The following is a 144,179-nucleotide window of genomic DNA, read 5'->3' as shown; positions in this document are numbered from 1 at the left end:
CACTAACCCACATTGGATAGATCCCTCCAACACTGTTGGAACAAAAAAAATTGATGATCTGGTGTGGTTTATGGGGTGTATCCATAGATACGCTGTATCCATATAAATGGCCCACCCTGTAGTATCCTTTAGTTTTGCAATGTGTAATATTTTATTTCTTCCATTGTATGTGTAGTTGCATGTACGTTGTTTTCTCTTTTTCTGTTTTGTCTCTCTTCTGTTTTCTTACAGATGGCGGCCGACAAGAATTTTTCATGTTGAAGAAGAGTTTGGCATCGGGATTGTTATGACATGTATTTGTTCTTTCTCCTTGCAACTTTATTACTCTTTTTGTCTGACTTTTTTTCTCGTTTCCAGTATAATATGTATGCATGTACGAATAATCTTTTTTTACAGATCACTTTGTGTGCATTTTACGTGTAGTATTTTATATCTGTTATTGTATGTGTTCATGCATGTAAGTTGGTATTTTTTTTGTCTGTCTTCTGTTTTTTTACAGATGGGGTTTACAAGTATTTTTCATGTTGAGGAAGACTTTTGCATGTGAATTGTTATGGCGGTGACAGTTGGGCATATTTGTGTCTTTACATTCACTGTGCAGATTTTGCACACTAACTGTTAAAGAAAATAAATCTGGAGAGGAATAGGGTGGCTATTGGGGAGGAGGAGGCCACAGTACAGGGTGGGCCATATATATGGATACACGTTAATATGGCCATTTATATAGATACACCGATTTATGTAAATGGTGAAGTTAACAAACAACCACCGCTATTGGTCTGTGTGGTTTATGGGGTGTATCCATAGATACGCTGTATCCATATAAATGGCCCACCCTGTAGTATCCTTTAGTTTTGCAATGTGTAATATTTTATTTCTTCCATTGTATGTGTAGCTGCATGTATGTTGTTTTCTCTTTTTCTGTTTTGTCTCTCTTCTGTTTTCTTACAGATGGCGGCCGACGAGAATTTTTCATGTTGAAGAAGAGTTTGGCATCGGGTTTGTTATAACATGTATTTGTTCTTTCTCCTTGCAACTTTATTACTCTTTTTGTCTGACTTTTTTTTCTCTTTTCCAGTATAATATGTATGCATGTATGAACAATCTTTTTTTACAGATCACTTTGTGTGCATTTTACGTGTAGTATTTTATATCTGTTATTGTATGTGTTCATGCATGTAAGTTGGTATTTTTTTTGTCTGTCTTCTGTTTTTTTACAGATGGGGTTTACAAGTATTTTTCATGTTGAGAAAGACTTTTGCATGTGAATTGTTATGGCGGTGACAGTTGGGCATATTTGTGTCTTGACATTCACTGTGCAGATTTTGCACACTAACTGTTAAAGAAAATAAATCTGGAGAGGAATAGGGTGGCTATTGGGGAGGAGGAGGCCACAGTACAGGGTGGGCCATTTATATGGATACACGTTTATATGGCCATTTATATAGATACACCGTTTTATGTAAATGGTGAAGTTAACAAACAACCACTGCTATTGGTCTGTGTGGTTTATGGGGTGTATCCATAGATACGCTGTATCCATATGAATGGCCCACCCTGTAGTATCCTTTAGTTTTGCAATGTGTAATATTTTATTTCTTCCATTGTATGTGTAAATGCATGTACGTTGTTTTCTCTTTTTCTGTTTTGTCTCTCTTCTGTTTTCTTACAGATGGCGGCCGACAAGGATTTTTCATGTTGAAGAAGAGTTTGGCATCGGGTTTGTTATAACATGTATTTGTTCTTTGTCCTTGCAACTTTATTACTCTTTTTGTCTGACTTTTTTTTCTCTTTTCCAGTATAATATGTATGCATGTATGAACAATCTTTTTTTTACAGATCACTTTGTGTGCATTATACGTGTAGTATTTTATATCTGTTATTGTATGTGTTCATGCATGTAAGTTGGTATTTTTTTGTCTGTCTTCTGTTTTTTTACAGATGGGGTTTGCAAGTATTTTTCATGTTGAAGAAGACTTTTGCATGTGAATTGTTATGGCGATGACAGTTGGGCATATTTGTGTCTTCACATTCACTGTGCAGATTTTGCACACTAACTGTTAAAGAAAATAAATCTGGAGAGGAATAGGGTGGCTATTGGGGAGGAGGAGGCCACAGTACAGGGTGGGCCATTTATATGGATACACTTTAATATGGCTATTTATATAGCTACACCGTTTTATGTAAATGGTGAAGTTAACAAACAACCACCGCTATTGGTCTGACACTAACCCACATTGGAAAGATCCCTCCAAGACTGTTGGAACAAAAAAATTGATGGTATGGTGTGGTTTATGGGGTGTATCCATAGATACAGTGTATCCATATAAATGGCCCAACCTGTAGTATCCTTTAGTTTTGCAATGTGTAATATTTTATTTCTTCCATTGTATGTGTAGTTGCATGTATGTTGTTTTCTCTTTTTCTGTTTTGTCTCTCTTCTGTTTTCTTACAGATGGCGGCCGACAAGGATTTTTCATGTTGAAGATGAGTTTGGCATTGGGTTTGTTATAACATGTATTTGTTCTTTCTCCTTGCAACTTTATTACTCTTTTTGTCTGACTTTTTTTTCCTCTTTTCCAGTATAATATGTATGCATGTATGAACAATCTTTTTTTACAGATCACTTTGTGTGCATTTTACGTGTAGTATTTTATATCTGTTATTGTATGTGTTCATGCATGTAAGTTGGTATTTTTTTTTGTCTGTCTTCTGTTTTTTTACAGATGGGGTTTACAAGTATTTTTCATGTTGAGGAAGACTTTTGCATGTGAATTGTTATGGCGGTGACAGTTGGGCATATTTGTGTCTTTACATTCACTGTTCAGACTTTGCACACTAACTGTTAAAGAAAATAAATCTGGAGAGGAATAGGGTGGCTATTGGGGAGGAGGAGGCCACAGTACAGGGTGGGCCATTTATATGGATACACGTTTATATGGCCATTTATATAGATACACCGTTTTATGTAAATGGTGAAGTTAACAAACAACCACCGCTATTGGTCTGTGTGGTTTATGGGGTGTATCCATAGATACGCTGTATCCATATAAATGGCCCACCCTGTAGTATCCTTTAGTTTTGCAATGTGTAATATTTTATTTCTTCCATTGTATGTGTAAATGCATGTACGTTGTTTTCTCTTTTTCTGTTTTGTCTCTCTTCTGTTTTCTTACAGATGGCGGCCGACAAGAATTTTTCATGTTGAAGAAGAGTTTGGCATCGGGTTTGTTATGACATGTATTTGTTCTTTGTCCTTGCAACTTTATTATTCTTTTTGTCTGACTTTTTTTCTCTTTTCGAGTATAATATGTATGCATGTACGAACAATCTTTTTTTACAGATCACTTTGTGTGCATTTTACGTGTAGTATTTTATATCTGTTATTGTATGTGTTCATGCATGTAAGTTGGTATTTTTTTTGTCTGTCTTCTGTTTTTTTACAGATGGGGTTTACAAGTATTTTTCATGTTGAGGAAGACTTTTGCATGTGAATTGTTATGGCGGTGACAGTTGGGCATATTTGTGTCTTCACATTCACTGTGCAGATTTTGCACACTAACTGTTAAAGAAAATAAATCTGGAGAGGAATAGGGTGGCTATTGGGGAGGAGGAGGCCACAGTACAGGGTGGGCCATATATATAGATACACGTTAATATGGCCATTTATATAGATACACCGATTTATGTAAATGGTGAAGTTAACAAACAACCACCGCTATTGGTCTGTGTGGTTTATGGGGTGTATCTATAGATACGCTGTATCCATATAAATGGCCCACCCTGTAGTATCCTTTAGTTTTGCAATGTGTAATATTTTATTTCTTCCATTGTATGTGTAAATGCATGTACGTTGTTTTCTCTTTTTCTGTTATGTCTCTTTTCTGTTTTCTTACAGATGGCGGCCGACAAGAATTTTTCATGTTGAAGAAGAGTTTGGCATCGGGTTTGTTATAACATGTATTTGTTCTTTGTCCTTGCAACTTTATTACTCTTTTTGTCTGACTTTTTTTTCTCTTTTCCAGTAAATATGTATGCATGTATAAACAATCTTTTTTTACAGATCACTTTGTGTGCATTATACGTGTAGTATGTTATATCTGTTATTGTATGTGTTCATGCTTGTAAGTTGGTATTTTTTTTTGTCTGTCTTCTGTTTTTTTACAGATGGGGTTTGCAAGTATTTTTCATGTTGAAGAAGAATTTTGCATGTGAATTGTTATGGCGGTGACAGTTGGGCATATTTGTGTCTTCACATTCACTGTGCAGATTTTGCACACTAACTGTTAAAGAAAATAAATCTGGAGAGGAATAGGGTGGCTATTGGGGAGGAGGAGGCCACAGTACAGGGTGGGCCATTTATATGGATACACTTTAATATGGCTATTTATATAGATACACCGTTTTATGTAAATGGTGAAGTTAACAAACAACCACCGCTATTGGTCTGACACTAACCCACATTGGAAAGATCCCTCCAAGACTGTTGGAACAAAAAAATTGATGGTATGGTGTGGTTTATGGGGTGTATCCATAGATACAGTGTATCCATATAAATGGCCCAACCTGTAGTATCCTTTAGTTTTGCAATGTGTAATATTTTATTTCTTCCATTGTATGTGTAGTTGCATGTATGTTGTTTTCTCTTTTTCTGTTTTGTCTCTCTTCTGTTTTCTTACAGATGGCGGCCGACAAGGATTTTTCATGTTGAAGATGAGTTTGGCATCGGGTTTGTTATAACATGTATTTGTTCTTTCTCCTTGCAACTTTATTACTCTTTTTGTCTGACTTTTTTTTCCTCTTTTCCAGTATAATATGTATGCATGTATGAACAATCTTTTTTTACAGATCACTTTGTGTGCATTTTACGTGTAGTATTTTATATCTGTTATTGTATGTGTTCATGCATGTAAGTTGGTATTTTTTTTGTCTGTCTTCTGTTTTTTTACAGATGGGGTTTACAAGTATTTTTCATGTTGAGGAAGACTTTTGCATGTGAATTGTTATGGCGGTGACAGTTGGGCATATTTGTGTCTTCACATTCACTGTGCAGATTTTGCACACTAACTGTTAAAGAAAATAAATCTGGAGAGGAATAGGGTGGCTATTGGGGAGGAGGAGGCCACAGTACAGGGTGGGCCATTTATATGGATACACGTTTATATGGCCATTTATATAGATACACCGTTTTATGTAAATGGTGAAGTTAACAAACAACCACCGCTATTGGTCTGTGTGGTTTATGGGGTGTATCCATAGATACGCTGTATCCATATAAATGGCCCACCCTGTAGTATCCTTTAGTTTTGCAATGTGTAATATTTTATTTCTTCCATTGTATGTGTAAATGCATGTACGTTGTTTTCTCTTTTTCTGTTTTGTCTCTCTTCTGTTTTCTTACAGATGGCGGCCGACAAGAATTTTTCATGTTGAAGAAGAGTTTGGCATCGGGTTTGTTATGACATGTATTTGTTCTTTCTCCTTGCAACTTTATTATTCTTTTTGTCTGACTTTTTTTCTCTTTTCGAGTATAATATGTATGCATGTACGAACAATCTTTTTTTACAGATCACTTTGTGTGCATTTTACGTGTAGTATTTTATATCTGTTATTGTATGTGTTCATGCATGTAAGTTGGTATTTTTTTTGTCTGTCTTCTGTTTTTTTACAGATGGGGTTTACAAGTATTTTTCATGTTGAGGAAGACTTTTGCATGTGAATTGTTATGGCGGTGACAGTTGGGCATATTTGTGTCTTCACATTCACTGTGCAGATTTTGCACACTAACTGTTAAAGAAAATAAATCTGGAGAGGAATAGGGTGGCTATTGGGGAGGAGGAGGCCACAGTACAGGGTGGGCCATATATATGGATACACGTTAATATGGCCATTTATATAGATACACCGATTTATGTAAATGGTGAAGTTAACAAACAACCACCGCTATTGGTCTGACACTAACCCACATTGGATTGATCCCTCCAAGACTGTTGGAACAAAAAAAATTGATGATATGGTGTGGTTTATGGTGTGTTCATAGATATGCTCTATCCATATAAATGGCCCACCCTGTAGTATCCTTTAGTTTTGCAATGTGTAATATTTTATTTCTTCCATTGTATGTGTAAATGCATGTACGTTGTTTTCTCATTTTCTGTTTTGTCTCTCTTCTGTTTTCTTACAGATGGCGGTCGACAAGAATTTTTCATGTTGAAGAAGACTTTGGCATCGGGTTTGTTATAACATGTATTTGTTCTTTGTCCTTGCAACTTTATTACTCTTTTTGTCTGACTTTTTTTCTCTTTTCCAGTATAATATGTATGCATGTATAAACAATCTTTTTTTTACAGATCACTTTGTGTGCATTTTACGTGTAGTATTTTATATCTGTTATTGTATGTGTTCATGCATGTAGGTTGGTATTTTTTTTTGTCTGTCTTCTGTTTTTTTTACAGATGGGGTTTACAAGTATTTTTCATGTTGAGGAAGAATTTTGCATGTGAATTGTTATGGCAGTGACAGTTGGGCATATTTGTGTCTTCACATTTACTGTGCAGATTTTGCACACTAACTGTTAAAGAAAATAAATCTGGAGAGGAATAGGGTGGTTATTGGGGAGGAGGAGGCCACAGTACTGGGTGGGCCATTTATATGGATACACGTTAATATGTCCATTTATATAGATACACCGATTTATGTAAATGGTGAAGTTAACAAACAACCACCGCTATTGGTCTGTGTGGTTTTTGGGGTGTATCCATAGATACGCTGTATCCATATAAATGGCCCACCCTGTAGTATCCTTTAATTTTGCAATGTGTAATATTTTATTTCTTCCATTGTATGTGTAAATGCATGTACGTTGTTTTCTCTTTTTCTGTTTTGTCTCTCTTCTGTTTTCTTTCAGATGGCGGCCGACAAGAATTTTTCATGTTGAAGAAGAGTTTGGCATCGGGTTTGTTATAACATGTATTTGTTCTTTCTCCTTGCAACTTTATTACTCTTTTTGTCTGACTTTTTTTTCTCTTTTCCAGTATAATATGTATGCATGTATAAACAATCTTTTTTTACAGATCACTTTGTGTGCATTATACGTGTAGTATTTTATATCTGTTATTGTATGTGTTCATGCATGTAAGTTGGTATTTTTTTTGTCTGTCTTCTGTTTTTTTACAGATGGGGTTTACAAGTATTTTTCATGTTGAAGAAGAATTTTGCATGTGAATTGTTATGGCGGTGACATTTGAGCATATCTGTGTCTTCACATTCACTGTGCAGATTTTGCACACTAACTGTTAAAGAAAATAAATCTGGAGAGGAATAGGGTGGCTATTGGGGAGGAGGAGGCCACAGTACAGGGTGGGCCATTTATATGGATACTCTTTAATATGGCCATTTATATAGATACACCGTTTTATGTAAATGGTGAAGTTAACAAACAACCACCGCTATTGGTCTGACACTAACCCACATTGGATAGATCCCTCCAAGACTGTTGGAACAAAAAAAATTGATGGTATGGTGTGGTTTATGGGGTGTATCCATAGATAGGCTGTATCCATATAAATGGCCCACCCTGTAGTATCCTTTAGTTTTGCAATGTGTAATATTTTATTTCTTCCATTGTATGTGTAAATGCATGTACGTTGTTTTCTCTTTTTCTGTTTTGTCTCTCTTCTGTTTTCTTACAGATGGCGGTCGACAAGAATTTTTCATGTTGAAGAAGAGTTTGGCATCAGGTTTGTTATAACATGTATTTGTTCTCTGTCCTTGCAACTTTATTACTCTTTTTATCTGACTTTTTTTCTCTTTACCAGTATAATATGTATGCATGTATAAACAATCTTTTTTTTACAGATCACTTTGTGTGCATTTTACGTGTAGTATTTTATATCTGTTATTGTATGTGTTAATGCATGTAAGTAAGTATTTTTTTGTCTGTCTTCTTTTTTTTTACAGATGGGTTTTACAAGTATTTTTCATGTTGAAGAAGAATTTTGCATGTGAATTGTTATGGCGGTGACAGTTGGGCATATTTGTGTCTTCACATTCACTGTGCAGATTTTGCACACTAACTGTTAAAGAAAAGAAATCTGGAGAGGAATAGGGTGGCTATTGGGGAGGAGGAGGCCACAGTACAAGGTGGGCCATTTATATGGATACACTTTAATATGGCCATTTATATAGATACACCGTTTTTATGTGATTGGTGAAGTTAACAAACAACCACCGCTATTGGTCTGACACTAACCCACATTGGAAAGATCCCTCCAAGACTGTTGGAACAAAAAAATTGATGGTATGGTGTGGTTTATGGGGTGTATCCATAGATACGGTGTATCCATATAAATGGCTTACCCTGTAGTATCCTTTAGTTTTGCAATGTGTAATATCTTATTTCTTCCATTGTATGTGTAGTTGCATGTATGTTGTTTTCTCTTTTTCTGTTTTGTCTCTCTTCTGTTTTCTTACAGATGGCGGTCGACAAGAATTTTTCATGTTGAAGAAGAGTTTGGCATCAGGTTTGTTATAACATGTATTTGTTCTCTGTCCTTGCAACTTTATTACTCTTTGTATCTGACTTTTTTTCTCTTTACCAGTATAATATGTATGCATGTATAAACAATCTTTTTTTTACAGATCACTTTGTGTGCATTTTACGTGTAGTATTTTAAATCTGTTATTGTATGTGTTAATGCATGTATGATGGTATTTTTTTTTGTCTGTCTTCTGTTTTTTTTACAGATGGGGTTTACAAGTATTTTTCATGTTGAGGAAGAATTTTGCATGTGAATTGTTATGGCGGTGACAGTTGGGCGTATTTGTGTCTTCACATTCACTGTGAAGATTTTGCACACTAACTGTTAAAGAAAATAAATCTGGAAAGGAATAGGGTGGCTATTGGGGAGGAGGAGGCCACAGTACAGGGTGGGCCATTTATATGGATACACTTTAACCACTTGCCGACCGCACGCTTATACCGTGCGTCGGCAAAGTGGCAGCTGCAGGACCAGCGACGCAGTACTGCGTCGCCAGCTGCAGGCTGATTAATCAGGAAGCAGCCGCTCGCGCGAGCGGCTGCTTCCTGTCAATTCACGGTGGGGGGCTCCGTGAATAGCCTGCGGGCCGCCGATGGCGGCTCGCAGGCTAAATGTAAACACAAGCGGAAATAATCCGCTTTGTTTACATTGTACGGCGCTGCTGCGCAGCAGCGCCGTAAGGCAGATCGGCGATCCCCGGCCAATCAGCGGCCGGGGATCGCCGCCATGTGACAGGGGACGTCCTGTCACTGGCTGCACAGGACGGATAGCGTCCTGTGCAGCCTGGATCACTGGGCATGACAGGTAGGAGAGGGAGGGGGAGAATTTCGCCGCGGAGGGGGGCTTTGAGGTGCCCCCCTCGCAACATGCCTGCAGGCAGGAGCGATCGGACCCTCCCTGCACATCATCCCCATAGGGGGGAGAAAAGGGGGGCCATCTGATCGCTCTGCGTGCCCGCTGATCTGTGCTGGGGGCTGCAGAGCCCACCCTGCACAGATCCCAACAAACAGCGCTGGTCCTTAAGGGAGGGTAAAGGGTGGGTCCTCAAGTGGTTAATATGGCCATTTATATAGATACACCGTTTTATGTGAATGGTAAAGTTAACAAACAACCACCGCTATTGGTCTGACACTAACCCGCATTGGAAAGATCCCTTCAAGACTGTTGGAACGAAAAAAATCATGGTATGGTGTGGTTTATGGGGTGTATACATAGATACGGTGTATCCATATAAATGGCCCACCCTGTAGTATCCTTATTTTTGCAATGTGTAATATTTTATTTCTTCCATTGTATGTGTAAATGCATGTACGTTGTTTTCTCTTTTTCTGTTTTGTCTCTTTTCTGTTGTCTTACAGATGGCGGCCGACAAGAATTTTTCATGTTGAAGAAGAGTTTGGCATCGGGTTTGTTATAACATGTATTTGTTCTTTGTCCTTGCAACTTTATTACTCTTTTTGTCTGACTTTTTTTTCTCTTTTCCAGTATAATATGTATGCATTTACAAACAATCTTTTTTTACAGATCACTTTGTGTGCATTTTACGTGTAGTATTTTATATCTGTTATTGTATGTGTTAATGCATGTAAGTTGGTATTTTTTTGTCTGTCTTCTGTTTTTTTACAGATGGGGTTTACAAGTATTTTTCATGTTGAAGAAGAATTTTGCATGTGAATTGTTATGGCGGTGACAGTTGGGCATATTTGTGTCTTCACATTCACTGTGCAGATTTTGCACACTAACTGTTAAAGAAAAGAAATCTGGAGAGGAATAGGGTGGCTATTGGGGAGGAGGAGGCCACAGTCCAGGTTGGGCCATTTATATGGAATGGATACACTTTAATATGGCCATTTATATAGATACACCGTTTTATGTGAATGGTGAAGTTAACAAACAACTTCAATTGGTCTGACACTAACCCACATTTGAAAGATCCCTCCAAGACTGTTGGAACAAAAAAATTGATGGTATGGTGTGGTTTATAGGGTGTATCCATAGATACTGTGTATCCATATAAATGGCCCACCCTGTAGTATCCTTTAGTTTTGCAATGTGTAATATTTTATTTCTTCCATTGTATGTGTAGTTGCATGTATGTTGTTTTCTCTTTTTCTGTTTTGTCTCTCTTCTGTTTTCTTACAGATGGCGGTCGACAAGAATTTTTCATGTTGAAGAAAAGTTTGGCATCGGGTTTGTTATAACATGTATTGTATTGTTTAACTCTCTAGTAAGGCCACATCTGGAATATGGAATTCAGTTCTGGGCACCACATTACAAAAAAGATATTGCAGTTTTAGAGCAGGTGCAGAGACGAGCTACAAAATTGATACGTGTAATGGAAGGTCTCGCTTACCAAGAAAGGTTAGATAAACTGGGTTTATTTAGTCTAGAGAAAAGACGCCTTAGAGGAAATCTAATTAACATGTATAAATACATCAGAGGGAAATATAATAGCTTGGCGGATGAGCTTTTTGTCCCTAGGCCTTCTCAAAGGACTAGAGGACATGATCTGCGCATGGAGGAAAAACGTTTTAGCCATTTTTTTAGGAAAGGGTTCTTTACAGATAGAGTGATTAAGATGTGGAATGCATTGCCACAGGAAGTCGTTATGGCAAACTCTATACCTGCATTTAAAGGGGGCTTAGATGCTTTCCTTGCGTTGAAAGACATCCATTGCTACACTTACTAGGTTATGCCTAATGATGTTGATCCAGGGATTTTATCTGATTGCCATCTGGAGTCAGGAAGGAATTATTCCCTTTTGGGGCTAATTGGACCATGCCTGGTGGGGTTTTTTTCGCCTTCCTCTGGATCAACAGGGGTATGTGGGGGATGGGCTGGAGTTGTACTTTGTACTGGTTGAACTCGATGGACGTATGTCTTTTTTCAACCAAAATAACTATGTAACTATGTATTTGTTCTTTCTCCTTGCAACTTTATTACTCTTTTTGTCTGACTTTTTTTTCTCTTTACCAGTATAATATGTATGCATGTATGAACAATCTTTTTTTACAGATCACTTTGTGTGCATTTTACGTGTAGTATTTTATATCTGTTATTGTATTTGCTAATGCATGTAAGTTGGTATTTTTTTTGTCTGTCTTCTGTTTTTTTACAGATACTTTACTATGGCCATTTATATAGATACACCGTTTTATGTAACTGGTGAAGTTAACAAACAACCACCGCTATTGGTCTGACACTAACCCACATTGGATAGGTCCCTCCAAGACTGTTGGAAGAAAAAAAATTGATGGTATGGTGTGGTTTATGGGGTGTATCCATAGATACTCTGTATACATATAAATGGCCCACCCTGTAGTATCCTTTAGTTTTGCAATGTGTAATATTTTATTTCATCCATTGTATGTGTAAATGCATGTACGTTGTTTTCTCTTTTTCTGTTTTGTCTCTCTTCTGTTTTTTTTTACAGATGGCGGTCGACAAGAATTTTTCATGTTGAAGAAGAGTTTGGCATCGGGTTTGTAATAACATGTATTTGTTCTTTGTCCTTGCAACTTTTTTACTCTTTTTGTCTGACTTTTTTTCTCTTTTCCAATATAATATGTATGCATGTAAAAACAATCTTTTTTTACAGATCACTTTGTGTGCATTTTATGTGTCGTATTTTATATCTGTTATTGTATGTGTTAATGCATGTAAGTTGGTATTTTTTTTGTCTGTCTTCTGTTTTTTTACAGATGGGGTTTACAAGTATTTTTCATGTTGACAAAGGATTTTGAGGGAACAAAAATGGAGGATCCGCCAACCAGACCAGGTAGAAGTATAAAAGGTTTTAATTTATTAGAAAAATCCACAGACATGGCAATAAAATCACAGGATCAACTCACGCATATCGGGCCTACCATCTGCCCTTAATCGTAGTAGCAGATTTTGCCATATAACTGTTAAAGAAAAGAAATCTGGAGAGGAATAGGGTGGCTATTTGGGAGGAGGAGGCCACAGTACAGGGTGGGCCATTTATATGAATACACTTTAATATGGCCATTTATATAGATACACCGTTTTATGTGAATGGTGAAGTAAACAAACAACCACCGCTATTGGTCTGACACTAACCCACATCGGATAGATCCCTCCAAGACTGTTGGAACAAAAAAAATAATGGTATGATGTGGTATATGGGGTGTATCCATAGATACAGTGTATCCATATAAATGGCCCAACCTGTAGTATCCTTTAGTTTTGCAATGTGTAATATTTTATTTCTTCCATTGTATGTGTAAATGCATGTACGTTGTTTTCTCTTTTTCTGTTTTGTCTCTCTTCTGTTTTCTTACAGATGGCGGTCGACAAGAATTTTTCATGTTGAAGAAGAGTTTGGCATCGGGTTTGTTATAACATGTATTTGTTCTTTCTCCTTGCAACTTTATTACTCTTTTTGTCTGACTTTTTTTTCTCTTTTCCAGTATAATAAGTATGCACGTATAAACATTTTTTTTTACAGATCCCGTTGTGTGCATTTTACGTGTAGTATTTTATATCTGATATTGTATGTGTTAATACATGTAAGTTGGTATTTTTTTTTGTCTGTCTTCTGTTTTTTTACAGATGGTGTTTACAAGTATTTTTCATGTTGACAAAGAATTTTGAGTGAACAAAAAAGGAGGATACGCAAACCAGATCAGGTAGAAGTATAAAAGGTTTTAATTTATTAGAAAAATCCAGTAGTAAAATGTAGTATTTTTTTATCTGTCATTGTATGTGTTAATCAAGAAAAAACAAAAAGCGTTCCTATGGTGCATTAACCTTATTTACTTATCCTTGCAAACACAATATATTGCACTTACATTTAAAAAGTAGTTACAGCGCGTGTTAGAGGCAGCCCACGATCTGTTCTCCTTTCCTCGGTCTGGCCAGGACCTGGGATAGCTGCAGCTGATTCCGCGTTGTTGTGTGGTGGAACTGGTCACCAACTCGTCACGCTGGTTGCCTTTCTGTGTGTCACTACCGGTTTCAACCGGTTTCAATAATTAATATTTAAGTTGGAGATACAACCAAAGAAAGTAAAAGCTGAGATAAAATTAGGTGTATGGGTAGCGTAAAAATTGTGTATCGCACTTTATGAGCACTTCATGAGCAATGCACAAGACCTTCAACCAAATGGAAATGTCACTGTTCAAGAAATAACTGAAATACCAAGGCCAGGAATAAATGAATAATGGGAGTTTATTTACAAAGGCAATGAATATAAGTGAAGAAACAAAGCCAGCAATGTACATTAACCTCTTGCACAGCAATATAATTAAATGCAACAATATCCAGGAATGAATACAAAATAATAATCCTGCAGGCAAGTGTATTCAGAAGGCAAGGCATACACTTGCATCTGAAGTATATATAATTAGATCTGCCTGCATAAGGAGTAATGCATAGCAACCCAGTGTATATGTTATGGACAGAAGTTTAATCAAACACTTAAAAAAATTGCCAAGCAATGAACCATAGTTAGCATATGGAGAGGGTACAGCATGCAGGAGGTCGACAGCTGTTTCTCACTCACTCAATGGAGTGCTTCATCAGGACACTGAGCCCCCCAATAGCTACCCCTTAAATAGTGTACTCACTGATAGTGATTGTAAATACTTGGGCATGCGGGACGCCAGAAGCACACAGCCATCCCATCTGTTCTCACAATCTGCGCTCCAACAGCAGGAAACAGGAAATAGTCGCTAGTCACGGTGACTAATCAGGTTGCCAGTGGAGTCATCCAAATAGGATGACATGAAGTACATTGCACAACACTCTAGGGCTCCCCCGATCACTCTAGCCATGACAGTTTTAGATCCTTCCACTGCACTCAGTCTATCACAGCCCGAGAGGACCAAAAATAATCAGTCCAATCAGGGCTGAGACGGCCATTGCTGCGGCAACAGGACGCCAGCCAGAAATCAATAAAACACTGGTCAAAAACCCAAGAAAAAAAGGGGCTTATCAAATAAAATTATAGAGAATATCCCTACCATGAAACCAACTCATTCACAGATAGAACTGACATCAGGGAGTGCGCGCACTCTGGATTCCACCCGCCCCTGAATGAAGCAAGTGAATATCAACTACAGGAGATAGCAAGAGAGAATATAATTAGAAAAGCCTATATATAAAAACACATACAGAATAGCTATAAACAACGTCATGCACTATAAAAATACAGATAGATCATTTCTTTCATTTAGGCCCAAAGGACCCACTGCATCAAAAAAAACAGATCCAGAAGCTTTCTCTGTGCTGTAATTTTCTAAACCAATCACCACCCCTCCTGTCCCCAGTCACCTGTTCTGGGCCAAAACAAAATCTAAGTTTAGTGGAGTCACCCATAAGGACCCGATTCATATGTTCCATCACCCTGGGACACCCCTTGGCTTTAGGATTTCCCAAGGATCTACAATGGTCCTGATAAGGTTCCTGCATCATTCTAGTAATCATCCCAATATACAGTATATCATCTGGCAGGGACACACAAGGGCATATATTATGCCCTTGGTCTTACAGCTCATAAATTGTTTGAACCTCACTACCTTGTCAAACCAAATATATTGTCTGCCCATAATCAAAAATTTACAAGTGCAACCATGTTATTTGTAGTTACCTACTGGTCTCTGCCTCTCTAACCAGTTCTGTGTCCGATGGCTTACAAATTCACTATGTGAAAGATGATCTTTTAAATTGGGTACCTTTTTATAAGAAATAATGATAAAAAAAAGGTTGCTGTCTTAATGCAGCCAATGTCTGAAATGAGTGGATTGCTGGTGGCTTAGTTCTTCTCCTATGGCACTGGCTACTCCCCCTACCCCCCTCCTATTGACTTCTGGCAGCCGGGGACACACACAATGCACCCAGTGTCGTTCATCATGGAAGGAAAGCAGGGATTTGTGCTGTTCATTCCTGCAGAGCGGTTGCTGGTAGAAACAATGTCTGCAGCATTCCCGCTCTGCTTTCCTACCACAATGAAGGACTCTGGGTGCATTGCATGTGTCTCTGGCTGCCAGAAGGCAATAGGAGGGGCAGGGGAAGGAGCCAGAACCAGGGAGAGGAAGGGAGCCACCAGGAATCAATTCATTTTAGACATTGGGCGCAGTGAGATGGCCACTTCTAGTTTTGACTGGCCAAAACCCGAAGTGGCCAGATATATATATATATATATATATATATATATATATATATGTATATATGTATATATATATATATATATAAATATATATATATATATATATATATATATATAAATACATATATATATATATATATATATATATATAAATACAGAGGGTGCTGCAGCACACAACAGGAAAACAGTGACAGGGGCTCTTAGTTACGCTTCAACACGTTTAAGCTCACCAACTGCGCCAAAGTGTCCCCGATCCGGTGAGTCCCACCCCAACCAGCCAAAAATGCCAGTCTTTATCAGTGTTCTAGTGGGAACCATGCCAAAAGCCCAGGGGTCAGCCAAATGGGAGAAATGAAATTAAATGTTTAAATTAAATGTTTTTAATTTCATTTCTCCCATTTGGCTGACCCCTGGGCTTTTGGCATGGTTCCCAGTATAACGCTGATAAAGACTGGCATTTTTGCCTGGTTGGGGTGGGACTCACCGGATCGGGGACACTTTGGCGCAGTTGGTGAGCTTAAACGCATTGAAGCGTAACCAAGAGCCCCTGTCACTGTTTTCCTGTTGTGTGCTGCAGCACCCTCTGTATTTATATATTTCTTATGGAGATTGGGGTTCTCCAGTGCTGCGTGCATGCTTTGCATAGTATTGCATAAAATTTGGTTTGTGCTGCTCATCCCTTGGCTTATATATATATATATATATATATATATATATATATATATATATATACACACAATTGTGTGCACACAGACTATGGAACCTGGTTAGTATATTCAAGAGATATTTACATATATATACACAAAGTAATTTGCAGGACACAAGGAACAGGCAAATGGTTAGTCATACAGGCAAGTTATAAACCAGGATATCAACCATACAATGTAGTCACTCTGGCAAAGACTCATGTAGGAGTAAGCAGTTGGTCATACACAGGAAGGCAACAAAAATACAAGGCAGCAAGGAACAGAGTACAAGGGCCGATAACTCAGATTGGGAAGGCCAGAACACTCGTATGATGAACTAGCACTGGATTAGTGCTCAGGCTTGGTTTATATCCTTGTGCTGAGAGACCAGGTGACCATTCAGATCTCCTCCCAACAGTCTGTAGCGTAATACAAGTTCTGGAGGAGTGAGCCCTCTGCTGGCAGGCAGAGAAAAGACAAGATTCAAAGCAAAGTTCATTAGGACATCTTTTGATGAAGAGAGGAAGTCCAAGCACATTAGTACATTCACAGGAACGTCACCAGCAGAAACAGAACATTACATTAGGTAAGGATAGGAGGGGCTGAATGATAAAAAAACCAGGAGATTGTTGGCAAATTATTTCCCTCCTAGTGTTACCCCCTGTACATTCACATCTGACCTTACCAAATGAAGGAAGGGCTCCAGCGTCAGGATGTAGATGAGTGGAGACAGGGGACAAGATGTGTTCCATTTTTCAGTAAGATGGGCTCTGACAAGGTGTTGTTGACTTGCGCTCTCGCAGATGGATTTGCCTATACCAGCTCTATCTAAGACCTCATTGTCATGCCCAGTCCCAGATTGGATATATCTGCAGACATGTAAGCCCAGGTGACCCTGTCAAGGGCCTTCTTGGTGTCTGTAGACAGAAACATACCCTCAATGGAACTATAATTACCTTGGTGGTGTTATCCCATGCCTCACGCCCCATCACAAATCCCACTTGGTCTTTATTCGCTTTGTCAGCAACCATCTTCTGCAGGTGCATGACCAATATTCTTGCTAATATTTTCACATCTAAGGTCAGCAAGGATATTGGCCAGTAGCTCTGACCAAGACTTGGGTCCTTGCCACTTTTAGATAGCACTGTGATGTGATCCTTAAGCAACTGTTGAGAGGGAGCAATGCCAGAAGGCATCGCATTAAATGCCTCAAGGAAGGCTGGAGCCAGAGCAGCAGCATAGAGTACTGAGAGGTTAGGTCATCTGGGCCTCAACATTTATCCAGTTTTTGGCCTTTAACAGCAGCAAGGAGCTCTGGAATAGAAATGTCTTCATCCAATTCCTCAGCAAGGTCTGGGGTGATTGTGGAGAAGCCAAAGTCCGACAAGAAATTGGATATGTCAGCCCTCCTACTCTCAGGGTTGGGAGATATAGCTGAGCTAGAGTTCAAATTATAGAGCTGAGAGTAATATTGTTGGTAGGCGCTGGCTATATCTTTGAAAGTGTGACGCAGTTTCCCTTCAGAATTTTTAACCTACAGAACTAGTCTGTCTTTTCCTAAGCAATATAGCCAAAAGTGTGCCAGACTTGTTCCCAAATTCATAAAATAACTTGGTTTGTATCATAAATTTTCATTTGCATTCACTTTGTAGGTGGTATAAGAGCTTCTTCTCCCAGAGAGTGCAGTTTCTGTAACATGGCCTGTACTAGAGAGTAGAGACATCTTATGCTGCTGCTCCAATTTTTGAATCTTAGATATAAGAAACTCATACCTAGTCAGTCTTTTTTGGGGGACCTCGCAAGTTGAGAAGTACACCCCTAATGACCACCTTGTGGGCTTCCCACACGGTTAGAACATTGCAGAAGAGCATAGAAACCCCAGGAGCACAATAAATAAAACTCCATCTTTTTAATTAATTTTCTTAAAAATAGATGCACAGTTAGACCAGAAACCTCATCAATAGTGTTTTCTCTAAAATAATTGTGCAAAGCCTCAGAGATCTCCCTCCAAGCTGAGTCATCTGTGAGCAACTGAGGGTTCAATCTCCAATGGTTCTGTTTGCTCCGAGTAGCTGGGAAAGCCAATTGGAGAAAAACAGAAGCATGATCTGAGATATCCCACATTCTGAACATGACAGGAGCCTTTTACCTGTGTGTCTTATCATGGGCTTTACAAAAGTCTGAACATGGATACATGTGTTCATGAAGGTTTCCATTCGGAGTATAACATTTCCCAACCTCTGAACATTAATACAGTCTGTCACCTATGTGAGTCTTTTGGTGTCTATGAAAGTTTCCTCTGTCATAGAAATCTCTCCCGCACTCTGAATATGAAAAAAGATGCTCCCTTCGCTGTCTATAAGGGTTTCCATTCTGATTAAAAACATTTCCCACACTCTGAACATGAACAAGGCTTCTTACATGTAAGTTTTACGTGTCTCTGAAGGCTCTTTCTATCATGAAAAGTTTTCCAACATTCTGAACATGACAGAGGCATCTTATCCATGTGTCTTATCATGTGCTTTACAAAAGTTTGAACATGAATAGGGTCTGTCACCTGTGTAAGCTTTTTGGTGTCTATGAAACTTTCCTCTATCATAGAAATCATTTCCGAGCTCTGAACTTGAAAAAGGACACTCCCCAGTGTGTATTCTCCCATGTCCATGAAGGTTTCCATTCTGAGTAAAACATTTCCCACACTCTGAACATGAATACAGTCTGTGACCTGTGTGAGTTTTTTGGTGTCTATGAAAGTTTCCTCTATCATAGAAATCTTTCCCCGCACTTTGAACTTCAAAAGGCCGCTCCCCAGAGTGCATTCTCATGTGCCCATGAAGGATTCCATTCTGAGTAAATAATTTCCCACACACTGAACATGAACAAGGCTTCTCACCTGTGTGAGTTTTTAGATGTGTCTGAAGGCTATATCATGTAAAGTTTTCCCACATTCTGAACATGACAGAGTCCTCTTACCTGTGTGTCTTATCAGGTGGATGCAGATGAGCTTCTTGTCTCTAGGCCTTCTCAAAGGACTAGAGGACATGATCTGCACATGGAGAAAAAACACTTTAGCCATTTACTTAGGAAAGGGTTCTTTACAGTAAGAGTGATTAAGATGTGGAACGCATTGCCACAGGAAGTAGTTATGCCAAATTCTAAATCTGCATTTAAAGGGGACTTAGATGCTTTTCTTCCATTGAAAGACATCCATGGCTACAATTACTAGGTAATGCACAGTGGTGTTGATCCTAGGATTTTATCTGATTGTCATCTGGAGTCGGGAAGGAAATTTTTTTTTTCATTTTTGGGCTAATTGGACCATGCCTTGTAAGGGTTTTTCACCTTCCTCTGGATCAACAGGGATATGTGAGGGAGCAGGCTGGTGTTGTACTTTGTTTTCTGGTTGAACTCAATAGACGTATGTTTTTTTCAACCCAAATAACTATTTATGTGCTTTACAAAACTTTGAACATGAATATGATCTGTTACCTGTTTGAGTCTTTTGGTGTTGATGAAAGTTGCCTTTGTCATAGAATACTTTCCCAAACTCTGTGTCTATGAAAGTTTCATTGATTGTAGAAATCTTTCCCACATTCTGAACATAAAAAATGCTGCTCTCCAGTGTGTATTCTCATGTCTCTATCAAGGTTTCCTTTCTAAGTAAAACATTTCCAACCCTCTGAACATAAATATAGCTTCTCACCTATGTGAGGTTTTTTAGGTGTCTCTGAAGGCTCTTTCTATCATGAAAAGTTTTCCCACATTCCGAACATGACAGAGGCCTCTTACCTGTTTGTCTTATCATGTACCTTACAAAAGTTTGAACATGAATATGGTCTATCACCTGTGTGAGTTTTTTCGTGTCTATGAAAGTTTCCTCTGTCATAGAAAACTTTCCAGCACTCTGAACATTAAAAATGCCGCTCCCCAGTGTGTATTCTCATGTGTCTACTAAGATTTCCATTCTGGTTAAACATTTCCCACCCTCTGAACATGAATAAGGTTTCTCATGTGTGCGCGTTTTTTTAGGTGTCTCTAAAGGCTCTTTCTATCATGATCAGTTTTCCCACATTCTAAATGACAGAGGCCTCTTTCCTCTGTGTCTTATCATGTCCTTTACAAAAGTTTGAACATGAATATGATCTGACACCTGTGTGAGTCTCTTGGTGTTTATGAATGTTTCCTCTGTCATTAAAATCGTTCCCGCCCTCTGAACATAAAAAAGGCTGCTCCCCAGTGTATTCTCATGTATCTAGTAAGGTTTCCATTATAAGTAAAACATTTCCCACACTCAGAATATTATTAAGGTTTCTCGCCTGTATGAGTTTTTTTAGGTGTCTCTAAAGGCTCTATCATGATCAGTTTTCCCACATTCTAAATGACAGAGGCCTCTTTCCTCTGTGTCTTATCATGTGCTTTACAAAAGTTTGAAGATGAATATGATCTGTCACCTGTGTGAGTCTCTTGCTGTTTATGAATGTTTCCTCTGTCATAAAAAACTTTCCAGCACTCTGAATATGAAAACAATGCCTTTCCCAGTGTGTATTCTCAAGTGTCTATTAAGGTTTCCATTCTCAGTAAAACATTCCCCACCCTCTGAACAATAATAAGGCTTCTTACCTGTGTGAGTTTTTTTAGGTGTCTCTGAAGGCTCATTCTATTATGAAATGTTTTCCCACATTCTGAATGACAGAGGCCTCTTACCTCTATGTCTCATCATGTGCTTTACAAAAGTCTGACCATGAATACGGTCTGTAAACTGTGTACGTTTCTTGGTTTTTCCAAATTGTCATCGGTTGTAGAAATCTTTCCTCTCTGAACATGAATAAGGCCGCTCCCCAGTGTGTATTATCGTGTCTAGTAAGGTTTCCATTCTAAATAAAACATTTCCCACACTCTGAACATGAATACGGTTTCTCACCTATGTGAGATTTTAGGTGTCTCTGAGGGCTCTTTCTATCATGAAAAGTTTTCCCACATTCTGAACATGACAGAAGCCTCTTACCTGTGTGTCTTATCATGTCCTTTACAAAAGTCTGAACATGAATACGGTCTGTCACCTGTGTGAGTCTTTTGGTTTCTATGAAAGTTTTCTCTGTCATCGAAATCTTTCCCGCACTCTGAACCTTAAAAAGGCCACTCCCCAGTGTGTATTCTCACATGTCCATGAAGGTTTCCATTGTGAGTAAATCATTTCTCACCCTCTGAACATGAATAAGGCTTCTCACCTGTGTGAGTTTTTTTAGGTGTCTCAGAGGGCTCTTTCTATCATGAAATGTTTTCCCACATTCTGAACGACAGAGGCCTCTTACCTCTATGTCTCATCATGTGCTTTACAAAAGTCTGACCATGAATACAGTCTGTAAACTTTGTGAATTTCTTGGTGTCTACGAAATATTCATCTGTTGTAGAAATCTTTCCCTAGTCTAGTCTGGACATGAATATGATCTGAGACCTGTGTGAGTCTCTTCCTCTTTCACACTCATGCCCCAGTGTGTATTCTCACGTGTCTTTTAAGGTTTCCATTCTGAGTAAAACATTTCCCACCCTCAGAAAGAGCCTTCAGAGACAACTAAAAAAAAACTCACACAGGTGAGAAATCTTATTCATGTTCTATCATGAAATGTTTTCCCACATTCTGAACGACAGAGGCCTCTTACCTCTATGTCTCATCATGTGCTTTACAAAAGTCTGACCATGAATACAGTCTGTAAACTTTGTGAATTTCTTGGTGTCTACGAAATATTCATCTGTTGTAGAAATCTTTCCCGCACTATGAACATGAAAAAGGCTGCTTTTCAGGGTGTATTCTCATGTGTCTAGTAAGGTTTCCATTCTAAATAAAACATTTCCCACTCTGAACATGAATACAGTTTCTCAACTGTGTGAGTGTTTTAGATGTTTCTGAAGGCTCTTTCTATCATGAAACGTTTTTCCACATTCTGAACATGACAGAAGCCTCTTACCTGTGTGTCTTAACATGTGCGTTACTAAAGTCTGAACATTAATACAATCTATCACCTGTGTGAGTCTTTTGGTTTCTATGAAAGTTTCCTCTGTCATAGAAATCATTCCCCCACTCCGAACTTTAACCACTTCGCATCCAGACCTTGTTTTCAACTTATTGACCAGAGCAGTTTTGACAGTTTAGCTATGTCCCTATTTAATCAGAAATAACTTTATCCCTACTTATGACACAGAAATGAAATATATATTGTTTTTTTCAAGACAAACTAGGCTTTCATTGTATGCCATTTTTTCCCTCAAACAATTTTGTTTTCTATGAATTTTAATGGGAAAACAAAGAAAAAATAGAAAAAACATGTATTTCTCAGTTTTACCAATTCCAGTTTAAAAATAAAAAGTGCTACTGTAGATAAAAAAGCACAAATTTTGTTTGGCTATTCTTACCGCTTATCACAAAACTTAGATTATGTTCCGGTCACAATTTATGGTGAAGATATTTGATTCTGAAATAATGCTACAGAGTGTGTTTTTCACTATGAAATGAGAAAATACAAGTATTTTTAATAGTTAAAATCAATTTCATTAGCTCAGGAAACTTATATTCCCATTCACCAATTAGTCCTGCATCAGATAGTGCCAGAAATGTGCACAGGAGCAAGCCCAATCCTGCACAGCACTGCTTCAATACAGGTCAGTAGATTCTACTGACCTGTGGCTTAGATGAAGTCCCAGAGGACATATATCTACTGACCTGTGGACGAAGTGGTTAAAAAGGCCGCTCCCCAGTGTGTATTCTCACATGTCTATTAAGGTTTCCATTCTGAGTAAATCATTTCCCACCCTCTGAACATGAATAAGGCTTCTCACCTGTGTGAGATTTTAGGTGTTTCTGAAGGCTCTTTCTATCAAGAAAATTTTCTCACCTTCTGAACATGACAGAAGCCTCTTACCTGTGTGTCTTATTATGTGCTTTACAAAAGTCTGAACATGAATACGGTCTGCCACCTGTGTCCATTTTTTGGTGTCTATAAAGTTTCCTCTGTCATAGAAAACTTTCCCACCCTCTGAACATGAATAAAGTTTCTCACCTGTGAGTTTTTTAGGTGTCTCTGAAGGCTCTTTCTATCATGAAAGGTTTTCCCACATTCTGAACATGACAAAAGCCTCTTACCTGTTACCTGTGTAAAGTCTGGACATGAATACGGTCTGTCACCTTTGTGAGTTTCTTGGTGTCTACGAAAGTTTCATCTGTTGTAGAAATCTTTCCCGCACTCTGAACATGAAAAAAGCTGCTTCCCAGTGTGTATTCTCACGTGTCCATGAAGGTTTCCGTTCCGAGTAAATAATTTCCCATACTCTGAACTTGAATAAGGCTTCTCACCTGTGTGAGTTTCTAGGTGTCTCTGAAGGCTCTTTCTATCATGTTAAGTTTTCCTACATTCTGAACATGACAGAAGCCTCTTACCCGTGTGTCTTATCATGTGCTTTACAAAAGTCTGAACATTAATACGATCTATCACCTGTGTGAGTCTGTTGTTGTCTATGAAAGTTTCCTCTGTCATAGAAAACTCACTTGCACTCTGAACATGAAAAAGACCATGCCCCAGTGTATATTCTCACGTGTAAATTAAGGTTTCCATTCTGAGTAAAACATTTCCCACCCTCTGAACATAAATAAGGTTTCTTACCTGTATGAGTTTTTTAGGTGTCTCTGAAGGCTCCTTCTATCATGAAACGTTCTCCCACATTCTGAATGACAGAGGCCTCTTACCTCTATGTCTCATCATGTGCTTTACAAAAGTCTGACCATGAATACAGTCTGTAAACTTTGTGAATTTCTTGGTGTCTACAAAATATTCATCTGTTGTAGAAATCTTTCCCGCACTCTGAACATGGAAAAGGCCGCTCCTCAGGGTGTATTCTCTTGTGTCTAGTAAGGTTTCTATTCTAAATAAAAAAAATTCCCACACTCTGAACATGAATACAGTTTCTCAACTGTGTGAGTGTTTTAGGTGTTTCTGAAGGCTCTTTCTATCAGGAAACGTTTTTCCACATTCTGAACATGACAGAAGCCTCTTACCTGTGTGTCTTATCATGTGCGTTACTAAAGTCTGAACATTAATACAATCTATCACCTGTGTAAGTCTTTTGGTGTCTACGAAAGTTTCCTCTGCATAGAAAACTTTCCCACACTCTGAACATGAAAAAGGCCGCACAGCAGTGTATATTGTGACGTGTAAATTAAGGTTTCCGTTCTGCGTAAAACATTTCTCACCATCTGAACATGAATAAGGTTTCTTACCTGTATGAGGTTTTTTTAGGTGTCTCTGAAGGCTCTTTGTATCATGAAACGTTCTCCCACATTCTGAATGACAGAGGCCTCTTACCTCTGTGTCTTATCATGTGCTTTACAAATGTCTGACCATGAATACAATCTGTAAACTGTGTGATGAAATATTCATCTGTTGTAGAAATCTTTCCTGCACTCTGAACATGAAAAAGGCTGCTCCTCAGGGTGTATTCTCATGTGTCTAGTAAGGTTTCATTTCTAAATAAAACATTTCCCACACTCTGAACATGAATACTGTTTCTCAACTGTGTGAGTTTTTTAGGTGTCTCTGAAGGCTCTATCATGAAAAGTTTTCCCACATTCTGAACAAGACAAAAGCCTTTTACCTGTGTGTCTTATCATGTGCGTTACTAAAGTCTGGACATGAATATGGTCTGTCACCTGTGTGAGTTTTTTGGTATCTATGAAAGTTTTCTCTGTCATAGAAATCTTTCCCGCACTCTGAACATGAAAAAGTCTCCTCCCCAGAGTGTATATTTTCATTTGTCTGATGAGGATTCCATGCTGAGTAAAACATTTCCCACACTCTGAAAATGAATACAGCTTCTCACCTGTGTGAGTTTTCTTAGTTGTATCTGAAGGCTCTTTCTATCATGAAAAGTTTTTCCCCATTCTGAATGACAAAGGCCTCTTACCTCTGTGTCTTATCATGTGCTTTACAAAAGTTTGAACTTGAATATGATCTGTCACCTGTGTGAGTCTCTTTGTGTTTATGAATGTTTCCTTTGTCAAAAAAATCTTTCCCGCACTCTGAACATGAAAAAGGCTGCTCCCCAGTGTATATTCTCACAAATCTTTTAAGGTTTTCCATTCTCAGTAAAACATTTCCCACCTTCTGAATATGAATAAGGCGTCTTGCCTGTGTGGGTTTTTAGGTGTCTCTGAAGGTTCTTTATATCATGTAAAGTTTTCCCACATTCTGAACATGACAGAAGCCTCTTACCTGTGTGTCTTATCATGTGCATTACTAAAGTCTGAACATTAATACGATATGTCACCTGTGTGAGTTTTTTGGTGTCTATGAAAGTTTCCTCTGTCATAGAAATCTTTCCCGCACTCTGAACATGAAAACGTCTCCTCCCCAGAGTGTATTTTCATGTGTCTGATAAGGTTTCCTTTTTGAGTAAAATGTTTCCCGTACTCTGAACATGAGTACAGCTTCTCACCTGTGTGAGTTGGTTTAGGTGTCTCTGAGTGATCATTCTATCATGAAATGCTTCCCCACATTCTGAACATGACAGAGGCCTCTTACCTCTGTGTCTTATTATGTGCTTTACAAAAGTGTGAACATGAATATAATCTGACACCTGTGTGAATCTCTTGGTGTTTATGAATGTTTCCTCTGTCAAAAAAATCTTTCCCGCACTCTGAACATGAAAAAATGCCTTTACCCAGTGTGTATTCTCATGTGTCTACTAAGGTTTCCATTCTGAGTAAATCATTTCCCACCCTCTGAACATGAATCAGGTTTCTCACCTGTGTGAGATTTTAGGTGTCTCTGAAGGCTCTTTCTATCAAGAAAAGTTTTCTCCAGTGGTGCTCATCTGAGCTAGGATATCCGAGGTACTCGAATATCTTAGCTCTTTTTTCACTATTCGAGCTCGAATACCAAACTCGAATAGTATTAGCTATCCGGGCTATGCTATCCGAGCGCACTCGGATAGCAAGCAGATATCCGGAGATATCCTAGCTATCCGAGCTCGGATAGCGTCACGAGCTCGGATAGCGTTACGTCTGACGTCACCTCGAGTCCTCACAAGCGAATCAGAGGGCTCCCAGCCCTCTGACTGCAGCCAATCAAAGAGGGGGAGCCTGGCCAAGCCCCCCTCTATAAATAGCGGATGCCATCTTGCCTCACTCGTCCTGCTTGCGACTTACTGACTAACTGTACTGAGAGACTGCTCCAGTGCGTTTTGTCTGTGTGCAAGTGCATTTATATTGTTCTAAACCAAGCGTTTTTACACTCCAACACTTGATATTCAACTGTATTGCTTTGTATTGTAGATTTATGTATTTTAGGCAGTTTAGTTTGTGTGATTAGGGACTAGGGAGGGAGACTGTCACTGCTGCAGCTGCAGCCAGCAGCTAGGCCCTGTGCCTAGGCAAGGCAGCCTGCCCTGCTCTATGTTCTAGTCTCTAGTTACCTGTGCTCTCACCTGTCCTACTCTACTGTACTACTACTTCTGTGTTAGATAGATTTGTACTATTTTGTAATTAGCAAGGCCCAGCTTTACTGCTATACCTGTCCTGTATCTGCTCTCTGTAATCTAGTCACACCTGTTCTATTATTTAGCTAGATTTTTCTATTGTTTAGTTAGTAGTACTGTAGTGTACTCTAGTATGTGTATAGGGACCGTCCGTCACCGCGTTACCTAGGGTCTTTGTGTGCGCAGTGCACGTCTGCGCTGTCCGCACCCTCTCATTAGTGCTACACCCGTCCTATTTTCTTCTATTACTTCTATTGTGTATTTGCTGACTTGTACTGTAGTCTGTGTATAGGGACACCGTCAGTCAGCGTCAGCTAGGGTCTATGTGTGCGCACTCTCTCGTTAGTGCTACACCGATCTCTGCTGTAGAGTCAACTCACACACTCACCACCACCACCAGTCCCACCCCATTAAAGTACCCCACTTGTCCCACCCACCTTTACATACATAAGTTTTTTTTTCATTTGTATAATATTAAAAATATACAATGTCTGGCACTGGCAGCCGCGGTTTGGGCAGGGGCAGCAAGGGCAGCGTGGGCATCGCCAAGAGAGAAGGTCGTGGGCATGGCAGCCGCGCCACCACCACCACCATGCGCAGTTCTGCATCTGCACCAGTGGCTATTCCGCCATTAGCCACTGGCAGTGGACGCCTTGGCCGCCCAACAGCTGGGAGTCTTGCTGTAGAGACACAGCAGCAGCGTGTGGTGCAGATGTTCCTCCCACCGCCAGGTCGTAGCCGTCCTATTGAGGAGAAGGACGCTGATACTGTGGTGGAACTGATGGTGGATGAGCAGGCCACCATTAGCTCTAGAACCGAGTCCTCCACCCCCGCCACCACTCCTGTTCGCAAGAGCAGCAGCAGCTGACCAGCACTGCCTGGGGAGGAGGAGTGCAGTTCTCCAGCCCCAGCGGGCGACACCAGCACCCTGTCACTCAGCACCTTCTTATCCCCAAACACAGCGGGGTTATGGAGTGCTGTTGCGGCAGAATTGGAGGAGGAAGGAATGCTCATGGGCACTTTGGGGGATGATGCTTTGGACAGTCAGACAGTGGTGACTGTCCATCCGCCCATGCATGCAGAAGGGGAGTTTGTGGGATCCCAGCAGGACATGTTTGCGGAGGGGGAGGATGATGATGACAGGGTGAAGGACAAAGACTGGGTGCCAGGTCCTGGGAGTGGGGATGTCATCAGCTCTGAGGAGGAGGAGGATGATGCATCTGTGGGCCTTGCTAGAAGGATCAGCATCGCAGGCATGGGCAGGATCACAAGTGGGCGTGGTATGCAGGCCACACAGCGTGCTGATCCGGAGACGAGTTCTGCCAGTGCCACCACCAGCCGCACCAAGAACCCCCCCCCCCTCCAACCACCACAGGGAGACCAGCGGCAGCAGCACCTTCCAGCAGAGGGGGAAACTTTACCTCCCCAATATGGAATTTTTTTCACCCTGCCATATGTGGTGTGCAAGTATGCCACCTGCAACCAGTACCGCAAGCAGCTCAGCAGAGGGAAGGAGCAATCTGCGTTTGGCACCACCTCTCTGGTCAACCATCTTGCAGGGAAACACTTTCATGAGCATGAGGAGTTCGTGAAGTTGAAGGAAGCTGGCAGTGGCAGACCCGCCACCACTGCGAAGCCGTCGGCAGCAGCCACCCGCCCTCCTCCACCTCCTCCAGCAGCACCAGCAGGAGTACGTCAGCAACGCACTGCTCCTCCTCCCTCTGCAACTCCTGCCACCGACACTGAGGCCTGTTCTGGCAGCCAGTCCTCAGTGGCCTCTTCTGCTCCCTCCAGTGATTCCCGTGCCAGCAAAAGGCGTCGCCAGACCCTGCTCAGCGACACCTTCCAGGGGGTGGTCAGGGTTCTGCCTCCCAGCAGCCGTCGCGTGCATCAGCTGAACGGCTTGCTGGCATGGGCCATGTGCTCCCAACTCCTGCCTTATTCCCTTGTGCAGGAGGGGAGCGACATGCATGCCAATCCCCAGCCGACATTTTTTCGCATGCATGGCCATCCCTGCACTTCACCGCTCTGTGATGGCCAATGTCGGGAGAGGGCTGGAGCATGCGGTGGGTCAACGGGTCCACGTCACCATGGACTCGTGGAGCAGCCGGTTTGGGACAGGCCGCTATCTGTCCTTCACCGCGCATTGGGTCAGCTTGGTGGAAGGGGGTGAGGATGGGGGAGCAGCATCGGGCACTGTCAGAGCAGCAGCAACGCAGTGGGTGGTGCCACCATGCAGGGTCAGCAGAATTGCAGCAGGTTCCTCTGATCCGCTGTCATCCTCCGGCACACCAGCCCAAACCCCCCGCCTCAGCAGCAGCGTGAAGCCCCGCCACTGCCAAGCGCTGCTGGAATTGGTCAGCCTGGGGAAGACCAAACTGACGGCGAACCATGTCCTGGCCAAACTCCGAGAGCAGGAGAGGAACTGGCTGACCCCCAGAGGCCTCAGTCGGAGAGGTGGTGTCCGACAATGGGGCAAACCTGGTTGCTGCAATCAGCAGGGGAGACCTGACCCACATCCCCTGCCTGACACACGTCCTGAACCTGGTAGTCCAAAAGTTCGTGCGGACCTACCAGGGGATGGACCGACTCCTTGAGGCGGCAAGGAAGGTTGTGCGTCATTTCCGGCTCTCGCCTGCAGCCATAGCGAGCCTGGAAGAGGTGCAGAAGGAGCTGCACCTGCCACAGCACCGGCTCATGATCGATGTTCCAACTTGCTGGAACTCCACCCTGGCGGTGTTGGACCGTCTGGTTGAACAGAGGCAGGCTGTCAACCAGTACCTTGCACGAGCAACAGTTGCCTCCATCATTGCAACTGGGCGTGCCGCCACCAACCTCCCGTCCATCATCTCCACGGAGGACTGGGGGCACATGCAGCAGGTGTGCTCAGTCCTGGCACCCTTCCTGCAGGCCACCAACATGGTAAGCAGGGACCATGCAATGGTGTGCGAGTGTGTGCTGGACAGGGCCCTGTATGCACTGCTGGAAGAGGGAGCGGCAGCCTTGGACCAGCAGGAGCTGCAGGAAGCTTCACAGGCCACCTCTGAGGAGGAGGGCTTGGAGTTGGTGGAGGTCCCTGACCTTGCTGCTGATGAGGGGGAGCAGCAGAGCACAGCTGGAGTGGTGCGGGGGTGGAGAGAGGATGAGGTGGAGGAGGCAGAGGAAGAGGACAGCACTGTCGGCTCTGGGGCTGCCGATGATGTGCCAGCAGACATGGCCAGACTCTTCCCAATGGAAGCGCACATGCTGAGGTGCCTGCGCAAGGACCCAAGGGTGATCCAGATGAAGCAGAGGGAGGACATCTGGATCTGCATGATGCTGGACCCACGTCTGAAGGGGAAGCTCAGCCAGTTCCTGCCTGCAGGAAGAGACTGTGCGCAACAAATGAGGGATTTGCAGCTGTCCCTTGTTGAGCGCTTGGAGGAAGCCTTCCCTCAGACATCCACCCCCACAGTCCAGCCAGCACAGAGGCAGCAGCAGGTGCCTGCATCCACCAGCAGCAAGCGCATGCGCACCACAGACCTGCTGTCTCTGACCCAAGAGCTCTACATGAGTGTAGAGCTGCCAAGGACTAGAGAGGAGGTGCCTGCAGCAGCATCCTTCTCCAGTCACAGGCAGCGCTTGACCCGCATGGTGGCTGACTACATGGGGTCCTTCAGCGGGCTTGACAGCGTGGCCCCTGTTGATCCCATGGAGTATTGGGTCAAGCACCTGCCGATCTGGAGTGAGCTTGCGCAGTACGCCCTGGAAGTGCTCTCCTGCCCCCCTTCCAGCATAATGTCAGAGCGTTGCTTCAGTGCAGCCGGTGGAGTCGTCACTGAGAAGCGATCTCGTCTGTCTCACAAGTCTGTGGATAGACTGATGTTTCTCAAAATGAACCAGGCTTGGGTGGAAGGCAAATTCCTGGCCCGTGTTGTGGGCGAGAGGGTGACATGGCACACACACATTACACCTGCTGCTGCTGTATTTCTTCCTGCTGTCTGTGTCTCCACTGCCAGGGAACACATTACAAGGTACTGCTGCCCATGCGCCACCAGCTATTATGCTCAAAAATAGCTGCCTGCCCTGCATTATTTATTTTGAAAAAAAAAAATTGTAATTAATTTAGAGGTGTCCGGGTTGAAAACTGTGCTGTCCCAATTGTGTATTGGACACAATGTGGGCTTCACGACCGCTGTCTGGAACCTCATGCTGTGTATTTACGGCCCTGGAACCACCGCTAGGAACCAGGGCCTATTATGTCTCACTGCCTGCCCTCCTGCCTGCTGCCAGTCTGCCACACACTCTACCTCCTCACGCTGCCTGCTGCTGTATTTCCTCCTGCTGTCTGTGTCTCCACTGCCAGGGAACACATTACAAGGTGCTGCTGCCCATGCGCCACCAGCTATTATGCTCAAAAATAGCTGCCTGCCCTGCATTATTTATTTTGAAAAACAAAATAAAAAAATTTGTAATTAATTTAGAGGTGTCCGGGTTGAAAACTGTGCTGTCCCAATTGTGTATTGGACACAATGTGGGCTTCACGACCGCTGTCTGGAACCTCATGCTGTGTATTTACGGCCCTGGAACCACCGCTAGGAACCAGGGCCTATTATGTCAGTCACATCACAGATCACACTGCCTGACACACACTACTCCTCCTCCTGTAGCTGCATTGAGCTTCTGCTGTCTGTGTGCTGCTACCACTGCCAGGGAGAACAGAAGAAGAACTATTTTCTGCTGCCACCTGCCCACCCACTCTCCTACCGGCAGCTATTACCACACTACAATAGCTGCAAGCCTACAACTACTTCCTCCTCCTGCTGATGTCTGTGTTTTACCACCACCAGGGTACACAGAAAAAGGCGCTGTGGCTTGCAATGTGCCACTACCTACCTATTATGCCATCAACACAAATATATAACTATGGTGTTATTAAAATAACATATTTCCACAAATGAAGTAAAAAAAATATTACAAAAGAAAGGAAAACTAAGACACATAATATAATGATAGAGAAGAAGAAGAACTAGAAAAAGAACTAGAAGAAGAATAAGAAGAACAACAAGAAGAACAAGAACAAGAAGAAGAACAAGAACAACAACAACAAGAAGAACAAGAAGAAGAACAAGAAGAACAAGAAGAACAAGAAGAAGAACAAGAAGAAGAACAAGAAGAACAAGAAGAACAAGAAGAAGAACAAGAACAATAACAAGAACAAGAAGATATAGAAGAAGAAGACGAACAGGATATGGAAGAAGATATGGAAGAAGAAGACGAACAGGATATGGAAGAAGATATGGAAGAAGAAGAAGAAGAAGATATGGAAGAAGAAGAAGAAGATATAGAAGAAGAAGCTATAGAAGAAGAAGAAGAAGAAGATATGGAAGAAGAAGATATGGAAGAAGAAGACATGGAAGAAGAAGAAGAAGACATGGAAGAACAAGAAGAAGACATGGAAGAAGAAGAAGACATGGAAGAAGAAGACATGGAAGAAGAAGAAGAAGACATGGAAGAAGAAGAAGAAGACATGGAAGAAGAAGAATAAGACATGGAAGAAGAAGAAGAAGAAGATATGGAAGAAGAAGAAGAAGATATGGAAGAAGAAGAAGAAGATGATGATATGGAAGAAGAAGAAGAAGATGATATGGAAGAAGAAGAAGAAGATATAGAAGAAGAAGAAGAAGATGATGATATGGAAGAAGAAGAAGAAGATGATATGGAAGAAGAAGAAGAAGATATAGAAGAAGAAGAAGAAGATATAGAAGAAGAAGAAGAAGATATAGAAGAAGAAGAAGAAGATGAAGATGAAGAAGAAGATGAAGAAGAAGAAGAAGAAGAAGATGATATGGAAGAAGAAGAAGATGATATGGAAGAAGAAGATGAAGATGAAGAAGAAGAAGAAATAGAAGAAGATGATATGGAAGAAGAAGATGAAGATGAAGAAGAAGAAGAAATAGAAGAAGAAGATATAGAAGAAGAAGAAGATATAGAAGAAGAAGAAGATATAGAAGAAGAAGAAGATATAGAAGAAGATATAGAAGAAGAAGAAGATATAGAAGAAGATATAGAAGAAGAAGAAGATATAGAAGAAGAAGAAGATATAGAAGAAGAAGAAGATATAGAAGAAGAAGAAGAAGAAGAAGAAGAAGAAGAAGAAGAAGAAGAAGAAGAAGAAGAAGAAGATATAGAAGAAGAAGATGAAGATGAAGAAGAAGAAGAAGAAGAAGATGATATGGAAGAAGAAAAAGAAGATGATATGGAAGAAGAAGATATGGAATAAGAAGATATGGAAGAAGAAGATAAGACATTTTTTTTTTGCGCTAAGCTATCCTTTTAACAGGCCATACACTCGGTATCCTTTAAGCAGGCCATACACTCATTGATTCCTCTCATTGATATACGGCCCGATCAACCAACCCATTAAGCGAATTTCGACCAAAATCGCTCAATTGGGTCAATCAATCTAGGTGAAAAATGTAGGTTAGCAGACAGGGAGCGCGTTGCTAGCGGCGTTTTAGTTGGCGACTGACGAGCGTACTTTTACCTGTCCACCGCACAGCCCAGTCTATGCTTCTCCCCAGCGTCATCTTCACTTCAGTATCCCCAGGTGCCTGTGTGGCATAATGCAGTGGATAGACACCAGGGGCCTGTAGTGGTCATAGTGCCCCTAATGCAGCCATAGGCAAACTACGGCCTGCGGGCCGGATACAGCTTGCAGGCGCTATGGAGCCATCCTGTTAAAAGAGGGCCAGATTCTGTTCCTCTCCCTTTCTCCCTCCAACCGTGCAGAGCACGTACAAGAAATCCAACTCACGCTATCACACTCCCAAGGGGAGATCTCCATGGTAACGGTGGTATCATGCGAACTGTCATTACATAGTGTGTCACATGACGCCGCTGTTGCCATGGAGATCACCACTGGAGAGTGTGATACTGCGAGTTATACCCAATCCTTTCCTGCCATTCTTCAGTTTGAAGGAGGAGAGAGCGAGCAAGCTACAGTCGAGAGGAATGTGGCCCGATCCTTAAAAAGTTTGCCCACCCCTGCTCTAGCGTCTGTCCTCTGCATTATATCCCACATGCGCCCAGGGAAACATAAGTGAAGAAGACTGAGCAGCCACCGGGAAGAAGCAAAGACTGAGACCACACGGCGGAGAGGTGAGAACTGCAGGGTGGACACTGGGACCCAGCAAGCACAGATATTCAAAGATTTCATGCTGAAATAGATAAAAAAATCTGTGTGCAAGCAATCGAACAGATAGAGCCTATCTCTGATCAGAGAAGGTTTTATCTGCTGGCCATATCGACCAATGTATGGCCACCTTTACTATAAAATCTCACTAGCAGAATGCCAATATCATTCTTCACAGAATGAAGGTCACTGGAACAGCAATATTTATATACACTGCTGTGCTAGATAATATGTGCCTCACTGACTATATCGGAAATTTGAAAGACACAATCCCTTAATCCTTTAGACTATAAGGGCTTATTTCCACTATCGATGTGGATGCAAAGCGATCGCCTTGCATCCCCCGCAGGTACTTCCGGTTGTCGTCCGTACAACTGGATGCAGTGTCATGCGGCTTCCTGGCAGCGGCTATGGGGAATTGGATGCGTGCTGCGTAAAACTGCAGCACACTATCCATAAATTCCCCAGCATTTCATCGCGCTGGATCACGTAGGTCAATTCGCGTTAATGGAAACTACTCCATTGACGTGAATTGGTTTCTTTACGTTGCAGTGCGGTTTCCACATAGCAACATGTGAAGTGGAAAGGGCCCCAAGCCCTTTTGGCCAGGGCTATCTCTCTCTCTTGCCTCACAATGCTGTGTAATGTGTGTGCATACCTCCCACCCCTGTGTAAGAATCTGTACTTCATTTGTTCATTGTATCACATCACAGGTAATCAATCCACCATTATCTGGTATTGTTAACTGTATTGTTTATACCTTGTACAGTGCCATGAAATATGCTGGTGCAATAGTTATCGATAATAATAACAATACATCTTGTTTAGAATTCATAAGTCTGTGGCACATGTAAAGTGAGTTTATGAAGGGAGCCCACACATCTCATGGGGCTGGAGGAAGCCTGAGGCAGCTGTTTAGTGATGAAGCACAGCAGGCTATTAAATAGCATGGGACACCTGTACTGATGCTAGATTTTCACTTAAATCTTTACAAACAATTGCCTTAAATGATTACCATTTACTATTTATATAGCACCAGACATCTTCTGCAGCACTGTACAGAGTATATTGTCACTTAACTGTCCCTCACAGGGGCTCACAATCTAATCCCTACCATAGTCATAGTCATATGTCCATGTATGTATTGTGTAGTGTATGTATTGTAGTTTAGGGCCAATTCAGGGGGAAGCTAATTAACTTATCTGTATGTTTTTGGATGTGAGAGGAAACTGGAGTGCCCGGAGGAAACCTACTCAGATGCAGGGAGAACATACAAACTCTGTGCAGATAATGCCCTGGCTGGGATTAGAACCGGGGACCCAGCAATGCAAGGCGAGATTGCCAACCAGTACGCTACTGTGCTGATTAACATCTACCACCTGCATGTAGATTTTAACTGCTTGCCGACCGTGTCACGCCGACAGGCTTGGCCGCAGCCCGAGAACCGCCTAACGCCGATCGGCGTAAAGTCCTGGGGCTTCATTTTGCAGGAGATCGCGTGCGCATCTCCGCTTGGTAGGCGGAGCCTATGACAGCCGATTACAGTGATTGGCTGGAGGAGGGAGGGAGGGCTTACAAAAAAATATATAAATAAAAGGGAAATATTTATTTAAAAAATAATCACAAAAATATTTATTACAAAAAAAAACCATTGGGGGAGCGCTCAGACTCCACCAACAGAGAGCTCTGTTGGTGGGGAGAAAAGGGGGGGGGGGGGGGTTAATCACTTGTGTGCTGTGATGTGCGGCCCTGCAGCTTGGCCTTAAAGCTGCAGTGGCCTATTTTACAAAAAATGGCCTGGTCTTTAAAGGGAACCTTAACTGAGAGGGATATGAGTGTTTCCTTTCAAACAATACCAGTTTCTTGGCAGTCTGCTGATCTCTTTAGCCGTATTAGTGGCTGAATCACACACCTAAAACAAGCATGCAGCTAATCCAGTCTGACTTCAGTCAGAGCACTTGATCTGCATGCTTGTTGAGGGACTGTGGCTAAATGTATTAGAAACACAGGATCAGCAGGAGAGTCAGGCAACTGGTATACTTTTAAAAGGGAAAATCCACATCCTTTTAGTTTAGATTCCCTTTAAAGGGGGTAAAGCCTGTGGTCCTGAAGTGGTTTAAGTGAACCAGATGGGAAACCTGAAGGGAATAAAAGTGCCCCTGGGAGGTACTTACCCCTTGTGGGGGAAGCCTCTGGATCCAAAAGAGGCATACATTGTCCTCCTCAGCAGAGGCAACCCAGAGCTGGGACCCATGAAAGCCCACTTGTTGCTGCTGCGTACAGGCACACTAGCAGTTTACTGCTCGGCCTCTCTGAAAGCTGCCTGAGCGGAAAGCCACTAAAGGCAATCGTCATTGTTTTGGTTAGTTCAGGGGTGCCAGTGCTGGATCGCCTCTGTTATGCTGGGTACACATGATGCGATTTCCCGCTCGATCCGCAGGATCGATTATTTCTGACATGTTCGATTGGGTTTCGATCGATACAGCCACCGATTTTGCATGTTAAGTGTGCAAAAACAACGGCTGTATCAATCAAAACCCGATTAAACATGTCAGAAATAATCGATCCCGTGGATAGAGCGAGAAATTGCATCGTGTGTACCCAGCATAAAGTAGGATGGGGAAGCCTCATTAGGATCCAGTGACTTCCTGTTTCCAATGTAAGTATCTGTTTTTTAAATGACAGATTCTCTTTTATGTAAACTGTCTCTAGTAGACAGATGTTTATAAAACAAAACACTCAGATTATGAAGTCGCTCTCTGTAGATCAGAATATAGGGGCGACACACCTCCATCAAGGGTGGACAGCTTGCAGTAGTGGACAGATGGGGAGTTCACTGGTTACCTTTGAGTTCCGGATCCATGCTATCTTCTCATCCTCATCCAGAATGATTCTTGCTCAGTCTGCATTCTACCTAAAAGAAAATGAAAAGATTTGAAAGTGAATTTCCAGTTTAATATAACAATACATAACGTCTTCTAACAGTAAATGTGACTGTCACTGCAAACTTGAATATATTATGCCTGGAAAGCAAATCTATAGACAGGTTCTCATTAGAGCACATGAAAAAGCATACATTTGATGCAGTAAGTGCAGGGTATTGGTCCAAATGTTTCCCAATACCTGAATGGTCGAATACATGTACATGAGCCCTTTGTAGCCTTCGGAAGCACTTCATGTTACCTGAAAAAGGGCGGCTCCACACTGCGCATGCGCCAGCGCGCACACTTGCATATGCACTGTACAAAGCCACCCGCCTTCAGAAAGCAGTCGGGACACAAGTACTTTCAAAGCCTTCCGAGGCAGCAATATAAGCGGGGGTGACAGGGTTGGAACGAGGTGTCCCATATGAACCCCCCCCCCCCCCCCCCCGAATACACAAAGCTAAAAGAAAAAAAACTTTTAATTACCTGTGGCTGCTTCCAGCCCTTTGCAGCTCTGTGCCCTTGCTTTTATTACGTGAACCTCCAAGTCAGCCGCAGAGCTCCTCTGGAAGCTGGGCAGTCGCGAGGCTACTGCACATGCACAGCCCCGGGCCCGCACGCCTCCTGATCGCCTGCGCAGTAGTAATGTTTACGTGCATGAGAGCACATCAGGTACATACAGCTGACAGAAGGGCACTGTAGCTGACCAAAGGTCACAGAATGAGGCAAGGGCACAGAAAGACTACAGGGAAAAGTTAAATTGCTGTTTTATTTTTGTGTTTAGGTTTTCTTTAAGCAAAGTTGAACTGATTAGGAAACCAATCTACCGGTAAGTGCCTAATCACTCAAATCAGAACATCCAAGTAATATATTATTCAATTAACGCAAATCAGTTACAAGGTTAAAACGACAACCAATACAACTAAAGAACACCAATTATGCACTGGTCAAAGGGTAGGATATACTGGCACCAAGTGAATAGTCAACTACAGATCCAAAGTATAAAGAAGTGGGTTGAATTGTGATGACAAGATGCCTGGGTGACCAAAATGGCAGGTCTGGTGGACAGTTACAGGTACATAGTAGACAGTACCTACCAAAAGTGATCCAAAAAAAGAAGAGGAAGTGCCAGTAAAGTGGCTGCAGGGTAAGGCCCTGTTCACATCATTAAATGCGGATGGCCGTGCGTTCGGAACGCAATGCATACGGATGCACGCCATTTGCATGTATTGTGTGGCTTATGTCAGCCGCACGTTTTGGGAAAAAATGCTTGCAGCATGCGTTTGCGGACCGCACTGGTCTGGAACGCATGCAGTGTGAACATCACACAGTGCAGTCTATGCACTTTCTGATGTAGTGCATGTCTGCCTCCTGCACGCGTTGCCGAAATCCGGACGTCAACGTGTGCAGTGTGAACAGGGCCTAATGGGTGCCCAAGACTCACTGGCAGGCATAGGGAGCAAAGGATGGCAATTCTGACCCAACCATAGAAGAGTACTGTGGTATTAAATTGCTGTAGAACTTAAAGAGAACCCGAGGTGAGAGGGATATGGAGGCTGACATATTTCCTTTTAAATAATGCACATTGCCTGACTGCTCTGCTGACCCTCTGCCTCTAGTACTTTAAGCCATAGACCCCGAAGAAGCATGCAGATCAGGTGTCTGACAAATCTGACAATATTAGCTGCATGCTTGTTTCAGGGGTGTGATTTAGACCATAGTGACCAGGAAAATCAGCAGGACTGTGAGGCTAGGTTCACAATGGGACGTTGTGTTGTGATAAGGGGTTAAAGTTTTAACATCACACCTTAACGCTGCGTTGCCGTCTCATACAATACAGCATACATGCTAAGAAAAGTACCGTATTATTTGGACTAGAAGACGCATTTAGTTTCAGAAGTCAAAAATCAAGGGGGAAAAAAATTAAACCTGGTGCCTTTCCCCCCAAAGCTGTCCAGCACTGCCCAGCTAAACTAACCCCAGCTGCCCACTAGCTACACTACACAACCTACACTAAGCTGCTCTGTCCCCACAACCTACAGTAACCTACACTGTCACCACAACAAAGCTGCACTGTCCCCACAACCTACACTAAGCTGCACTGTCCCCACAACCTACACTAAGCTGCAGTCCCCACAACCTACACTAAGCTGCACTGTCCCTACAACCTACACTAAGCTGCACTGTCCCTACAACCTACACTAAGCTGCACTGTCCCCACAACCTACACTAAGCTGCACTGTCCCCACAACCTAAACTAAGCTGCACTGCCCCCACAACCTACACTAAGCTGCACTGTCCCCACAACCTACACTAAGCTGCACTGTCCCCACAACCTACACTAAGCTGCACTGTCCCCACAACCTACCGTAACCTACACTAACCCCACAACCTACACTAAGCTGCACTGTCCCTACAACCTACACTAAGCTGCACTGTCCCTACACTAAGCTGCACTGTCCCCACAACCTACACTAAGCAGCACTGTCCCCACAACCTACACTAAACTGCAATGTTCCCACAACCTACAATAAGCTGCACTGTCCCCACAACCTACACTAAGCTGCACTGTCCCTACATCCTACACTAAGCTGCACTGTCCCTACAGCCTACACTAAGCTGCACTGTCCCTACAGCCTACACTAAGCTGCACTGTCCCTATAACATACACTAAGCTGCTCTGTCCCCACAACCTACAGTAACCTACACTGTCACCACAACAAAGCTGCACTGTCCCCACAACCTACACTAAGCTGCACTGTCCCCACAACCTACACTAAGCTGCACTGTCCCCACAACCTACACTAAGCTGCACTGTCCCCACAACCTACACTAAGCTGCACTGTCCCCACAACCTACAGTAACCTACACTGACCCCACAACCTACACTAAGCTGCACTGTCCCCACAACCTACAGTAACCTACACTGACCCCACAACCTACACTAAGCTGCACTGTCCCCATAACCTACACTAAGCTACACTGTCCCCACAACCTACACTAAAGCTGCACTGTCCCCACAACCTACACTAAGCTGAACTGTCCCCACAACCTACACCAAGCTGCACTGTCCACATAACCTACACTAAGCTACACTGTCCCCACAACCTACACTAAAGCTGCACTGTCCCCACAACCTACACTAAGCTGAACTGTCCCCACAACCTACACTAAGCTGCACTGTCCACATAACCTACACTAAGCTACACAGTCCCCACAACCTACTTTTTTCTAACAACATGAACTGTCTTCCAACATGTAATACAGAATACTTGCCGGGGACATCGGTCCAGGTGTCTCACCTACGGTGGTGAACTGCGGTAGAGCCGAGACTGCAGGAGCCACATGGACAGAGTGAGCGGTTGAGAAGCAGCTAAGCAAGATGATCGGCGCGCGGTTCAGGAGTAATAATGGTGGAGCCGCTGTTGGAGTTTCTGCAGGAACCGCCCATTAGGACGATTGGTGCGCGGATGCAGAGGAGTGACAGCGGTGGAGCAGAGCCGCTCCACGTGGGCGTCCCGAATAGAGCAAGCGGGTGAGAGGCAGCCCAACAGGTAGAGTTGGTGAGTTGAGCCACTACAGGAGCCACATGGTGAGAGCGTGAGCCATCCATGTCATGCTGGATGCACAGAAGCAGGATGCAGGACTTTGAGCCCGCAGCTGGAATAGGTGAGGGCTTCCGCACTGTCCTGCACCTGCCTGTGGGGGACACCTGCCTGACTACATACAGACTATAAGACGCAGGGGCTCCCCCCCCACACACACTTTTAGGGGAGAAAAAGTGGATCTTATAGTCTGAAAAATACTGTATGCTTCCCTGTATCTGTTAAAGTCAGTGTTAAGAAGTCCCGTACTGCAGCAGCACATTACCATAATGCAACAACTTTAACGGCGCACTGTGAAAATGCAGTGCGGTATCTTGCATTATATGACTATATAAACGCAGAAAAACAACGTTCCTCTGTGAAACTAGCCTCAGGCAACTGGCACTGTTTAAAAGGAAATAAATATGGCTGCTTCTATATCCCTCACATCTCGGGTTCCCTTTAAAGTATTGAAGTAAACCTGAGGGGTAAAATAAGATTTCTAATTACCTGGGGCTACCTCCAGCTCCTGTTTGTCAGCTCTCAATGTCCTTCTGGTCTGATCCGCTGTACTTCTGTGAAGTTTGTGATCCACCTGGGTTGCAGGTCACTGGGCATGTGCTGTTCCAGGCCATGCACTTCCTCCATCAGGAGCATTCTGCATATCAGAACAAACAAACATTGGCTGGCCTTTAGCACTCCGTGACAATGATGGTCCATCAGGACCAAGACATAGTTATGTCTGCTGCAATCCATTCAGAGAAGCATCTGGCTACACTACAAATCACTGGTATTCCAAGTAACAGTCACAAAGATTTCAAAATGGTCCGGTACATCAGCACACCAGATAGTCTAGTTAGGATGCAACGCACATTTATTTTGCACTATTCCACATAATAATCCGACAATTGTTTCTGGGGCCACGCAGGGTCACCCTTTCTCAAAGAATGTGGCATAATCATAAGATTAACACAATTAACACAACACAAATAAGATCCTTTTAACACACAAACATGGAAATTGAACCTTCAGGGCTCATTCACACCTAAAGCGTTTTTGCTCATTTTTCAAGCGCCGGCGAATTTGAAAATCACCCTAAAAACGCTTGTGCAATGAATTCTTATGGGATAGTTCATATCAGAGTGTTTTGTCTGCTTTCCGCTCAGCAAAGCGCTGCATGTACCATTTTTTGAGCGATTTTGCTACAATGGAAGATATAGGGAAAAAACGCATAATGCTCACAAATCGATTTGACCACCGATTGTGTTCGTGCTTTTAAGAATAAATACATTGTATTTATTCTTTTCTGGGTCAAAGAGTTCACTTCCTGACTTGTGCGATAAAGTGAAAAAGCAGAATCGCTCAGCAAAAGCGCTTTAAAAAAAAAGCGCTTTATAAAAACCACAGCGCCCACCCGAGCGCCAGGAGGCGGAAAAGGAAAAGCGCGCACCAAAAAAAAAAAAAAATAGCAAAATGCTGGCGTTTGTTCACATCTAAAATAGAAACTGCAAAGCCTCACAGTCACAACATGCGGTGTGAAGTTGAGTTCCATTTTCGGACCAAACAGTCTCTGGTCCTAAACGGGCAAGAGATTGCCGGTCCGGAAGCAGATAAAATGTTGAAACTCAAGAAAAGGAGAGACTGCTACACACACGTGTATACTTAACTGGGAGCATGGGAGTCAGAGTGCCAGAAGTCCATATATATAAAAAAATCCCGCTACACCAGAAGTAGGGTGTAAAAATGGAAAATCTTTTATTATTGATCCAACATCAGTGTTGTAATAAAAAGCTTACGTGTATCGGAGCATAGAATGGCTCCTTAATCATAGGTTGCAAGAGCATGTGTTACACAGATTAAATAGTGTAAGGCCACACCCGAGGGGGTGTACACATTGGCCTTAAAGATGCATACATAGGGCTTTAGACGTGCTAACCAGGGTGCTAAGTAGGTTAGCACCGGATTTCTCAATCAGATCGCGCGCAAAGTTTTACGCGCGCTAAGTCCCATAGGCTTTAATGGGCACTTCGCGCGGAGCGCCCTGCGCTCTGTGCAGTACGCGCATAAAGTTTTACGCGCATAAAATTTTATGCGCGAAAAGCTTGTTTAGACGTGCTAAGGGGGTTTTCACAGGCGTGCTAACAGTTAGCACCGCTTTGTGAATCAAGCCCATAGTGTTTTAAAAATGGTATAGACCAATACAAATACATAGAATCACTAAATAATTAATTAGTTAAAAACACAGAAAAAACATAGCATCAGTTTGCAGACTACCCATACATCATTATTAATGCGGAAACAGACAGCATACGTTTTAAAGAAGCCCTTTAGGTCAGATGACCAGCACATACCTGTGGAGCTAGAAATGGAGAGGAGGAGGAGAGGGGAAAGGAACATGGGGAGAAAGAAACACGCTGGGATACAGACTACTTATCATAAAAGGTATTGAGGTCCAGTCTCGAATTGAGCCCCAAGGGGGCACGAGTCCCTAATTTCCATATCCAATAAGCTTCTCGTTTTAGTAGTCTATTGTATGAGGTCATCAATTTATCTGGTGTCGATCTCTCTAGGGCCCAAATTTCCCTACTTTCTAGGGGTCCATTCTATGCACCGTCATATCACTTTGATGTTTTTAGCACTATGCTAGATGTAAATAAATTTGTGAGGAATTTGATGGTTAGGAAACATTTTCTGGAAACGGAGGAGTTGGAGGCTGGGGGTGGGGTGGCCCCGGGGCCCCGTGTCTTCTGCCTCGGGGGCTGGGCGGATCCCTCCATTCCAGGAGGCCTCCTCCATCCTCATGTTGGAACGGTTGTCCAGCCTGAGTGATGGCCCAGCCCCCGGGGCAGCTCCGGGCCCTGTGGCCACCTCCAATCCCCACTTCTATCCCTTCCAGGCTCGTACCCCAGCGGTAGATACTTTCCAAGATTTGGTGGAAAAAGATCTCATGCGGATAAAAAAGGTTGGTAGAGCAGCCTCAGATTTGACACGGCAGGAACGGGAAGCACTACAGTCCCTCCAAAATAACAAAGCGATAGTAATTCGCAATGCAGATAAAGGCGGGGCTGTGGTGGTCCTAGATGGTCTATACCATTTTTAAAACACTATGCATGTATCTTTAAGGCCAATGTGTACACCCCCTCGGGTGTGGCCTTACACTATTTAATCTGTGTAACACATGCTCTTGCAAGCTATGATTAAGGAGCCATTCTATGCTCCGATACGCATGAGCTTTTTATTACAACACTGATGTTGGATCAAGAATAAAAGATTTTCCATTTTTTCACCCTACTTCTGGTGTAGCGGGATTTTTTTGATATATACAGTTAAAATGTTATCTGCCTTTGGGAACAAAACAAAGGACTTGGCCAGGAAGCCAACACTCTACCCTGTTGGCCAAGCCTGTCATTGCCAGCATGAATGCGCTGGAAAGTAGTCTCTATAATAGGATTCAGCAGAGCCCCATACTACCTGGGTTCTGGCACATAGCCCTGCCCGTGTGTGTGTGTGTGTGTGTGTGCGTGTGTGTGGTTACTGTGAGATGGAATGCAGGAACGGGAAGAAATAATTAGATGCAGTGGGTGTTTCCCGGCAAAGGTAGTATTTGATGACTCCTCAGCCACTGCTTGTGTGCGTGCTGCTGCATCCCCCCTCCGTCTGGCTACCTATACTGAGGCACCTATCACTGGCAGTCTATACTGAGGCCAGGCCCGTTTCTAGGGCCGTGCGGCCTCCCTGAGCACTATTGGGAGGGGGGCACTGTAATGGAGGGGGGAGCCGCAGCCGCTGGTAGGGCAGCCCGACCTCTCCCTCCCTTCCTCTCCCTGCCCTCCATGCTCCCCCCTCACACTGCAGAGTAAGAGCGCAGGGAAGTGCAGTATACAGCTACTCACCTCCGTCCCAGGTTCCAATCGCCGCTCACCAGCCGCTGGTCTCCTCTCTGCATAGACTCTTATACACACACTGCGTGTGTATACCAGCTACGCAGAGAGGAGACCAGCGGCGAGTGAGCTTCGATTGGAACCTGGGACGGAGGTGAGTAGCTGTATACAGCGCTTCCCTGTGCGCTCACTCTGCAGTGCGAGGGGGGAGCATGGAGGACGGCCCTGGGAGAGGTCGGGCTGCCCTCCCCGCGGCTCCCCCCTCCATTATGGGGGGGAGGGCACCTACCTACCTCACCTATACTGGGGGCAGCTACCTATCTAACCTATACTGGGGGCAGCTACCTATCTAACCTATACTGGGGGGCAGCTACCTATCTATATACAATACAATACAATACCATTTCTATAGCGCTTTTCTCCCATAGGACTCAAAGCGCTTAGGCTCTCTCAGATTCAGTAATTAATAGGATGAAGTAATCCAACCTATACTGGGGGGCAGCTACTTATATAACCTATACTGGGGGGGCGGCTAGCTATTTAACCTGTATTGGGGGCACCAACCTACCTAGCTAGCCTATACAGGTAGCAACTATACTGGCTACCTATATTGGAGGCACCCACCTAGCTAACCTGTACTGGGGGCACCTACCTAACTTTTCCCGGGGGTGCCTGCCTATCTAACCTATACTGGGGGCAACTATACTGGCTACCTATACTGGAGGCACCTACCTAGCTAACCTATACTGGCTCACCTATGCCTGGCTACCTATACTGGGGGGGGGGGAACCTATAGCTGGCTACTTATACTGGGGTACCTATTCCTGGCTACCTATACTGGGGGGACCTATACTGAGTGCAACTAGACCTGGCTAACCTATACTGCGGGCACCTATACCTGGCTCTGCAGGGGGGGGGGGGGGGCGCAATTTTTACACCCTCGCCCTGGGTGCACCTAATCCTGACTACCTATACTAGGGCACCTATTCCTGTGGCTACCTACACTGATGCACCTATTTCTTGCTATCTATACTGTAATCATCTATTCCTGGCTGCCTATACTGGGAGCACCTATTCCCAGGTTGCCTATACTGGAAGCACCTATACCTGGCTACTTATAATGGGGGCACCTATTCCTGGCTACCTATACTGAGGCATCTATTCCTGGCTACCTATACTGAGGCACCTATTCCTGGCTACCTTTACTGAGGCACCTATTCCTGGCTACCTATACTGAGGCACCTATTCCTGGCTACCTATACTGAGGCACCTATTCCTGGCTACCTATACTGAGGCACCTATTCCTGGCTACCTATACTGAGGCACCTATTCCTGGCTACCTATACTGAGGCACCTATTCCTGGCTACCTATACTGAGGCACCTATTCCTGGCTACCTATACTGAGGCACCTATTCCTGGCTACCTATACTGAGGCACCTATTCCTGGCTACCTATACTGAGGCACCTATTCCTGGCTATCTATACTGAGGCACCTATTCCTGGCTATCTATACTGAGGTACCTATTACTGGCTACCTATAGTGGAGACGCCTATACGTGGCTATTTAATGTAGGGTTGGGGGGCACCCAGGTCCAAATTCTGCATCGGGGCCCTAGAAAAAGGCCTCTGACCGCAACCCTGCTGCCGCTGAAATTCCGGGCAGCGTTAAATACTATTCTCCCCTTTCGTAGCAACTTGGAGAGATGCATAATTCGGGTCTGGCTATTGCCGGCACCCGAATTACATTGAAATTGAAAATCTTGCTGCACCGCTATAGCAAGCGTGCAAGAAACCGCCTCTCGCATAAAATAAATCCTGCACTGAATACATACAACACACTTTTGCCACTTGAACATGTACAATACAAACATCGTTGCACCAAAATCATTCATTACTAGGTTTTCTCATACACTTGCATTGTGCTATCACAACATTTGTGGCTCTAAAAATAATATGATGCAACATTGTGGAAAGAAAAGGATGCAAATATCTTGCTTTAATGCCACACTGTCAGCTTTTACACTCACCGAAAGGAATATTAGGAACACCTGTTCAAATTCTCATAAATGCAATTATCTAACCAACCAATCACATGGCAGTTGCTTCAATGCATTTAGGGGTGTGTTCCTGGTCAAGACAATCTCCTGAACTTCAAACTGAATGTCAGAATGGGAAAGGGGATTTAAGCAGTTTTGAGCATGGCATGGTTGTTGGTGCCAGACAGGCCGGTCTGAGTATTTCACAATCTGCTCAGTTACTGGGATTTTCATGCACAACCATTTCTAGGGTTTACAAAGAATGGTGTGAAAAGTGAAAAACATCCAGTATGCGGCAGTCCTGTGAGCGAAAATGCCTTGTTGATGCTAGTGGTCAGAAGAATGGGCCGACTGATTCAAGCTGATAGAAGAGCAACGTTGACTGAAATAACCACTCGTTACAACTGAGGTATGCAGCAAAGCATTTGTGAAGCCACAACACGCACAACCTTGAGGCGGATGGGCTTCAACAGCAGAAGACCCCACTGGGTACCACTCATCTCCTCTACAAATAGGAAAAAGAGGCTACAATTTCCACAAGCTCACCAAAATTGTACAGTTGAAGACTGGAAAAATGTTACCTGGTCTGCTGAGTCTCGATAGAGTCAGAATTTGGCGTAAACAGAATGAGAACATGGATCCATCATGCCTTGTTACCACTGTGAAGGCTGGTGGTGGTGGTGTAATGGTGTGGGGGATGTTTTCTTGGCACACTTTTGGCCCCTTAGTGCCAATTGGGCATTGTTTAAATGCCATGGGCTACCTGAGCATTGTTTCTGACCATGTCCATCCCTTCATGACCACTATGTACCCATCCTCTGATGGCTAATTCCAGCAGGATAATGCACCATGTCACAAAGCTCGAATCATTTCAAATTGGTTTCTTGAACATGATAATGAGTTCACTGTACTAAAATGGCCCCCACAGTCACCAGATCTCAACCCAATCGAGCATCTGAGGGAACGGGAGCTTCGTGCCCTGGATGTGCATCCCACAAATCTCCATCAACTGCAAGACGCTATCCTATCAATATGGGCCAACTATAGAATGTTTTCAGCACCTTGTTGAGTCAATAGAATTAAGGGAGTTCTGAAGGCGAAAGAGAGTCAAACACCGAATTAGTATGGTGTTCCTAATAATCCTTTAGGTGAGTGTATATCACCTGACAAATCCTCCATAGACATCCAAACTGTTCACAGTGAGGAGTTGAACGGCGTTCCCTGTAAAAACAGAAATGCATTGGAGGGGAAGAGTCACATCACACATTACGCCCCCAGTGTGATTCCTACAGTACATGCAAAGCATACCTCCCAACTTTTTGAGATGAGAAAAAGGGACACTTAAGCCATGCCCCTGCCACACCCCTGGCCACGCCCCCAGTCACGCATACCATAAAGATTTCATAAGAAAAATATGTTGTTTTATAATTTAGACCACACTGGTCCTTTCTATCCTGGTTGATTTTCCTTCATAGTAACATTTTAAAATGAGTAATTTATCAATTTAAAGGATGGGAATAAAGTTTAGAGTCAATCAAACACATTTTTTAGTAAAGAAATATATATATTTATATAGAAAGGGGGACAAAGTTCTGAAAGAGGGACAAATGAGGGGGAAAGAGGGACAGAGGGACAGGGCTCCCAAAGAGGGACTGTCCCTCCGAAAGAGGGACAGTTGGGAGCTATGGCAAAGTATGCTTCACTGCAACTGTTAACGCAGGTTATGCAATACCGCACTACATGCACTGCATTATGCTCAACAGTCCTGTCGTACCGCACTTCTAATGCCCCGATATGAACGTACCATTAAAAAGTAATTGCATCATGTTAGTAAGGACATCATCTTGTCCAATGCAATGCAATGCACCACTGTGAACATAGCCTTAAAAGTGTAACCGACAAGGGGAAAGAAAAGTTTTATACATACCTGGGGCTTCCTCCAGACCCCTCCACGCAGATCGCTCCTTCACCGCAGTTCAAAGCCTCCTAGATTTCCAGGTAGAAGCCCTGTTCTCCACAGCCAGTCTGGCGTACTGTGCATGCCCGGCCGTGTGCGTCCGCCCCACGTCCCCCTCGTCTCAGGGTCACTTTAAAGGTAAGGTCCAAGAAAAAAATCTACTTACCTGGGGCTTTCTCCAGCCCCTGACAGCTGTCCTGTGCCCTCGCTGCAGCTCCAGTGGCTCCCAGTCCCCTCCAGTGCAGATGCCAACCTCGGGAGGTTGGCATCTGATTGAGTCGCACTGACGTCAACGGGACTGTACTGCGCATGCGCAGAGCTACAGCGCCATACAGTCCAGATGGCGTCACCGCGACTAAGTGAGTCGCATGCTGGAATGCAAGTGGGCCTCTGGTACCGGAAAGGACTCTGGGACACCGGCAAGGAGCGGAGCTGCGGCGAGGGCACAGGACGGCTGCCAGGGGCTGGAGGAAGCCCCAGGTAAGTGGATTCTTTATTTTTAGTCTTCCTGGATGTAAAAAAAAGCTTTTTGAAATGGTCTCCCATACACACACAGATTCACAGTAGACTAGTCTTCACCAGCCACCCCAGTTTAAGCTAGCGAGTATACAAAGGTTTAGATCTTTTTTTCAATAGCATCCATCCGTGCTGTATAGTGCATATACTCCCTCCCTGCATGGTCTCTGTGTGCAAAATTATCCCTGAGACAAGGAAGACATTTTACACCTGATATGTTACTGTACAACAATAACAGTGGCTTGAAGTAATGGATCTCTGGTTAGAATCCCAGCCAGGGCACTTTCTGCACAGTTTATATGTTCTTCCTGTGTCTGTTTGGGTTTCCTTCCTCCCACATCCTAAAAACATACAGATAAGTTGATTGGCTTCCCCCTAAATTGTCCCTAGACTACTATACCTACACCATACGATACGTACAGACATACAGGGCTGTTTCTAGCCTTTTTTTTCACTCCAGGCAAGAAAACCTCTCCCCAAGTGCCCTACCCCAGATCAACTCGCACTCACCAGAACATATTGGGGGGGGGAGGGAGAGGGGGGGGGACGTGTTGAGCACTGAGATGATGATCTCCGTAAATAAACAAAATACAAGTGAATCTATAGCAGTCACGGCAGTAGCGGTGGGCAGCCGCTCCTTTTTCCCGTACGGGGCTCCAAGCGGCTGCCTGTACTGACTGGTGGGTGAAACTGCCCAGTAGGCATATGACTATGGCAGGGATTAGTTTGTGAAACCCTCTGACGAACAATTAAGTGACAAGACAAAATACGTTGTACAGCTCAGCGGAAAATGTCGGCGCTATATAAATACTAAATAATATTCTAAGCTGCCCATAGATGTGTTAATTTTTTTTATGAGTTTACAGTCAATTCAATTACACTGATCTAATATGCAAATATCCATTGTTCAAACAGATCTGATCAATTCACTTGCCATGCATTTTGACCACTTTACCAAATGACAGTTTGATCGGCCATCTTGGAAAATGTAAGTGAAAGGGTACAGTGGCGGATTGATGACCCCTTAGTCTTCCGCTGCATTGCACAACATGCACAGTATACCTACCCACCCTTCAGATTTGTACACACTTGCACTGTAAGCACTTGACAGGCAGCCTATTGCGCCAAAGTGCGGGGATCACCTCCTATAAAGCTGCTGGACCCGACGGGACTCAGGATGAGATGTGTGGAGCACCCGTTACGTGAATAGAGCGTGTGCAAGTTACTAGTGCTCGTTACGCAGCACTACCATGCACACAACTCGCACTGCACACATCATTAAAGCGCAGCTTAATGAATCAACCCCTTTATTCATTATCGCGTTGTTAAATGTTACATTTGTATACCAAGTGCACTGCCAGCAGCGTAGCCTGCGCTCATAAATTAAGGGCGCGCTAGTGCAGCACCGCGACACTTGACTAGCGCAGCCACTACTACGATAAGTGACATAGTAGCTGTTGCACTAGTCAAATGTTGCGGTGCTGTACTAGCGCACGGACCTTAAGAGCGTACTGCACTGGCGGCAGAACGTGTAGCGTGCAAGTGTAACTTTTTTTTTTAAACAAAAAGCAAGGCTTTATTAACAGTATAATAAGATCACAAGGCATACAGATATACAAGGTACGTGCATACAGAATGATCACTGCATTTCAATTTTTTAAGTAAAAGTCACACATGAGATCATGGCATTAATATTACACATATATAGAAGTAAGTACATTGATTGGAATTGGCACAGAAATGATAAATAAGTAGCGTTCGAGGACTTGATCTTCAGCAAAATTTTATGTGTAGCCTTTTGGGGTCCGTTTATGAACATAACCAAGTAGGGTGAAAGGGAACTATCGATTTTTCCATCTGTCTAGATGAATTTTTTTCTGTAATCCTCTATGAAGGTATACAAGTATTTTATAGGGTAAAGCAGTGCTGACACATTTAACCCAACTATCAAAAGTGGGAGGCATGGGCGTAAGCCATGTACACACCACCTCTTGTCTTCCCAGCACTGGTGATGTCAGCACTGTGTGCAGAACAGGGAGAATTCACAACATAGTCAATCCAAGCCTGTAATTTGAAATAGAAAAAGACCTGTAACAATTTCTCTTCTTACTTTTCTCCTGTACAAGTAAGTCATTTTTCCAGTCTAGAAAAATATACAAAAAAAAAGTCAGAATCACTTAGATTAATAAAGTTATAAAGCTTAATCACCATGATAGCCCCCTGCCCTCAACAGGCACAGGCAAGTGACTGTTGCCTTGCTTTTATATGATCCGATTTTTGATTCTGATTAAAAAAGTACTGCGCGCTGCTAAGTTTATTAATCAGAATCAAAAATCGGATCGTATAAAGAAAAAAAAAAAGGAATCGCATGTACTGTGCAAGAGGCCTAACAGCCGCTTTGTAACACCATTCACCACCTATGTGAAGTTCACAGTGCGGCGGGAGAGTTTCAGTGTAACAGGTTGCGGATTGGTAGTGTGTTACACGTGAGTTAACAGTAAAAGTGAAGCATACTTTTCATTGACTGTATGCTTCATTGTACCGGATGCACTTGTTCACTTCTTGTTGCTGGATGTTTTGCTGGTGGGTGTGGCAGCTGAGACGGCTACTACTGTATGTATTGGGGATGCAGAGCAAAAGGCCGCAGTCTGGGAGGGCTGATCCGTCTGCAGGGAGGATGAGTGCCAGGATGACATCATGGCAGCTATTGTGAAGAACGTGTGTTGATGGGCCGCATTTGCACCAAAGAGGATGAATGTATGAGTCACTGTACCGGATGCACCGTGAGCATAACATACAGTGCCATTGTCCCGTCTGTTGTGTTCCTGTTGTCACAGGGAATGCAATAGCCACTGTGAACATGGCCTTAAAAGGATACGTCCAGGCACAAAAATCCACTTACCTGGGGCTTCCTCCAGCCCCTGGCAGCCGTCCTGTTCCTTCCCTGCAGCTCCAGTGGCTCCCGGTCTCCTCCGCTGCAAAAGCCGACCTTGCCAGGTCAGCTTTCCGGGCCGGATTCTTGTGCGCTCCACAGCAAGGGTCACGTGGTAGCGCCGACGTCATCAGGTCTGAACTGCGCAGGCGCAGAACTACTGGCGAGGTCGGCATCTGTAGCGGAGGAGACTGGGAGCCACTGTAGCTGCGGCGAGGGCCCAGGACGGCTGCCAGGGGCTGGAAGAAGCCACAGGTAAGTGGATTTTTTTTTGTGCCTGGGCGTATCCTTTAAGCACTCCCTACCCAAAGAAAAATAGAAAAAATTAAACAAAAAAAAGTATCTAGAGGTGACAATGTAAATCTATGCTCCCATTCTGCTTGGTAGCAAAAAAGCATTCAACATCAGCTAAATAAGATGCAGGTAGAATAACGTGAACTGAACCTTCAACCTCTTCCCGTCAAAATACAGTTTTGTGTGTGTGTCTCTTGTACATTACCTGTGCAGAGCGTTAGCAAATGACCATCTGGTGATCGGGTGTGTGTGTGTGTGTGTGTGTGTGTGTGTGTGTGTGTGTGTGTGTGTGTGTGTGTGTGTGTGTGTGTGTGTGTGTGTGTGTGTGTTCTGTACATCAGCATACACAGCCATACAAAGCACGGCCGCATACAGAGCACAACAGGCTACACAGCACAGTACATCAGCATACAGTGCACAGCAGCATACAGAGCACGGTACAGAAGCATGCACTGCACAGCAGCGCACGCTCCTTCAAATTTTCCAGTTGGATGTAATTCCTCATCTCTGTGTAGCTGTTCCTTCAGAAATAATACAGTAATTGCAGTGAGACCAGAGCAGGGACAAGGTCCTACAGCACCCAAGGCTGAGACGCCAAAGTGCGTCCATCCAACCCTGCCACCGCAGCCATCACACACTGATTGCTATTAGACTAAGAGGCGCCACAGGGCCCACAACCTCCCCAACACCTTAATATTTAGTTATCTGGCTTGCAGTCACTGCCATGTATCCCCTTTTCTTATTTATTTCTGCTTCAAACACAATTAGGAATGACAGCTAAATGAATTCTGCGTCCCCTCCTACACTGCGCCCTGAGGCTGGAGCCTCTGCAGCCTATGCCTCGGCCCGGCCCTGAGTGAGACTACTAGTGGTGACAGACTCCTATTAGCAATAGCATGGAACAGTAGTAGCAGTAGGGCCGTTGCCATGTAGATCCGCATGAGCCATCCTCAGCGGTACACGAGCAGCCACCTGCACACGTGCGTCAGCCCGGTGTAGTTTCAGAATGGGCAGCCCCGCAGATTGGGTAGCCCCGCATGCGCAGTAGGAGCCTGCGTCCCATTAAATTGTGCAGCCACGTAAAACGTCCTAAATATCCCCGCTTCCGCATCACGTACACTCCCGAAATTTTCAGGGGAGGGAGGGGACCCCCAGATCTAGCTCTGTGCCGTATTGCAGCCCCCGAGCCCCACTAGTTCCCGAAGCTGATTGCAGCAAACCTATCGTGGGAACTAGCGGGGCTCGGGGGCTGCAATTCGGCACAGAGCTAGATCTGGGGGTCCCCTCCCTCCCCTGAAAATTTCGGGAGTGTACGTGGTGCGGAAGCGGAGATATTTTAGTTAAATAATGTCTAACTTCCCACTGAGCATGCGTCATACTCAGTGAGGAAGGCTGCTTCCGGGCTGCCCATTCTGACATTACACCGGCACCCCCCATCCTGCAGATGGAGCAGAGGAGACAGACGTGCAGCATTTCGCATCCCCAACAGCCAGGAGCCTTCTCAGCTACGCCACCTACCGGCAAACCATCCAGGAACAAGAAATGGAACAGAGCAGCTGTCCAATCAGTAATACCAGCTACAGTCGGGAGCGCCCCCTAGAAGCTGGTAGGAGAAATAGCACTGTAGAGTTTAGAGTGAATGCAATGTAAAAAGATTTCCGCGAATATAAATAGGTTTATAGTATTACGGTACCAGGGCACCTGCCTTTGCCACAATGTTCCCCTCAGAAGGGGAGACGCTCTCGCCTCGTTATATTGCCCACCTGTATGTACTGCACTCCCATCCTCCACAGCTGTGTGCAGCAATAATATGGGCAGTGCAGAGTGGGGGAAGGCTGGCACTAGGGATTTATTTTCCTATTAGCACTAGCATGGTGCAGCAATAGCAGAAGGGCCGAGGTCACGTGTCACTGCATGAGCCATCCTCAGCTGTACACGAGCATCACACCTGCCATGACGTCATTCTGGCACCATCACCGCAGACCGAGCGGCAGAGAAAGGCATGCGGCCTTTCGCTCCGCATTCCCAATACGCAGGAGCCGTCTCAGCTGCCACACCCACCGGCAATCATCCAGGAACAAGAGCGGCTGTCCTATCAGCAATGCCAGCTACAGCTCGGAACTCCCCCTAGCGGCTGGTAGGATAAATGGCACTGTTGAGTTAGAATGGGTGCAGAGTAAATGGATGTCCGAGAGTAAAACTTAGTTTATTATCACCAAGGGGCCGGCCTTTGCCTCAGAAAAGGAGGAGCACAAGCCCCGTCATATTTCCCAGTGGCATGTACTGCCTCATCCCCATCCTCCAGTCCACAGCTCTGCCCAGCAATAAGTGGCAGTGCAGAGAGGCTGCTGGTAGGGACAGGCTGGCACTAGGGATTTCTTTTCCTATTAGCGCTAGTGTTGTCTGGATCATGAACGATTCGGATCTTTGATCCGAATCTCTTTTGCGAGTCGAATCATCCGGATCACCAAAATGAATGATTCGGATCAAAAAAGGGGTGGAGCCAGGAGCAGCACGCCCCCCTCTCAGCGGGCAGTGAGGTCCTGGAAGCAGAGCAGAGATGGATCGCTCTGTTGGAAGGGAGCCAGCCTTGCAGGGACAGGTAGATGAGAGAGAGGGGACATGGGTGCCACTGCCAGATATGTGTAGAGCACACATACTGGCTATAATGTGCTGCTGATTTTAGGCTGTCTGTTCCATAGTTGTACATAGTGAACACATGGGAAACTTTTGGCTCAGAAGCACAGCTCAGTAACTTTGCAGACAGGTGCTGGGCTAGAAGGGCAGGCACTGTGATTGCTGTGCAATATGATTCTCCTGCACTCTGCTCTAAACTGCTGCACTTCACTTCTGCCTACATTTATGATGCGTGTTGGAGGTGAAAACAGGACACATTGGGGTGGGGAATGCTTTCTTTCACTGTGAGCATATGATTGCAACATGTGGGTAATGTGTGCAAAAAACATTTCTGCTCTCTGCTCACCCCTTTGTCCACTTCCTCCCTTCTTTATCTGTCCACCACCCTCCCCTTCTCTGTCCGTCCACCCCCTCCCCTTCTCTGTCCACTGCAGGGAGAGTCCTGTCCTGCTAGTCATTTCACACACCCCCCCCCCCCCCAATGCTTCCCTAGTAAAAATGATTCGCGATTCGGATCAAAGATCCGGATCTTTTCAATGATCCGATTCGAATCATCCGAATCATTGAAAATATCGGAACTTCCCATCTCTAATTAGCACTGGCATGGTTCAGTAATAGCAGCAGAAGGGCCGAGGTCACGTGTCACTGCATGAGCCATCCTCAGCGGTACACGAGTGGCCCAGCTGCACACGTGTCACACCTGCCATGACGTCATCCTGACACATCCTTCCTGGTGACAGACGTGCAGCCTGTCACTCCAAATTCCCAATAGCCAGCAGCTCTCAGGCCTGACACCCACCAGCAGAACTTCTAGAAACGAAGTGAAGAAGAGAGGCCGTCCAATCAATAGAAACTACAACCCGGAGCGTCTCCTAGCAGCTGTCCAATCAGTAAAGACAGCTCCAGCCCGGAGTACCCCCTAGCAGCCATGCAATCAGCAGAGACCGCTACATCCTGAAGATCCCCTTATCGGCTGTCCAATTAGTGGGATAACTACAGCCTGGAGTACCCTCTAGCGGCTAATAGAAGAAATGACACGGTTGCTTTAGAATGGATGTAAGTAGATTTCTATGAGTAGTAATTTTTTTTGACACTCGTCATGGGCTGATGCAGACTTAAAAAAAAAACTGCTGTGAATGCCATTTGGTATAAATTATACAATACTGGTCAGGGTCTTTTCCAGGTCTTGCCTTTGCCACAATGTTCCCATCAGTAGGGATGCATGGCCACTGTGAAGCCACGCCCCCAGATCGGCACAACACTTTGCCCCCAAATCGCCATGGTAAGTTCTGCCTCCAAACAGTCGTATGCGTCTGGCTGTGAACCTGGAGGTGAGCAAAATGTAAGCCTTAAGTAAAAAAAAAAAAAAAAGTTTCACTTACCTGGAGCTTCTGCCAGCCCCTACAGCCACCGTGTGCCCTCAATGTCCTGGGACAATGCTCCTGTTTCCTGCAGCAGCTAAGTTTCGTTTTCGGCATTCACAGAGCCACGGTGCGTGCGCAGCCCTGGTCGTGCACATCCTCGCTCATATTGCCATCCGTGTCATGCGCATGCACAGTACGAGATTTCTCTGCATGCACAAGACAGGGACGGCAACATGAGTAATACCGAGGATGCGCACGACCAAGGCCATGCAGGCACAGTGGTTTGGCGACTGTTCAGTTGCCGAAAAAGAAAACTTAGCTGCTGCGGGGGACCGGAGCATCGTTCCAGAATGTCGAGGGAACAGGGGGGTTAAGCCTAGTACACACTAGCAATTTTGATTGGCCAATCATTGGTCAATTTTACCACCTCCATGTAGTATGACCATTTACCTATATAATCTGCATAGAATTGAAAATCTGTTTGGCCCTCATACTACATGGAGGTGGTAAAATTGACCAATCATTGGCCAATCAAAATTGCTAGTGTGTACTACCCTTAAGTGAAATTCTTTTTTAAATTTTGAGTTAAGATTCCCTTTAACTACTTCAGTCCACAGGTTGTTTTCACCTTAACCTGAACTCAGAACATCCTCTTTGCTCTAAAAGATACACAACAGCATAATAAACTTATTAAAGAACATTTCTTTGTTATAGCTGATAAAAATCCTGAAATAAATCTGCACTGTTTCTACTTCCTGCTTTCATGGAAGCAGACATATTGTTAACATCCTGTGTTTACCAATGACCTCTCTGCCGTGGCAGGCAGTCGATACAGCTCATGGAACAAATTACAAATTGTGCTTAGACAAAGATGAAGGGGAATTAGACAGGCAACTCTATCTAAATACGGATAGGGAACAATTCTATTTGTTTTCCTTCTGTCCTGTGCAATAGTTCATGTTATTGCTTTAAACATCTTATACAGATTAACAGTAGGGAAGGGGTACGCACATTGATGAGATTTAGATTAGATCAGGGATACTCTTGTAGACAGACCTAACTACAAGTTATATTGGAGCAGGAGATATAGTAATGATGGTATTAGGGTAACTAGCACCAGACAGCATAGGCCAGTGGTTCCCAACCTTTTCCAGGTCGTGACACATCACGACAAACATTCAGATATCCGGGACACGTCACATCATGCCAAACATTCAGATATACATGACACGTCCCGTATGATAGAAAAGAGGGGCTCAGTAACAATCTGATGATGCTGCAGGCACAATGAGGGGCTCAGTAACAATCTGCTGATATTGCAGGCACAATGAGGGGCTCAGTAACAATGTGCTGATGCAGCAAGCACAATGAGGGGCTCAGTAACAATGTGCTGATGCTGCAGGCACAATGAGGGGCTCAGTAACAATGTGCTGATGCTGTAGGCACAATGAGGGGCTCAGTAACAATCTGCTGATGCTGCAGGCACAATGAGGGGCTCAGTAACAATCTGCAGATGCTGCAGGCACAATGAGGGGCTCAGTAACAATCTGCTGATACTGCAGGCACAATGAGGGGTTCAGTAACAATGTGCTGATGCTGCAGGCACAATGAGGGGCTCAGTAACAATCTGCTGATGCTGCAGGTACAATGAGGGGCTCAGTAACAATCTGCTGGTGCTGCAGGCACAATAAGGGGCTCAATGACAATATGCTGATGCTGCAGGCACAATGAGGGGCTTAGTGACAATCTGCTGGTGCTGCAGGCACAATGAGGGGCTCAGTGACAATCTGCTGGTGCTGCAGGCACAATGAGGGGCTCAGTGACAATATGCTGGTGCTGCAGGCACAACGAGGGGCTCAGTGACAATCTGCTGGTGCTGCAGGTACAATGAGGGGCTCAGTAACAATCTGCTGATGCTGCAGGCACAATGAGGGGCTCAGAAACAATCTGCTGATGCTGCAGTGCCCCAGTATAGTTAGTACAGTGCCCCAGTATAGCCAGAATAGTGCCCCAGTATAGCCAGTATAGTGCTCCAGTATAGCCAGTATAGTGCCCCAGGATAGCCAGTATAGTGCCCCAGGATAGCCAGTATAGTGCCCCAGTATATTGCCCCAGGATAGCTAGTATAGTGCCCCAGGATAGCTAGTATAGTGCCCCAGTATAGCCAGTATAGTGCCCCAGGATAGCTAGTATAGTGCCCCAGTATAGTGCCCAAGTATAGCCAGAATAGTGCCCCAGTATAGCCAGGATAGTGCCCCAGTATAGCCAGAATAGTGCCCCAGTATAGCCAGTATAGTGCCCCAGTATAGCCAGTATAGTGCTCCAGTATAGCCAGTATAGTGCTCCAGTATAGCCAGTATAGTGCCCCAGGATAGCCAGTATAGTGCCCCAGGACAGCTAGTATATTGCCCCAGGATAGCTAGTATAGTGCCCCAGTATAGCCAGTATAGTGCCCCAGGATAGCTAATATAGTGCCCCAGTATAGCGCCCCAGGAAGGGAAGAGGACAATCCTGCGGCCGTCCTGCGGACCACAGGCAGGTTGGGGATCCCCGCCCTAACTCACTCCTCCATAGCCACCACTCCGCCCCTTCTCCTCCCTGAGCCACTCATTCGCACCGTGGCTCCGTCCTCGATGCGCTGCCTCCGCCCTCTGCCTGTAGTTAGTGTACATCTACAAGAAAATGGCCGCCGCATGTCTGCAAATGTGAACGGCGGCGGCCATTTTCTTGTAGTCCTGAGAAGGGCGATCTGCGGGGGAGACGAGCAGGGGGAGCAGAGAGCGGCGACACATAGCTGGTGCTGCCGTGACACATGAATGTGTCGCGGCACACCGGTTGGGAACCTCTGGCATAGGCTATCATAGTGTAGTGAAGGACCCACTCTTAAAGAGTCCTCCTTGACGTGGTGGCTTTGCTTAAGATCCTATTGGCTAAAAGGGTTTTCCTTTTGGGCAGCTGGCTTATCTAAGGGACTCTAAATACTTGGATCACCAATCATAATTGCCCGAAAGTGCAAATTCTCAGCTTCATTCACTTGAATGGAAGCTGATGTAGCAGCTGTGTGGTTTTTTTTTACCAGCCCTCAGGATCGTGTCTTTTACATCTGGTTGCTGCAGATGTTTTTCCCAGTCTCTGGCGCTCCTGCCTTGCATTTTCCCAGTCTCTGGCGCTCCTGCCTTGCATTTCCCCCAGGACTAACAGTGCTTTATATATTGGGCCTGACGAAGGGCCTTGCCCGAAACGAACGTGTCCTTGCCTGCCTTTTCTGTAGCACTAAGTTGTTATATTCCTGTTTTGGAAGATATTTGCATATCTATAAGGAGCGTCTCACAGAGTAATTTTTTGGAAACCCTCTTTTTGTATTTGTGTCAATAAAGTATTTTTGATAACTTTTGTACCTAGAACGACTCTGCATGAACGGTTTATGGTCCTTTCAATCTACAAATGGAAGCTGGGAAGCACATAAGGCCATCCGGGGTGAATGACCCTTGCAATAAATGCATGGTTACAAAAGAGTAGAGACAAAAAGGAAGATTCAGGAGCCCCAATAATGCAAAATCAATGCTATACAGGTTATTAATTGATAGATTAGTATACTCACAAACACAGGTTGCCGAGCTAGGCAAACACTGAATACACCAATAGGGAATTTTTCCCGTCCCCACTCGGGCTAAGATGTCGCTTTCCGTAGATTGAAAAGGGTAGTAACACCCATCCAACGGGTGGGTAAAAGATCATTTTGAGGAACAGAGTCACCAATGAAGTATAAAATAAGTTAAAAACGGTTTAAAATTGGGGGGGGGGGAGACTTACCTCCCCACAAATGAAGACACAATAATGTGTAATAGACAAATTACATTTATTTCTTACTCCAAAAGATCTGCAACGCGTTTTGCGAGTCTCATGCCCGCTTCCTCAAAAATACAAAAGCAAGGTACAAAGGTCCAGGTCAGCACACCTTTTTCAAGATAAGAATTTTCTCAATTTATTGCTCCATAAGCACGTGAAAACATGACAATTGTTTCGGGGCCCGGCGGGTCCCCTTCTTCAGAAAGTGCAAACAAACAAACTGTTTGTTTGCACTTTCTGAAGAAGGGGACCCGCCGTTGCCCCGAAACAATTGTCATGTTTTCACGTGCTTATGGAGCAATAAATTGAGAAAATTCTTATCTTGAAAAAGGTGTGCTGACCTGGACCTTTGTACCTTGCTGTTGAATTCTGGATGCTGGGGCTCAGTATCCACAGGCCATAGCACCCACATCTTGGGTAAGGTGTGCCATCTCCGCACTTGAACTTTACAAAAATACAAAAAGGAGCAACTCTAAGTGTGTCTATATGTGGTATACAGAGGCACTATACCACATATACACATTCTTAACCACTTGAGGACCCAGCCTTTACCCCCCCCCCCCTTAAGGACCAGCGCTGTTTTTTGTGATCTGTGCTGGGTGGGCTCTGCAGCCCCCAGCACAGATCAGGTGGCATGCAGAGCGATCAGATCGCCCCCCTTTTCCCCCCCTATGGGGATGATGTGCAGGGGGGGTCTGATCGCTCCTGCTGGCTGGCATGTTGCGGGGGGGCACCTCAAAGCCCCCCTCCACGGCAAAATTCCCCCCCTCCCTCTCCTACCTGTCCCCCCTGGTGATAGGGGCTGCAAAGGACGCTATTCGTCCTGTGCAGCCTGTGACAGGATGTCCTCTGTCACATGGCGGCGATCCCCGGCCGCTGATTGGCCGGGGATCGTCGATCTGCCTTACGCTGCGCCGTTCAATGTAAACAAAGGAGACAAACGTCTCCTGCGTTTAAATTTAGTCTGCGAGCCGCGATTAGCGGCTCGCAGGCTATTCACGGAGACCCACTCCGTGATATAACAGGAAACGGCCGCTCGCGCGAGCGGCCTTTCCTGATTAATTAGGGAGGCACCTGGCGACGCAGATGTGCGTCGCTGGTCCTCCAGCTACCACTTTGCCGCCGCACGGTATGAGTGTGCGGTTGGCAAGTGGTTAAGGTGGCCACACGATACAATAAAATGACCCGATTTTACGGTAATTCAATAAAAACGATCGGATCTCCTGAAAAAAATCGAAAGCTTTTTTTTTTCATTCGACTGAAAAAAATGATCGGATTTCCCATTTTCTTCGATTTTTATCGATCCGGAATGCCAGATATTTTTCTTCAATCTTTTTAAAGATTGTATGATGTGTGTTAGATTGCCAATTTATAAATATATATACCCTAATTTTGTCAGAGTATCCAATCATTTTTTTCATAATTGGGGAACAAATGAAACAAAGGTGTGTGGTACATTGGTCATATTTTTGAAATGTTACAATCAGTCAGAAAAATTGATTGCAATTCTTAAATTGAACAGATATTTAACAAATTGTATGGTGTGTGGCCACCATTAGAGTTGCGCCTATTTTTGCCTTGTATATTACACATTATTGTGTCTTCTTTTGTAGGGAGGTAAGTCCATCATTAACCCCCCAATTTTAAACGTTTTTTAATTGATTTTATACCTCATTGGCGCCTCTGCTCCTCACAGTAACAAAAGAGTAGAGGGTCAGGCAGGTGCCCCCACTCCTTCCCACCCCAGTGATCAGAAGCCTGGGTGCAAAAGAGTTGAGGGACTGGGACTCCCATCCATCCCCGAGATCAAAGGAGGAGGACAGCGGCGAGGGACGGATCAGGCCGAAGGAGGCTGGAGGAAGCCCCAGGTATGTATGAATTTCTTCTATCCCCCCCCAAATCCCAGGGCCCCTTGAAGGCTAATTTGATATACAGGCCTTGATTCACTAAAGCTACTGTGCACAAACAGCACCAGTTATTATTAGCACGAGGTCCAGTCAGTGTAGTGTGCGCTCTTAACTTATGCACAATGCTTTTAACTTCTGCGCAATGTGCTCACAGCGCCACCGCCATAATCCACTGTAGCAGTGGCACTACAAGCACATTGCACCGCAGTTAGAAGCATCTCGTGTAAATTAAGCGCACACTATGTTGACAGGACTGCACGTGTGCTAATAATACCCTGCACTGTTTGTGCGCAGTAGCTTTAGGCCTCTTTTCCACGGACAGTTGAACTGCGTGCTCAGCAAGCAGTTGCCAGGCAGCAGCAGCAAGCATTTGAGAGGCATTTCACTGCCTATCAACTGTCCATGGAAAAGAGGCCTTAGTGAATCAAGGCCATTGCAGCAGGAGAGCTCAGGGCACACCAATTTCCCATGCATATTACACTGCGCCAAAGTGCACCGACAGGGTAATAGGTGTAGTGCTTCCCCCACTCAGTGATGTACTGCCTGCTGGACAGGAAGTACATCACTGGAATTTCATCGCTCTGTGCCTATGTGCAGCATTACTGCTGCAGTCGGGGATTCACACTTACCGTGGCATCATACACTTGCATTGTTGCATAATCCATGAGGTAGGTACAGATCATGCGGCAATGCACTGCAGAGTTTGGGGCAGCCTTGTGTCTATTGTAAGTCCCCATTGACTTACATTGCCCTTGCGTGGTGGTCAGAAGTCATGCCCAACTCTCCTCAGTAAGCTCCCTCACACCTCTGTCCAGCTACTACCTTCCCTTGTCTTCACTATCTTTCCTATTTTCATTCATGTCCCTTTTGGATTCTTGGTTTTTCTCACCATTTATATTTCACTTATACTTTTGGGATTCATTCTCATCCTATTGCACATTATCCATGATATATATATTTTCTTAAGCCCCATCTACACCATGCCATATTGCAGCGTGCCTCTTCCGCGTGCCCGCCGCGTCCCCGCTCGCCGCGCGTGCGCCGCATTCGATTCCCCGCTCGTGCCCACTCGTCCCCGCCGGCGCCGCTTATCTCCCGCACGATTCCCTGCCATTGTCCCCTCGCGGGGAGCGAGCAGGGAATCGGCGGTGCGGAGATCCGTCCTGTCGGATCTTATCAATCGAGCCGCATCAGCGGCTCGATTGATAAGGAGCATCGCGGCCGCATCTACTCGTGTAGATGCGGCTTTAGCACATTGCACTTTATAGTGGAAGTGCTGGCATAATTTATGCATATATTGCATTGCACTTTCAATAGTGTTTGAACCATATGTTGGCTACCTTGGAGTCATAGGGCCATATCATTTATCTGTATTTATTGGGATGATCAATATTATCATTATTTGTTGATACTCATTTTGAACGCTACATCTCATGCATCTGGATTTTAAGTGTTTTTATGTGCAATATTTGTATTAATAAAGACTGATTCATATTCTAATTGGTTATTTGTGAGTGGTGAGGTACTTTTTAGGATCTTCTTGTCCTTATGTCATGCTCAAGGAAGGGGTACGTTTTGCTAGTGTCTCTTGCAAAGTACCTCATCATTCCCAGAATCATTACCATGTGGATGGGCTAGCGAGGAGGTTAGGAGGGAAATGCCTCATAGGTCCCTATTCCTGTGGGCCTCTAGCCATCATAGCTGGTCAGGGCTCTACTTACCATCTTTAGTAGTGCTACTGCTATGCATTTCTTTTTCCAATTTTAGCAAAAAAAAAGGATGGAAGATGATCAGAAATGATATTTGAGGTTGCAGTGATGTTTTGTCATATAAATCTTCAATAGTAGATGAATTCCCCGGCACTGCGTAAACTTGGAATACAAAAAGCTTTGTGTTGGCTTACATGTGTCGTGCCCCACAGCCATTCCATCATTTAGGAACGGATGTATGTTTGTACATGCGATACGTGTCATGCTGGCAGCATACTGTTTTTTATACGGGTGTAAGCCAACTAGGGTTCCAACGGTATGAAATATGACGGTATGATAACTGCCTACAAAAACCACCGTATGACAGAATTACAAAATTATTTCCTTGCCGCTAATCTTTCGGGGGACGCGCTCAGCAACGGGGGACAACGGAGTAGCGAGGGAAGCCTCAATAGGATCCTGAGGCTTTTCTCTCAAGATAAGTATCTAATTTTGTACTCAAGCTTTGGCTCTGGTACACTTTGAAGTTAAAGTATGATACGGCCAGAACCCAAAAAATTTGGGGTCTGGCCAGCCAATACCCAAAACTGGCCAGCTATTGGTGCCCACAGTATAGGTTAGTCAGGTAGCTGCCTCCAGTACTGGTAGCCAGTATAGTTGCCCCCAGGATAGGTTAGCCAGGTAGGTGCCTTCAGCATTGGTAGCCAGTATAGTTGCCCCCAGTGTAGACTAGCCAGGTAGGTGCCTCTAGCAGATGTAGCCAGTATAGGTGCCTCCCGTATATGTAGACAGTATACTTGCCCCCAGTATAGGTATAGATGCCTCTCAGTATAGATAGCTATTATAGTTGCCCTCAGTATATGTGCCTCCCAGTATAGATAGCTAGTATAGTTGCTAGAGCTGATCGGAACAGCTGAATTCCGATTTCGTCGATATTTCGTGTACCGCATGCGAAAACCGAATTTCGTGTTCCGAGTGCATTTCTATTAAAGTCAATAGTACCAACTTATGCGGTTAATTGTAAAGCCTCTGTACATGCTATCATCACCAAATTTGGCATGTATATTAAGCAGATGAATACGAACATGGTAAAAAAAAAATTTGTGAAAAGACCTTATAGTTTTTGAGCAAGTAGATTTCAAAGTTTCATAGGAAAAATGTTTGTTAAACTGTGTAAAATGATACTGCTGCAGTACAGGTTACTGCATTCCGAGTTCTGTATACATATTGTATACATTTCATGAAAACAGACAGCGTGGGGTCCCCCCTTCCAAGCCTCCTCAACTCCTTGTCTCCCATGCAGGCTGGGGTAGCCAGAATGTGGAGTCCCGGCCACGTGGGGCTTCGCACCCTGAGCTATACCAGCCCACATGGTCCATGGTATGGGGGGGGGGGAAGGGGGGGAGGGGCTCTGGAGGAGAGGGGCGGTCAACCTCCCCCTCTCCCCCACAGAAGCCCTTTAATTGTAATATCAGGGATGTATGGCTGACCCCGACGAGATCCCCGCACTTTGATTGGCCCAATAGGCTGCCTGTAAAGTGATAGCCTGTTGGGCCAATCAAAGTGTAAGGATCTCGTCCAACAAAGTGAACCAAACCCCACGTCAGCTAGCTAATTGTACAAGCTGTTAGTGGGTATTTCTCGTATGGGTATATCCCAGTTTGAAATCTATTGTATGGCTTTCACAGAATTACATTTTAAAATGTGGCGTTTATGGCTCCTGACCCCTGACATATACAGTAGCAGAATGTAATAAATTATGCAGTATAACCATTATTTATCCTGGTTTCCACATCAGAAATGCTTCTGACACGTGTTCCCTGAAAATAAGGCAGGGTCTTAAACTGTACTATTTTTTTTTGCTTCAAAAGATCGTTTAGGCCCGATTCACATTGGGAATAGCAAAACGCTGCTTGAGCAGTGTAGCTTAGTAAATCAACGCCTAACTGTGAGCCAGATGTAGCCCTGAAAAGAGCCACATCTGGCTCCCGAGCCATAGGTTCCCTACCCATGGTATGTCATTACAGTTTTTTTTAAAGAGGAACTTTAACCAAGGATTGAACTTCATGCCAATCAGTAGGCAATAACCCATTTATCATGAGAAATCTTTACCTTTTTCAAATAGATCACCAAGGGTGTCTGTATGACTGATATTGCAGTGAAACCACTCCCACAATGTGATGTCATGACCATGGTCCTGATAATTTGCTGTCTGTGATCCTCGCTGCGTTAAGAGAAAGAACGTATTTTTTCAACTGTAAGGCAAGCAGTATCTCCCTCTGTGCATAGACCTTTCAGTAAACAAACATTCAGCAGAGATCAGCTGGCAGGACTAAGGCCTGGAACCTACTAGCAGTACGTTACTAAGCAATTTCTAAGCGCTTAGGATTTGAAAAGCTCACGCTAATGTAATGCTATGGGTGTGATCCCACTTGAGCAATATGATTTTTTTTTTAAATTCCCCATAGCATTGTATTAGCTAAGAAACCACTAGCGCTTAGAAAAGGCTGCTAGTGGGTTTCAGCCCTAAACAGTAGCCCCCTTTGATAAATGTCAGAATGTAAATCGGGGTGAGGAAAGATTTTAAAAGTGGGCAAACACTGTCTAAATGAATATTGTAAAAAATGAGGAATTGTATTTATTGTGCCATTTTCACTACAAGTTTGCGGGTAGTCTAAAATACTGCATGCCATCAGCACACTGTTACGTTTACAATAACTATCAAAATGGAAAAATAGGATTGGGTTTACCAAAATAAAATTAAAATAAACAAGATATTTAGTGTATAGAGGAACATTTATTTATATTATTACAATAGTTCCATCTCTTGACAACAACCACCTTAACCAAACATAATTCATTTCATTGCAACGTAATTTTAAAAGGACCGCTGTCTACTCACAGCAGTAGTAGCCATTTTGTATCTGGACTTAAAGGGAACCTAAACTGAGAAGGATATGGATTTTTCCTTTTAAAATAATACCAGTTGCCTGACTCTCCCGCTGATCCTGTGTCTCTAATACAGTTAGTCACAGCCCCTCAACAAACATGCAGATCAGGCGCTCTGAATGAAGTCAGACTGGATTAACTGCATGCTTGTTTCAGGTGTGTAATTCAGCCACTACTCTAGCCAAAGAGATCAGCAGAACTGACAAACAACTGGTATTGTTTAAAAGGAAACTTCCATATCCCTATGTTAAGGTTCCCTGTAAGACGTGACCGCTAGTTATGTATTTGTGTAACATCCATTTTATGCTGATGGTAAATCTTACTGGGGTTACATCAATTCATGTCATTTGCACATAAACCATTCATGTTATGTCTTCTAATGTACCTGAAATGAAGGGAGCATTTCTGGTGATTTGGACACTTAGGGCTTAATTCACTAACCGGCGCTAAGTGATAGCGCCGGAGTGAACAGCCATTTCGTGCCCCATAAGTAGCTTTGCGGGCACTAATAGTCCCTCAAAGCTACATAGCGCACAAGACCACCCACATCGCGCGCGGCGGGACAGTAATAGTGCGCAGTGCGATGATAATGTCGCACCCAGTGCGTCGAAAACAAATGCGCTGACAAGGCAGCGTGTGCGATGTTATCGTTGCACCGTGCACTATTACTGCGCGCGATGTGGGTGGTCCTGTGGGCAAACCACCTAACACTGTGGTTTGCGCCCACTAACTGCTAAGGCCACCTAACCGGCTTAGTGCCGGTTAGTGAATCGAGGCCTTCATGTGCTTTAGTGATGATCACCAAAGCTGCTTGTCTATTAGCACAGGATGGTTAAAGGAATACCCCACAAGGTGTTAATAGAATTAGCCCACACATTTTTTTAGAAAACTGTACAGACAACAAGGTTGCTATAGAAATCACTGTGGATTATGGAGTGAATTTAATGTATCAGAATCTGACTTTTTTTTTAATTACTCTGACAAAAAATACTGACACATCCTAACTGTTTTATCTTTGAAGCTTTTAAAGTGAACCTGAGGTAAAAATAAAAGTGATGAAATAAAGTTATTTTTAGGAGTAGTAAACATAACGGTTAAAGAGCAAAATGTTTATTTTTTTATATACCTCCCCCTTCCCCTCCTAATTTGGCCCTACACTACCATTCACACATTACATGATGCATACATAGGCATACAGTATGCCTACGATAAGGATTAGATTGTTAGCTAGACCAAAGCACTGTACGTTTTACCTTTTTTTTTTTTTTTTTTTTTTTTTTTTTTAATCTGAGCTGGCAGGCTGATTGCGGTGACCCCCTCTGCGTAGTGCAGGGAACACAGGCTCATGAGGGCGCTTGTTCCCTGCTAATCTCTCAAGAAGCGAGATGACTCCTTTTGGTGGTCCCCAGAAAGCTACACTGCTACCGCCAATCGGCGTTAGGTGGTCGGGAGCAGGTTAAACATCTACAAAGTAGGTTGAATGTTTTAGGGCGCGTTTCCACTTGAGCGGAAACCGCCGCGAATCCGCAGAGTTTCCCCGCAGACGAATAGTGCGGGGAAACTCTGCAATAGGGTGCAATAGTAACGCCGGCCGAATCGCTACCACTAGCGATACGGCCGGCTTTTCCATCCGAATCGGCGCGGGAGGCTGCGGATCCCATAGCCGTGCATGGCACGGCTGATGGGATTCGTGTGCTTTCCCCGCAGACTCGGAAGAGCCGGTTCGCGTCTCGCAGACGCGCGCCGCTCTAGTGGAATCGCGCCCTCACAGTCTCTAATCAGTGTCAGCCTATTAAGTGTCTCAAAGTTAGAAAAAGATCAATAGTTCATGTATTTTATTTATCCCTGCCCTCAGAAGTTGTATTCTCCCAGGAAACTTATGTCTGTAATTTGCTTATCGTTGATGTTTACTATATACCCAACAATCTACTGGCAAGACAAAATCTCTCACTTACATGCCTAGAAATTAACTTTTTCAGGCAACAAAATAATGCAGGTAAAACAGCCTGGTTATTAGTATTTTGTACTGCACATACCCGTTTATCTCATTTCACATTTTGCCTCAGGTATATTTTAATCAAAGAACTTACGTATTTTTCAGACTATAAGACGCACCTAGGTTTAGAGGGCAAACATTGGGGGGGGGGGGACATTTGTATCAATGTCATATCCCCTTTGTGTCCTCCAGATTTTCCCCTTCGTGTCCTCCAAATGTCCCACTTTGTGTCCAGATTTTTCCCAGAGTGTCCTCTAAATATCCCTCTTTAAGTCCTCCATTTGCCCCCCTTCAAGTCCTTAATATGTATCCCTTTGTGCCCTTCTGATGTCCCCCTCCATCACTCACTTCATCGCTGGAGCCCGCAGTGATGAGCTTCTGGCTGCCTCCTGTCTTCCTGATGTCCCCCTCTATGTCCTACTGCATGAATGCAATTAGCGGCAGTGGCAGCCGCTGTCACTCACCTCATCACTGGAGCCCGCGGTGATGAGCCGCTGCCAGCCCCCTCCTGTCCTCGGTGTTGTCCTCGGTGTGTCCGGCGTCTGGATCGATTTCCCCCTCTGTTAAAACAACAAGCAGCGGCAGCCGCGGGCATCATCATCCAGACGCGACTGGCACTAGAGTGAAGGCATGTGAGAGGGAAGCGCCTGACCACGTGGGTTCCAAGGATGAGGTATGTGATGCCCGCGGCTGCCGCTGCTTGTTATATTAACAGAGGGGGAAATCGATCCAGACGCCGGACACACCGAGGACAGGAGGGGGCCGGCAGCAGCTCATCACCGCAGGCTCCAGCAATGAGGCGAGTGACAGCGGCTGCCGCTAATTGCATTCATGCAGGGAAAGTTTAGGACACCGGTGAGTGCAGGGAGTCTCCGACATCGCGGCAGGTGAGCGGTTAATATCGGCAAGTCGGGGACTCCCTGTCTTTGGACTATAAGACGCAGGAACTTTTTCTCCCTACGCTTGGGGGAGAAAAAGTGCGTCTTATAGTCCGGAAAATACGGTAGTTCTTTAGTTGTCTTTAGAGACTCATATAAACAGAGTTAGCTCATCAACTGGCCAGTGAACGTGCTTACAATGTTGAAATACGCTTTTAAATGTAATGAAAAGCACCATATTTTTTCGGACTATAAGATGCACCTTTTCTCCCCCTAAAGTGTGTCTGTGTATCTTATAGTCCGAATAATAACACAATCGGATTGGCGCCAGGTGTCCCCCACAAATTCCTTCATATTGCAGCGTCTGCTGCCACCAGTCCCAGACACTGTGCCAGGGGTGCCCTTAGGCATCATAGGTATGGCGTGATAGGTGCATGCCTCTCCAATCAGCAGGAAGTACCGTGGCATCTGGTTACTGCTGCGGAGGGAGTGCACCAATGATGGAGCCGTGGTCTCGCCCACAAAAATCATCGGTTCCAGTTAAGAAAGGGAGCAGTGTGCAGCTGTGATTGGTGGGTCTGGGGCAGCACCCCTGCCTGATTGGTATATAGCTTTCCAAGGCTTGTCGAAGGCTATGTGCGGACCAAAGCGGCGCACACCGCACTGGCTGCATGGGAGACAGATGACACAGAAGGACAAATTACACTGGAGGACATGGAGATGAAGGAGGACATGGGGATAAATGAGGAGACGAGGACAAATAAGGAGACAAAGCGACACAAGAGGTACAAGGAAGGCACAAGGGGGACAGAATAAATGGGGGCAAAAAGGTCCATAAGATGACCCTGCACCATGGACGCACCAGGTTTAGTATATTTTTTCCCTGTTTTATGTCCTCTAAACCTAGGTGCATCTCATCATCAGTGTTACTCAGATGTTTCAGCAGGACAAGCTGTTCTTTGTATAGAGTTCTATGGCTTAGGCGCGGTTCACATTAGCGTTTTTTCCGGATCGTTCTGTATACTGTACAAACGGAACTGATGTGAATGGATGCAATGTTAACAGATTGGATCCATTCACATGCGTCCGTTGGTACGGATACGTTCCGGTCCACAGATCTAAAAAATGCTGCAGGCCCTAATTTTCCGGACCGTTCTGCCCAGCGGAATGGATCCGGACACAAAATACTGCAGCATTGGGGCAATGAGAAATGGAACGTTTTTTCTAACTAGTGAATAAACAGACTGTTCCACAGAGGATGGGGGCATGTGCCGACGTGCCGGGTGTTTGAGGGTTTATTCATACCTTATTTTCAGTAGTAGCCGGCGGTAAAGGCTTCCGTCGTCTTCCGCGTCATCTGACTGTGTAGTCACAGCGGAAGAAGAGGAAGCCTCTACCGCCGGCTACTACTGAAAATAAGGTATATATTTGCTGAATGAAAACGCATCTGATCAATCATTGATCAGATCCGTTTTCACTATGTGAACCAGGCCACGACTGAGCCATCCGGATCCGGTGAAGCGGAGACCGGATCCGCTCACTGGATCCTTTTGGCTCAAAACGCCAATGTGAATTGGGCCTTACTAGAGGGATAGTTGCAGTGAGGTTCCTAGTTAAACTGAGAAATATGTAACATTAGCGGTTGATGTTGGTCTCTTGGCTTCAGCTTTATCTTGTCAGTACTTCTTAGAAAGTTCACTGTTTACTGGTGACAAAGTTTTTTTTTTTTTTTTTCTTTTGCCTGCAGTCTAACTTGAGACAAGTGAAAGTGGCCAGGGGGTGCTTGTTTTTGGAAATGCTGAAATATCTGGCTTGAGGTGGATAAAGCTCCCACAGTCCCAAGGTTTGAACCTGAGTCTTCTCCTAGCTGAATACTAGGATGGTTAAGGACGTCAGGAGGTGCTCTTCATAACCCAAGACCCGGACGTTGGGTTCCAGAGGTATTGTTTGAGGGACATTTGGGGTTTTATCTCTGTGCTGGAGATTAGGTTTGATGGAGCCCATGAAACCTCTGGAGTTTCACCAGCACATTGCAGAGTGGGGGCTCTGAGGCTCCAGCCCACCAGGTTTTCCACCGGTAATTCCTCAGGAATATCTGCTCTCTTATGTTCCATGGTTTGCGTGTCCAGCATAGCCGGGAGAGAAGGGTTACCAATCATAGGAGTCATGCTGTTGCAACTGGTTGGGCGCATTAGCGTACTACCTTTGTCTTCTGGAGCTGGGCCACTTTCTACAGGAAGTTCACTGCTGATGACATCAGGATCCTGAAAGATATAATAGCTGGTGAGGATTTGTTATAGATGTATACAGCAGCATCAATACTAATACACAAAACTGCTCGGCAACCCAACAGTATGCCCATGCTGTAAAACACAGGTGTTAAACTCCAGTCCTTGACGGCCATATCCATGCCAATGTTTAGGATAGACTGAGAAATGAGTTCTAGTTGATGAACACCACCTTTTCTGATTTAGGCTTTGTTCACATTATAAATCGCCAGTGCAATCGCAAGCGCTGGGCTATTTATTGAGTTTTCAATATAGCAGAGGAGTTGGGTGTAGCGAGTGCACACTATATATATCAGCTGCAAAAACATTTAGAATGATGGTGCAACATCCAGAATAATGTATAGTTTATCCAACATTGCTAAGAGAAAAATAGAATTCCGGAAGCAGCTCATCATAACAGTAAAACTCAACTTTTAATAGACTTCCTTAAAATGAATGGGAACCGCTTTAAAAAAAAAAAAAAAAAATGAGATAGATACCCAAGGAGAGGGAAGGCTCTGGGTCCTATAGAGCTTTCCGGCTCCTCTCCTGGTCCCGTCGTTCCGGTGTTGGCTCGCCTGGTAGCAGTATTTGACTAAATTAGTCAAATACTGCTTAACCTGGCCAAAGGAGACTTTAGGGAGCCCTGTGCTCCTGAAGAAGGGCGGCCCTGTATTGCGCCTGCGCAAGCACACTCTCTTGCACGCTCACACCTGTGCAGTATGGAGCCGCACATCTTTGGGAGGACACGGCTCCCGAAGACTTCCAAATATCCTTTCGGTGGGGGATTGAAACAGGGGGAGCCAGCACAGGATAGAGAGCCCCGAGAGAGGAGACGGAAGGCTCTATACAACCCAGAGCCTTCCCTCTCCTTAAGTATTTGCTTCATTTTTTTTTTTTTAAATGCGGTTCCCGTTTACTTTAAAAAGTACTTCCATGCAGCAATAAAATTGTACATACAGAGAGATACTTATCAAGCAAATGCAGTCAGATAAAGGTGTGGAGAATGAGTCAATCCTCCGCACCGCTATGACTGCATGTGCTTGATAAGTATCTCTCTGTATCTACAATTTTATTGCTGCATGGAAGTACTTTTTAAGGAAGTCTATTAAAAGTTGAGTTTTACTGTTATGAGCAGCTGCTCCCGGAAATCTCTTTTTCTCTTAGCAATGTTGTATTTGAGTTTTTCCCTGTGCTTAAAAAAACACTTTTGTGAGCTCTTCTCTAAGAGCTTTTGCTGAGCAGTTAAGATTTTCACTTCCTGACGTTAGTCAGGAAAGGAACTCTTGTAGCCGGAAATAAATACAATGTATTTATTAATAAAAGCACTTTTTCAAGCATTTTGCGATTTCCCTGTACCTTCCATTGAGCCAAAGTGCTCAGAAAATGGTACATGTAGATCAGTTTTCTAACTTTTTTTCAAGTTAAATTGAAAAAAAAAATTCTGTCAGGAAGGTTGGAAATTTTGATTTCATTTCATCATCAATGTGATGCGCGGACAACAGCGAGTTGGGGTCGGCAAGCACGGTGACCGGAAGTCATGTAAGTCTATGGTGATGTAGCTTTTTTTTTAACATTTTCTGCGTTTGTGCTGAGACGCGCATGCGTGGAAGCATATTTTTTCAATACACTTCCGTGCAATTCTAGTTTCGGGCCCAGGAAGTACCTCGCAGGTTGCGGCTTAGCTTCCGATTGGAGGAAGCTCACGGAGGTGGGGACAGAAGCGGGCAGAGAGCACAATACGTTAAATGAGAGAATTTAAGTTTTCACTAACTATATATATATATATATATATATATATATATATATATATATATATATATATATATATATATATATATATATATATATATATATATATACACAGGCTCTTAAATTTCAGCGTAGTTCTCAGCTGAGGTGGTTGGTCATAGTTGCCTCTGCTGAGAATCTAGGGTATGTCTGGTGGCCCCAATGCATCCCTGAGAGATCTATAGTGCCAGATTGTCTCAGCTGCCTGCATTGTTCTGCTTACCACTCCTGCTTGAAGCCACTCTGCCATGTCCCATGCTATTGTCCCGCCTCCTTTTCCATAGCAACAGAATGCATCAATAAACTGTGGTCTATCCATGTGTCAGTACAGCACTCATCCCTGAACGGTCGCCTGGGGGATCGAGTCCCATTCCCTGCAGGCAACAGTATGTACATATGAATGCACCTTTAAAGCAAACCTGTGTCAAATGTTCTTAAAAATGTAAATCTATGTACAGATAAAAGAAGTGATAATTAGGAGATACCCGTTATGCATTTCCTATTTTTGTGGCCTACAGGTTTTTATAATTAATATTTTAAATGTCTAATGAGTGCAGGATGTCTGTACCCCAATGTTCACCTGAGATCTTACATAAAAGAATGAGGAGAACCCAGGGCCAAAATGTATTAAAAAAATAAAATAAAAATTATATATATAATAATAATAATAATAATAATACTAGCCTAAGGAGAGGGTATCCTCTGCATCCTAATGAGGCTTCCTTGCTGTCCTTTGATCCGCCAGCTGATCGGGGCCTGCACGCTTTTGGCATAAGCAAGGCCACACCTGCACAGTAGCATGGAGCTGCTTGTGCATGAGCGGGTTCGGCTTAGACAGGCGTGGCCACTCTTTTGCCTCAAGAAGAGAGCAGCCCTGGTCAAATTACTGACAAGCCCTCGTCAGAGAACTTAGGAGGGTCTGTGCTCGGCCCCCAGGGGGAAGGATTAGGATCCAGAGGCTTCCCTCTTCTTAAGTATGCAATTTTGTACCCGAGCGTACGAGAGGAATTGGCGCAGGAGACTTGGGCGCTGGATACAACCTGTATGGCTTTTCCTGCTTCTGCAAAATTCTCATCGATGTTAAATACTATTCCCCCTCCAGGCCACCATGGATAGTGGGGAATGAAATAATTCAGCTTCCAGCAGTTGCTGGAGGCCCGAATTATAGTGTTTTATAAGTAACTTCAGCTCACTGCTGCGCCCAAGTCTCCTGCTCTGGAATGAAATTGTACCCAAGTTTCGGCTCAGGTATACTTTAAATCTTACATTCACAGGGGAAGGTAAAGTTTCTTGGGTACCTGTCCTTTACATTTGCTCTTTGCACTGTTTCATTGATTAAAGCAAATGTCACAGATCCTACCTGTGTGCAGTAGATGATCCGCTCCAGTATGGTAGAGAAGTTTAGTCAGTAATCAGGTGTGTGCTGCCAACACTGCGTCATTATTCTATATGTAAAACACAGAGTGCAGAAAGCAGGTCAGTTAGCCACCACTACTTGCTCTTAGATTCCTGAGATATTCCAACTTCCTACCTAAAGGTGCCCATTAACCGTACAATACTTTTTCTCGGATGTGATCATGCGATCTGATTTTTTTAAAGATCAAACTGTATAGAAAACCACCCAGTATGTGGCGAAAATCAACATAAGACAATTCTATGATTAATTGGTATACAGAATTTTGTCTATATGAATGTTTGATTTTACAATCGAAACTGAAGAGAGAAAGCACACTAATAAATCAGTTTATGGGAACAATCAATAATTACCCACCGATTACTTGTGATCATTAGATTTGCTGGGATCATATCTAAGTAAAATATTGTACCGTTAATGGGCACCTTTAGAGGACACAAACAAGAAGTGGCAATATCTGAGGAATGGGATCTGACAGAGACAAAGTAAAGGTAAGTAGCTAATCATGCTACAGAGAAGAACATACAAACAATTTTTATTTAAAGTAAACCTAAAGCTTAAAAAAAAAACAAAAAAAACCTCATACTTACCTCAGTAGGGGGGAAGCCTCTGGATCCTGATGTTTATGACACCTTTGCTGCCAGCTGTGTCCCTCTTCCTCTGCATGGCCACGCTCCCCTCAGTGTACAAGCAGGGGCACATGGACGGCCATGCCTGTGCAGTAGCACAAAGCTGTGCATGCACGAAGATAAAAGCTGTGCATAAGTGGCTCCGTGATACTGCATAGGCGCCGGAAGTACTGTGAGCCTGCACCTACGTACACAACTACAGGCACCTGCGTACATGGAGGGGAGCACAGCCGAAAGGCTGTAGGAGAGGGCCTTTGGAAGATCAGGAAAGCCTCAGAACCATCTAGAGCAGGGGTGCCCAATAGGTGGATCGCGATCTACCGGTAGATCGCTACTGCCCATTTGGTAGATCGCGGCCATTTGCCCGCGTCACATTAAATTTTGAGGTCGGCAGCTGTCAGATTCTGCTGCCGGTCAATCGGAGGAGGCAGAGAGGATAGGTAGCCAATAGGAGAAAGGCGGTGGAGGAAGCCGCAACGTCATAGCTGGGGCGGCACTGGGCACACTGCATCCACGCACGTTGCCTGCCGCCCCCTTCACCCAAGCGTTCCTTTATCCGCCCATTTGCACTCCAACCGCGGCTGAAGGAGGGGAGACCAGGACAAGCCCCAGCCACCCCGCTGGAACTGGAGGGAGGTAAGTGGCCCAGACCCCTGCACCTAGCTATATATACACTGAAGGCAACTACACCTAACCATGCTGTACCTGGCTACCTATACAGAAGGCCACTACACCTAGCTATATATACTGAAGGCACCGACACCCAACCATACTGTACCTGGCTACCCATACAAAAGGCCACTACACCTAGCTATATATACACTGAAGGCACCGACACCCAACCATACTGTACCTGGATACCTATACAGAAGGCCCCTACACCTAGCTATATATACACACTGAAGGCACCTACACCTTACCATGCTGTACCTGACTACCTATACAGAAGGCCCCTACACCTAGCTATATATAATGAAGGCACCTAACTACACTATACCTAGCTATCTATACTGAAAGCACCTATACCTAGCTACCTAAATGTTGGTAGATCTCCTGGACTCGGCAAATTTTAGAGTAGCTCGTAAGCCGAAAAAGTGTTGGCACCCATGATCTAGAGCTTTCCCCCTACTGAGGTAAGTATCGAACTTGCGTTTTTTATGCGACTTCAGGTTTATTAAAAAAAAAAAAAAAAAAAAAAATGGGGAAAAAATAAATAAATAAATAAAGAAAAAGAAAAAAGGTGATCCAGAGTTCAGGACACTTTAGAAACAGCTATTGCCCCTTTTACAGTCCATTGCCCCGTGCTGGTCTGCTGATAGCAATGAAGCACTGAACCCCTTCCAGACAGTTTTGGTATTGTTTGGTTTCATTCAGGTCAGTAACAAAACAATGAAAGGAAGAGCCCTGTGTTACACTATTTATAATCACATCAGCCAGAGAGGCTCTTACTGGCCCTCAACTTGAAGAAACACTTACACTAGTCCTGGGGAATCTTTTGGGAGGGGGGGGGGGGGGGGGGATTCATACGTTCACTACTCGTTACAAATTCCAGCACCTCTTGGTTGATTTTGCATGGGTACGGCATATATACTAATGAGAAGAACTCCCACAGCAGCACTCCAAAGAACCTGTAACAGATTGGAAGTCTTAACTATACTTTTATGGCCTAAAGACTAATATTATGTAAAGCAAACTTGACCTATTTTTTCCTTGCTTAAAGTGGAGCCCGCTCCCCCACCATGTATGAGCAGGACAACTGTACTCTTACACAAAGATGAGCGCAGCCACAAACTTTCAGAGGGTCCCTGCAACTGTGATGGTCTCAAAGAAAATGAGGGAAGTTTCTGGAGAATCCAGTGGCTCACCTCTTCTTAGGTAAGTATCTCCAGTATTGGACATCTCCAGTGATCTTTGAGAATCCACAGGGAATAGCATAAGCGAAACCGTTAATGTGGACTGGATTTTTTAAAGATTGTCTTTAAAAAATCCAAAGGTTTTGGGACTGCAGTCACATTTTCCTTTTGAATAAACCTGGGTTATCCTGGAGTTACCACACACTGGGTCCGTATGGACAAGCCCTATAAGTACATAGACATACAAGCGTATCACTTGTTCAATATAAATTCTAAAATAGATGAACATGGAATCACATAGTTATGTGTTTTCCTCAGATGGGGTTACTGATATAGCTATACAGTGAAAGCTGCTAGATATGGAGGTCTTTGCTGATCCCTCACACTCCTGGCGTCGCCTATCAGAGTATGGTGTAGCTATTCCATACAAAATGCACAATCAGACCCCACTGACACTGAAAGATGCACTCCAAAAAACTCCTATCATAAATGTAGGGGACTAGTAGCCCAGATATGGAGTTCTCAGTAGGTAACAGTGCATACATTCAGAATGGCAAAGGAGGTATATACAAAGTGGATCGTGCTCTATAGTACAAGTGCTGTAATATGAATCATTTATGATAGGAGTTTTTTGGAGTGCATCTTTCAGTGTCAGTGGGGTCTGATTGTGCATTTTGTATGGAATAGCTACACCATACTCTGATAGGCGACGCCAGGAGTGTGGGGGATCAGCAAAGACCTCCATATCTAGCAGCTTTCATTGTATAGCTATATCAGTAACCCCATCTGAGGAAAACACATAACTATGTGATTCCATGTTCATCTATTTTAGAATTTATATTGAACAAGTGATACGCTTGTATGTCTATGTACTTATAGGGCTTGTCCATACGGACCCAGTGTGTGGTATACTTTTCCCTGGTACTTTTCTCGGCTAGTGTTTGTTATCCTGGAGTTATTAAGGAAAAAAATTCCTTCTAGTGAGGATGCTGAATGCAGCTTCATTTAATAACCACTAATACACACACACACACACACACACACACACACACACACACACACACACCTTAGCAGCTTTCACTATGATCTGATATGTCACAGGTGGTGGCAGAAAATCCTAACCACTTAATGGCAGACAGTCAAAGTCCTAGTTATAGCTGTGTTTAGAAAAAGAAGCGTTAGTAGTCAGGGCCAGCGCTACAATACAGGCAAGTGGGGCAATTGCCCCCAGGCCCCAGAGTCCATAAGGGCCCCCCAAGCAAGTGGATCTTGGTCAGCCGCAGATATGCGGCATAAGTTGTGTGGGTAAGGAGGGTAGCCAGCAGCAGGCAGGAGCTCCCCGAGTGCTCTCCTCCCAATGTGCTGTGCGGTGGGCAGAGCAACAGAAGGGTCCCTGAGGGTACTACTCACCAGGGCCGTGCAGAGGCTCCTTAAGTGGGGGGTGCTCAAATTTTAAAAAAGGGGCCCTATTTCAAACGTGATGATCGTAATCTGGTAATTATGATGACTACATTTTCACAATTACATCTATGCATAAATTACGATTCTGAAATTATTATTATTATTATTATTGTTTTATAAAGCTCCAACATATTCCCTGGCGCTGAAATTCAATTGATTTTGTGTAATCCATTCATATCATATCAGTTAACAGCAGTTAATAGCAAAGCCCCCATACGTGCTGCCATCACCAGAATTGCTTTCACATCTCCCCCCAAGAAAGCAGCAAGTGGGCCTCTGAATATTTCTACCACCCTCCCTCCCCATTCTTTCCAAAGCAGCAATTGGCTTTAGCTGTGCTCAGACAGTATTTTGGGCGCCGTCAAAAGACTGAGGCCAAATTACTATAAAACAAAACAATAACATTTATATTGAGCTTTTCTCCTGTCCGACCAAAGCGCTTGAGCTGCAGCCACTAGAGGGCACTCAGTAGGCAGTAGCAGTGTTGCTGAGTCTGGCCCAAGGGCTCCTTACTAAATAGGTTCTGGCTTACTGGACAGGAGGAGCAAAGATTTGAACCCTAGTCTCCTGTGTCAGAGGCACAACCAGTACACTATCCAGCCACAGCAACAGCTGGCAGGCAAATTACGTCTTACCCCAAAGACGTGGTAAAAACAGGAAGATCTTTAGGCTCTGTGACTCTATCCCTGGCCTGCAGATCTGACAGCGGCGGGCAGCTGCCAGCCAAGGTTGCCAACCAAATTTTTACTGCCAACCAAATTTTTACTGACAAAAGACCCAAAAAACACAATTTTTTGGACCGACAGGAGTCAGAGGCAAAATATTAAGGAGAGTTGAAGGTGGAATTAAACTGTACATTATTATAATGTTTATTATTCCTTAGTATTTATATGGCATTGGCATCTCCTGCAGCACATTACAGAGTACATAGTCCTGTCACTGACTGTCCTCAGAGGTGCTCACAATCTAATCCTACTATAGTCATAGTGTAATGTCCTACCAGATTATTATTATTATTATTATGTAATTATATAGCACTGATATCTTCTGCAGCACTTTACAGAGTACATAGTCATGTCACTGACTGTTCTCAGAGGAGCTCACAATGTAATCCTACCCTAGTCTAATGTCCAACCATATAATTAATATGTATTTTTGTAGCTCTGACATTTTCTGCAGCACTGTACAGAGTACATAGTAATGTCACTGACTGTCCTCAGAGGAGCTCACAAGCTAATCCTACCATAGTTATAGTGTAATGTCCTACCATATTATTATTATGTATTTATATAGCACTGTCATCTCCTTCAGCACATTACAGAGTACATAGTCATGTCACTTACTGTCCTCAGAGGAGCTCACAATGTAATCCTACCATAGTCATAGTCTAATGTCCAACCATATAATTATTATGTATTTTTGTAGCTCTGACATTTTCTGCAGCACTGTACAGAGTACATAGCCATATCACTGACTGCCATCAGAGAAGCTCACAATCTAATCCTACCATAGTTATAGTGTAATGTCCTACCATATTATTATTATGTATTTATATAGCACTGACATCTTCTGCAGCACATTACAGAGTACAGAGTCATGTCACTGACTCATCAGAGAAGCTCACAATCTAATCCTACCATAGCTATAGTCTAATGTAAGGTCACAGTACCCCATGAGATAGAAGAATCCATTAGGGGAAGAGGGGGTCACTAGTAATGGAAGTACAGTAGTAGATGAGTAGAGCTGGGGTCTCAGGCCTGCAGAGACCTCCCCTCCAGTTTTGTTAAATTACCAGACTACACAGGACCATGCTCCAGCCAGGGCACTATTTATTCTGTATACTGTGCTCATGTGGATTTCCTATGGGCATTGCTGACCCACTGGCAAATAATTAAAAACTGGAATGCTGATTTATTTCCCCGGCACCTTCCAATACATTTACTGGCCAGATGCATCAGCCGAAGAGACCGTGGAGTGAGGAATTATAGGAGATAATACTGCTCTCCTCAGGCTCATTGTCCCAGGAAATCCCAGACCTCAGTGTCATGTGAGGTGGGCACAGGGCACATACCTGCAGGAATGAGGATCACATTGTTGGTAGGACTAGTGGGGGCCATCCAAGCAGTGACATCACCCAGCAGACTGTGACTACATCTGCCAGGTGCAGCCTGTGATGTCACACGGAACATGGCCTGACTTCCCATTCCACGGGGACGAGCTGCAGTGACAGCTGCACACCTCTCAACTTTTGAAGCCAGCAAAGAGGCACATTAACATATGCCCCTGCCACACCTTTAGCCATGCCTTAATTGTACATATGGTGTACCACACCCTGGCATCTTATGGCCACCTTTCCTCCCACATAAAGTAAACCCTGGTGTCTGGTGGTCCTCTCTTGCTAGTTAGAACCAATTCTACAGATGGTACACTTCACAATTCGAGATATGTGATGCAGGGAAGGGTAACTTTTATCCACAAAAGTTTGGAATTTAACTGTGGGATTTTAATAAGATCACCAACACTCATGATCTCCCCCAAACAAAGGAGGCTCCCATAACTACAAAAAACTAAGCTGTAAAAATACCCACTGCAACCAGAGTTGCCACAGCCTATGGAACGCTTTCAGTCAAAACACTGTCTGAGTAGCTAGTAATGTCCCTACCTGCAAAGCACCCACCAGGGAAAGCAACTGCACTGACAGCAGATGGAGAGGGCAGAGAGAACACATGGACGCTGGAGATGGGAGGAGCTGATTGGCTGCTGGTCTCTGCTCTCTGGTTAGCTAGCCGGACTGCACTTGCACATTGAAGCTGAATGCTTTTGTTTGATCTGCCCTGTGCAGTGTGTTTTATCAACAGGGAAGACGTGTGAGCTTATCAGTTTGTACAAACAAATTTCCACAGATATATACAGTCTCATATCGTGACACTCTCCTTCTAGCATTCCTTCCATGTGCATTTGGGATGTACAGTGAGTGAGTGTAGCTGTTCCGAGGATGCAAGCAAGGAGGGAAGAAGGAGGGCGGAGCATCCACACAGCTCTGACCAATCACAGAGCCACAATTTGGTGCTGACTGGGGAAAAAGAGACGGGCACTGGGGGACAGTGCAGAGCTGGCCTCAACATTAAAACAATGTCAATTTTTAACCACCCTGGCGTTCTGATTAAATCGCCAGGGTGGCTGCGGGAGGGTTTTTTTTAAATAAAAAAAAAACTATTTCATGCAGCCAACTGAAAGTTGGCTGCATGAAAGCCCACTAGAGGGCGCTCCGGAGGCGATCTTCCGATCGCCTCCGGCGGCAAGAGATAACACGGAAGGCCGCAATGAGCGGCCCTCCGTGTTTCGCTTCCCTCGTCGCCATGGCGACGAGCGGAGTGACGTCATGGACGTCAGCCGACGTCTTGACGTCAGCCGCCTCCGATCCAGCCCTTAGCGCTGGCCGGAACTGTTTGTTCCGGCTACGCTGGGCTCGGGCGGCTGGGGGGACCCTCTTTCGCCGCTGCACGCGGCGGATCGCCGCGCTGCAGCGGCGATCAGGCAGCACACGCGGCTGGCAAAGTGCCGGCTGCGTGTGCTGCTTTTTATTTCGTGCAAATCGGCCCAGCAGGGCCTGAGCGGCAGCCTCTGGCGGTGTTGGACGAGCTGAGCTCGTCCAGACCGCTCAGCAGGTTAAGTACATGTGTCCAAATAACGCTTGGCAACCTTGCTGCCGGCCATTAAGTACTTTCCAGGCACTACAAAAAGGAAGTTCAGTGTGAAGGGGCCACATTAGTGGATCTTACAAAAAGGGGGGTGCTGGAGCATCCTCAGCACCCCCCTCTGCACGTGCCTGCTACTCACCTGTCAGCGTCTTTGGGAAGTCCAGAAAGTCTTCTCCACTTCTTTCAGTCACAGCGTCTCCTCTCTGCTACTATCTAGTGGCGCCTCAGTACTGCACCACTGGAGGATTCTGAGAAGAGACGCCGTGACTGTGTGAAGTGGAGAAACCTTTCTAGACTTCCCAACGACGCTGATAGATGAGTAGTATCCTGGTCCTTTTGTTGCGATGCCCACCACACTGCATATGAGGAGGCGGCAACTCAATCCAGGGGACACCTCTAGCTATCTTGATGGGGAGCTAACTAATCATGTGGGGGGCACATCTGGATACCTCTATTGAAGGGGGGCTACCTATTTATGGGGGCACATCTAGTTATTTACACTGGGGGGGGGGGGACTACCTAATCATGAGGGCACATCTAGCTATCTATTCTGAGAGGGGGGCTGCCTAATCCTGGGGGGCACATCCATCTATATTGGGGAAAGGGGGGCTACCTAATCATGTGTGGATGGGGACACATCTGGCTAACTCTACTGGAGGGGGAGGCTATCTATTTATGGGGCACATCTATCTATACTGGAGGGCTACCCAATCATGGGGGCACATCTAGCTATCTATTCTGGGCTACCTAATCCTGGGGAACACTACTGGCCATCTATACTGGAGGGGGGGGGGCTACCTAACACTGGGGAGCACAGCTGGCCAGTCTGATGGAGACGGGGGGGGGGGTTCCATCAGTGGTTGGGGAAGGAGGAGGGGTCAAGGCCCCCCCCAAGTTACTTTTGCACTGGGGCCCCATTGGAGCTAGAACCGGCCCTGTGGGTAGTGAATAAATGACATCAGTGTATTAGTTACCAGGAGTCGGTCTTGGAGGTAAATATTCCTTCTACAAAGGCTTCAGGTGGCATCCACTTAAAGTGGACCCAAATTAAAAATATAAGATTTCAGAAATAAAATCTATTTTCTAAATAATAATAATAATAATAATAATAATAAATAGCAGCCTTTTTTCAGCTGCATGATGACAAATATAAAATATTTTACATTTATTGGAGGAACCCCTCCCTTCCTTCCAAATTGCCAGGGAAAAAAATGGCAAACTGGTGGAGTAGTTGGTGTCCGGCAATGGAGGAATTGCTAATGGCTGCCCCCAGTATAATCCTAGTTGAAAAGAGAAGGGTGAAAAGCATGCACTGAAATGCTCATAGGTTTGAAGGAGTGTTTATTTATCTTTGTATGTGTCAGAGTGGTGCAACTAAATATTTTTAATTAAAAAAAAATTGTTTGGTTTGGGTCCGCTTTAACAGGCACTCCCTTTCGAGAGTAACTTGCTCTAAAGGAAAAAAAAACAAACAAAAAAAAAAAACAACCACACATCTTACGCATTTTCTGAGAGGGACAGCGAGATGGAAAAAATACTCCAGACAGAGCATTATAAAAAGGTTACATGGTACAATACAAAAAGACAGGCAGTTATGTAATTAGCTTTTCTCTTAAAGGGAAACCGAGGTGAGAGTGATATGGGGGCTGCCAAATGTATTTCTCTGTAAACAATGCCACTTGCCTGGCAGTCCTGTTGCTCTTCTGGCATACGTAGTATCTTGAGTCAAAACTCTGAAACAAGCATATGGCTAATCCAGTAAAACCTGAGTCAGAGTACCTGATCTGCTGCATGTTTGTTCAGCGTCTATGGCTAAAATATTAAAGACACGGGACCAGGAAGACTGCCAGGCTACTGGTTTTGTTTTAAAAGGAAATAAATATGGCAGCCTCCATATCTTTTTGCAAAAGAGATATATCTTTATCTTATCCACAGATTAACTTTTTAGCAACTAGAAATTGCCCCAGAGGCTTCCCATGTCATCCTCAACCCCACCGCTGACCAGGGTCCTCTTTAGGCCCACACTTCCCTCCATGTACGAGTATGCACCTGTTTCATACTTGTGTTTACAAGCCCTAGTGGTAATAGTTATAAATCAGGATGGTACCACAGCGTAATACTCAGACTTTAGATTCTTACCTGTAAATGTCACATGCCATTCCAAAGTCAACTAGTTTGGCCACACGTCCACTGCTGGTGTGAGTCAGAAGGCAGTTTCGGGCCGCAATATCCCTTGTGGACAACAAAACCAGGTAAGTGCACTATGTAAAGGACTTTCAATCAGTTTCTCAGTTTCTCTGACATAACTGTATAGCTATTTACTTAAAGAGACACTGAAGTGGAAAAAAAAATATATGTGTAGTACAGCTAAGAAATAAAACATTAGGAGCAGAGATATGTGTCTAATATTGTTTCCAATACAGGAAGAGTTAAGAAACTCCTGTTATCTATGCAAAAAAGCCACTGAGCTCCAAGACTTTCAAAGACGCAGAGAGCTCCTCTTCTGAAGTTGTTATCTCAAGTGTCAGTCACTATTTTCTTTTTCTCTGCCAGAAGCCAGGTCAAAAGTTTGCTGGGCTGCTCTGTAAAAGCATTTAGAATGCTGAGTAGTGTATAAACTGCAAATTATACAATAAACTGAGAATGATAGAATGTTATAAAAACACTATAAAAACTGAAAGTAAAAATATGAGAATATTTTCTTTGCTTCTAATGTTCTAGTAATTATCCATACTACACAACCAATTCATTATATTACAATTTTTTTCCGCTTCAGTGTCTCTTTAAGAGGCCTGGCTGAATCTGGGGCCTAAGGCCGTATACTATATGCTTTAAAGGAGTTATCAGGCAATTATAAAGCAAAATAAGTGCTACTTACCGGGGGCTTTGTCCAGCCCCAAGCTCCCAGCATGTCCCTCGCTGCAACTCCTGTGAGGTAAATCTCGGCCTGAACTCTGTGTGATATAAACTTTGATGTCTGGCTTACCTACGACTACCCTTTTTCTGTACACTTTTAAATACTAAATAAATCCCAATTGATCGTCTTTAACCAAGTGAGGTGGTGGGTCCACGTATTATCAACCATATCGGTGGCCAATGTGGTTTGCATAGGCTGAGTGACCACTATTGAGCATGACCTGATGGTGATAAGTGGAAAAGTGTGATGGAGTGCTCCCCTCCTGTCTTTATGGTTTTAATTGGAGTTTTAATAGGGGATATCAAGCGGTTTTGTATTGCATATATTTGATAAGCACATGTAGAGCCTCCTGATTCAGTTACTATATTATAGTGGTTTCAAATTACAGAAGGGGGGTAGTTTACTACATCTGAAACCTAGCAGTTCAAGACAGGGCTGTGGAGTCGGAGTTGGAGTCTGAGTCGTGGTTTCAGAAACTGAGGAGTCAGGAGTCGCATGATTTTTGTACAAAATCCACAGCCCTGTTAAGTATTAGACTAAGGAGTCGGAGTCGAGGAGTCGGAGTCTGTGCAATTTTGGGTACCCGGAGTTGGAGTGGGAGTCGTGGTTTCAGAAACGGAGGAGTCGGAGTTGGAAGATTTTTGTACCGACTCCACAGCCCTGGTTCAAGAGGGTGCCGTCCACCCAATCACGTTAGCAGAATTTCCCTATGAGGTTTTCTGCTGGGTCCCTTAAAGTGAACCTAAAGTCAAATAAATAAAAAAAAAAAAAAAAAAAAAAAAAAAAGATTAACTCACCTGGGGTTTCCCTCAGCCCCCTGCAGCCAATCGGTGCCCTCGCAGCCCCGCTCCGATGGTCCAGGACCCGCCGGTGAACACTTCCGGTTTGGCCGTCACCGGCCGACAGGCATGGGAACGCGAGTGATTCTTCGCGTTCCCAGCCTGTATATCGCCCCCTATGCTGCTATTGCGGACCATCGGCGCGGGGCTGCGAGGGCACCGATCGGCTGCAGGGGGCTGAGGGAAGCCCCAGGTGAGTTAATCTCATTATTTTACTTGACTTTAGGTTTACAGTAAAGGTAACCTTAAGTCAAAAATAAAAAATGAGTTTTATTCACCTGGGGCTTCCCTCAGCCCCCTGCAGCTGATCGGTACCCACGTAGAGTCGCTCTGATGCTCCTGGACCGGCGGTTACTTCCGGGCTGGGAACGCGAGTGATTCTTTGCGTTCCCAGCTACAATAGCACCCTTCCTTGCCGCAATAGCAGTATAGGGGGTGCTATTGTAGCTGGGAACGCGAAGAATCACTCGCGTTCCCAGCTTGACGGCAGTGACGGCGAAACTGGAAGTAGGTCCAGGAGCATCAGAGCGACTCTACGTGGGTACCGATCAGCTGCAGAGGGCTGAGGGAAGCCCCAGGTGAGTAAAACTCATTTTTTATTTTTGACTTAAGGTTACCTTTAACCCCCCTGGCGGTATAAAAAATTCAGCCAGGAGGGAGCGCAGCAGTCTTTTTTTTTTTTTCTTATATCATGTAGCGAGCCCAGGGGGGGGGGGGGCGCGGCGTGACGGATACCGGCGATCGAGCGCGGGGCGGCGGCGATCGGTGTGCTGACGCAGCTAGCAAAGTGCTAGCTGCGTCCAGCAAAAAAAAAAAAATTAAACAAATCGGCCCAGCAGGGCCGGAGAAAACCTCCTGCGCGGCTTACCCCGAACTACCGCCGAGGTTACCGCCAAGGAGGTTAAACAAGGTGCTATTGCTCAGAGGGGAGCAAAGACCTGGACTTCAAGAGAGTACTGGGCAACGGGGAAGATCTGGAGGAGGACATGGGAAAACTCTGCAGGATCCATAGACTTCCCTCTTTATAGGTAAGTATCTGTGCTTTAGGTCACAATCCCATCAATGCGGCAAAGATGGAGGCCCGAGCATTTGCAGCAATATCTACAATATAAATAAAAGTTAGTACAAAGGATTTGTTCCCCCATTAAAGGATACCACAACCGAAGGGTTGTGGTAAAAATGATTGCAGCATGATTAGCATGTGACGCTCGGTGTAATGGAGCGCACACGCAGCACAGAGGGGTCAGCGTGCTTCTGAGTCTCGCACTGTGCGCCGGCCAGAAGTGAAGGGGGAAGGACATACTGCGCACACAGGGCGCAGTATGTCCGGGGCAAAGTTCAGTAAAGTCGCCGCACACCGGCATGTATAGAGTGAGAACGGCGGCAGATGGAGGGGGGCAGGAGGATGAGCAGGTATGTGCTGATTACTACCTACACAGTGCTGCAATCATTTTTACCACAACCCTTCGGTTGTGGTATCCTTTATCAATGCTCACCAAGTTTTGCAAATCAGGCCCACAGTGACTGAACAAAAAATAAATAAATAAAAATCCATCCAATGAGAAGTGGCAGTGGGTAAAAAGCAGTGCACCATACTTACCAAGCGATCCCTCACCAGGCGTCATGGTCAAGCTGTCGAAGGCCACCACTGCGCTGGGACTGGTCACCACAGGCTCTTCTTTCTTCATCCAGACCTGGGCAAATGATAAGTGGTGAGTCCAGAAAGCAGTTAATGTCCATGCTAAAGCCTGGTACACACACATGCAATTTTGATTGGCCAATTTTACTACTTCCATGTGGTATAAGAGCTTACCTGCACAATCTGTTCATACACAGTGTTCTCCCCAGGCCTAATTAGGTGGGCGGGCCGCCCGGGTGTTTTAAATCCCCGCCCGGCTGCCAAAAGTCAGGCAGGACTTTTTTTTAATACAAGCGCCGTAAGAGGGCTGCGTGACACACAGGCACTCTGGCCCTTCTATCCACTTTCCTTCCCACAGCACTATCTCCTTTTTACGGGATGGAGGCGTGGGGGGGGAGGGGCTTACTGGACATCCAGGGCGCACTGTGTATCTGTGCTGCAGGAGCCGGCTACGGGACGGCTACCCACATAGACTTGAAGTCGGCTGCAGTACCGGATGAGCTGAGCCCTGGGATGGCTACTGACACATGGAGGGACCAGAAGATGCACCTCAGCATCAAGGACAGCAAGGGAAGTCGACCACCAGCTGCACCGGGCTCCCAGCTTCAAGCACGAGACGCCAGAACACCGCTCATTGCAACCATGCAGTCGCACCACTTGGCTGCCAGGACGCAAGCTGGGGAAGTCGGAGGCTCGCTTGGGAAACAACACTGAGCCTCAGCAGCTGAGTGGCCGCCACACACGTTGTTGCGACCGCGGGCCCAGGAACCTCACTGCCTCACTCTGGCCACCCACGTGCCCAGCCCTCCGCATCGGAAATACATTGCTACTGTTTCCAGGTATGCAAGACCCCGCCTGACGCCATTCAGTGTGTGAAAGTGGGAACAGACCGTACCATTAGCACCGACTCCCCCTGTCTGCTGCGTAGAAGAATCCTCTGGCTAGTAATAAAGGTGCAGTTATTAGGAATATCTAGAATAATTGATTGTGCTGACAGCTGGGATCAGAGGCGCGCCGGGGCCCAGGGGGAGCAGGTCTGTGGCCTTTGCTTCAGCCAGACCCAGGGGGAAGGGAGAGGTCACCCAGCAAACCATCCAAAAGGTTTAATCATCTTATTTGAAGGGGGAGGGAACACCTGCAGCCTCTCATCTTACAGCCCCCGTGTATCATCATGCAACCCCCATGTGTCACGGTCACCATGCAGTCCCTCATCATACAGCCCCCCAGTGTCAACATCATCCATGTGTCACCGACTCACCATGCAACCCCTTATCATGCAGCCTCCATGTGTCATCGTGCAACCCCCATGTCACACCATGCAGCCCCCATGTGTCATCATGCAGCTGTCGCTGTGCAGACCCTCCTGTGTCGCTGTGCAGACCCTCCTGTGTCATCATGCATGACAAATCATGTGCATGATGGATGGGGCATATATGAGAGCATGCTGCATCATTAGGTTAATATCTGTCCATATGTAGCAGGACGTATATCTGTCATCAGGTGTATATTTATATCAGTATATACATCCACATCCCATATATAAATTTATAATATATAATGCACTGGCACACCTATCCATTGCTGGGCACTGAGCTCTGCACAGGTGCCATGGCTGGAGCTAGGCCCTTCACTGTTGAATTTTCTGGGGCCCTTCCGGCCCCTCGGCTGCTGGGCCCTGCTCCACCTGCATCTCACGCTAGCGCCCTGGTCCTACTTACTATGATGTCGAACAGCTGCAAGCCAGCCAAACTGACCACAACCACAATCCCATGGGGTCAAACTCTCACTTTTGCTGTCTTTCACCTTCTCTCTCTTCTTGCTCTAACTTTCCTCTCCTCCCTTTCTTCTCTTGCTCTGCTCTTTCCTCTCTTCTCTAAAAGTACCCCAATATACTACACTGCTCTGTGCTCAGTAATGTGCCCCAGTATATTACAATGCACTATATTGACCTTAGGGCCCTTTTCCACTAGCTGCGATCTGCTTCAGAAAGCGTATCGCAGCAGTTTTGCAGATCACAATGAGAACCATGATAACATGTTAATCGCCGTGCTCCTTTCCCACTAGCATTCGTCGTTTTTTTCTGAATCGCAATTGGTGGGCGATCGTGCTCCGTTCCCGGCAGCTATATGTTGCAATTGCGGGTAGTGGAAATTGTAGGTTTCGCGATTGCATTTCCTAGTGTAAAAGGGACCTTACTTCCCCACCCGGCTACTGTGTCATGCCACCCGGCTGAAAAGAATTTCTGGGGAGAACACTGCATACAATCCACAATCTGTTGACCTTCCTACTACATGGAGGTAGTAAAATTGGACAGTGATCTGCCAATCAAAATAGCATGTGTGTATGCACCCTAAGTTGCAGTGGATGAGGTGGGGGCTGCAGAAGCTATGTGCCGACTCAGACTGCTGGTGTGTCGGTATGCCCTAGATAGTTGGCTTCTCCTAAATGCCATAACATAACCATATTGTGTCACAGTGAGTAGAACAACTGGTGCACTCAACCACCTTACAGTTGCCATGTGCCTCGATCGATACAGCAGCTCCCAGGATCATCAATGGAATCAAAAGCAAAGGATCGGCACTGTTGTCCTGTTCTTTTGATAACATATTGTGACATCACGCTTGCTCCATGTTACTCCTGCACATTCGCAAAAGAACTTTCAGTCTCTGAAATAGCCGATTATCAGCTGATTTCAGGGACATGAGCATTTGCCCTACATTTTGTGCTGCCCTGCCTGGAAACCACACCTTAAGCTGTCTAAAGGTCTGCACCATTCTCTGTACGGATTGTAGAATTCTGCAGACGGACTGCTCCTTTCTGCGTACGCGCTGCCCATTCTCTGTACGGACTGCACCTTTACTTCAGTGCCACAGCAAGCAATAGAGCACTATGTATGGAGAAAGCTGCACTCCAAACAAGGAATGGTACAGTCCTTTATGCAGCTTTCAATGTGGCCTGCTGGCAGTGCAGCACAAAATTACAGGGCAAATGCGCATGTCTCCAAAACCAGCTGATAATCAGCTGTTTCAGACACTGCAAGTTCTATTGCACACGACTAACATGTTGCTAGCGTGATGACGCAATACACTTACAATCTTCTAGGACATACCAAGGAGGTAAGCTGAAGGGCAAAGGGCTTGAACATTTGGGCCAGTGTGCAGACACAGGGACATACATACAGCACCAGTAGCATTGAAGAGGGCAGCAGCAGTGACATACTGAGGGGCAGACCAGTGTTACAATGCCTAGCTTTAGGTAACAAGATGATGGCTGCAGCAGCTTTGCTCGAATTATAATCATGCTGCCAGAAAGAAGGCAGTAATGCCTAGAGATGGGGATGGAGCCTCCTACTAGGCAACAATAGGGAGGGGAGAAGCAGCCACATTCTAAGGGGCAGGCCAGAGGAGTACATTTTAAATCGGCGCCGTAGACTTGGGCGCAGGATACAGCGGTATATGGCGGATCCTGCTTCTGCACAAGTTTTTAATTTCTATTCCCCCTCCAGGCCGCCATGGATAGTGGGGGAATGAACTAATTCGGCTTCCAGCGATTGCTGGAGGACGAATTATTGTATTTTTTAAGCAACCCCGGCTCCGTCTTCTGACGGAGCCGACGTTACTCACTGAGCGCTGCAATAGGAGTGATTCCTATTGTAGTCTATGGAGGCGCCGGCTGCGCCCAAATCTAGCAGCGCTAAAAAGCACTGCTCCGAGGCCAGAGTACTCTAAACAGTTGGGCCCTGTGTACATCACATTAAAGTAGAGGGAGGGGCAAAGTAACAGGTAAAGTAAAAGGTGGCCACTAACAATCTAAATTCTAGTGAAAAATCGTTCAAGCGATCAATAAATTCTAATTGGAAAAAAAAATTGTTCACTACACCATCAACAGACCAATCTTTGCTTCCTATCACAACCAACAAGAAAAGCCAAATTTTGATTTGACAAACATCCAATCGGACAACTGATTTTTTTTTATTTTTTTTTATAATTGTTTGTAATCGAATGTGCCCATCAACAGATTATTTACAACCAATCCAATCAGAATGTCTGAGAGCTCAAACAATTTTTCCACTACAAATTGGATAGTTAGTGGCCTCCTTAGGGCGTAGCAGTGCTTTTCAGCGCTGCTATATTTGGGCGCAGCCGGCGCCTCCATAGACTTCAATAGGAATCATTCCTATTGAAGCGCTCAGTGAGTAACATCGGCTCCGTCAGAAGACAGAGCCGAAGTTGCTTAAAAACATAATAATTCGGCCTCCAGCAATCACTGGAAGCCGAATTATTTCATTCCCCCACTATCCATGTCGGCCTGGAGGGGGAATAGTAATTAAATCGGCCCGGACTTGTGCAGAAGCAGGATCAGCCATATACCGCTGTATCCTGCGCCCAAGTCTACCGGCGCCGATTTCAAATGTACGCTCCTTAGGGTGCATACACACATCCAAAATTGATTTGCCAATCACAAGCCACTTTTACTGCCTCCATGTAACATGACGGCCAACAGACTTTGAATGCTAAACACAGATTATGCAAGTAAGCTCAGAGTCACATACCACATGGCAGTGGTAAAATTGGAGTGTGGGTAGGCATGTGCACGCCTGAATACATAACTGCATGATGCACCTGCAGCAGTATATACAGCACGGCGCACTCCCTCATCTTTCCCTGTTGCACATAATGCCTCCCCTCCATCCACTAGCATGGCACAGCAATAGCAGATGGAGCAGTGGTCACGTGTCACTGCAGGTGCCATCCTCAGCGGTACACGTGAGGCCCACCTGCGTCACAGTAGCAGCTATGACGTCATCCTGGCACGCGACCGACCTCCTCGCAGACAGAGCAGCAGCAACGGCGGAGACAGACGTGCAACCCTCTCTCCGTATCCCCGACAGCTAGGAGCTCTCAGTCAGGCCCGACATACACCGGCTCCAGGAACAAGCAGCCATAGAGACCGGCTGTCCTGATAGTAGAGACGGCTACATCCCGGAGCTCCCCCTAGCGGCCGCTCGTAGAAATGACACTTTGAAGGTAAAATAGATGCCATAGAATTAGATTTCTGAGAGCAGAAATCAGTTTCTGGCGGTTTGACGCTCATCCTGGGCTGATATTACTTAAAAAAAAAACGGATGTAAATTCCTTGTGGTAGCAATAATACGTGATCAGTCATTTCCAGGGCCAGACTTTGTCCTGAGCAGCCAGACATTGGCCAAAATGTTCCCCTGCTGCCGCTGCAAAGCCCCGCCTCCAAATCGAAAAGCATTCCCGCCCCCCATTTGGTCGCGATAAGCCCCGTCCCCTTCCGTTTTAAGCTGGCCACTAATGATCCAATCTTACTATTTCTATATAATATAAGGTAACTGTCTAACGTATCCATTCAGTATATTCACTCACTTTACCCTTATACTACATAGATTTGGTAAGATTGGATGAAAAAGATTGGATCATTAGTGGCCACCATTAAGCTCCGCCTTCACAGCCTTTTGCATATGATATGTGCAGTAGGCTGCGAACCTGGCGAAGTATGTTAAAGGGCAACTGAAGCAAGAGAGATATGGAGGCTGCCATATTTATGATCCTCTGCCTCTAATACTTTCAGCAGTAGCCCCTGAACAAGCATGCCGCAGATCAGGTGTTTGTGACATTATTGTCACATCTGACAGATTAGCTCCATGCTTGTTTCTGGTGCTATTTAGACACTACAGCATCCTAATACATCAGCAGAGCTGCCAAGCAACTGGTATGATTTAAAAGGAAATAAATATCGCAGCCTCCATTTACCTCTTGCTTTAGTTGCCCTTTAACTCAAATGAAGGAGAAAAAAAAAAATAAGAAGGCTTTTCAGTAACCTGGGACTTTTACCAACTCACTGCAGTCACCTGTGCCTTTGACATCCTAAAACGATGCTCCAGTCACCCCCAGCGGCTAAGTTTCATTGCCGAGCCACTGCGCCTGCATGGCCCTAGACACGCATTCTCGCTCACGTCACCAACCCCGATTTCTCTTATTGCGCATGCGCAGGACAGCGATGTGAGCGCAGATGAGCAGGCAGGGCCACGCAGGTGCAATAGCTTGGCGACTGGCCAGTCACCGAAAACGAAACTTAGCTGCTGCAGGGGATTGGAGCATTGCTCCAGCATGTTGAGGGCACACGGCCACTGCGGGATGCTGGTAAAAGCCCCAGGTAAATAAAACTATTTTGAGATAAGGTTCCCTTCAAAGCGGAACTGAAAGCTGAAAAAAAAAGTTTCACTTTAAAAGCTTGGGCGCTTTTGGGATTTTTTAAGCGCGCTTTTGGGATTTTTTTAAGCGCAAACAATTTTCAAAATCGCCCTAAAAGCTTTTGTGCAATTATTCCATATGAGAGTGTTCACATATGAGCGGTTTGATTCCAATCCGCTCACCAAAGCGATGCCTGTACCATTTTTAGGGCGATTTGCCTCAATGGAAGGTATAGGGAAATTGCAAAGCGCTTGAAAACACGCTTTGTATAGTGATTTCCCGAGCGCTTTTAAGAATAAATACATTGGGCTCTATTCTCAAAGGCTTCCCGCATGCGGTAAAGTACATGCGGGAAGTTTGCGACCAAAACACCGTCAAGTTCACATTCTCAAAATGTTCTGCATGTTTTTTCCGCATGCAGAAAAAGTGCGGTAAAAGTGCGGGATTCATGCGGAAAAATTTCCGCAAAAGTCTGTATTTTCCGCAATAAAAAATCAATTCTCAAAAATGTTCAGGCGCATCATTTCGTCGTTATTTACCGATTTTTTTTTATCACCTACAAATAGTAGGTGATATATTCCGCATCCCATTGACTTTAATGAAGTGTGGAGGCTAAGGGCTGTGCTTGGTGGACTTAAATTGTTTTTTTTCAAACACTTTTTCATGCGACCTTTTTACCGCATGATTCCCGCATGAATAATGGCTGTTTCTGCCTCTTTTTTCCTGCATGCGAAAAACATGCGGAAAATATTAGTGAATGTGGAAAAAATGCGGAGTTTACCGCTGGCGGGAATATAGCGGTAAAATTTTGTGGAAAATTTGTCTCTTTGTGAATAGAGCCCATTGTATTTATTATTTTACGGATCAAAGAGTTCATTTCCTGACTTGAGTCAGAAAGTGAAAATACAAATCGCTCTGCAAAAGCGCTAAGAAAAGCACTGTAAAAAAAAACCAAAAAAACGAACGCGCAGGTAAGAGTTAAAATCGAAATCACTCACAAGATCGCAAAACACTGGCAACAGCATTCTGCATGTGCAATACTTCGTTTTTCATATTTCACATGTGCAGAGCGCTCTCGTCCATGGGAGCACGATTAGGAGGCCTGCAGACCAGGGCAGTGCATTAGAACGAAAGGAGGGTGCTGCGGGGGACCAGAGCATCGGTCTGTCCCCTGCAGGAAACTGGTACAAGCCCCAGGTAACTTAAAGAACACCTGTAGTGAGAAGTAAGTGGATGCTGCCATATTTATTTCCTTTTAAACAATACACATTGCGTGGCAGTCCTGCTAGAGTACATTTGAAATTGGCGCCGGTAGACTTGGGTGCAGGATACAGCCGATATATGGCTGATCCTGCTTCTGCACAAATTCGGGCCGTTTTAATTACTATTCCCCTTCCAGGCCGCCATGGATAGTGGGGGAATTAAATAAGTCGGCTTCCAGCGATTGCTGGAGGCCGAATTATTGTGTTTTTTAAGCAACCTCGGCTCCGTCTTCTGACGAAGCCGACATTACTCACTGAGCACTGCAATAGGAATGATTCCTATTGTAGTCTATGGAGGCACCGGCCTCAAATCTAGCAGCACTGAAGAGCACTGCTCCGGGCCTGCTAAACTATATGGCTGCAGTAGTGTCTGAATCTGCATCAGAAACAAGCATGCAGCTAATCTTGTCAGATCTGACAATAATGGCAGAAACACCTGATCTACTGCATGCTTGTTCAGGGTCTATGGCTAAGCCTAAGTGAATTAGAGGCAGAGGATCAACAGGATAACCAGGTAACTGGCATTGCTTATAAGGAAATAAATATGGCAGCCTCCATATACTTCTAGAATTATGACCACAAATAGCACCACACCATTATATATCACAAAATATCACAGTTTTATTGATACAATTTATACAGCGCCGTCAAACTTAAAAACAATTAAACCATGATCAATTGTTAACCTACTTCTTGATCTGTTTCAGATATATCCATGTGCATCTATTGTTTCAAGGGTTTGTTGGAATATTGTGTGATGGACGTTTTACAAGGACTCTGGGAATTTCTTATTATGGACCATCATCATTGTTGCGTCGCTCTTTGGAGTTTTCATCGTTTGGTGATACGTGGTGTTTTTATACCACTAAGATTGATTGGATATTCAATTACTGCCTCAAAGAACTTTATATCAAAATATGGATGGTCTATGGTGTTGTTTATACACCCTTTGGAACTTTGGTTTGCCTGCTATTTCTATGCAATGCAATTTGTTTGCCGTTGTAATTGTTGTGTATATATATGTGTATTGTTATTGATTGTATATGCATGAAATTGTATTATCTATAATAAGGCTAATAAATATATAATTACACTATGGGGCTATAGAGGTATGGATGCTGAAGTTACTGCATATAGGAGCGGGAGTCTATTTATTTGTATCATATTTTTCTGCTGGCTTTGTTATATTCAATACCGGCATTGTATTCTTTTTGCTCCCTCTGATTCACCTTAACCCCCTTGCCGGTCCAATTCCCGCGGCAAGGGGGCAGCAGAGCACTTTTAAAAAAAAAAAAAAAATTTTAAATCATGTAGCGAGCCCAGGGCTCGCTACATGATAGCCGCTGAGCAGCGGCATTTCCCCACCCACTCCGATTGCCTCCGGCGATCAGAGTAAGCAGGAAATCCCGTACAGAATGGTGCGGTAGCGGCGAATCGGCAGGTAGCGGCGGCGATCGCGTACCACACACAGTTAGCAAAGTGCTAGTTCCGTGTAGGGAAAAAAAGTTTGAAAATCGGCCCAGCGGGGTCTGAGAAATCCTCCTACGCAGGTTACCCCGAGCTGAGCTCGAACGACGGGTCCCGGAGGCCCGATTTGGCGTGCGGACGACTGAATGACGGGATGTTCAAACGACCCGTCGTTCGTAAAAATCTGCCGTCTGTATGGGCCTTTATACTTACGTCATATGCACTCCAGCGTTATCCTACTCTCCTTCTTGTGATGTGGACTACTTGTCCCTCCGGGCTGCCCATACACTTACATGTTGTGCGTTCCAGCGTGGACTGTTTGCTTCCTTCTGATGCCTCCTCTTCGCCGCATTGGCTGGTGTAATGGGGGCGGATCACGTGATGCGCGTCTGGTGCTCACGTGACCGCACCTCTAGCGCTATATCTTCCCGGCATACATGCCGGTTTGACACAGGATCCCCCTCTCTTGAGAAAGCGGCGTGACTGCCGCGATACCGGTAGAGAAGTCTGCCGGGGGCCTCCTCCATTCTTGAGACACCTCCATGGTCTTATCCTTCCTGGGTCATGTAAGCCTCGTTTTTCTGCACTCCATGCTGCCTATACGGTCCCAGCATCCTACCACTTAGCTTTTTCAGCATCATGGGTTATAATTACCACAGATTTTCATGTATGGTCTTGCACTATATGCACTTTTTTTCGCAGGTTGCACTTTCTATATATGGTTTATCCATAACCTCGTATAATGTTTTTGTATATGTGTTTGCACTTTATTATAATATGATCTCATGAACCCGGGTTCAATACCCGTGGCAGTTCTTACGTTGAACTACCCAGGTGATAGCATTATTGGAATGCCATCAGCTACTACATTATGTATTATATATTAACCATTGCAGTGTGGTGTCTCATGGGTTTTTAATTGTTTTTAAGTTTGATAGCGCTGTATAAATTGTATCAATAAAACTGTGATATTTTGTGATATATAATGGTGTGGTGCTATTTGTGGTCATAATTCTAGTTGTACATTGTTCTCAGTGACTTAGCACACATTCATTTTCCCGGTGCTGCCAGAACTTTTGTTTGATGGTTGAGCCTCCATATACCTCTCAACAGGCGTGGAGCTCACGAGTCCCTAAGGACTCTAACTTGTGATTTAAATGGGGCTTAATTGCCTTAGCTGTGCGGCTGGGAGAGAGGGGGTTAGTTACCCATAAGTCCGTCGGCTTTCCTGCGTTCCAAACGTCTTGCACGCGTCCTATTGGATGCGTTGCAGGACTCACTACTGCACACTTCCTCCTTCCGGTTTGAAGCCTAGAAACTTCCCTGACCCTTTCTCCCTATCTACCCCCAGAATCCTCATTAGCCTTACACTCTTCCCGTTCACACTGGGGATAACAAAATGCTGGCTTTTTTGCGATTATCGTATTTTTAATACCATACATTTTTGCAATTGTGATTCACGTTTTAAAAACATTGCAATCATGATAGCTCTAAAATCGCAAAAAATGCTGCTTGTATCACGTTTGCGTTTACCACAAATCTTCGGTAATTGCAACAGTGAGATCTCTACCATTCTATCATATAGTTTACATTACACTAGCGACTTAAAAAGCAGATTGGGCCCTTACAGGCTGTTAATAAGCACCTCTCTCTTCCCATCCATCCTCAGTAGCCTTACCCTTTTTTCTTCAGATCACACAGATCACATTGTAGGAATGTCATGTTTAGTCAATGACGGACAAAGTCAACAGTGGGCCCCTGTGCAGAATAAATGTAGGGGCCCCATGTCAGTGGGCGTGGTCATAACAGATCATGGGTCAATTCAAATATTGTCAATAACATAAAAGTATGTGAACCTAAGTTACAATCTGTAAGCACTGTATTAATGTCGCACATATTTTCCACCTATTCATCATATCTTGTACTTCACTAGGCCACAAGCAATTATCACTGCTCCCCATGCAGAAGTGTCATAGATCAAAAATTGTAAAAATATAAATGGGCAAAAACCTTTTGTTGTTATTATTTAGCACTGTTATCTTCCACAGTCGTTTTACAGAATAGTCTAATGTCCTACCATATTATTATTATTATTATTATGTATTTAAATAGCACTGACATCTTCTGCAGCACATTACAGAGTGCATAGTCATGTCACTGACTGTCCTCAGAGGAGCTAACACTCTAACCACTACTATACTCAAGGTCTAATGTCCTTCCATACTATAATTATGTATTTATATAGCACTGACATCTTCTGCAGCACATTACATAGTGTATAGTCATGTCACTGACTGTCCTCAGAGGAGCTCACATGCTAACCACTACCATTCTTATGGTCTAATGTGCTTCCATACTATAATTGTGTATTTATATAGCACTGACATCTTCAGCAGCACATCACAGAGCACATAGGCATGCCGTTCACTGTCCTCAGAGAAACTCACACAATCTGCCGACATACACAAACCTAGAGGATGATCTGGGCCTGACTGATGGAGCTAAATGGGCCCCACATGACATGGAGCCCCTGTGAGGATGCACAGACAGCACAGGCCTACGGCCGCCACTGGATGTAGTATTTTATATCTGTCATTGTATATGTATACATATAAGATGGATTGCCCATTTCTGTGTTGTCTCTCTTCTATTCTCTTTCAGATGGGGTTTAACAAGTAGTTTTCATGTTAAAGAAGAGTTGGACATGTGAACAGTTAAAACATTTATTTGTTCCTCCTCCTTTCAACTTTCTTCCAATCTTTGGGCTTGATTCACAAAAGGGTGCTAATTTAGTTAGCACGCCTAAAAGCCCCTTAGCACGCCTAACGCCCTTTAGCACGCAAAATGTTGCACCGGGTGCACTTAAAACGTCGCACCGGGTGCCCCCTAAACGTCGCGCCGTGCGCCGTTTCAGCCGCAGCCGGTGCAACGTTTTGCGCACTACCGGCAGCGCTAAACTTTGCGCGCGATCAATAAAAGCTTTAGGCTGGTTTCACACCAGGACGTTGCGTTTTAGGGGACGTTATGGTCGCATAACGTGCCCCTAACGCAACGCCTGGTGCTCTCTAATGTGGACGTCAGAGTGAGCCGCGTTGTGCAGCTCACTCTGGCGTCCGTGATGCGCACTCTTGGACGCATGCAGCATCACGTGGTCCCGCCCGGCCAATCGCCGCACAGAGCGGCCGCTCCAGGAAGTAAACACTGCATGTCACTGAGTGCAGTGAATATTAATTAGCCATGTGCTTGGCCGCTCTCCGCTCCTCCCCAACATTACAGCGCATGTGCAAGCAGTCTAAGTACTGCATGCAGTACGTTCTGTTATGGCGCAGCGTTACTGAGTAACGCAACGTGGGCACTGTGAACAGCCCATTGATTTTTCATTGCTGTGCGGTGGGCTGCGTTACAGGCTGCTCTAACGTGCGCCTGTAACGTCCCACTGTGAAACCAGCCTTAGGCCTGCTAACTGCTTAGCACCCTAGTTAGCATGCCCAAAGCTTTAGACGTGCTAACTGAGTTAACACACTTTTTTGAATAGAGCCTTTTGTCTCCCATTCATTCTTTTTTCTAGTATGGTATATATGCTATATGAACCATTTTTATTTACAGATAACATTGTATGCATGCACTGTGTAATATTTTATAAGTGTCATTATATGTGTTTATACATGTAAGATGGATTGTTCTTTGCTATATTGTTTCTCTTCTGTTCTCTTAGGACTTATGGTAAAATCGCGATCGCAGAAAAATTGCATAATTTTGACTGCAAACACAATTTTACTAAGATTTTTCCTGCAATTTTAATGTAAGTCAATATGAAAGCTCTCAGAAAACTATGGAGGTGTAACGATCGGTGTAACACAGAGAGGGTCTGCTTACCGGTGATCTGCAGTATCACCGAGAATACAGATATATACCCGATTATTGATGATCTGCAGTATCACCGATAATCAGATATATCTCTAACCTCTGGACACCTGGGTAATAAGAGTGTTTGGTGTAACAGAAATACTTTGAGGACTGCACCTGAGGAGCAGGTGCACAGCAGTAAGGAGTACTGCACAGTAACACGTTCCTTCCGTAAGCCTGAGACTCTCCCGAGGGAGGGGTCAGGCTAGGAGTAGGAAGGACAGAGTGTGAGTGACACCAAGGAAGGGTGTCACCCCCAGGTCTGTGAGCTATCTCTAGACTGGGGAGATAGCTCTCAAGGTCGGACAAGCCGGGTCGGTAACAGACAGACAGATCAGGGACAGAGACAGGAGACAGATGCGGAATCCTAAGACAAGCAGAGTTCGGCAACAGAGTATCAGATATAGCGAAGTACCTAATCAGAGATCAGAAGAGTAGTCAGGAAAGCAGAAGGTCATAACAAATAATCAACAATGCCTAGTCTTGGGTGTGAGCTCCTTGATCATCAACACCCTGGAACTGGTCTAGGTAATAACACAGATAATATACAGTTTTCCCTAGACTGAGGTGTGAGGTCCTTGATCGTCAACACCCAGGAACTGGTCTAGATAATAACACAGATAATATCACAGATACTGACAAGGTCTGAGTGCTACCACATAGTGATCGCAACGGCAGACAACCAGAGAATGACCAGCACCCAGTATATATAGCAAGGCGCTCTCCAGCGCCTCCCCTAAGTGCTGGACCAATGGGAAGTGGTACTGCCGTCAGCTGACCGGCTTGGTCAGCTGACTTCCTTCTGGCTGTCATATAAGTTCTGCCTCTCAGCGCGCGCGCGCGTCCTTCTGAACCTGTGTGGACTATCAGTCCCAGCCACACCAGACGTGTAATGTAAAGCACCCGCCACGCTGGACGCGGAAAGCGCCGCACCGCTATCAAGGCATGCGGCGGTTTCTCCGCGTTCGGCCATACTACTAGATGTAGGCCTATGCGTGCCAACCGCCGCGTTGGACGCGGAATCAGCCGCCTTGTTCTGAGTACACGCGGCGGCTTTTCCGCGTTTTCTCACAGGAGGCCAATAAGCGCTCAGAAAAGCGCTTATAGTGTGTCTGAGTACTTACAGATAGGACTCAACAAGTATTTTTCATGTTGAAGAAGAGTTAAAGGACCTACGAGGCAAAAAACTTAAAAAAGTTAAATACCTATTGCTATTTATCATCCTTAGGGGACAACATTCCACCCAACCCCCCCCCCCGCCCCCCGTTTCATTCTGCCATGTCTTATGTGCAACTCCCAGTCTCCAGTGGGGGCCCGACATGCTCCTCCGGCTCGTCCTCAGCTTCCCCAATTAATATGGCTGCCTGGTCCTGCCGCACCTACGCTGTTCTCATAGCTGCAAGTGCGGCTGTGCAGCTCTGAGTCCTCCTTAAGTTCTGACCTCGTTTCCAGCAGACTTGTGTACATAAAGCACGCAAGACCCCCGGGGATGAGGTCAGAGCTGGAGGAGGACTCAGAACTGCGCAGCCGCACTTGCGGCTATAAGAACAGCGCAGGCGCGGCAGGACCCTGCGGCCATATTATCTGGAGAAGCCGAGGACGGTCCGGGGGATCGGGTCGGGACCCCATGGGAGACTGGGAGTTACACATAAGACATGGCGGAATGAAATGGGGGGCGCAGGTGGCGTCCACTAAGGATGATAAATAGCAATAGGTATTTAACTTTTTTTTTTAAAGTTTTTCACCTCGTAAGCATCCTTTAAGCATGTGAGTTGTTAAAACATGTAATAGTTCCTTCTCCATTCAACTGTCTTGCACATTTTGTCTATCTTTTACTCTCTTTTCCAGTGTAATATATACACTGTATATGCAAATATGAACCATCTTTTTTTTTCACGGATAACATTGTACACATGCAATGTGTAATATTTATTATTATTATTTATATATATTTTTATACTCTCTGTGGACTAATTTAAAAGGCAAGTGCTGTCTTAAAGTGTGCATTTGTTTCCTGTATTTGACATATTGTTTCTGTGGCAGCTGTGGGTGGTTTCCCCAGTTAGTGGGAGCACTGGGGTCCACCTGCACTTCCCTTTTGGTGTTACATGAGGAGTGGGGGTCCCGGCGCAGCAGCAGAGCCCGGGGCCCCTGCTATTCATGTGCCCCCTGCTGGTCACACAATCTATGATTGTGTGCGACCAAGGTCTCTCTCCAGTCTATGTTCAGCTCTTGCTGGATTTGGTACTGCAGATACAGGTGCACATATTTGCATCTTTTTAATGGCTGACCGGCTGTCTGTGGACCCATTTAAAAGGCAAGTGCTATCATGGACAGTGGATTTGTTTTCTATATTTGGCATATGTTTGTCTACATGTAAGAGGGATTATTCATCTCTGTGTTGTCTCTCTACTGTTTTCTTACAGATAGTGTTCAACAAGTATTTTTCTTGTAGAAGAGTTGGGCATGTGAATTGTTAAAGAGACTCCGTAACAAAAATTGCATCCTGTTTTTTATCATCCTACAAGTTCCAAAAGCTATTCTAATGTGTTCTGGCTTACTGCAGCACTTTCTAATATCACCATCTCTGTAATAAATCAACTTATCTCTCTCTTGTCAGACTTGTCAGCCTGCGTCTGGAAGGCTGCCAAGTTCTTCAGTGTTGTGGTTCTGTGATGCATCTCCCCCCTCCAGGCCCCTCTCTGCACACTGCCTGTGTATTATTTAGATTAGGGCAGCTTCTCTCTTCTCTCTTATCTTTTACAAGCTAGATAAAGCCTCCTCTGAGCTGGCTGGGCTTTCACATACTGAGGAATTACATACAGGCAGAGCTGTCTGCACTCTGCAGGAAGAAACAGCCTGACACTTCAGTGGAAGATAGCTGCAGGGGGAAAGAAACACACAAATGATCTCTTGAGATTCAAAAGGAAGGGTGTATACAGCCTGCTTGTGTATGAATGTATTTTCTATGTGTGGACATACTGTACATCAACCTACTTCCTGTTTTGGTGGCCATTTTGTTTGTTTATAAACAAACTTTTTAAAACTGTTTTTAACCACTTTTTATGCGGCGAGGAGCGGCGAAATTGTGTCAGAGGGTAATAGGAGATGTCCCCTAACGCACTGGTATGTTTACTTTTGTGCGATTTTAACAATACAGATTCTCTTTAAAACATGTATTTGTTTCTTTTCCTTTAAACTTTCTCCCATTCTTTGTCCCTCATTCATTCCCTTTTCCAGTAGAATATGAACATGCAATATGAACTGTCTTTTATTCCAGGTGACATTGTAGAAATTTCTTGTGTAGTATTGTATATCTGTCATTGTATGTGATAATGCCTGTAAGTTGTTTTCTCTTTTTCTATGTAGTCTCTCTTCTGGGTCCATATGCAATTCACTTTTTTGCCAAAGTTTTCTCCTAGGAGATAATTGTTTTATCTTCGATTTATAATAACTTTTAATCACTTTGCAATTAAAAAAAATACCAAAAAGTAGGTGAAATGGTACTATCAAAACTATTTTGCGTATTTGTTTGCTTTCTGGTGGTTTAAAAAAGCATTTTATCAACAAGTTTAAAAATATCACTTAGGACAGGGGTCGGCAACCCGCGGCTCCAGAGCCACATGCAGCTCTTTTTCACCTTTGCCGCGGCTACTAGGCCGCGGCTCCAGTAGTGTGTGTCAGTGGCTGCGGCGCGCGTGTGACGTGTGCTGCCGCTGGCCGGTGTAATGTCAGCTATTGCAGCCCCGCACGTTGTGCAGCCCCGCATGCGCAAAAGGAGCACAGGGCTTCGGGCGGCCATTTTCCCGTAGCCCTGCAGTGTAATGCAGGCAGGACGTGACGTCGGGAAGGAAGAGGATCGTGGGATTTGGTCGGGACCGGAGGTCGGGACAGGAGGAGATCGTGACAGGAGGTCTTCTGACTAGGTGAGTAAATGGGTTTTTCTTTTCATATCTGCTGAAGGATTGTGCATATTGGGGTCAGATCTGCTGAAGCATTGTGCATATTGGGGTCAGATCTGCTGAAGGATTGTGCATATTGGGATCATATCTGCTAACGATTTGTGCATATTGGGGTCATAGCTGCTAACAATTTGTGCATATTGGGGTCATATCTGCTAACGATTTGTGCATATTGGGGTCATATCTGCTAACAATTTGTGCATATTGGGGTCATATCTGCTAACGATTTGTGCATATTGGGGTCATATCTGCTAACGATTTGTGCATATTGGGGTCATATCTGCTAACGATTTGTGCATATTGGGGTCATATCTGCTAACAATTTGTGCATATTGGGGTCATATCTGCTAACTATTTGTGCATATTGGGGTCATATCTGCTAAAAATTTGTGCATATTAGGGTCATATCTGCTAAAGAATTGTGCATATTGGCTTCATATCTGCTAACGAATTGTGCATATTGGGTTCATATCTGCTAACAATTTGTGCATATTGGGGTCATATCTGCTAACAATTTGTGCATATTTGGGTCATATCTGCTAACAATTTGTGCATATTGGGGTCATATCTGCTAATGATTTGTGCATATTGGGGTCATATCTGCTAACGATTTGTACATATTGGGGTCATATCTGATCCTGTATATAGCATTAAGGTAAGAAACAATATATGCAGTGTTAGATTTGTTTTATAATGGTTTTGCGAAACCCAGTTTTTTTCTCTTTTCGGAAACGGGTCCAAGTGGCTCTTTCTGTCTTAAAGGTTGCAGACCCCATGACTTAGGAGAAAACTCAGGTGAAAATGTGATTTGCATATGGGCCCTGTTCTCTTACAGATGGGGCTGGAGAAGTATTTTTATGTTGAAGAAGAGAGGGGAATGGGATTTGTTATAACATGCAGTTGTTGCCTTTCTAAGTGAACCTTAGTAGGCCCCTTGTTTCTGCACATCAATGGAATTTTCACACCTCTTCTGGCAGATTCTCAAGGCCAGCAGTTTGCTTTTGTCTACCCCCTACTGATAAACAACAACAATCGAGGAAGAGCTTAATTAACCCATTCCTTCCCAAAGAGAAATGTTAATATATAAGGCCAGCTTCTTACTGTCCCTCAGGCCATCAAGAGCTGCTTCTCACATTGGAAAAAAACAAGCTAATTTGCTGGAATCTCTAGGGATTTTAAATAAAACACACAGAGGTAAAAAAGGTGGTCTGGCCCATAAAAAGTGCCACACTCAGACTCAGTCCACCTTCAGGGACCCAGGCCCATTCAAGGAAAAGAACTTTCCAGCGATCTCCAGTGATGTTTACTGGAAATCAGAGGCTGAAAGTAGCAGTGGTTGCCATGTCCCTAGTCAGAGATGCAGTAACACCCCGGCAGTGAACCCAGTCATCATTGCTAAGCCCCATTCAGTCACAGCATCGCTCTGCAATGCCTACTGTATAAACAATAAGACAGCCATTATTGCGGACCTTATTCAGACATGCGATTTTTCATGCATCACTGAAACTTGGATTGATGAAAATGCGGGCCACAAATTTGAAGTAACCATCCCATACAATTACTCAGTCCTAAGTAAGGGAAGACGAGACCACAGAGGAGGGGGTGTAGCAATTTGTGGCAAAACAACCCTGCAGCTCAGAGACCTGAATGTTGGCTCAACAAAGTCCTTTGAATCAGATCCGGCCTTGGGGGGGGGGGGGGCAACTGGGGCAATCACCCCAGGCCCCGCGCTTAAACAGGCCCCACGCCCCTTGACCGTCCCCAGCCACGTGCCCTTGCGGCCAGCTGGAGGAGAGCAGCGCTGAGAAGAGGGAGAGCTGTGAGCAGCGGTGGAGAAGGGGGGCCATCTCCCCTCCCTTCCCTCACCTTAGGGTTCTCCCCTTCGAACTAATGTGCGGGTCGCTGGCAGTGGGCAGAACTTACCTTCCGTCTCGCGCCAGCGCCGGTAGTTCTGGTTCCCCTGCTCTGGACTGGACCAGACCAAAGTAGCAGCAAATCCATCCCGCGCTGCTCACAGCTCTCACTCTTCTCTGCGCTGCTCCCCTCCTGCTGGGGGCACACCTGGCTACCTATTCTGGGACATATACCCCCCGACTACATATACTGGGCACATTTACCCCTACCTACATATACTGGGTACATATACCCTGCACACATATACTGGGACATATACTGGACACATATACACCTGCCTACATATACTGGACACATATACCCCTACCTACATATACTGGGCACATATACCCCTGCATACATATACTGGGCATATATACCCCTGGCTATTCCCCGGGGGTTCGATGAGTATTTTTCATGGAAAAGAAGAGTTGGGCATGGGATATGTTATTACATAACATGTATTTGTTCTGTCTTCTTGCAACTTTCTTACACTTTTAGTCTGTTTTTAATGCTCTTTTCCTGTATAATATGTATGAATATATAAACTAGTAGTAGTATTTTTTATCTGTTATTGTATATGTTAATGCATGTAAATTGGTTTCTCTTTTTTTGTGTTGTCTCTCTTCTGTTTTCTTACAGATGGTGGTCGACAATTATTAAAGAAGAGTTTTGCATGAGATTTGTTTTATAACATATATTAATTTTTCTCCTTGCAACTTTCTTACTCTTTTTGTCTGACTTTTTTTTTCTTTTCCAGTATAATATGTATGCATGTATAAACAATCTTTTATAACAGATCACTTTGTGTGCATTTTACGTGCAGTATTTTATATCTGTTATTGTATGTGTTACTGTTAATGCATGTAAGTTGGAATTTTTTGTCTGTCTTCTGTTTTTTTACAGATGGGGTTTACAAGTATTTTTCATGTTGAAGGAGAATTTTGCATGTGAATTGTTATGGCGGTGACAGTTGAGCGTATTTGTGTCTTCACATTCACTGTGCAGATTTTGCACACTAACTGTTAAAGAAAAGAAATCTGGAGAGGAATAGGGTGGCTATTGGGGAGGAGGAGGCCACAGTACAGGGTGGGCCATTTATATGGATACACGTTTATATGGCCATTTATATAGATACACCGTTTTATGTAAATGGTGAAGTTAACAAACAACTACCACTATTGGTCTGACACTAACCCACTGTAACGTTTGCGGAACTATTTCTGTGGGCGGGGCACAGAACGCGCCGACACTATGGAAATCCTCCACAAGAGTGTAAATATATAGAACCCAGCTATGGTGCAATGCACCTGTAGAGGGAGATTCCCACCGGCAGATGGAGCTGTGGAGTACAGACAGACTTGCCCGAGTTGAAGCAATGCAGGGCAAGTTAGCCCTTTAAGAGAGAGAGCACAGAGACAGACTGAATGTGTGTCCACCAATCTAGTCGCCACCCAGCGACGGTGAACACACACCAGCAGAAACAAAGTATGAACGCAATCGCAAGAGTGACAATTGCCAAAAGCGACACAACACTGAAAGAGCACAGAGCACAAGGGTAGCAAAGAAACAGCAAATAACCAAGATCAGAATATCAAGGAAAATAACAAACGCTAGCTAAACGTGAATACCGCACTCATTCGCAACAGCAAACACGTTTAACCACGATCACAGCACGTTAGGTGCCCAGTGATAAGCGTGCTACCCTAACTAACCAATGACACACAAACACGAAATAGAGAACGTGAACGCTTGCTAAACGGTTACCTCACCGAGCCTACAGCAAGCGTTCGTACAAGACAAGACAGAGAGAAGGAGCAGCCAGCAGCAACCGCAGCTCTGGCCTACACTCCCAGACAGAGTTCAGACGGAACCACCGCTGCTACCGCTAGAGCGAATGCCTGTCGACCGCCGCTGGCGGACAGACAGAGAGGGAGAACTAGGCAATACAAATAATACAATCTGACTGCACTAGAGGAGTGCCTAATGCAGTCCCAAGGAATTACTCTAAGATAATCTTTAGCAACCAATAGCAAAGCTGACACTCTAGGAGTGTTTGCAGGAACAAACCTTCATTACCAGCAAAGGAATCTGGGAGCACATGGTATTTATAATGCTAGCCTTCAAAGGAGGCAGTTAGGCAATTTGCATGACAAATGTATGCAAATTCCTCAGCAGCAGAGCAGGTCTGAAACTTGAAAAGTAAAGACAGGTCTCTTTTCCAGAGACCTGCCTCCCTCAGACTTAAGGAATATACAAACAGCTGTCTGCCCGTGCAGACAGCTGAGCAGATCGTTACACCCACATTGGATAGATCCCTCCAAGAATGATGGAACAAAAAAAATTGATGGTATGGTGTGGTTTATGGGGTGTATCCAAAGATACGGTGTATCCATATAAATGGCCCACCCTGTAGTATCCTTTAGTTTTGCAATGTGTAATATTTTATTTCTTCCATTGTATGTGTAAATGCATGTACGTTGTTTTCTCTTTTTTTGTTTTGTCTCTCTTCTGTTTTCTTACAGATGGCGGTCGACAAGAATTTTTCATGTTGAAGAAGAGTTTGGCCTCGGGTTTGTTATAGCATGTATTTGTTCTTTCTCCTTGCAACTTTATTACTCTTTTTGTCTGACTTTTTTTTCTCTTTTCCAGTATAATATGTATGCATGTATAAACAATCTTTTTTTACAGATCACTTTGTGTGCATTTTACATGTGACAGAAAAGAAATCTGGAGAGGGATAGGGTGGCTATTGAGGAGGAGGAGGCCACAGTACAGGGTGGGCCTTTTATATGGATACACTTTAATATGGCCATTTATATAGATACACTGTTTTATGTGAATGGTTAAGTTAACAAACAACCACCGCTATTGTCTGACACTAACCCACATTGGATAGATCCCTTCAAGACTGTTGGAACAAAAAAATTGATAGTATGGTTTGGTTTATGGGGTGTATCCATAGATATGGTGTATCCATATAAATGGCCCACCCTGTAGTATCCTTTAGTTGTGCAATGTGTAATATTTTATTTCTTCCATTGTATGTGTAAATGTATGTACGTTATTTTCTCTTTTTCTGTTTTGTCTCTCTTCTGTTTTCTTACAGATGGCGGTCAACAAGAATTTTTCATGTTGAAGAAGAGTTTGGCATCGGGCTTGTTATAACATGTATTTGTTCTTTTTCTTTGCAACTTTATTACTCTTTTTGTCTGCCTTTTTTTTCTTTTTTCCAGTATAATATGTATGCATGTATGAACAATTTTTTTTTACAGATCACTTTGTGTGCATTTTACATGTAGTATTTTAAATCTGTTATTGTATGTGTTAATGCATGTAAGTTGGTATTTTTTTGTCTGTCTTCTGTTTTTTTACAGATGGGGTTTACAAGTATTTTTCATGTTTAAGAAGAATTTTGCATGTGAAATGTTATGGCGGTGACAGTTCGGCATATTTGTGTCTTCACATTCACTGTGCAGATTTTGCACACTAACTGTTAAAGAAAAGAAATCTGGAGAGGAATAGGGTGGCTATTGGGGAGGAGAAGGCCACAGTACAGGGTGGGCCATTTATATGGATACACTTTAATATGGCCATTTATATAGATACACCGTTTTTATGTGAATGGTGAAGTTAACAAACAACCACCGCTATTGGTCTGGTCTGACACTAACCCACATTGGAAATATCCCTCCAGGACTGTTGGAACAAAAAAATTGATGGTATGGTGTGGTTTATGGGGTGTATCCATAGATACAGTGTATCCATATAAATGGCCCAAGCTGTAGTATCCTTTAGTTTTGCAATGTGTAATATTTTATTTCTTCCATTGTATGTGTAGTTGCATGTATGTTGTTTTCTCTTTTTCTGTTTTGTCTCTCTTCTGTTTTCTTACAGATGGTGGTCGACAAGAATTTTTCATGTTGAAGAAGAGTTCGGCATCGGGTTTGTTATAACATGTATTTGTTCTTTCTCCTTGCAGCTTTATTACTCCTTTTGTCTGACTTTTTTTCTCTTTTCCAGTATAATATGTATGCATGTATGAACAATCTTTTTTTACAGATCACTTTGTGTGCATTTTACGTGTAGTATTTTATATCTGTTATTGTATGTGTTAATGCATGTAAGTTGGTATTTTTTTTGTCTGTCTTCTGTTTTTTTACAGATGGAGTTTACAAGTATTTTTCATGTTGAGGAAGACTTTTGCATGTGAATTGTTATGGCGGTGACAGTTGGGCATATTTGTGTCTTCACATTCACTGTGCAGATTTTGCACACTAACTGTTAAAGAAAATAAATCTGGAGAGGAATAGGGTGGCTATTGGGGAGGAGGAGGCCACAGTACAGGGTGGGCCATTTATATGGATACACGTTTATATGGCCATTTATATAGATACACCGTTTTATGTAAATGGTGAAGTTAACAAACAACCACCGCTATTGGTCTGTGTGGTGTATGGGGTGTCTCCATAGATACGCTGTATCCATATAAATGGCCCACCCTGTAGTATCCTTTAGTTTTGCAATGTGTAATATTTTATTTCTTCCATTGTATGTGTAAATGCATGGACGTTGTTTTCTCTTTTTCTGTTTTGTCTCTCTTCTGTTTTCTTACAGATGGCGGCCGACAAGAATTTTTCATGTTGAAGAAGAGTTTGGCATCGGGTTTGTTATGACATGTATTTGTTCTTTCTCCTTGCAACTTTATTACTCTTTTTGTCTGACTTTTTTTTCTCTTTTCCAGTATAATATGTATGCATGTATGAACAATCTTTTTTTACAGATCACTTTGTGTGCATTATACGTGTAGTATTTTATATCTGTTATTGTATGTGTTCATGCATGTAAGTTGGTATTTTTTTTTGTCTGTCTTCTGTTTTTTTACAGATGGGGTTTGCAAGTATTTTTCATGTTGAAGAAGAATTTTTCATGTGAATTGTTATGGCGGTGACAGTTGGGCATATTTGTGTCTTCACATTCACTGTGCAGATTTTGCACACTAACTATTAAAGAAAATAAATCTGGAGAGGAATAGGGTGGCTATTGGGGAGGAGGAGGCCACAGTACAGGGTGGGCCATTTATATGGATACACTTTAATATGGCCATTTATATAGATACACCGTTTTATGTAAATGGTGAAGTTAACAAACAACCACCGCTATTGGTCTGACACTAACCCACATTGGAAAGATCCCTCCAAGACTGTTGGAACAAAAAAATTGATGGTATGGTGTGGTTTATGGGGTGTATCCATAGATACAGTGTATCCATATAAATGGCCCAACCTGTAGTATCCTTTAGTTTTGCAATGTGTAATATTTTATTTCTTCCATTGTATGTGTAGTTGCATGTATGTTGTTTTCTCTTTTTCTGTTTTGTCTCTCTTCTGTTTTCTTACAGATGGTGGTCGACAAGAATTTTTCATGTTGAAGAAGAGTTCGGCATCGGGTTTGTTATAACATGTATTTGTTCTTTCTCCTTGCAGCTTTATTACTCTTTTTGTCTGACTTTTTTTCTCTTTTCCAGTATAATATGTATGCATGTATGAACAATCTTTTTTTACAGATCACTTTGTGTGCATTTTACGTGTAGTATTTTATATCTGTTATTGTATGTGTTAATGCATGTAAGTTGGTATTTTTTTTGTCTGTCTTCTGTTTTTTTACAGATGGAGTTTACAAGTATTTTTCATGTTGAGGAAGAATGTTGCATGTGAATTGTTATGGCAGTGACAGTTGGGCATATTTGTGTCTTCACATTCACTGTGCAGATTTTGCACACTGACTGTTAAAGAAAAGAAATCTGGAGAGGAATAGGGTGGCTATTGGGGAGGAGGAGGCCACAGTACAGGGTGGGCCATATATATGGATACACGTTAATATGGCCATTTATATAGATACACCGATTTATGTAAATGGTAAAGTTAACAAACAACCACCGCTATTGGTCTGACACTAACCCACATTGGAAAGATCCCTCCAAGACTGTTGGAACAAAAAAATTGATGGTATGGTGTGGTTTATGGGGTGTATCCATAGATACAGTGTATCCATATAAATGGCCCAACCTGTAGTATCCTTTAGTTTTGCAATGTGTAATATTTTATTTCTTCCATTGTATGTGTAGTTGCATGTATGTTGTTTTGTCTTTTTCTGTTTTGTCTCTCTTCTGTTTTCTTACAGATGGCGGCCGACAAGGATTTTTCATGTTGAAGAAGAGTTTGGCATCGGATTTGTTATAACATGTATTTGTTCTTTCTCCTTGCAACTTTATTACTCTTTTTGTCTGACTTTTTTTTCTCTTTTCCAGTATAATATGTATGCATGTATGAACAATCTTTTTTTACAGATCACTTTGTGTGCATTTTACGTGTAGTATTTTATATCTGTTATTGTATGTGTTCATGCATGTAAGTTGGTATTTCTTTTTGTCTGTCTTCTGTTTTTTTACAGATGGGGTTTGCAAGTATTTTTCATGTTGAAGAAGAATTTTTCATGTGAATTGTTATGGCAGTGACAGTTGGGCATATTTGTGTCTTCACATTCACTGTGCAGATTTTGCACACTGACTAGTAAAGAAAATAAATCTGGAGAGGAATAGGGTGGCTATTGGGGAGGAGGAGGCCACAGTACAGGGTGGGCCATATATATGGATACACGTTAATATGGCCATTTATATAGATACACCGATTTATGTAAATGGTAAAGTTAACAAACAACCACCGCTATTGGTCTGACACTAACCCACATTGGAAAGATCCCTCCAAGACTGTTGGAACAAAAAAATTGATGGTATGGTGTGGTTTATGGGGTGTATCCATAGATACAGTGTATCCATATAAATGGCCCAACCTGTAGTATCCTTTAGTTTTGCAATGTGTAATATTTTATTTCTTCCATTGTATGTGTAGTTGCATGTATGTTGTTTTGTCTTTTTCTGTTTTGTCTCTCTTCTGTTTTCTTACAGATGGCGGCCGACAAGGATTTTTCATGTTGAAGAAGAGTTTGGCATCGGATTTGTTATAACATGTATTTGTTCTTTCTCCTTGCAACTTTATTACTCTTTTTGTCTGACTTTTTTTTCTCTTTTCCAGTATAATATGTATGCATGTATGAACAATCTTTTTTTACAGATCACTTTGTGTGCATTTTACGTGTAGTATTTTATATCTGTTATTGTATGTGTTCATGCATGTAAGTTGGTATTTCTTTTGTCTGTCTTCTGTTTTTTTACAGATGGGGTTTACAAGTATTTTTCATGTTGAGGAAGACTTTTGCATGTGAATTGTTATGGCGGTGACAGTTGGGCATATTTGTGTCTTCACATTCACTGTGCAGATTTTGCACACTAACTGTTAAAGAAAATAAATCTGGAGAGGAATAGGGTGGCTATTGGGGAGGAGGAGGCCACAGTACAGGGTGGGCCATTTATATGGATACACGTTTATATGGCCATTTATATAGATACACCGTTTTATGTAAATGGTGAAGTTAACAAACAACCACCGCTATTGGTCTGTGTGGTGTATGGGGTGTCTCCATAGATACGCTGTATCCATATAAATGGCCCACCCTGTAGTATCCTTTAGTTTTGCAATGTGTAATATTTTATTTCTTCCATTGTATGTGTAAATGCATGGACGTTGTTTTCTCTTTTTCTGTTTTGTCTCTCTTCTGTTTTCTTACAGATGGCGGCCGACAAGAATTTTTCATGTTGAAGAAGAGTTTGGCATCGGGTTTGTTATGACATGTATTTGTTCTTTCTCCTTGCAACTTTATTACTCTTTTTGTCTGACTTTTTTTTCTCTTTTCCAGTATAATATGTATGCATGTATGAACAATCTTTTTTTACAGATCACTTTGTGTGCATTATACGTGTAGTATTTTATATCTGTTATTGTATGTGTTCATGCATGTAAGTTGGTATTTTTTTTTGTCTGTCTTCTGTTTTTTTACAGATGGGGTTTGCAAGTATTTTTCATGTTGAAGAAGAATTTTTCATGTGAATTGTTATGGCGGTGACAGTTGGGCATATTTGTGTCTTCACATTCACTGTGCAGATTTTGCACACTAACTATTAAAGAAAATAAATCTGGAGAGGAATAGGGTGGCTATTGGGGAGGAGGAGGCCACAGTACAGGGTGGGCCATTTATATGGATACACTTTAATATGGCCATTTATATAGATACACCGTTTTATGTAAATGGTGAAGTTAACAAACAACCACCGCTATTGGTCTGACACTAACCCACATTGGAAAGATCCCTCCAAGACTGTTGGAACAAAAAAATTGATGGTATGGTGTGGTTTATGGGGTGTATCCATAGATACAGTGTATCCATATAAATGGCCCAACCTGTAGTATCCTTTAGTTTTGCAATGTGTAATATTTTATTTCTTCCATTGTATGTGTAGTTGCATGTATGTTGTTTTCTCTTTTTCTGTTTTGTCTCTCTTCTGTTTTCTTACAGATGGTGGTCGACAAGAATTTTTCATGTTGAAGAAGAGTTCGGCATCGGGTTTGTTATAACATGTATTTGTTCTTTCTCCTTGCAGCTTTATTACTCTTTTTGTCTGACTTTTTTTCTCTTTTCCAGTATAATATGTATGCATGTATGAACAATCTTTTTTTACAGATCACTTTGTGTGCATTTTACGTGTAGTATTTTATATCTGTTATTGTATGTGTTAATGCATGTAAGTTGGTATTTTTTTTGTCTGTCTTCTGTTTTTTTACAGATGGAGTTTACAAGTATTTTTCATGTTGAGGAAGAATGTTGCATGTCAATTGTTATGGCAGTGACAGTTGGGCATATTTGTGTCTTCACATTCACTGTGCAGATTTTGCACACTGACTAGTAAAGAAAATAAATCTGGAGAGGAATAGGGTGGCTATTGGGGAGGAGGAGGCCACAGTACAGGGTGGGCCATATATATGGATACACGTTAATATGGCCATTTATATAGATACACCGATTTATGTAAATGGTAAAGTTAACAAACAACCACCGCTATTGGTCTGACACTAACCCACATTGGAAAGATCCCTCCAAGACTGTTGGAACAAAAAAATTGATGGTATGGTGTGGTTTATGGGGTGTATCCATAGATACAGTGTATCCATATAAATGGCCCAACCTGTAGTATCCTTTAGTTTTGCAATGTGTAATATTTTATTTCTTCCATTGTATGTGTAGTTGCATGTATGTTGTTTTGTCTTTTTCTGTTTTGTCTCTCTTCTGTTTTCTTACAGATGGCGGCCGACAAGGATTTTTCATGTTGAAGAAGAGTTTGGCATCGGATTTGTTATAACATGTATTTGTTCTTTCTCCTTGCAACTTTATTACTCTTTTTGTCTGACTTTTTTTTCTCTTTTCCAGTATAATATGTATGCATGTATGAACAATCTTTTTTTACAGATCACTTTGTGTGCATTTTACGTGTAGTATTTTATATCTGTTATTGTATGTGTTCATGCATGTAAGTTGGTATTTCTTTTGTCTGTCTTCTGTTTTTTTACAGATGGGGTTTACAAGTATTTTTCATGTTGAGGAAGACTTTTGCATGTGAATTGTTATGGCGGTGACAGTTGGGCATATTTGTGTCTTCACATTCACTGTGCAGATTTTGCACACTAACTGTTAAAGAAAATAAATCTGGAGAGGAATAGGGTGGCTATTGGGGAGGAGGAGGCCACAGTACAGGGTGGGCCATTTATATGGATACACGTTTATATGGCCATTTATATAGATACACCGTTTTATGTAAATGGTGAAGTTAACAAACAACCACCGCTATTGGTCTGTGTGGTGTATGGGGTGTCTCCATAGATACGCTGTATCCATATAAATGGCCCACCCTGTAGTATCCTTTAGTTTTGCAATGTGTAATATTTTATTTCTTCCATTGTATGTGTAAATGCATGGACGTTGTTTTCTCTTTTTCTGTTTTGTCTCTCTTCTGTTTTCTTACAGATGGCGGCCGACAAGAATTTTTCATGTTGAAGAAGAGTTTGGCATCGGGTTTGTTATGACATGTATTTGTTCTTTCTCCTTGCAACTTTATTACTCTTTTTGTCTGACTTTTTTTTCTCTTTTCCAGTATAATATGTATGCATGTATGAACAATCTTTTTTTACAGATCACTTTGTGTGCATTATACGTGTAGTATTTTATATCTGTTATTGTATGTGTTCATGCATGTAAGTTGGTATTTTTTTTTGTCTGTCTTCTGTTTTTTTACAGATGGGGTTTGCAAGTATTTTTCATGTTGAAGAAGAATTTTTCATGTGAATTGTTATGGCGGTGACAGTTGGGCATATTTGTGTCTTCACATTCACTGTGCAGATTTTGCACACTAACTATTAAAGAAAATAAATCTGGAGAGGAATAGGGTGGCTATTGGGGAGGAGGAGGCCACAGTACAGGGTGGGCCATTTATATGGATACACTTTAATATGGCCATTTATATAGATACACCGTTTTATGTAAATGGTGAAGTTAACAAACAACCACCGCTATTGGTCTGACACTAACCCACATTGGAAAGATCCCTCGAAGACTGTTGGAACAAAAAAATTGATGGTATGGTGTGGTTTATGGGGTGTATCCATAGATACAGTGTATCCATATAAATGGCCCAACCTGTAGTATCCTTTAGTTTTGCAATGTGTAATATTTTATTTCTTCCATTGTATGTGTAGTTGCATGTATGTTGTTTTCTCTTTTTCTGTTTTGTCTCTCTTCTGTTTTCTTACAGATGGCGGCCGACAAGGATTTTTCATGTTGAAGAAGAGTTTGGCATCGGGTTTGTTATAACATGTATTTGTTCTTTCTCCTTGCAACTTTATTACTCTTTTTGTCTGACTTTTTTTTCTCTTTTCCAGTATAATATGTATGCATGTATGAACAATCTTTTTTTACAGATCACTTTGTGTGCATTTTACGTGTAGTATTTTATATCTGTTATTGTATGTGTTCATGCATGTAAGTTGGTATTTTTTTTTTGTCTGTCTTCTGTTTTTTTACAGATGGGGTTTACAAGTATTTTTCATGTTGAGGAAGACTTGTGCATGTGAATTGTTATGGCGATGACAGTTGGGCATATTTGTGTCTTCACATTCACTGTGCAGATTTTGCACACTAACTGTTAAAGAAAATAAATCTGGAGAGGAATAGGGTGGCTATTGGGGAGGAGGAGGCCACAGTACAGGGTGGGCCATTTATATGGATACACTTTAATATGGCTATTTATATAGGTACACCGTTTTATGTAAATGGTGAAGTTAACAAACAACCACCGCTATTGGTCTGACACTAACCCACATTGGAAAGATCCCTCCAGGACTGTTGGAACAAAAAAAATTGATGGTATGGTGTGGTTTATGGGGTGTATCCATAGATACAGTGTATCCATATAAATGGCCCAACCTGTAGTATCCTTTAGTTTTGCAATGTGTAATATTTTATTTCTTCCATTGTATGTGTAGTTGCATGTATGTTGTTTTCTCTTTTTCTGTTTTGTCTCTCTTCTGTTTTCTTACAGATGGCGGCCGACAAGGATTTTTCATGTTGAAGAAGAGTTTGGCATCGGGTTTGTTATAACATGTATTTGTTCTTTCTCCTTGCAACTTTATGACTCTTTTTGTTTGACTTTTTTTCTCTTTTCCAGTATAATATGTATGCATGTATGAACAATCTTTTTTTACAGATCACTTTGTGTGCATTTTACGTGTAGTATTTTATATCTGTTATTGTATGTGTTCATGCATGTAAGTTGGTATTTTTTTTTTGTCTGTCTTCTGTTTTTTTACAGATGGGGTTTACAAGTATTTTTCATGTTGAGGAAGACTTGTGCATGTGAATTGTTATGGCGGTGACAGTTGGGCATATTTGTGTCTTCACATTCACTGTGCAGATTTTGCACACTAACTGTTAAAGAAAATAAATCTGGAGAGGAATAGGGTGGCTATTGGGGAGGAGGAGGCCACAGTACAGGGTGGGCCATTTATATGGATACACTTTAATATGGCTATTTATATAGGTACACCGTTTTATGTAAATGGTGAAGTTAACAAACAACCACCACCGCTATTGGTCTGACACTAACCCACATTGGAAAGATCCCTCCAAGACTGTTGGAACAAAAAAATTGATGGTATGGTGTGGTTTATGGGGTGTATCCATAGATACAGTGTATCCATATAAATGGCCCAACCTGTAGTATCCTTTAGTTTTGCAATGTGTAATATTTTATTTCTTCCATTGTATGTGTAGTTGCATGTATGTTGTTTTCTCTTTTTCTGTTTTGTCTCTCTTCTGTTTTCTTACAGATGGCGGCCGACAAGGATTTTTCATGTTGAAGAAGAGTTTGGCATCGGGTTTGTTATAACATGTATTTGTTCTTTCTCCTTGCAACTTTATGACTCTTTTTGTTTGACTTTTTTTTCTCTTTTCCAGTATAATATGTATGCATGTATGAACAATCTTTTTTTACAGATCGCTTTGTGTGCATTTTACGTGTAGTATTTTAGATCTGTTATTGTATGTGTTCATGCATGTAAGTTGGTATTTTTTTTGTCTGTCTTCTGTTTTTTTACAGATGGGGTTTACAAGTATTTTTCATGTTGAGGAAGACTTTTGCATGTGAATTGTTATGGCGGTGACAGTTGGGCATATTTGTGTCTTCACATTCACTGTGCAGATTTTGCACACTAACTGTTAAAGAAAATAAATCTGGAGAGGAATAGGGTGGCTATTGGGGAGGAGGAGGCCACAGTACAGGGTGGGCCATATATATGGATACACGTTAATATGGCCATTTATATAGATACACCGATTTATGTAAATGGTGAAGTTAACAAACAACCACCGCTATTGGTCTGTGTGGTTTATGGGGTGTATCTATAGATACGCTGTATCCATATAAATGGCCCACCCTGTAGTATCCTTTAGTTTTGCAATGTGTAATATTTTATTTCTTCCATTGTATGTGTAAATGCATGTACGTTGTTTTCTCTTTTTCTGTTTTGTCTCTCTTCTGTTTTCTTACAGATGGCGGCCGACAAGAATTTTTCATGTTGAAGAAGAGTTTGGCATCGGGTTTGTTATAACATGTATTTGTTCTTTCTCCTTGCAACTTTATTACTCTTTTTGTCTGACTTTTTTTTCTCTTTTCCAGTATAATATGTATGCATGTATGAACAATCTTTTTTTACAGATCACTTTGTGTGCATTATACGTGTAGTATTTTATATCTGTTATTGTATGTGTTTATGCATGTAAGTTGGTATTTTTTTTGTCTGTCTTCTGTTTTTTTACAGATGGGGTTTACAAGTATTTTTCATGTTGAGAAAGACTTTTGCATGTGAATTGTTATGGCGATGACAGTTGGGCATATTTGTGTCTTCACATTCACTGTGCAGATTTTGCACACTAACTGTTAAAGAAAATAAATCTGGAGAGGAATAGGGTGGCTATTGGGGAGGAGGAGGCCACAGTACAGGGTGGGCCATTTATATGGATACACTTTAATATGGCTATTTATATAGATACACCGTTTTATGTAAATGGTGAAGTTAACAAACAACCACCGCTATTGGTCTGACACTAACCCACATTGGAAAGATCCCTCCAAGACTGTTGGAACAAAAAAATTGATGGTATGGTGTGGTTTATGGGGTGTATCCATAGATACAGTGTATCCATATAAATGGCCCAACCTGTAGTATCCTTTAGTTTTGCAATGTGTAAGATTTTATTTCTTCCATTGTATGTGTAGTTGCATGTATGTTGTTTTCTCTTTTTCTGTTTTGTCTCTCTTCTGTTTTCTTACAGATGGCGGCCGACAAGGATTTTTCATGTTGAAGATGAGTTTGGCATCGGGTTTGTTATAACATGTATTTGTTCTTTCTCCTTGCAACTTTATTACTCTTTTTGTCTGACTTTTTTTTCTCTTTTCCAGTATAATATGTATGCATGTATGAACAATCTTTTTTTACAGATCACTTTGTGTGCATTTTACGTGTAGTATTTTATATCTGTTATTGTATGTGTTCATGCATGTAAGTTGGTATTTTTTTTGTCTGTCTTCTGTTTTTTTACAGATGGGGTTTACAAGTATTTTTCATGTTGAGAAAGACTTTTGCATGTGAATTGTTATGGCGGTGACAGTTGGGCATATTTGTGTCTTCACATTCACTGTGCAGATTTTGCACACTAACTGTTAAAGAAAATAAATCTGGAGAGGAATAGGGTGGCTATTGGGGAGGAGGAGGCCACAGTACAGGGTGGGCCATTTATATAGATACACGTTTATATGGCCATTTATATAGATACACCGTTTTATGTAAATGGTGAAGTTAACAAACAACCACCGCTATTGGTCTGTGTGGTTTATGGGGTGTATCCATAGATACGCTGTATCCATATAAATGGCCCACCCTGTAGTATCCTTTAGTTTTGCAATGTGTAATATTTTATTTCTTCCATTGTATGTGTAAATGCATGTACGTTGTTTTCTCTTTTTCTGTTTTGTCTCTTTTCTGTTTTCTTACAGATGGCGGCCGACTAGAATTTTGCATGTTGAAGAAGAGTTTGGCATCGGGTTTGTTATAACATGTATTTGTTCTTTCTCCTTGCAACTTTATTACTCTTTTTGTCTGACTTTTTTTTCTCTTTTCCAGTATAATATGTATGCATGTATAAACAATCTTTTTTTACAGATCACTTTGTGTGCATTATACATGTAGTATTTTATATCTGTTATTGTATGTGTTTATGCATGTAAGTTGGTATTTTTTTTGTCTGTCTTCTGTTTTTTTACAGATGGGGTTTACAAGTATTTTTCATGTTGAGGAAGACTTTTGCATGTGAATTGTTATGGCGATGACAGTTGGGCATATTTGTGTCTTCACATTCACTGTGCAGATTTTGCACACTAACTGTTAAAGAAAATAAATCTGGAGAGGAATAGGGTGGCTATTGGGGAGGAGGAGGCCACAGTACAGGGTGGGCTATTTATATGGATACACTTTAATATGGCTATTTATATAGATACACCGTTTTATGTAAATGGTGAAGTTAACAAACAACCACCGCTATTGGTCTGACACTAACCCACATTGGAAAGATCCCTCCAAGACTGTTGGAACAAAAAAATTGATGGTATGGTGTGGTTTATGGGGTGTATCCATAGATACAGTGTATCCATATAAATGGCCCAACCTGTAGTATCCTTTAGTTTTGCAATGTGTAATATTTTATTTCTTCCATTGTATGTGTAGTTGCATGTATGTTGTTTTCTCTTTTTCTGTTTTGTCTCTCTTCTGTTTTCTTACAGATGGCGGCCGACAAGGATTTTTCATGTTGAAGATGAGTTTGGCATCGGGTTTGTTATAACATGTATTTGTTCTTTCTCCTTGCAACTTTATTACTCTTTTTGTCTGACTTTTTTTTCTCTTTTCCAGTATAATATGTATGCATGTATGAACAATCTTTTTTTACAGATCACTTTGTGTGCATTTTACGTGTAGTATTTTATATCTGTTATTGTATGTGTTAATGCATGTAAGTTGGTATTTTTTTGTCTGTCTTCTGTTTTTTTACAGATGGGGTTTACAAGTATTTTTCATGTTGAGAAAGACTTTTGCATGTGAATTGTTATGGCGGTGACAGTTGGGCATATTTGTGTCTTCACATTCACTGTGCAGATTTTGCACACTAACTGTTAAAGAAAATAAATCTGGAGAGGAATAGGGTGGCTATTGGGGAGGAGGAGGCCACAGTACAGGGTGGGCCATTTATATAGATACACGTTTATATGGCCATTTATATAGATACACCGTTTTATGTAAATGGTGAAGTTAACAAACAACCACCGCTATTGGTCTGTGTGGTTAATGGGGTGTATCCATAGATACGCTGTATCCATATAAATGGCCCACCCTGTAGTATCCTTTAGTTTTGCAATGTGTAATATTTTATTTCTTCCATTGTATGTGTAAATGCATGTACGTTGTTTTCTCTTTTTCTGTTTTGTCTCTCTTCTGTTTTCTTACAGATGGCGGCCGACAAGGATTTTTCATGTTGAAGAAGAGTTTGGCATCGGGTTTGTTATAACATGTATTTGTTCTTTGTCCTTGCAACTTTATTACTCTTTTTGTCTGACTTCTTTTTCTCTTTTCCAGTATAATATGTATGCATGTATGAACAATCTTTTTTTACAGATCACTTTGTGTGCATTATACGTGTAGTATTTTATATCTGTTATTGTATGTGTTCATACATGTAAGTTGGTATTTTTTTTTGTCTGTGTTCTGTTTTTTTACAGATGGGGTTTACAAGTATTTTTCATGTTGAGGAAGACTTTTGCATGTGAATTGTTATGGCGGTGACAGTTGGGCATATTTGTGTCTTCACATTCACTGTGCAGATTTTGCACACTAACTGTTAAAGAAAATAAATCTGGAGAGGAATAGGGTGGCTATTGGGGAGGAGGAGGCCACAGTACAGGGTGGGCCATTTATATGGATACACGTTTATATGGCCATTTATATAGATACACCGTTTTATGTACATGGTGAAGTTAACAAACAACCACCGCTATTGGTCTGTGTGGTTTATGGGGTGTATCCATAGATATGCTGTATCCATATAAATGGCCCACCCTGTAGTATCCCTTAGTTTTGCAATGTGTAATATTTTATTTCTTCCATTGTATGTGTAAATGCATGTACGTTGTTTTCTCTTTTTCTGTTTTGTCTCTCTTCTGTTTTCTTACAGATGGCGGCCGACAAGAATTTTTCATGTTAAAGAAGAGTTTGGCATCGGGTTTGTTATGACATGTATTTGTTCTTTCTCCTTGCAACTTTATTACTCTTTTTGTCTGACTTTTTTTCTCTTTTCCAGTATAATATGTATGCATGTACGAACAATCTTTTTTTACAGATCACTTTGTGTGCATTTTACGTGTAGTATTTTATATCTGTTATTGTATGTGTTTATGCATGTAAGTTGGTATTTTTTTTGTCTGTCTTCTGTTTTTTTACAGATGGGGTTTACAAGTATTTTTCATGTTGAGGAAGACTTTTGCATGTGAATTGTTATGGCGATGACAGTTGGGCATATTTGTGTCTTCACATTCACTGTGCAGATTTTGCACACTAACTGTTAAAGAAAATAAATCTGGAGAGGAATAGGGTGGCTATTGGGGAGGAGGAGGCCACAGTACAGGGTGGGCCATTTATATGGATACACTTTAATATGGCTATTTATATAGATACACCGTTTTATGTAAATGGTGAAGTTAACAAACAACCACCGCTATTGGTCTGACACTAACCCACATTGGAAAGATCCCTCCAAGACTGTTGGAACAAAAAAATTGATGGTATGGTGTGGTTTATGGGGTGTATCCATAGATACAGTGTATCCATATAAATGGCCCAACCTGTAGTATCCTTTAGTTTTGCAATGTGTAATATTTTATTTCTTCCATTGTATGTGTAGTTGCATGTATGTTGTTTTCTCTTTTTCTGTTTTGTCTCTCTTCTGTTTTCTTACAGATGGTGGTCGACAATAATTTTTCATGTTGAAGAAGAGTTTGGCATCACGTTTGTTATAACATGTATTTGTTCTTTGTCCTTGCAACTTTATTACTCTTTTTGTCTCTTTTTTTAACTCTTTTCCAGTATAATATGTATGCATGTATAAACAATCTTTTTTTACAGATCACTTTGTGTGCATTTTACGTGTAGTATTTTATATCTGTTATTGTATGTGTTAATGCATGTAAGTTGGTATTTTTTTGTCTGTCTTCTTTTTTTTTCACAGATAGGGTTTACAAGTTTTTTTCATGTTGAAGAAGAATTTTGCATGTGAATTGTTATGGCGGTGACAGTTGGGCATATTTGTGTCTTCACATTCACTGTGCAGATTTTGCACACTAACTGTTAAAGAAAAGAAATCTGGAGAGGAATAGGGTGGCTATTGGGGAGGAGGAGGCCACAGTAGAGGGTGGGCCATTTCTATGGATACACGTTTATATGGCCCTTTATATAGAAACACTGTTTTATGTAAATGGTGAAGTTAACAAACAACCACCGCTATTGGTCTGTGTGGTTTATGGGGTGTATCCAAAGATACGCTGTATCCATATAAATGGCCCACCCTGTAGTATCCTTTAGTTTTGCAATGTGTAATATTTTATTTCTTCCATTGTATGTGTAAATGCATGTACGTTGTTTTCTCTTTTTCTGTTTTGTCCCTCTTCTGTTTTCTTACAGATGGCGGCCGACAAGAATTTTTCATGTTGAAGAAAAGTTTGGCATCGGGTTTGTTATAACATGTATTTGTTCTTTGTCCTTGCAACTTTATTACTCTTTTTGTCTGACTTTTTTTTCTCTTTTCCAGTATAATATGTATGCATGTATGAACAATCTTTTTTTACAGATCACTTTGTGTGCATTTTACGTGTAATATTTTATATCTGTTATTGTATGTGTTAATGCATGTAAGTTGGTATTTTTTTGTCTGTCTTCTGTTATTTTACAGATGGGGTTCACAAGTATTTTTCATGTTGAAGAAGAATTTTGCATGTGAATTGTTATGGCGGTGACAGTTGGGCATATTTGTGTCTTCACATTCACTGTGCAGATTTTGCACACTGACTGTTAAAGAAAATAAATCTGGAGAGGAATAGGGTGGCTATTGGGGAGGAGGAGGCCACAGTACAGGGTGGGCCATTTATATGGATACACGTTAATATGGCCATATATATAGATACACCGTTTTATGTAAATGGTGAAGTTAACAAACAACCACCGCTATTGGTCTGACACTAACCCACATTGGATAGATCCCTCCAAGACTGTTGGAACAAAAAAAATTGATGATATGGTGTGGTTTATGGGGTGTATCCATAGATACGGTGTATCCATATAAATGGCCCACCCTGTAGTATCCTTTAGTTTTGCAATGTGTAATATTTTTTTTTCCATTGTATGTGTAAATGCATGTAGGTTGTTTTCTCTTTTTCTGTTTTGTCTCTCTTCTGTTTTCTTACAGATGGCGGCCGACAAGAATTTTTCATGTTGAAGATGAGTTTGGCATCGGGTTTGTTATAACATGTATTTGTTCTTTCTCCTTGCAACTTTATTACTCTTTTTATCTGACTTTTTTTCTCTTTTCCCGTATAATATGTATGCATGTATGAACAATCTTTTTTTACAGATCACTTTGTGTGCATTTTACGTGTAGTATTTTATATCTGTTATTGTATGTGTTCATGCATGTAAGTTGGTATTTTTTTTTTGTCTGTCTTCTGTTTTTTTACAGATGGGGTTTACAAGTATTTTTCATGTTGAGGAAGACTTGTGCATGTGAATTGTTATGGCGATGACAGTTGGGCATATTTGTGTCTTCACATTCACTGTGCAGATTTTGCACACTAACTGTTAAAGAAAATAAATCTGGAGAGGAATAGGGTGCCTATTGGGGAGGAGGAGGCCACAGTACAGGGTGGGCCATTTATATGGATACACTTTAATATGGCTATTTATATAGGTACACCGTTTTATGTAAATGGTGAAGTTAACAAACAACCACCGCTATTGGTCTGAAACTAACCCACATTTGAAAGATTCCTCCAAGACTGTTGGAACAAAAAAATTGATGGTATGGTGTGGTTTATGGGGTGTATCCATAGATACAGTGTATCCATATAAATGGCCCAACCTGTAGTATCCTTTAGTTTTGCAATGTGTAATATTTTATTTCTTCCATTGTATGTGTAGTTGCATGTATGTTGTTTTCTCTTTTTCTGTTTTGTCTCTCTTCTGTTTTCTTACAGATGGCGGCCGACAAGGATTTTTCATGTTGAAGAAGAGTTTGGCATCGGGTTTGTTATAACATGTATTTGTTCTTTCTCCTTGCAACTTTATGACTCTTTTTGTTTGACTTTTTTTCTCTTTTCCAGTATAATATGTATGCATGTATGAACAATCTTTTTTTACAGATCACTTTGTGTGCATTTTACGTGTAGTATTTTATATCTGTTATTGTATGTGTTCATGCATGTAAGTTGGTATTTTTTTTGTCTGTCTTCTGTTTTTTTACAGATGGGGTTTACAAGTATTTTTCATGTTGAGGAAGACTTGTGCATGTGAATTGTTATGGCGGTGACAGTTGGGCATATTTGTGTCTTCACATTCACTGTGCAGATTTTGCACACTAACTGTTAAAGAAAATAAATCTGGAGAGGAATAGGGTGGCTATTGGGGAGGAGGAGGCCACAGTACAGGGTGGGCCATTTATATGGATACACTTTAATATGGCTATTTATATAGGTACACCGTTTTATGTAAATGGTGAAGTTAACAAACAACCACCACCGCTATTGGTCTGACACTAACCCACATTGGAAAGATCCCTCCAAGACTGTTGGAACAAAAAAATTGATGGTATGGTGTGGTTTATGGGGTGTATCCATAGATACAGTGTATCCATATAAATGGCCCAACCTGTAGTATCCTTTAGTTTTGCAATGTGTAATATTTTATTTCTTCCATTGTATGTGTAGTTGCATGTATGTTGTTTTCTCTTTTTCTGTTTTGTCTCTCTTCTGTTTTCTTACAGATGGCGGCCGACAAGGATTTTTCATGTTGAAGAAGAGTTTGGCATCGGGTTTGTTATAACATGTATTTGTTCTTTCTCCTTGCAACTTTATGACTCTTTTTGTTTGACTTTTTTTCTCTTTTCCAGTATAATATGTATGCATGTATGAACAATCTTTTTTTACAGATCACTTTGTGTGCATTTTACGTGTAGTATTTTATATCTGTTATTGTATGTGTTCATGCATGTAAGTTGGTATTTTTTTTGTCTGTCTTCTGTTTTTTTACAGATGGGGTTTACAAGTATTTTTCATGTTGAGGAAGACTTTTGCATGTGAATTGTTATGGCGGTGACAGTTGGGCATATTTGTGTCTTCACATTCACTGTGCAGATTTTGCACACTAACTGTTAAAGAAAATAAATCTGGAGAGGAATAGGGTGGCTATTGGGGAGGAGGAGGCCACAGTACAGGGTGGGCCATATATATGGATACACGTTAATATGGCCATATATATAGATACACCGATTTATGTAAATGGTGAAGTTAACAAACAACCACCGCTATTGGTCTGTGTGGTTTATGGGGTGTATCTATAGATACGCTGTATCCATATAAATGGCCCACCCTGTAGTATCCTTTAGTTTTGCAATGTGTAATATTTTATTTCTTCCATTGTATGTGTAAATGCATGTACGTTGTTTTCTCTTTTTCTGTTTTGTCTCTCTTCTGTTTTCTTACAGATGGCGGCCGACAAGAATTTTTCATGTTGAAGAAGAGTTTGGCATCGGGTTTGTTATAACATGTATTTGTTCTTTCTCCTTGCAACTTTATTACTCTTTTTGTCTGACTTTTTTTTCTCTTTTCCAGTATAATATGTATGCATGTATGAACAATCTTTTTTTACAGATCACTTTGTGTGCATTATACGTGTAGTATTTTATATCTGTTATTGTATGTGTTTATGCATGTAAGTTGGTATTTTTTTTGTCTGTCTTCTGTTTTTTTACAGATGGGGTTTACAAGTATTTTTCATGTTGAGAAAGACTTTTGCATGTGAATTGTTATGGCGATGACAGTTGGGCATATTTGTGTCTTCACATTCACTGTGCAGATTTTGCACACTAACTGTTAAAGAAAATAAATCTGGAGAGGAATAGGGTGGCTATTGGGGAGGAGGAGGCCACAGTACAGGGTGGGCCATTTATATGGATACACTTTAATATGGCTATTTATATAGATACACCGTTTTATGTAAATGGTGAAGTTAACAAACAACCACCGCTATTGGTCTGACACTAACCCACATTGGAAAGATCCCTCCAAGACTGTTGGAACAAAAAAATTGATGGTATGGTGTGGTTTATGGGGTGTATCCATAGATACAGTGTATCCATATAAATGGCCCAACCTGTAGTATCCTTTAGTTTTGCAATGTGTAATATTTTATTTCTTCCATTGTATGTGTAGTTGCATGTATGTTGTTTTCTCTTTTTCTGTTTTGTCTCTCTTCTGTTTTCTTACAGATGGCGGCCGACAAGGATTTTTCATGTTGAAGATGAGTTTGGCATCGGGTTTGTTATAACATGTATTTGTTCTTTCTCCTTGCAACTTTATTACTCTTTTTGTCTGACTTTTTTTTCTCTTTTCCAGTATAATATGTATGCATGTATGAACAATCTTTTTTTACAGATCACTTTGTGTGCATTTTACGTGTAGTATTTTATATCTGTTATTGTATGTGTTCATGCATGTAAGTTGGTATTTTTTTTGTCTGTCTTCTGTTTTTTTACAGATGGGGTTTACAAGTATTTTTCATGTTGAGAAAGACTTTTGCATGTGAATTGTTATGGCGGTGACAGTTGGGCATATTTGTGTCTTCACATTCACTGTGCAGATTTTGCACACTAACTGTTAAAGAAAATAAATCTGGAGAGGAATAGGGTGGCTATTGGGGAGGAGGAGGCCACAGTACAGGGTGGGCCATTTATATAGATACACGTTTATATGGCCATTTATATAGATACACCGTTTTATGTAAATGGTGAAGTTAACAAACAACCACCGCTATTGGTCTGTGTGGTTTATGGGGTGTATCCATAGATACGCTGTATCCATATAAATGGCCCACCCTGTAGTATCCTTTAGTTTTGCAATGTGTAATATTTTATTTCTTCCATTGTATGTGTAAATGCATGTACGTTGTTTTCTCTTTTTCTGTTTTGTCTCTCTTCTGTTTTCTTACAGATGGCGGCCGACAAGGATTTTTCATGTTGAAGAAGAGTTTGGCATCGGGTTTGTTATAACATGTATTTGTTCTTTCTCCTTGCAACTTTATTACTCTTTTTGTCTGACTTTTTTTTCTCTTTTCCAGTATAATATGTATGCATGTATGAACAATCTTTTTTTTTACAGATCACTTTGTGTGCATTATACGTGTAGTATTTTATATCTGTTATTGTATGTGTTCATGCATGTAAGTTGGTATTTTTTTTTGTCTGTGTTCTGTTTTTTTACAGATGGGGTTTGCAAGTATTTTTCATGTTGAGGAAGACTTTTGCATGTGAATTGTTATGGCGGTGACAGTTGGGCATATTTGTGTCTTCACATTCACTGTGCAGATTTTGCACACTAACTGTTAAAGAAAATAAATCTGGAGAGGAATAGGGTGGCTATTGGGGAGGAGGAGGCCACAGTACAGGGTGGGCCATATATATAGATACACGTTAATATGGCCATTTATATAGATACACCGATTTATGTAAATGGTGAAGTTAACAAACAACCACCGCTATTGGTCTGTGTGGTTTATGGGGTGTATCCATAGATACGCTGTATCCATATAAATGGCCCACCCTGTAGTATCCTTTAGTTTTGCAATGTGTAATATTTTATTTCTTCCATTGTATGTGTAAATGCATGTACGTTGTTTTCTCTTTTTCTGTTTTGTCTCTTTTCTGTTTTCTTACAGATGGCGGCCGACTAGAATTTTGCATGTTGAAGAAGAGTTTGGCATCGGGTTTGTTATAACATGTATTTGTTCTTTCTCCTTGCAACTTTATTACTCTTTTTGTCTGACTTTTTTTCTCTTTTCCAGTATAATATGTATGCATGTATAAACAATCTTTTTTTACAGATCACTTTGTGTGCATTATACGTGTAGTATTTTATATCTGTTATTGTATGTGTTCATGCATGTAAGTTGGTATTTTTTTTGTCTGTCTTCTGTTTTTTTACAGATGGGGTTTACAAGTATTTTTCATGTTGAGGAAGACTTTTGCATGTGAATTTTTATGGCGGTGACAGTTGGGCATATTTGTGTCTTCACATTCACTGTGCAGATTTTGCACACTAACTGTTAAAGAAAATAAATCTGGAGAGGAATAGGGTGGCTATTGGGGAGGAGGAGGCCACAGTACAGGGTGGGCCATATATATAGATACACGTTAATATGGCCATTTATATAGATACACCGATTTATGTAAATGGTGAAGTTAACAAACAACCACCGCTATTGGTCTGTGTGGTTTATGGGGTGTATCCATAGATACGCTGTATCCATATAAATGGCCCACCCTGTAGTATCCTTTAGTTTTGCAATGTGTAATATTTTATTTCTTCCATTGTATGTGTAAATGCATGTACGTTGTTTTCTCTTTTTCTGTTTTGTCTCTTTTCTGTTTTCTTACAGATGGCGGCCGACAAGAATTTTTCATGTTGAAGAAGAGTTTGGCATCGGGTTTGTTATAACATGTATTTGTTCTTTGTCCTTGCAACTTTATTACTCTTTTTGTCTGACTTTTTTTTCTCTTTTCCAGTATAATATGTATGCATGTATAAACAATCTTTTTTTACAGATCACTTTGTGTGCATTATACGTGTAGTATTTTATATCTGTTATTGTATGTGTTTATGCATGTAAGTTGGTATTTTTTTTGTCTGTCTTCTGTTTTTTTACAGATGGGGTTTACAAGTATTTTTCATGTTGAGGAAGACTTTTGCATGTGAATTGTTATGGCGATGACAGTTGGGCATATTTGTGTCTTCACATTCACTGTGCAGATTTTGCACACTAACTGTTAAAGAAAATAAATCTGGAGAGGAATAGGGTGGCTATTGGGGAGGAGGAGGCCACAGTACAGGGTGGGCCATTTATATGGATACACTTTAATATGGCTATTTATATAGATACACCGTTTTATGTAAATGGTGAAGTTAACAAACAACCACCGCTATTGGTCTGACACTAACCCACATTGGAAAGATCCCTCCAAGACTGTTGGAACAAAACAATTGATGGTATGGTGTGGTTTATGGGGTGTATCCATAGATACAGTGTATCCATATAAATGGCCCAACCTGTAGTATCCTTTAGTTTTGCAATGTGTAATATTTTATTTCTTCCATTGTATGTGTAGTTGCATGTATGTTGTTTTCTCTTTTTCTGTTTTGTCTCTCTTCTGTTTTCTTACAGATGGTGGTCGACAATAATTTTTCATGTTGAAGAAGAGTTTGGCATCACGTTTGTTATAACATGTATTTGTTCTTTGTCCTTGCAACTTTATTACTCTTTTTGTCTCTTTTTTTTACTCTTTTCCAGTATAATATGTATGCATGTATAAACAATCTTTTTTTACAGATCACTTTGTGTGCATTTTACGTGTAGTATTTTATATCTGTTATTGTATGTGTTAATGCATGTAAGTTGGTATTTTTTTGTCTGTCTTCTTTTTTTTTTACAGATAGGGTTTACAAGTTTTTTTCATGTTGAAGAAGAATTTTGCATGTGAATTGTTATGGCGGTGACAGTTGGGCATATTTGTGTCTTCACATTCACTGTGCAGATTTTGCACACTAACTGTTAAAGAAAAGAAATCTGGAGAGGAATAGGGTGGCTATTGGGGAGGAGGAGGCCACAGTACCGGGTAGGCCATTTATATGGACACACTCTAATATGGCCATTTATATAGATACACCGTTTTTATGTGAATGGTGAAGTTACCAAACAACCACCGCTATTGGTCTGACACTAACCCAAATTGGAAAGATCCCTCCAAGACTGTTGGAACAAAAAAATTGATGGTATAGTGTGGTTTATGGGGTGTATCCATAGATACAGTGTATCCATATAAATGGCCCAACCTGTAGTATCCTTTAGTTTTGCAATGTGTAATATTTTATTTCTTCCATTGTATGTGTAGTTGCATGTATGTTGTTTTCTCTTTTTCTGTTTTGTCTCTCTTCTGTTTTCTTACAGATGGCGGCCGACAAGGATTTTTCATGTTGAAGAAGAGTTTGGCATCGGGTTTGTTATAACATGTATTTGTTCTTTCTCCTTGCAACTTTATTACTCTTTTTGTCTGACTTTTTTTTCTCTTTTCCAGTATAATATGTATGCATGTATGAACAATCTTTTTTTTACAGATCACTTTGTGTGCATTTTACGTGTAGTATTTTATATCTGTTATTGTATGTGTGCATGCATGTAAGTTGGTATTTTTTTGTCTGTCTTCTTTTTTTTTACAGATGGGGTTTACAAGTTTTTTTCATGTTGAAGAAGAATTTTGCATGTGAATTGTTATGGCGGTGACAGTTGGGCATATTTGTGTCTTCACATTCACTGTGCAGATTTTGCACACTAACTGTTAAAGAAAATAAATCTGGAGAGGAATAGGGTGGCTATTGGGGAGGAGGAGGCCACAGTACCGGGTAGGCCATTTATATGGACACACTCTAATATGGCCATTTATATAGATACACCGTTTTTATGTGAATGGTGAAGTTACCAAACAACCACCGCTATTGGTCTGACACTAACCCAAATTGGAAAGATCCCTCCAAGACTGTTGGAACAAAAAAATTGATGGTATAGTGTGGTTTATGGGGTGTATCCATAGATACAGTGTATCCATATAAATGGCCCAACCTGTAGTATCCTTTAGTTTTGCAATGTGTAATATTTTATTTCTTCCATTGTATGTGTAGTTGCATGTATGTTGTTTTCTCTTTTTCTGTTTTGTCTCTCTTCTGTTTTCTTACAGATGGCGGCCGACAAGGATTTTTCATGTTGAAGAAGAGTTTGGCATCGGGTTTGTTATAACATGTATTTGTTCTTTCTCTTTGCAACTTTATTACTCTTTTTGTCTGACTTTTTTTTCTCTTTTCCAGTATAATATGTATGCATGTATGAACAATCTTTTTTTTACAGATCACTTTGTGTGCATTTTACGTGTAGTATTTTATATCTGTTATTGTATGTGTGCATGCATGTATGTTGGTATTTTTTTTTGTCTGTCTTCTGTTTTTTTACAGATGGGGTTTACAAGTATTTTTCATGTTGAGGAAGACTTTTGCATGTGAATTGTTATGGCGGTGACAGTTGGGCATATTTGTGTCTTCACATTCACTGTGCAGATTTTGCACACTAACTGTTAAAGAAAATAAATCTGGAGAGGAATAGGGTGGCTATTGGGGAGGAGGAGGCCACAGTACAGGGTGGGCCATTTATATGGATACACGTTTATATGGCCATTTATATAGATACACCGTTTTATGTAAATGGTGAAGTTAACAAACAACCACCGCTATTGGTCTGTGTGGTTTATGGGGTGTATCCATAGATACGCTGTATCCATATAAATGGCCCACCCTGTAGTATCCTTTAGTTTTGCAATGTGTAATATTTTATTTCTTCCATTGTATGTGTAAATGCATGTACGTTGTTTTCTCTTTTTCTGTTTTGTCTCTCTTCTGTTTTCTTACAGATGGTGGTCAACAAGAATTTTTCATGTTGAAGAAGAGTTTGGCATCGGGTTTGTTATGACATGTATTTGTTCTTTCTCCTTGCAACTTTATTACTCTTTTTGTCTGACTTTTTTTTCTCTTTTCCAGTATAATATGTATGCATGTATGAACAATCTTTTTTTACAGATCACTTTGTGTGCATTTTACGTGTAGTATTTTATATCTGTTATTGTATGTGTTAATGCATGTAAGTTGGTATTTTTTTTGGTCTATCTTCTGTTTTTTTACAAATGGGGTTTACAAGTATTTTTCAAGTTGAGGAAGAATTTTGATTGTGAATTGTTATGGCGGTGACAGTTGGGCGTATTTGTGTCTTCACATTCACTGTGCAGATTTTGCACACTAACTGTTAAAGAAAAGAAATCTGGAGAGGAATAGGGTGGCTTTTGGGGAGGAGGAGGCCACAGTACAGGGTGGGCCATTTATATAGATACACTTTATTATGGCCATTTATATAGATACACCGTTTTATGTAAATGGTGAAGTTAACAAACAACCACCGCTATTGGTTTGACACTAACCCACATTGGATAGATCCCTCCAAGACTGTTAGAACAAAAAAAAAATGATGGTATGGTGTGGTTTATAAGGTGTATCTATAGATACGATGTATCCATATAAATCGCCCACCCTGTAGTATCCTTTAGTTTTGCAATGTGTAATATTTTATTTCTTCCATTGTATGTGTAAATGCATGTACGTTTTTTTTCTCTTTTTCTGTTTTGTCTCTCTTCTGTTTTCTTACAGATGGCGGTCAACAAGAATTTTTCATGTTGAAGAAGAGTTTGGCACCGGGTTTGTTATAAGATGTATTTGTTCTTTCCCCTTGCAACTTTATTACTCTTTTTGTCTGACTTTTTTTTTCTATTTTCCAGTATAATATGTATGCATGTATGAACAATCTTTTTTTACAGATCACTTTGTGTGCATTTTACGTGTAATATTTTATATCTGTTATTGTATGTGTTAATGCATGTAAGTTGGTATTTTTTTGTCTGTCTTCTGTTATTTTACAGATGGGGTTCACAAGTATTTTTCATGTTGAAGAAGAATTTTGCATGTGAATTGTTATGGCGGTGACAGTTGGGCATATTTCTGTCTTCACATTCACTGTGCAAATTTTAAACACTAACTGTTAAAGAAAATAAATCTGGAGAGAAATAGGGTGGCTAATGGGGAGGAGGAGGCCACAGTACAGGGTGGGCCATTTATATGGATACACTCTAATATAGCCATTTATATAGATACACCGTTTTTATGTGAATGGTGAAGTTAACAAACAACCACCGCTATTGGTCTGACACTAACCCACGTTGGATAGATCCCTCCAAGACTGTTGGAACAAAAAAAAATGATGGTATGGTGTGGTTTATGAGGTGTATCCATAGATACGCTGTATCCATATAAATGGCCCAACCTGTAGTATCCTTTAGTTTTGCAATGTGTAATATTTTATTTCTTCCATTGTATGTGTAGTTGCATGTATGTTGTTTTCTCTTTTTCTGTTTTGTCTCTCTTCTGTTTTCTTACAGATGGCGGCCGACAAGGATTTTTCATGTTGAAGAAGAGTTTGGCATCGGGTTTGTTATAACATGTATTTGTTCTTTCTCCTTGCAACTTTATTACTCTTTTTGTCTGACTTTTTTTTCTCTTTTCCAGTATAATATGTATGCATGTATGAACAATCTTTTTTTACAGATCACTTTGTGTGCATTTTACGTGTAGTATTTTATATCTGTTATTGTATGTGTTCATGCATGTAAGTTGGTATTTTTTTTTGTCTGTCTTCTGTTTTTTTACAGATGGGGTTTACAAGTATTTTTCATGTTGAGGAAGACTTTTGCATGTGAATTGTTATGGCGGTGACAGTTGGGCATATTTGTGTCTTCACATTCACTGTGCAGATTTTGCACAATGACTGTTAAAGAAAATAAATCTGGAGAGGAATAGGGTGGCTATTGGGGAGGAGGAGGCCACAGTACAGGGTGGGCCATTTATATGGATACACGTTAATATGGCCATATATATAGATACACCGTTTTATGTAAATGGTGAAGTTAACAAACAACCACCGCTATTGGTCTGACACTAACCCACATTGGATAGATCCCTCCAAGACTGTTGGAACAAAAAAAATTGATGATATGGTGTGGTTTATGGGGTGTATCCATAGATACGGTGTATCCATATAAATGGCCCACCCTGTAGTATCCTTTAGTTTTGCAATGTGTAATATTTTTTTTCCATTGTATGTGTAAATGCATGTAGGTTGTTTTCTCTTTTTCTGTGTTGTCTCTCTTCTGTTTTCTTACAGATGGCGGCCGACAAGAATTTTTCATGTTGAAGATGAGTTTGGCATCGGGTTTGTTATAACATGTATTTGTTCTTTCTCCTTGCAACTTTATTACTCTTTTTATCTGACTTTTTTTCTCTTTTCCAGTATAATATGTATGCATGTATGAACAATCTTTTTTTACAGATCACTTTGTGTGCATTTTACGTGTAGTATTTTATATCTGTTATTGTATGTGTTCATGCATGTAAGTTGGTATTTTTTTTTTGTCTGTCTTCTGTTTTTTTACAGATGGGGTTTACAAGTATTTTTCATGTTGAGGAAGACTTGTGCATGTGAATTGTTATGGCGGTGACAGTTGGGCATATTTGTGTCTTCACATTCACTGTGCAGATTTTGCACACTAACTGTTAAAGAAAATAAATCTGGAGAGGAATAGGGTGGCTATTGGGGAGGAGGAGGCCACAGTACAGGGTGGGCCATATATATGGATACACGATAATATAGCCATTTATATAGATACACCGATTTATGTAAATGGTGACGTTAACAAACAACCACCGCTATTGGTCTGTGTGGTTTATGGGGTGTATCCATTGATACGCTGTATCCATATAAATGGCCCACCTTGTAGTATCCTTTAGTTTTGCAATGTGTAATATTTTATTTCTTTCATTGTATGTGTAAATGCATGTACGTTGTTTTCTCTTTTTCTGTTTTGTCTCTCTTCTGTTTTCTTACAGATGTTGGCCGACAAGAATTTTTCATGTTGAAGAAGAGTTTGGCATCGGGTTTGTTATAACATGTATTTGTTCTTTGTCCTTACAACTTTATTACTCTTTTTGTCTGACTTTTTTTTCTCTTTTCCAGTATAATATGTATGCATGTATGAACAATCTTTTTTTACAGATAACTATATGTGCATTATACGTGTAGTATTTTATATCTGTTATTGTATGTGTTCATGCGTGTAAGTTGGTATTTTTTTTGTCTGTCTTCTGTTTTTTTACAGATGGGGTTTACAAGTATTTTTCATGTTGAAGAAGAATTTTGCATGTGAATTGTTATGGCGGTGACAGTTGGGCATATTTGTGTCTTCACATTCACTGTGCAGATTTTGCACACTAACTATTAAAGAAAATAAATCTGGAGAGGAATAGGGTGGCTATTGGGGAGGAGGAGGCCACAGTACAGGGTGGGCCATTTATATGGATACACTTTAACCAGTTCACCCCCAAGGGTTTTTATCCTAACGGACCAGAGCAATTTTCAGTTGTCAGCGCTCCTCCCTTTTATTCCCTAATAACTTTATTACTACTTATCACAAGAAAATGATCTATACCTCGTTTTTTTCGCCACCAATTAGGCTTTCTGTGGATAGTACATTTTGCTAAGAATTTTTTTATTCTAAATGCATTTTAATGAGAAAAACAGAAAAAAAAAGAAAAAAAATCATTATTTCTCAGTGTTCAGCCTTTATAGTTTTAAAATTAAACATTCTCCTGTGGATAAAACAAGCACGTTTTATTTGCCCAGTGGTCCCGATAATTAAACCGTTTAGATTATGTCCCTACCACAATGTATGGCGACAGTATATTATTTTGAAATATAAGTGGTTATTTTTCTGTTTGTTCTGGCCATAATTACAAGCCCCTATGTAATAAATTAAAATTAATTTTCCCCCATAAAATATAGAATAAAAAAAGCTGAGTCCCTAAGGCAACTATTTATTTATTTTTTTAAGCTGATTTTTTTTTTTTTACAAGTGTTTTTTTTGGGGGGGAGGGTTGGAAGTGTAATTTTATTAATGATGTGTATATACTTGAAAATGTGTGTGTTTTGTAGGTGTAATATACTTTTTGGCCACAAGATGGCGCTGGTGAACACTCATAGGACGTGTTCACTTTTTTTTTTTTTTTTTACACACTTTATTAAACTGTTACATTTCCTGTTTATGTGAATGGACGTAGCCGCTATTCGCGGTCACGTCCATTCACTCCAGGCACTGCGATTGGGTAGAGGACTGTTCAGTCCTCTTCCCCAATCGCCCAGCACGGGATCCCGACGGTAATGGCGGCGGTAGCGGCGGACACACGGCGGTAGCAGCGGCGGGAATGCGCGACGTATTAAAACGTCATGTTGCTGTTAATAGCGGTAAGCATGACGTTTTAATACGTTAGGATGGCGGTAAATGGTTAATATGGCTATTTATATAGATAAACCGTTTTATGTAAATGGTGAAGTTAACAAACAACCACCGCTATTGGTCTGACACTAACCCACATTGGAAAGATCCCTCCAAGACTGATGGAACAAAAAAATTGATGGTATGGTGTGGTTTATGGGGTGTATCCATAGATACAGTGTATCCATATAAATGGCCCAACCTGTAGTATCCTTTAGTTTTGCAATGTGTAATATTTTATTTCTTCCATTGTATGTGTAGTTGCATGTATGTTGTTTTCTCTTTTTCTGTTTTGTCTCTCTTCTGTTTTCTTACAGATGGCGGCCGACAAGGATTTTTCATGTTGAAGAAGAGTTTGTCATCGGGTTTGTTATAACATGTATTTGTTCTTTCTCCTTGCAACTTTATGACTCTTTTTGTTTGACTTTTTTTCTCTTTTCCAGTATAATATGTATGCATGTATGAACAATCTTTTTTTACAGATCAGTTTGTGTGCATTTTACGTGTAGTATTTTATATCTGTTATTGTATGTGTTCATGCATGTAAGTTGGTATTTTTTTTGTCTGTCTTCTGTTTTTTTACAGATGGGGTTTACAAGTATTTTTCATGTTGAGGAAGAATTTTGATTGTGAATTGTTATGGCGGTGACAGTTGGGCGTATTTGTGTCTTCACATTCACTGTGCAGATTTTGCACACTAACTGTTAAAGAAAAGAAATCTGGAGAGGAATAGGGTGGCTTTTGGGGAGGAGGAGGCCACAGTACAGGGTGGGCCATTTATATAGATACACTTTATTATGGCCATTTATATAGATACACCGTTTTATGTAAATGGTGAAGTTAACAAACAACCACCGCTATTGGTTTGACACTAACCCACATTGGATAGATCCCTCCAAGACTGTTAGAACAAAAAAAAAATGATGGTATGGTGTGGTTTATAAGGTGTATCTATAGATACGATGTATCCATATAAATCGCCCACCCTGTAGTATCCTTTAGTTTTGCAATGTGTAATATTTTATTTCTTCCATTGTATGTGTAAATGCATGTACGTTTTTTTTCTCTTTTTCTGTTTTGTCTCTCTTCTGTTTTCTTACAGATGGCGGTCAACAAGAATTTTTCATGTTGAAGAAGAGTTTGGCACCGGGTTTGTTATAAGATGTATTTGTTCTTTCCCCTTGCAACTTTATTACTCTTTTTGTCTGACTTTTTTTTTCTATTTTCCAGTATAATATGTATGCATGTATGAACAATCTTTTTTTACAGATCACTTTGTGTGCATTTTACGTGTAATATTTTATATCTGTTATTGTATGTGTTAATGCATGTAAGTTGGTATTTTTTTGTCTGTCTTCTGTTATTTTACAGATGGGGTTCACAAGTATTTTTCATGTTGAAGAAGAATTTTGCAAGTGAATTGTTATGGCGGTGACAGTTGGGCATATTTCTGTCTTCACATTAACTGTGCAGATTTTAAACACTAACTGTTAAAGAAAATAAATCTGGAGAGAAATAGGGTGGCTAATGGGGAGGAGGAGGCCACAGTACAGGGTGGGCCATTTATATGGATACACTCTAATATAGCCATTTATATAGATACACCGTTTTTATGTGAATGGTGAAGTTAACAAACAACCACCGCTATTGGTCTGACACTAACCCACGTTGGATAGATCCCTCCAAGACTGTTGGAACAAAAAAAAATGATGGTATGGTGTGGTTTATGAGGTGTATCCATAGATACGCTGTATCCATATAAATGGCCCAACCTGTAGTATCCTTTAGTTTTGCAATGTGTAATATTTTATTTCTTCCATTGTATGTGTAGTTGCATGTATGTTGTTTTCTCTTTTTCTGTTTTGTCTCTCTTCTGTTTTCTTACAGATGGCGGCCGACAAGGATTTTTCATGTTGAAGAAGAGTTTGGCATCGGGTTTGTTATAACATGTATTTGTTCTTTCTCCTTGCAACTTTATTACTCTTTTTGTCTGACTTTTTTTTCTCTTTTCCAGTATAATATGTATGCATGTATGAACAATCTTTTTTTACAGATCACTTTGTGTGCATTTTACGTGTAGTATTTTATATCTGTTATTGTATGTGTTCATGCATGTAAGTTGGTATTTTTTTTTTGTCTGTCTTCTGTTTTTTTACAGATGGGGTTTACAAGTATTTTTCATGTTGAGGAAGACTTTTGCATGTGAATTGTTATGGCGGTGACAGTTGGGCATATTTGTGTCTTCACATTCACTGTGCAGATTTTGCACAATGACTGTTAAAGAAAATAAATCTGGAGAGGAATAGGGTGGCTATTGGGGAGGAGGAGGCCACAGTACAGGGTGGGCCATTTATATGGATACACGTTAATATGGCCATATATATAGATACACCGTTTTATGTAAATGGTGAAGTTAACAAACAACCACCGCTATTGGTCTGACACTAACCCACATTGGATAGATCCCTCCAAGACTGTTGGAACAAAAAAAATTGATGATATGGTGTGGTTTATGGGGTGTATCCATAGATACGGTGTATCCATATAAATGGCCCACCCTGTAGTATCCTTTAGTTTTGCAATGTGTAATATTTTTTTTCCATTGTATGTGTAAATGCATGTAGGTTGTTTTCTCTTTTTCTGTGTTGTCTCTCTTCTGTTTTCTTACAGATGGCGGCCGACAAGAATTTTTCATGTTGAAGATGAGTTTGGCATCGGGTTTGTTATAACATGTATTTGTTCTTTCTCCTTGCAACTTTATTACTCTTTTTATCTGACTTTTTTTCTCTTTTCCAGTATAATATGTATGCATGTATGAACAATCTTTTTTTACAGATCACTTTGTGTGCATTTTACGTGTAGTATTTTATATCTGTTATTGTATGTGTTCATGCATGTAAGTTGGTATTTTTTTTTTGTCTGTCTTCTGTTTTTTTACAGATGGGGTTTACAAGTATTTTTCATGTTGAGGAAGACTTGTGCATGTGAATTGTTATGGCGGTGACAGTTGGGCATATTTGTGTCTTCACATTCACTGTGCAGATTTTGCACACTAACTGTTAAAGAAAATAAATCTGGAGAGGAATAGGGTGGCTATTGGGGAGGAGGAGGCCACAGTACAGGGTGGGCCATATATATGGATACACGATAATATAGCCATTTATATAGATACACCGATTTATGTAAATGGTGACGTTAACAAACAACCACCGCTATTGGTCTGTGTGGTTTATGGGGTGTATCCATTGATACGCTGTATCCATATAAATGGCCCACCTTGTAGTATCCTTTAGTTTTGCAATGTGTAATATTTTATTTCTTTCATTGTATGTGTAAATGCATGTACGTTGTTTTCTCTTTTTCTGTTTTGTCTCTCTTCTGTTTTCTTACAGATGTTGGCCGACAAGAATTTTTCATGTTGAAGAAGAGTTTGGCATCGGGTTTGTTATAACATGTATTTGTTCTTTGTCCTTACAACTTTATTACTCTTTTTGTCTGACTTTTTTTTCTCTTTTCCAGTATAATATGTATGCATGTATGAACAATCTTTTTTTACAGATAACTATATGTGCATTATACGTGTAGTATTTTATATCTGTTATTGTATGTGTTCATGCGTGTAAGTTGGTATTTTTTTTGTCTGTCTTCTGTTTTTTTACAGATGGGGTTTACAAGTATTTTTCATGTTGAAGAAGAATTTTGCATGTGAATTGTTATGGCGGTGACAGTTGGGCATATTTGTGTCTTCACATTCACTGTGCAGATTTTGCACACTAACTATTAAAGAAAATAAATCTGGAGAGGAATAGGGTGGCTATTGGGGAGGAGGAGGCCACAGTACAGGGTGGGCCATTTATATGGATACACTTTAATATGGCTATTTATATAGATAAACCGTTTTATGTAAATGGTGAAGTTAACAAACAACCACCGCTATTGGTCTGACACTAACCCACATTGGAAAGATCCCTTGAAGACTGATGGAACAAAAAAATTGATGGTATGGTGTGGTTTATGGGGTGTATCCATAGATACAGTGTATCCATATAGATGGCCCAACCTGTAGTATCCTTTAGTTTTGCAATGTGTAATATTTTATTTCTTCCATTGTATGTGTAGTTGCATGTATGTTGTTTTCTCTTTTTCTGTTTTGTCTCTCTTCTGTTTTCTTACAGATGGCGGCCGACAAGGATTTTTCATGTTGAAGAAGAGTTTGGCATCGGGTTTGTTATAACATGTATTTGTTCTTTCTCCTTGCAACTTTATGACTCTTTTTGTTTGACTTTTTTTCTCTTTTCCAGTATAATATGTATGCATGTATGAACAATCTTTTTTTACAGATCAGTTTGTGTGCATTTTACGTGTAGTATTTTATATCTGTTATTGTATGTGTTCATGCATGTAAGTTGGTATTTTTTTTGTCTGTCTTCTGTTTTTTTACAGATGGGGTTTACAAGTATTTTTCATGTTGAGGAAGACTTTTGCATGTGAATTGTTATGGCGGTGACAGTTGGGCATATTTGTGTCTTCACATTCACTGTGCAGATTTTGCACACTAACTATTAAAGAAAATAAATCTGGAGAGGAATAGGGTGGCTATTGGGGAGGAGGAGGCCACAGTACAGGGTGGGCCATTTATATGGATACACTTTAATATGGCTATTTATATAGATAAACCGTTTTATGTAAATGGTGAAGTTAACAAACAACCACCACTATTGGTCTGACACTAACCCACATTGGAAAGATCCCTCCAAGACTGATGGAACAAAAAAATTGATGGTATGGTGTGGTTTATGGGGTGTATCCATAGATACAGTGTATCCATATAAATGGCCCAACCTGTAGTATCCTTTAGTATTGCAATGTGTAATATTTTATTTCTTCCATTGTATGTGTAGTTGCATGTATGTTGTTTTCTTTTTTTCTGTTTTGTCTCTCTTCTGTTTTCTTACAGATGGCGGCCGACAAGGATTTTTCATGTTAAAGAAGAGTTTGGCATCGGGTTTGTTATAACATGTATTTGTTCTTTCTCCTTGCAACTTTATGACTCTTTTTGTCTGACTTTTTTTTCTCTTTTCCAGTATAATATGTATGCATGTATGAACAATCTTTTTATACAGATCACTTTGTGTGCATTTTACGTGTAGTATTTTATATCTGTTATTGTATGTGTTCATGCATGTAAGTTGGTATTTTTTTTGTCTGTCTTCTGTTTTTTTACAGATGGGGTTTACAAGTATTTTTCATGTTGAGGAAGACTTTTGCATGTGAATTGTTATGGCGGTGACAGTTGGGCATATTTGTGTCTTCACATTCACTGTGCAGATTTTGCACACTAACTGTTAAAGAAAATAAATCTGGAGAGGAATAGGGTGGCTATTGGGGAGGAGGAGGCCACAGTACAGGGTGGGCCATTTATATGGATACACGTTTATATGGCCATTTATATAGATACACCGTTTTATGTAAATGGTGAAGTTAACAAACAACCACCGCTATTGGTCTGTGTGGTGTATGGGGTGTATCCATAGATATGCTGTATCCATATAAATGGCCCACCCTGTAGTATCCTTTAGTTTTGCAATGTGTAATATTTT

General features: G+C 42.4%; 1 long non-coding RNA gene across 4 annotated transcripts; it reads right to left on the bottom strand.

Annotated features, from left to right (window-relative positions):
- Positions 1-36,892: 36,892 nt before the first annotated feature.
- On the bottom strand, positions 36,893-92,936 carry LOC137521127 (uncharacterized). 4 transcript variants are annotated; one of them, XR_011022046.1, is made up of 8 exons: positions 92,756-92,936; positions 87,940-88,033; positions 84,723-84,815; positions 74,886-74,970; positions 71,671-71,731; positions 65,757-65,868; positions 41,072-41,219; positions 36,893-36,967 (listed from the first exon to the last, which is right to left on the bottom strand). It is a non-coding gene; the product is annotated as an uncharacterized lncRNA (long non-coding RNA). The 4 variants fall into 4 exon arrangements; XR_011022048.1 differs by having other exon boundaries at positions 36,899-36,963; XR_011022047.1 differs by lacking the exon at positions 41,072-41,219 and having other exon boundaries at positions 36,899-36,967.
- Between the last annotated feature and the right edge of the window lie 51,243 nt (positions 92,937-144,179).

This window comes from Hyperolius riggenbachi, chromosome 6, assembly GCF_040937935.1.
Source record: "Hyperolius riggenbachi isolate aHypRig1 chromosome 6, aHypRig1.pri, whole genome shotgun sequence".
In the NCBI taxonomy this organism is placed as follows: domain Eukaryota; kingdom Metazoa; phylum Chordata; class Amphibia; order Anura; family Hyperoliidae; genus Hyperolius; species Hyperolius riggenbachi.
This window is presented reverse-complemented; position numbering and strand designations above follow the sequence as displayed.